At 41.3% G+C, this 117428-nt stretch overlaps 3 protein-coding genes across 5 annotated transcripts; 2 read left to right on the top strand and 1 right to left on the bottom strand.

Moving 5' to 3' along the window:
• Positions 1 to 1285: 1285 nt before the first annotated feature.
• stk40 (serine/threonine kinase 40) lies at positions 1286 to 75575 on the top strand. 2 transcript variants are annotated; one of them, XM_061820956.1, is made up of 13 exons: positions 1286 to 1527; positions 13835 to 13961; positions 15568 to 15653; positions 19803 to 19946; positions 23997 to 24221; positions 26091 to 26143; positions 33510 to 33625; positions 35935 to 36079; positions 36636 to 36755; positions 37310 to 37394; positions 58679 to 58773; positions 75197 to 75339; positions 75462 to 75575. In XM_061820956.1, the coding sequence occupies exons 2-12, from the start codon at positions 13844 to 13846 to the stop codon at positions 75294 to 75296; spliced, it is 1287 nt and encodes a 428-aa protein (XP_061676940.1). In that variant the 5' UTR covers positions 1286 to 1527; positions 13835 to 13843; the 3' UTR covers positions 75297 to 75339; positions 75462 to 75575. The 2 variants fall into 2 exon arrangements, with proteins under 2 accessions (XP_061676940.1, XP_061676939.1); XM_061820955.1 differs by lacking the exons at positions 58679 to 58773; positions 75197 to 75339; positions 75462 to 75575 and adding an exon at positions 40455 to 44130.
• Positions 75576 to 78402: 2827 nt separating this feature from the next.
• Positions 78403 to 95022, top strand: eva1ba (eva-1 homolog Ba (C. elegans)). Of its 2 annotated transcripts, XM_061820214.1 has the most exons (4): positions 78403 to 78688; positions 90118 to 90275; positions 92137 to 92219; positions 92490 to 95021. In XM_061820214.1, the coding sequence occupies exons 3-4, from the start codon at positions 92153 to 92155 to the stop codon at positions 92966 to 92968; spliced, it is 546 nt and encodes a 181-aa protein (XP_061676198.1). In that variant the 5' UTR covers positions 78403 to 78688; positions 90118 to 90275; positions 92137 to 92152; the 3' UTR covers positions 92969 to 95021. The 2 variants fall into 2 exon arrangements, with proteins under 2 accessions (XP_061676198.1, XP_061676199.1); XM_061820215.1 differs by lacking the exon at positions 90118 to 90275 and having other exon boundaries at positions 92490 to 95022.
• Positions 95023 to 98203: 3181 nt separating this feature from the next.
• Positions 98204 to 115664, bottom strand: sh3d21 (SH3 domain containing 21). The gene is made up of 17 exons (XM_061820213.1): positions 115486 to 115664; positions 114218 to 114375; positions 114072 to 114129; positions 113889 to 113998; positions 113531 to 113621; positions 112974 to 113035; positions 112859 to 112898; positions 111930 to 112024; positions 111172 to 111273; positions 106771 to 106822; positions 103625 to 103675; positions 103397 to 103514; positions 102709 to 102874; positions 102275 to 102343; positions 101618 to 101730; positions 99802 to 99865; positions 98204 to 99710 (listed from the first exon to the last, which is right to left on the bottom strand). Exons 1-17 carry the CDS (start codon positions 115499 to 115501, stop codon positions 99678 to 99680), a joined length of 1398 nt encoding a protein of 465 aa, XP_061676197.1. The 5' UTR covers positions 115502 to 115664; the 3' UTR covers positions 98204 to 99677.
• Between the last annotated feature and the right edge of the window lie 1764 nt (positions 115665 to 117428).

The following is a 117428-nucleotide window of genomic DNA, read 5'->3' as shown; positions in this document are numbered from 1 at the left end:
CATCAAAGGCATTTTTCGTACTGGGTCTTCGGTTTTGGAAAGGGTACGAACGGAACTCCACCAACTAGCCTTTCAGGATACCTGTCGTCACTATTACAAAGTCCGTGACTACACCTCTTAACCATATTTTTTGTTAAATAACCCAAATACGCGATAAAACGCTAACTAAACCCATACTGGACCATGCAACGTTGTCTGAGAAAATGGCGGGAGCAAAAACGGGCTTTAGTCTATGCAGATCTCTGGCCTCTGATTGGTCAGTGACGCGGATTGCGCAATATCCACGGAGGGGTCAATTGGCTGGCAACCAGTTCAGTGTGTAGCCTGCCTCCTGCCCAATGACAGCTAGGATAGGCTCAAACACGCCCAGGACCCTCATAAGCGGCACAGAAATGGATGGATGTCGTATTTGTTGGGGTACGTGTTTAGTGTGTTACAATAATTATCTTATTATTAGTATATATTATTAAATTATTTTCATGTTATTGCAGATTCTAATTATACTGTTTTAAGATGTTTGTCCATAACAGTAACAAACTATACATTTAAAAATAAACCAACTTTTTAGGGGATAATGATAAAATATTGTCAAATATTGTTAAATTACATAGTTTACTATAATTGTATGTGTTATATGAATTAGGCACCATATTTATCATAGTAAATTTCCCAAAAATGTGTGTATATGAGTAATATTTACAATTGGAACAGCTATGGATAGTAATTAGATTTTATAATGATATTGAATACGACATCTAAATTGTAAATTATATTCTAAGTTACTTAATTATATATAATTAATTGGGGCAGCACAAGCATGCTATAGCCCTATTAAAAAAAGGGGGGGTGGTGTCAGCTTGATGTCGTCCTCACATCATTCAAACAATGAACACAATGGGCGGGGGAAGCAGAGAAAATCTGGCTGTTGACGACACTACTAATAGTTCACCCAGCTATCAATTTTCTATACCACTTATCTTCACCAAGGTCGCGGGGTATTAATAATTATGATAATACTGTAGATTATAAAATACTCTAGTGTGTGCATTTTACAAACTATTTTAGTATGTGTGCATATGAAACAGTTTTGTCCACACATTGGCGACAAAACTCCCCAGTTTGCAATGGCTGTAAACCATGACGTAATTCCATCCAGTTCCATGACGCAAGTCGAAAAAAATGTCATCATCGACGAGCAGCCCCCCTGTGATTGGCCGATCCCGGCTGTCAATATTGCAAAACGACTGTGCGTCACTTCCGTTGTCAGGTGGCGCTGTCGCTGTGGAAAGATGCGATCAGCCAGGAGAAATCAGCCGCATTTTCTTCTCCCTTTTTTCCCTTAATCGCTCCTTTTTCGCCGACCAGAAGGAGGCTGCAAGCGGCCACCCGACTCGCGGTGGTCGGTCCGGAGCCGTCGACAAGCAGAGGAAAGAAAAATGTCGACGTTGTGAAGGCGGAGGAAGACGGGAGACTTTTTTTTTTTTTTTTTTTTTTTTAACCCGGCGGCGGCGGTGGTTTGGGCTCGAGGTGAGCTAGCGAGTTAGCTTGGTGCTAGCAAGCTGGAGCATTTCCTACTTCGTTTAAATGGCCTCCCCACCTCACTTGACGCTCGCTAATCGAATCTCTTTGAAGCTCAGAAAGATTGATAAAACACGAAATGTGCTCTCGTTTTACTCTTAACTAGTTTGCACAGAAAACTTAGTGTAGCGTGCCCTCTTTGTGTGTGTGTGTGTGTGTGTGTGTGTGTGTGTGTGTGTGTGTGTGTGTGTGGCTGGTGTGGAGGTTCCAATCAAAAGGAGTTTAAACTTTTATTCACCCCGATTATTATTAAAACGTCATCTTTATTAATATATTTGTCTTTTACACCAACTATGGCACAACACAAGTGGAAATGGGGCACAAGTACATCGTAAAACCATTCAGTATTAGTCGAAAGTTGCCAGTCAAACATTCACGAGACACTTCATTAGGCGCAGCTACACTAACCTCTTATGAGCCATAAACCAATAGAGCAGATTAAAACATGTCCCCATTGTATTTATGTTGTGAAGACTTAAGTAAGGCTCCCTTACCGCACGTTTCCCCCAAACCTGTATTGAGCAAAGTCAACCAAATGAAGAGTTTAAAAAAAAATTCCCCCACTCTCTCAAAATAAAATAAATACAGTGAATAAAAGAGGAAAAACACTAGGTCATTGGTAGATAACCAGCGCAGTCACCTGTATCTCAATAAACTAGTTTACTGTCGGAGAGTTCATTGTAGTTCACCGTTGCAATTCCTGAAGGGATACATAAGCAAATACTTTTCAGAAAGCCGTTTTCAACCATATTTTCACATTAAAATAGTTTTGACCGTTTTTTTATGTAACATTTCTCAGAGATAGTAGAATGTGTTTGGATTACCTGTCAGCTAAAATCCAAATAAAATACTTGGTGTAGTGAATCCAAGAGTTTTTTTTAAATGAGCTACAGAAATACATAACGTTTTGCAATTTATTTTGACTCAACTGCATTTCACCCTTACATTACCAGAATGTTTTGCACATCTATTTTTTAGACTCACCTGTATTTTACACTTATTTTACATTATATTTATCAAGATCAAACCAACCAGAAACAATGACCCATTTGTTATCAACCAATGGTTATGCAATTACTGTTCTGCACAGAATGAGAAACAAACCTTGTAGTAACAGAGAAAGTAGAAGTCAAATATATCCTATCAAATATTGTTGGAGCAAAATTTTACAGTTTAAAAAATATATGCCAGAGTATTGTAATATTGCCCATTTGTATGTGTTTATACAGTGTTTGTGTGCCAATATTCATAATTTGAGTTATATGCCGCAACGTCAATGCAAATTTTGTTAGCTCATCGATGGTGTTTTTCAGTCATTGTGTTAGCATTGAACTACTGTTTTTGTGAACAAAAACGAAACAAAATCTATTATATATTTGAACATTCAATGGTTCTCAATTTATATTTTTATTTTAAGTGTTTTACAGTGAACTTCATTTGGAGTATTAATAAATTACTTTAAGTAAGCAACATTCTCTCTTAAGTCTCGCTACTGTTTTAGCACCTTAGCAACCCATTGTTTTGATCATGTGGGCTCTGCATGCCATCCAGGCACTGCTGAATAGGAGTGCTCGAGCAGAACATGGAAGGGACTTCTTGTATAAACGTGGCATAATCTGAGATTTTAGCCACACTCCGATCAAGTCCTTGTTTTTGCTGACAACAGACCAATTTCTGTTCTCATAGATGGGCTTGGGACACCCCTACAAGCAGTGGTCTTAAAGTAACTTTACATGTTTACACACAATAGGATCATCAAGGAGGAGTTACATAAAAAACCGCTCTGTATTTGAAGTAAAGTTGTTGTAGGCTGAAATGTCAACATTTTTAGACAGACACTGTTGCCAGCCATTCTTTTTCTTCATAACTTAACTCACAAGCGTTGCAAGTGAGCTCTGTTTAGCCAGTTTTCTATGTCGAGGAGCTAAGTTTAGACTGGGTTGTTACCGGAAATTAGCCTATGCCTCATGTGCATGTACACTTGCGCTTTAGTACGTGTGTGTGTGTGTGTGTGTGTGTGTGTGTGTGTGTGTGTGTGTGTGTGTGTGTGTGTGTGTGTGTGTGTGTGTGTGTGTGTGTGTGTGTGCGTGTGCGTAGAAAATTTTTCAGGCTTATGTTGTTAGATGAGATTGAAATAATGTCATTTTGGGATCATAGTTTTTGGAATATTTGTGGTTGTAATAATTGATGAAAAAAAATTAATGGTCGGCGGTGTTCATTATTTTATTTTTTTTTTTACAGCAGTTTGTTCCTAGTCTCTCTAAATACTGTGGGTTTACTGCATCATACATGATCAAAATTAAAATGTCACAAAACGTACTTGTATGCAAACTGAAATAACAATAATCTTGACTCAACCCTTGACTATTTGTTTTTAACTCATTGTGAAACCTAGGCCTGTTTAGTAACCCTTTGCTACCATTCTGTTGTATTAATGGGTCGGATATCCAGGTTAGTGTTTCCTTCAGCCACCTAGTGGAAAAGCATTTAACTGTTCTGCCTGTTAATCTACATCAGTGGTGTAAACTGGGTTTACATGCAGGTTTTTTTCCATCCTGATTGAAATCCTTCTGATTGGGGTTTATAACTCCCACTACATGTAATCATAGCCGTTTTACTGATGTGGAACATGTGCAAATCAGTGTAAACATCACGTGATTTATCAAGACGGAAGTCGCTTGTCTATGGGTAGGTTTCCAATTACGCCATCTTGTGTGTCATAGAAGTCAAAGAACACATGTGATAGGTGAAACGTGAAGTTTTTTTCTATTGTTAATTTTTCCGATTTGTCTAAGCGTGGTGGTGACACACAAGATGACAAAATCGGAAACCTATCCATTGAGTATTTACTTTATTTTTTAAAATGTATTTATTTGACAGTATTTACGAATGTTTTTCCAGTTTTACTAAAGAGAGCTTGATTAAAAGCAAATTTCCACTAGTTAAAAACAAGCTTCCCATTGCAGATCAGCTCTGTTTTGAAGCTGCTATATTTTCATGTGCATAAATGACAACATTACTGTACATTTACGTCAAGACAGAGGATGAGCACAGTTGATCTGTTTGGGGAAAGGAATATTGTTCTTTCCCAATTCTAATTGGAATATAACGCTCCACATAAACCTGACTATTGGTAGTTGGACAAATGTATATTTTGTGTAGTGCATGAATAATGATTTTCAGACCATCGTTGCGAACTTGGATAATTTTACACAGAGTGGGAGGGAATCATTGCTTCACAGCAACTTTGGCTGTTGCAGTTCTATCTATGATGTGGCTGGATTTTGGATTAGCCTTTTAAAGTGGCGGACAGGCTAATTTTAATCACCGGGAAAGTGACACCAACCAAATGCAACGGGAAATTTGACCGACCAAATGCGATTGTTATTATTAGATGCTTTTCATGTTAGACATCATCCAAAACCTGAAGCTCCAACAGATATTCTGTGTGACTTTTACATTGGAGTACAAGACTATATTACCAGTGTTGAGTATAAAAAAACAAGGCGGGAGAAATGAGCGTGGGGTGTTTAAGTATGTACACCCCAATGCGGAATGCACTTATACCCTTCTAAACTGCCTCTGTTACTGTGGTGAATCTACCTGTGAAGATGGAAAATTGTCGAAGTGATTCTGTCCACCCGTATTTCTGGTTGGACAGCATCAGCTTTCAGCACAGGGTGGGAGAAGTGCATGTCTGATGTTAAACTTCCTGCTCAAGTCTCAGCAGTGCAGAATTCCCTTACACACGTGTCATACCGCCTCTGTTATGGCTAGGGTTGGAAACACTAAACCGATGCGACTGGGTAGCCCTTTGTAAAGGCTTGAGATTGGACTGTATTAGCAGGAGAGTAGACTATCAATACAAAATGTACCAGGACTCCTTAGATACATCAGTTGTTGGGCTGTGGACTGGCTGTTGCAAATCTAGGAATCTCTTGCTTGAACGTTATGGTTTTCATCTTGTAAAAGAAACGTGAGTAGTGTCTCGCTGTGCTTTGCAGGCAATGTAATCTTTACAACCAAACATAGCAGTGGTGGGTAATAGTGACATTACTAGTTTCACTATATTTCTCTGGAGCTGCACACTTTCAACATCAATTATCCTTTCAGTAGTTAAGGTACTTTCATGGTCACAGCGATTAGTCAAGCGGCGTTCCCCAAGGACTTGTAAACATTGAATGTAACATCACAATATGTACCTTATCGCAAGTACACTCTGGACCCAGGTGGTGAAATGTGTGCCGCAGAATATGGCAAAGTTAGGTACATATTGGTGAATTACTTGGGCTGTATAACTCAGCAAAGTAATGCTCTTGTCGAGGCCTTTTGGGCTGCTTATACATTCTTGTTGGTACTTTGCTCTCTAAAAAGTCTACTAAGAGGACACACTCCCAGATACATCCCAAAGGTGGCACAAAAAATCACCAGTTGAACTAAGCTAGGCATCATGATTTTAAAGTTTATAAAATCAGCCAGTACTCAGAAAGCAGCAAAACAAAATAAATACATAAATAAATAAACACATAAGGCAATGGATGTGTACAGTGGCAGGCCGAGCTTGAATGGCATGGTCTGTGATTTCTTCACCCCAAAGCTCTTTAAATATTTTGTGCAGTGTTTGAGGAGAGAATATATATAATATTTTTGTGTGTAACATTCTAAAATACATTGTACAAAATGCCTTGTTTGCAATGACCGCTTCAAGACATATCCTACTTAGGGAAACTAATCGGATGCATTGCTCTGGTGGGATTTTTGCCCATTCCTCAACACATGCAGTCTTCAAATTTTGACTGTTCCATGGGCTTCTTTTTTGGACCTTAAGTTTCAATGATTTCTATTGGTTTTCATTCGGTTTTAAGTCATGGGCCATTCTCTCAGCTTTATAATTGTTTTCTTTGAAACCAGTTGAGAGTTTCCTTGGAAATATGCCCAAATGTCCACCCTCATTTCATTTTCATTATGCTTGTAGATGGCAGTAGATTTTTGTCAAGAATGTTTTGGTACATTTGCCCATTCATTCTTCCTTCACTGAAGTGAAGTTTACTTGTACCATTTGCTGAAAAGCAGTCCCACACCCTCATGTTCCCACCTCCAGACTTCATTCTTGGAATGGTGTTTTTAGGGTGATATCCAACTACTACTGTAATTATTCTCCAAACGGGTTATGGAGTACGAGACTATTTTCTCTCAGTATTCAGGTGGCTTCTCCAAACATTGTTCAGGAAAATTTAAGCAAACTTTGACATGCTTTCTATTTAGCAATGGGGTCTTGGGTGGTGAATATACAAAGGGACTAAGGAGGCGGAGTACAGTAGTGCCGCTACTTATGAAATTTGTTCCGGAAGTTGTTTTATAATGTGATTTTTTTTTTTTTTTTTTTTTTTTTTGTAAGTTGTAAGTAGAACCACATCGTAAATGTAAATTGCCTAATCTATTCTAAGCCCCCACAGACACACACACCCCACCACAAATAAGCATTCAAAGTACATAATGTACAGAATAATTACTTTAATTCACTTTTGGCGTAAGGCGACTATGTTTAGAGAAGGGTGAGTGACAAGCAAAAGGCATCCTGGGGGACAGAGCAGGAGGCAAATGCTTGTCAACTGAAAGAAAATATTGTACAAATGTATGCACACACTACTTCCAATTCCACCAAAGTTTCTTGGGGCCCATGGTGAATAAACCTGCAAAGAAAACAACTCACAAAAAAGTTTTCCGATGTGTGCTAGTGGGATTTAGTGACAGTCGAGTGTCCAAGGGAAATGCAAAGCATCAAGGAGAAAGATTGATGTCCCTGTTAGCCAAATGGATGCCAGGAAGATGCTACAACAATAGCTAATAGGAGAACAGCTCTATTGCGCCACACAAACCAAGATACATGATGTTAACATTCTGTGGAATTTGGAGGCTGTGAATCCAGCACCCATTTTCCTTTCTTGGCCTGAATTTCCTTCGTGACTAGAGACAAGATTTTTCTGAGGAGGCGTGTCATAACCTGAATTTTTCGTTACTAGAGGCGTTTGTAAGTAGAGGTATATCTGTACTTCACTTAATTCCAGTACTTTTTGAAACTTTCCACAGGTGGTCCTTGGCTCTTCGACAACTGATTATTCTTTGCACTTTTCTGTGAAAGTTTGGGAGGAGCACTTGATTGAGGCAAATTTATCACACAATGATTGGCTTTCCACATATATATTATGACCCCAACCATGTTCGCTGGAACGTGTGGGTACCATTTATCCAAGTAATATAGAGTGGAAAAAGGGCCAAAAGATTATGAATTTTATAAGGCGTGTCATGTGTGATCTGGATTCCCCTGGCCAGTCAAGGACCTTGTCAATGTGATGTCAGTTTCTGCAGACGTTGGTCTTCATTTTTTTTCAGCTTCAACAAGTTGCCTTCCATTATTTATTTATTTTTGTTTTTTCCATCTTGCATGGAGAAGTTCTGTGGGCGGAACTAGTTGGACACATTATGTGCTCATTTCATTCTATTTAAAGGAGCTGTTGTGTCCCATGGGCACCGCCACCAACATCATGCATCTCTCTTTTGCTCCTTTGACCCCGTTTTAGCCTGTCTGCTTTAGTTGTGACATGATCTTCAAGGGTTGTATGTGTTACATGTGGGAAAAGGGATCACCGTATGTCGTCACCACACTGTCATCTAGGTCGACGAGCATTCGGGAGCGATGCTGACCTTTTGCTTATTATATATCGGGAAGCGGGGTTATTCAGTATTTCGTAGCTACATGTGTTGCTTCAAGGGAACCAATACCCTGTTGCTGTGTGGCAACTCCTCCCAGTGAATCATTTACATTGCTCCAAGTTGCATGGTTGAGAAACGTTAACTGTTTATTATGGTTACTAGCATGCTAACCAGTTAGCAGGCTAAGGAACTCACTCCACCACAGCGACACCATTTAAAATGACAGCGACGTTCATGTTAGTCCCTAATTAACACACACACACAGAAAAATTGACTGTTTATTAAGCATAACCACAGATTACACATTATTCAGCCAGTAATTGACTACAGCGAACGTTTTTGATTGACAGGCGAGGAGCTCTTCTCCAGGCCCTTCAAGGAACAAATCACACGGTGCTGCAGCTAAAGCGTATTTCTTATTTTTCATGATTTCAGACCCATTAAAAAGTATTTGTTGTGGTATTTTAGGGGAAAATATATCGTTGTAAAAAATGCATTGTGCATGGCCAAGCGCCCATATCACTCCCCAGGACAGGCCATGCCTTTTAAAGCCATACACACTGAGTCGCATGCTATATTAGTATGCGAGTCCAGGTGGACAAAAACAATAACTCCACCTCATATTAGGACTAGGTTTAATGGAGATTTAATTGTAATTTAAATTTTGGCATTTCACAATCTTAAAAACGTAATTGAAGAAAAATTATAAATTTTTCAAACAGCGCACTGTGTTACGTGCTTCGCCCCACCTGGTTAGAGTTTGCATGTTCTCCCTGTGCTTGCATGGGCTTTCTCCGGGCTCCCACATCCCAAAAACATGCATTAATTGGACATGCCATATTGCCACTAGGTGTGATTGTGAGTGCGACTCTTGTGTCTCTATGTGCCCTGCAATTGACCCCTCCGTACAGGGCACTTAACCACGCCTCCTGAAGTGACGTCACGCCACGTGCGCTGACGTAAGACAAACAGTAAAAATGGCAAATGCAATACAATACATTCTGAACTGAGACAGACTCCATGCTTCTGATTTTATTCAAATCAACGATATATTATAGATTCTAAATACAATACATTCTTAACTGAGAGAGACGCCATGCTTCTGATTTCATTCAATCATTCACATGTAGCAATGTTATGCTAGCGGAGAACGTCTCATTCATTTATACGAGACGTGTATTAAAAATCAAATTTAGGGCATATCTTCGTGCAAACACAGTCTGGTTAAGCTTCGGCCGCGAGCCAGCAAGAAATCAATACGTTCAATACGCTCAACAAAGAATAAGTGTGTCAATTGTTCACACGCAGCAGTGTTATGCTAGCGAAGAACTTCGACATCTGTTCCAGCTGATATTAGATGGATTTAGTTGATGATGCGGTCTTCCACAAAGTTTGATCCATCGAAGGCATTTTTCGTACTGGGTCTTCGGTTTTGGAAAGGGTACGAATGGAACTCCACCAACTAGCCTTTCAGGATACCTGTCGTCACTATTACAAAGTCCGTGACTACACCTCTTAACCATATTTTTTGTTAAATAACCCAAATACACGATAAAACGCTAACAAAACCTATACTGGACCATGCAACGTTGTCTGAGAAAATGGCGGGAGCAAAAACGGGCTTTGGTTTATGCAGCTCTCTGGCCTCTGATTGGCCAGTGACGCGGATTGCGCAATATCCACGGATGGGTCAATTGGCTGGCAACCAGTTCAGGGTGTACCTTGCCTCCTCCCTAATGATAGCTGGGACAGGCTCCAGCTGTCTTGCGACCCTTTTCAGATTAGGAGCTCAAAAAATGGATGGATGGTTGATTTCTTGATCAGACTACAAGACAAATTTCGTCTTTAATGATTGTAATATATTAGACTGTTGCCACAAAATCTTGCTGTATCTTGGGCAGACAGTTGCAACACTACATGACTTTTATTTAGTCTTTTACAATCACAGGGCTTTATCTTGTCAAATAAATAATGTTGGCGAGGCGTAACTCGAAAACATCTTACCAGTCAATGCGACCACCATGGTGTTGATAGCGACAACGGATTGTGCCAGTGTGTTGTGTTGGTGTCAACTGTTTAGGAGTGGGGTGTTCATTCAAGAGGAGTTCGAGGTGTGTTCATATACAATATGGCTCGCAAGCAGGCAACATAATGATATGTACCTTAGCATGCGAGTGCTAGCACTATCATTTGTAAGAAACAAGCTGACGTTCTGTCGGATCATGCTTTAAAGCAATGCGTCGATCATGTGACCGCCTGCCAAAAAAAAAAAAAACAAGACGTCATCTTATCATCCAGATTGTTGCTTGATTCAGGTGTGGACAATATGTCGATTGCATGGGTAGATTGATATTTGGTTTGTTCAACCCTGGCCTCATGTGTCGCTGCGCATATGTACATAAAGGCAGGTTCTCGTAAGATGGCTTCCTATTTACCATCTATCATTCTCTGAGGCAGTTCTTGTACCCCTGACCCCCACATCGTGGCAACTACACATGCAGCACCACCCCCTCCCTGTCGGTAGATCGGGAGTGGCTGGCTGCTTGAAAAGTACATCTTGGGACAAAATATTATGGTTGAAGCTCCCGTCATTATACATTTCTATTGGTCAACGTTGAGGTGGGGTATTGGAAAGTTGCCATTGGTATGCCAACCTACATGGAAGATACCCAAAAATCGAACATGCTGAACTTTTCATTTTGGCATCATTTTGGCTATCATTTGGCCAAATTGGTGATTGTGGTTAATGTCATACTACAAGAGGTTTTATTATTCCCAACAAAATATCTCTGACGCAATCAGGGAAATCGGTAATTGTGCCACCAACGGGGCTAAAATTCTGCAGTCTGATAGAGACCCAAGTGTGTCACTCCTCTCATGCACCGCACCACATCAATTCTCATTATTTTGCCAGCGTGTCTCATTTCAACCAATCCGGTCAATGCAGTTTAGTTTTTTTAGACTTTCTCTTTATAGCTTATAGTTTGAGTCATTGCCGTTGTGCAACCACAACATTCTGTTAATACCTCTGACAACTGAGCAGTAGCGTCTTTGTGTACGCAGCAAGTAGCCTATTCTAATAACTTTTGTAGTCTAAAAATAACAAACTGACTGTGAGGAGTTGTATTATTTCTTCCTTTGTTTCTTTTGTTTTTGTTTTGTTTTTCATGCTGAAGTAGATGATGGCCTCTTCGTCACCGTGCTTTAGTGTCACGGGTGGCTTGCGCCATCGAGGCTGTCTCTCAGAAAACCTTGGCTCGTCAGACTCACTGGGTGATGACTCGAGGGGATGGAGACAGATTGGCGAGAGACACGACGTCTGGGATCACACACACAAAAAAAAAAGCCTCATGGAAGTGAGAATTTGCAGGAGCTGCCAACAATCCTGCCTGCGCTCTGGCCCAAACTGCCAACTGTAGAGTGGTCCGCGATCTGTTGTTTCTTTCGATAAGAGGAGAACATGGCTAATGTGATTACAAAATCAAACAAGTTAGTTTGGCTCCCTGTGCCTTGCAACATTCTCTGCATGCTGATAATTTTTTTTCGTTATTTACAATCCTTGGATTCTGCTCATGTAAGTCACTTCCTCAATAGCATGAATTTTTATCAGATTGCTGTATACAGTAAACCCCCCTTTATTGGGCAGGAGTTCCAGACCTACAATAGGTTCAACATACTTGACATAAAGAGCCATGTAAAAACATTTCTTCATATACGACCAGAAATTATTCACACTCTTTGACTTTTTTCATATTTTGGTTTTACACTAATTGTAAAGCATTTTTGAGTATAATTTTCTTTTAAAAAAAGAATGACAAAGTAAAAATATTTTCACAGTTGTGCAAATTTATTGAAAGAAGTTTTTACACCCTTGTCTTAATATTTTGTAGAAGCAACGTTGGCAACAGTCACATGCTCATGTCTTCTTGGGTATCTCTATGAGCTGAGCACACCTGTTTTGGGACTTTCTCTATAGATCCTCATAAGGTTAGTCAGGTTGGATGGGCAGCATCTGTGAACAGCCAGTTTTAGGTCTTTCCAGAAATGTTCAATTGGATTCAAGTCTAGGCTCTGGCTGGGAAACTCGAGGACATTCACAGGTTGCTCCTGAAGCCACTTCTTTATTATCTTGGCTGTATGTTTTGGGTCATTGTTGTGTTGGAAAGTGAATCTGCGCCCTCGTCTGAGTTTCAGAATACTCTGGAGCAAGTTCTTTTGAAGAATTCTCTATTTTTGGAAGCTGCCATGTCACCCACTATGCAGACTAGTCGCCCAGTTCCCGCAGCAATAAAACTGCCCCACAGTATGATGCTGCCACCACCATGCTTCATAGTAGGGATGCTGTTAACCAGTCGTGTGTTCAAGGGAAATGCAAAGCATCATGGGTAAAGAGTGACATCCCTCCTAGTCAAAGGGATGCCAGGAAGATGCTACAGTGATAGCCAATGGGAGAGCAACTCTATTGTGCCACACAAACCAAGATACAGTATGTTTACATTCGGTGGAATTTGGGGAATCCAGCGCCATTTTTTTTCTTTCCTATCCGGAATTTCTTCCGTAACTAAAGACAATAATTTTCTGAGGTGTTTCGTAACCTGAATTTTTCATTACTAGAGACGTCCGTCAGTAGAGGTACATCTCTATACTAACAGCCTGCTCACTTTATGAGAAGGTTCAGTTTTCTTAGTTAATCCCTCCCCCTTCTCCAAACACGCACGCACGCACACACACACACACACAGACACTTTTGTCATGCTTTAAATCTTCCAGAGCTGGTTTGACATGCACGTCACATACTTGGGGGTACATTTCGTCCTCTTGTGGTGTCATCACCTGAGCATTTAATCGCATATCTCCGTCCAACAGTGCTGTGAGCCAAAAGGAGTGAGTCATCACTCTCCAGCTCTGAGCATTACTTACTTCCCTGTTACGGGAAGCTGGCGCACTTTCATGGCGTAGGAACGTGCTAAACAAAGCATACCTTTCCATGCTGGGCAGCGACAAGTTGGAGTCATTTTTGTCCTGTCATACTGTTGCTGGTTTCAATGACGTAGTCAAATGCATTGTCAACCTTGTTGCTGCATGTATGCCACGTCACAGTGAGACCTATGCAGATATTCAGATAAAATACAGGGAAAAAAATAGACAAATTTAAACAGGGGACCTCTGCTTGTGTGTGTTTTCCATGTGTGTTGGGTTGTTTGTCGGCGGGGGGGTCGAAGCCAGGGTGCCATCTTTGACACCGTCAGCTGTTATTGTGATTGGAGCTCTAATGGTCTCACATTGACGCCGAGGTGTTGGTAAACGTGTGGGAGGGACATTTTAAATAGGTCGGAAGGACCTGCCCTGCGTTTTACCTCTTTTCACTTGACTTCAGCTGTCTACAAAACAGGACTTGCTCTCTTAGGTGTCTGTATTGTCTGTGATTTTCTTCTCCAAATTCATTTGCAATATTTAAAGAATGGTGTGGCAGAATTCAGCTGGTGTGCTCATCCTGCAATTTATTTATTTATTTTATATTTATCCTTTCCCTTCCCTGCAGAACTCCAGTATGTCCAAGCGGCGTGCATCGGAGCGAGGCGCTGGTGAGACATCAGCCAGGGCCAGCAAGCTTCAGTGTACTGGGATATCTGGCAGCAATGCCAAGCGAGCCGGCCCGTTCATCCTGGGTAAGGAATTGACCATGCAAATTCCCAAAGTAATCTGTTTCATTATAAAACGTGTATTTTCCACACAGGAAATGTTTCAGTGTGAAGTAAACACAGATATGAAACCTAGACACACCAGCATCCTATCGTAGCCTGGTTAACAGACATACCTTTGTGGTGGCCATGTTGGCAGTGGTAACGTTCTCTTCAAAGGCCAACACACTGACGATAGCTTATCATTGCTTTAGGCATGCATCTCAAAATTGCCATCTCATATGTACTTATTAATTTCTATAGGTGTTGTTTACTCAACGGCTCATTATGTCTCATCTCTTGAACATTTTACAGTGATAATTGGTACAGTATTTACATATTTTATTTCCAACGCTTCTCTTTGGCATCCATTTGTAATGAAAGTGAGAAAACAAAGCGTACTAAACTTAGTGTTAGAGACAAGTTGGAACGTAAGAAGTTGGAGTTGTTAGTTTCTGTGGCCGAGGTATCTGAGGAATGCAACGTGAAAAAGAACAAGTTTTGACATTTCAAGGGATAAAGGACAAACTCCTAGCTTTTTCAGTGAAGTTTTATTTGGACCCTACCAAAGATGATAAAAGTGTTGCACATAAGTGTAACCACATGAAAATGTGTCAGAAGAGACCTGGAGGCTTTTTGCAAGTGATATCTTTATTGATACTTTCACGGCAGTCTGGTCCATCACAGCAATGTTTTCGGTCTGTTTGGACATCTTTCTTAAACATTTTCATTTTTTAAAATATTTATTTACAATAATTTTGCACAGGGTGTTTTGAGGTCACAATGAAAAGTGCCTCAAATTACAGGATTAATGTGAATTTAACACACTTCCTTTTCCCACCTCCATTTGCTTGACACAAAAACAACTGTATATAATTCCAAAATAATTAGTGTTTGAGAGACTGGACATGACCAGAAAACTTGAGGAAACAAGAGCGATACATATGAATAGGTAGCTATGACATGCTCGTTTTGAGCTGCGTGCCTGTGGTGACACTAAGCTAATGTCCATCCATTGCCTTTGGTGGTCAACGTCACCCTAATGTCGTTTGAATTCCAACCACACTATCATTCTATCTGTTAAATCCACTGCTACTTGTTTCTGGCTCTTTTAAATGGAGCTTGCAATGTATTGCTAGTAGCACTTAGTGTTGTGTAGGAGGTTTATTTTATGCTTGGTAAATGTAATTTTTGTTTTCCCACAATTTATTGGTTGCCCTTGAGTTTGACTTGCAAGTCATTTGTTTTTGTCTGATTACAAGAGAACTATGTGTCTATGTGTCAGTCACGTGGCATCTGTCTTACGCACGTCTGAGACAAAAATGCAAAGAATTTTGCCGATCACCATGATACAAACCAGGGAGGTCTGTGTTGACTTGAGAATATGGAAGATGCACTTTCTTCTTACTACCAAAGCATGCCTGACATCACTTGCTTACTCTACAAGCCATGTGCAAAGCACCAAACTAAACTTTATGTTAGGGATGTTAATAGCCATTTGGAGCCCCCCACCCAAATTGAGCACACATGCATGTTGCCTGCCTTTTGGTCATGCAGCTGTTTTTTTTTTTTTTTCTTTTTTTTTCCCCCATAGGGCCTCGTTTGGGCAACTCACCAGTGCCCAGCATAGTGCAGTGTCTGGCCAGGAAAGATGGGACTGATGATTTTTACCAGCTCAAGGTAAGTAACATGCAACTTGAAGATCAACTATCAATAAGTGGGCATATCAACTTTTCACCTTCCTTATTGCTGGTGTTCACTTAATGGCTTAGCTAAACTAAACCAGCCTGCGTACTAATTTTTGGGGCTATCCAACAAGCAAGGCACTGGTGTACAAGAAGGGCGGTACAAGAGGAATGTGCCCCCCCCCCCCACTGTACATTTTTAAGCCTAACATCTGGAGTTGCCATTTTGTCAGTCATAGTGTGATCCTGCCCTTATTCCATCCTTCCTTCAGGTGTTCTCTCAAGTCACACAGCGAGCATTGTACCGGCTGTATAACAGCAGATGATCGGGTCTGTCAAATGCCAAGAAACATGATCAGGCAAAATAAAGTATCCATCCATCCAATTTCTCAAACCTGTGCACTCACTAGGGTTGAGAGGAGCGGTAGCCTATCCCCGCTACTTTGGGGCAAAAGGTAGGGTACACCCTGAACAGATTGCCTGCCAATCACATAGCACACCCTGAACTAGTCGCCAGCCAATTGCAGTACACATGTTGTCAAATCAGTCATACCTGTGGACCGTGGAATCTTTCAATTAACCTTTCATGTCGGGCTGCAACTAATCATTTTAAAAATCTCATCTAATTTTAATCTTGCATTTTGTCACTAATCATTGCATTAGGTTTCAGTGAAGAAATTAAGTATTTGAACACCCTGCTTTATTGGAACTTCTCCCACTAAAAAATCATGGAGGCGTCTGAAATTTTCATTGTAGGTGCATGTCCACTGTTAGAGAGATAATCAAAAAAGAAAAATCCAGAAATCACCATTTATGATTTTTTTTTTAACGATTTGTTTGATACAGCTGCAAATAAGTATTTGAACACCTATCAGCGAGAATTCTGACCCTCAAAGACCTGTTAGTCTGCCTTTAAAAGTCCACCTGCACTCCATGCATTATCCTGAAGTCAGATGCACCTGTGTGAGACCTTTAGCTGCATAAAGACACCAGTCCACCCCATACAATCAGTAAGACACAAACGTGTTACATGGCCAAGACCAAAGAGCCGTCCAAAGACACCAGAGACAAAATTGTACAACTCCACATGGCTGGAAAGGCTATGGAGAAATTGCCAAGCAGTTTGGTGAAAAAAGGTCTACTGTTGGAGTAATTATTAGAAAATGGAAGAAGCTAAACATGACGGTCAATCTCAATTGGAGTGTAGCCCCGTGCAAGATATCACCTCGTGGGGTCTCGGTGATCCTTAGAAAGGTGAGGACTACACGACAGGACTTGCTCAATGACCTGAAAAGAGCTGGGACCACATTTTCCAAGGTTACCGTTTGTAATACACTAAGACATCATGGTTTGGAATCATGCATGGCACGGAAGGTTCCCCTGCTTAAACCAGCACATGTCAAGGCCGGTTTAAGTTTGCAAATGACCATTTGGATGACACAGAGGAGTAATGGGAGAATTTTTTTGTGGTCAGACCAAAATAGAACTTTTTGGTCATAATTCCACTATCCGTGTTTGGAGGAAGACAAATGATGAATTCCATCCCAAGAACACTAACCCTACTGTGAAGCATGGGGGGGTGGTAGCATCATGCTTTGGGGGTGATTTTCTGCACATGGGACAGGACGACTGCACTGTATTAAGGAGAGGATTACTACGGCCATGTATTGTGAGATTTTGGGGAACAACCTCTTTCCCTCAGTCAGAGCATTGAACATCGGTCGTGGCTGGGTCTTTCAACATAACAAGGACCCGAAGCACACAGCCAGGAAAACCAAGGAGTGGCTCTGTAAGAAACATATCAAAGTTTTGGCATGGCCTAGACAGTCTCCAGACCTAAACCCAATAGAAAATCTTTGGAGGGAGCTGAAACTCCGTGTTTCTCAGCGACAGCCCAGAAACCTGTCTGATCGAGAGTAGATCTGTGTGGAGGAGTGGGCCAAAATCCCTCCTGCAGTGTGTGCAAACCTGGTGAACAACTACAGGAAATGTTTGAACTCTGTAATTGCAAACCTTGGTTTTCTCAGGTGTTCAAATATTTTTTTGTAACTGTATCACACAAATAAATCGTTAAGAAAATCATACATTGTGATTTCTGGATTTTTCTTTTTAGATTATCTCTCTCAGTGGACATGCACCTACGATGAAAATTTCAGACCGCTCCATGATTTCTAAGTGGGAGAAGTTGAAATATAGCAGGGTGTTCAGATACTCATTTTCTTCACTGTAAAGCATGTTTAATGTCCCTGCTTTTATCCAAAAATAGGACATTATTTCAAATGGACATTACAGAAAATGCACAAACATGAATTATTAGTTGCTCCAAAATTTTATCCGCTGAAATGTTTTGGCCTAAAATAACCCAGAAGTCCATTTTCAATTTTCTAACAAAATACTTTTTTTTTTTCCCCATTGAAATATTATGTGACATTTATAATATCACTTGAACATACCTACAGCTGGTATGAGCAAGTGTACACACTTTAGCGTAAGTAGTTATTTACTATGCTCTATCGAGCTTTCCTAAATTTCCAGTTGAATTGACGGGGATGTCATTTTATTACACACACCCTACAGTGACCATTTGATAATGGAAAAGTGCCATCAATTGACCATAATTTTTTAATAACGCATGCATTGAACAAAGTACTGCTAATATAAGCAGATGAATAAAAAGCTGGGCATTTTTTTACTATAATATTTGAGGTTTGATTAAATATGGGAACCACATGGCATTTCCTTCATAATGCTAGCAGCAACTACCTCAAACAAAGCATCCCATTGGTTTTCGCAGTTCATGATTGCTATGCTTGTTTGCTGCTTTGAGGCAGCTGCCCCTGCTTTCTACGAGCTACAGCTACAGTAACTTCCAAATACGCTGCCAAGATCCGGAGGCAAACGTGTGCCTCACGTCGATTGTCAGCGCAGATAAGACACTAAACCTTAGTGACAGCAAATAAACTACACATTTAGACAAGTGCCAAGGACAGGCTGAAGAGAAGACAAGAGTGAGATGGGAACGCAATGCCAATCGCCGTATGACTTCGTAAAACACAAAATTGGGTGGTATAGTACACTAACTCAGAACATTATTAACGATGCTACACACCCTGGTTATCAACTGTTTGAGCTCCTGCCATCTGGAAGGCGGTACAGATGCGCAAAATCAAAGACCAACAGACTAAGGAACATTTTTTTTTTTTCAAGCGTTATCCTCTCCACCCTGAGCTGTCATCTTTCCTCTAGCTGCGCTATTAATGAATGCAAAGGCATTCTGATTTCAATGTCATGAGGAATACTTTTTGTGCATTCCATTTGACACATTTTTATTTGTATTCTTGTTTTTATTTAGTTTGCTTTTATGTATGCAGTGAAGCAGGAGAGGCTGTCCAGTTTCATTGTGAAGTTTGTATGATGACAATAAATGGCATTCATTGATTCATAACCACTTTTGTCTAAGTGGAACCGCATTATAGTGGAGATTAGACAACTATGAAAAGCAAAATAGCCGGGAATGTGTTCGCAGAAGAATACATTCATAATTGACGCGAAACAACCATAACAGGGACTGGAAACAAATTAGTATGTCACTACTGCTATGGCGCTTGAGAAAATGAACATATAGTTTTAATGTACATTATTTTCCTTATTAATAATAGTGCAAACTGGAAATACAAAATGAAAATGCAGCAGTAGACAATTTTCTGCAAACGTGTCCAACATTACAAGGTTTTGATACAATAAATGGATAGAAATAATTCTATAATATTACTATTTAATAATATATACAATAATAAAGGTGAATTTAAAAACGTTAATAATTAAGTTGTGAAATCCAACAGTAGTCAGTGGTTATTGGTGCTTAAATAATACAATAAAAGGATGCTAAATATGAAATAGTCACCAAACCTAAACGTATATGTACAATATAAGGCCAGTATCAGTTTTGACATAGCCACCGCAACTTGACTCGTCGGGCCACCACTCAAAAAAGCTAAATAGTGCTTCAAACATGCCTTTACAAAGGCCTTGTGTGAAAAGGTTTGACTATCACCGTTGAGTATGGTCTTGAATTGGCAGTTAACTGACTCCCCCCACAGTCTAACCCCAGAACCTCTGAAATCTCTCCAACTTTTTTCCACAGATCCTGACGCTAGAGGACCGAATGGACTCTGCCGGCGAGACGCAGGAGGAGAGGCAAGGGAAGATGCTTCTACACACTGAATATTCCCTTTTGTCTCTGTTGCACAACCAAGACGGCGTGGTCCACCATCACGGTCTCTTCCAGGTAGCTTAAGAGCTGCAGTTTTATTGGTCAAATGATGGTGATTGTGTTCCGGCACGGTCTCTGGGCTCCCGTCACATTTTCACATCTTAATGTAGAGCTCTCAAGGAACAACTGGATGTGAAACAAACTTCTATACAGCAATATAAATTGGACATAAAACTTTTGCACCGCCCCCAGTTAACCATGAGCTACAACTAATGACTAAATATAATGCGGAGCCACGTTTGGCGTCCAGTGTCATGACAACTTACAGCACAGTTCTCACGAACAGAGGATGCGGAGTGTTTAGCAGGAGAAAATTACAGATGCTACCCTAATTTAGATATTGTGACCTTAAGTCACAATCCCCAAAATAAATGGGTGGTACGGTATACTTGTCGCATAAAGTGCTGTGAAAAAGTATTTACCCCTTTTAATTTTTTATATATATTTTTTTGCATAGTTCCCCACTTGGTTTAAGATACAATTGTAAGTACCAGACAGATCCAACACAAGTGAATTTAAAATGTTTAAAAAAAAATCCATATTTATATGCTGTGTAACAAAGTAATGACCCCTAAACCCAATAACTAGTTGGACCATCCTTAGCAGCAACCGAAGTCAAGTGCCTTCAATAACTGGCATTTAGTCTTTCACATCTCTGTGGAAATATTTTAGTCCAGTCTTCCTTACAGAATGTCTTTTAAGTTCAGTAAGAAGTTTTTTTTTTTTTTTAAAAGCATGAACGGCATTTTTACGGGCATGCCCCTGAATATAGATGGGATTAAAGCCTGAACTTTGACGAGCCCGCTTCAAAATTTCCATTTTGTTTTTTAAAGCCATTCAGAAGTTGACTTGCTGCGGTACCGTAGTGTGCTTCAGCTTGATGTCACAAACTGAAGGCTGAAGATTCACCTTCAGAATAATCTGTTGGAGAATTCATGGTTCCATCAATCAAAGCAAAGTCCTAAATGTATGAAGCAGCCCAAGACCTTGTGTTTTGTATGATATTCTCTTTCTGACATCTGCTATACTTGCACCAGATGTAACGAGACATACACTGTCCTAAATGTTCAACTTTCATCTCGTCACTCCATATAATATTCTTCCCAAATTCTTGGGAATCATTCAGATGTATTTTTTGCAAATGTAAGACAAGCCTTTGTTATTTTTGGTCAACAGTGTTGTTTACCTTAGAAATCTGCCATGGATGCCATTTTTGTACACTCTTTCTTACTGTTATGAACTCTGACTTGACTAAACGATAGCATGTGTATTGTCGACGCCAGAGTCGTGAAAAAAGCGGAAGACATAAATAGGGAGCCAACTCGCCTTCTCATCATCTATGTGCTCGTGTAGTGACGTCAAAAAAGGCCAGCATTAGTAAAAACAAACTGTCAGTCAATAGATGTAACGTGATCAATGTCTTGGGCACACCTGAATCAATTGACCAAACTTTTTGATTGACTGGTCACATTGAGCACCGCTGATTTAGCAATTTGATAAGAGCACTGATACTGTAATGAGTTTGGAAACCTGATTGAAATTTGTCAAAAAGTGGATTTAAGTTCAAGAAATTGAGTTGATTGAGGAAAAAAAAAAAAAAGTTTCTCAATATTCATGGCTACAAATGAGAGAATTGAGATGCCTCTTTAACTTGCTAATACAGAAGCATCTAGTGTTGTGTGTTTTAGGAGCGGCTTATGTAATTTAATTACACTAAGTTCGCACCCATTATTTCTGCCATGTTGTAATGTTAGTTTGACCTGACTGATTAGAATACATGAGTTGACTTGAATACTTTTGAAGTATTCTCAGTGTACAGTTCAGTTATATAGAGTAAATGAAAACGTCATGGCGGCATGGTGGACGACTGGTGAGAGTGTCTGCTTCACAGTTCTGAGGACGGCCTTTGTGGAGTTTGCATATTCTCCCCTACCTTTGTGGGTTTTCTCCTGGCACTCTGGTTTCCTCCCACATTCCAAAAACAAGCATTAATTGGAGACTTTAAATTGCCCGTAGGTGTGAATAGTTTGTTTCTATGTGCCCTATGATTGGCTGCCGACCAGTTCAGGGTTTACCCTTCTGTCCGAAGATAGCTGGGGTAGGCTCATACACACGTGTGACCCTTTTGAGGATAAGCAGTTCAGATAATGGATGAACAAGTAATTTAAATAGACACATTGCTCGATTTTGTGATCTTTTTTTTTTTTTTTTAAGCTCTGTGATCCACCTGAAAAATCCTGATCATGTAAAGTCAAGTTTAGACTTTGGTAACTCTAGGACCTGATCAACTGACCTGAGACATCTGGCGTGTAAGGATACAGCAGCTTCAGGCGGCACGAGACCGTTTAGAGGTTTAAAGACTAATAAGAATCTTAAAATGAGATCTTAAGTGCACAGGCAACCAGTTGAGACTGGCTAGAATAGAAGTAATGCGCTCCCTCCTGTGTGTTCCAGTAAAAACCAAGCGGCAGCATTTTGAACCTTCTGTAAACATTTTATGGTGGTCAGCCTTCCTCTACCGCAGAGTTCTCAAACTGGCGGCCTGCAGGCCAATTGCGGCCCCCATGATATTTTGCGGTCCCCACCTTACTAGAAAAGTGTGTTAGTACAGTCCTTAAGTTATATATGAAAAGCACTTTTACAGTGCTGACAAACCTACCAGTCATTGTGGGGTTTATGGCTCTTGAGGGCGTGACATCGATGCAAGCACAGAATGAAAGTTACAGCAGTGTTGCCACGGTGAGCTTTATTAGTAGTTTTGCACACAACTTGTTTACACCAGCTTCCTTGTTCATGCACATGCATGTGCACCGAGGCTGCAGCCCAGTCTCAGCCAGACTCTGCCTCCAGAGGCTCCAAGGTGAATTGAGTTTGGAACCCCTGCTCTAAAGTAAACAACTCTCATAAACATGGATGGACAAGAGATTGTGGAATGGTAACGTCATTTAAGTTGCGACTGAACAACAGTTCAAACCGTCTCAGCAGTTTTCTGTAGTCGATATGTAAACAATAGCAGTAATTACGGTTACTACCCGTTCTCTTTTTCCTGATGGGAATAGGGAGGCGTCCATTTGAGGTAAACATTTGTCTTCAGTGAATCACGCACCCGGTGACTAGTAATTATGGCATGGCATCTACTGACGGATGCCCACTAGTTGAAGAAATTCACTATTGTTGTTAGACACCAACAGCCAGCTTTTTGTTGATTCCTTTGAAGTGTGTGCTTTTTTTCCCAAATAGAAAAAAATGGCTTATTCATCCGCTGTCATTCACTTGTCCAAGTCTCATCCATTCACATGCTTCCCTTCCCCCCTCCATTTCCTCTTATTCCTGGCGGCCTTCTCCTTAACTTTGTTATTGTTCCATCTTCCCGTCTTCTCAGAATGGCAATTTTCCGACCTGCGCTCTGATTCATTTATGCTTGCTGTATTGATCAGATTACCCATACATCCATGCCGGAAGATCAAGGAGCTTAGCTTTCAGAAGCGCCAGCTAGTTAAAAAAAAAAAAAAAAAAAAAAATCCATACAGTTGTACTGCAGGAATCAATGAGAGCTCTGCTTTTAGAGAAGCTTAAGATGAAACATTACACTCTGAATAAACATATACTGGTATCGCGAGTGTCCTCCTGATTTGCGTAGTACCAAGACTTTTCTGGTCTGTTCCTAATTGCCAGCAATTAATGAATTTATTTATTTTGGTCCTGTTTCGCTGTCGATCAGGATGGAGGATTTGTATCCCTTTTATACCAGAACAGTTTCACTCTGTCACTGGAGGTTTTAAGCTTCTACTGTGGTTTCATAGTATTGAAATAGAAGTTTATTGAAAATCAGAGTCGATCAGTTGAACAGATGATGTTGAAAAGATGTTAGATGCTGTCACCATCAACATGTTGATATCCTCTGTGGTTGTTTGGGGATTTGTTGCCATGTACTTCTTTGTTTGCTTCTATGGAAAGGCAAAGGTGGCTATATGCTGTGTCTTCCTTTAAAATTTACGTCATGTCTGTGTGCAAGAGGCAAAGTGAGAGAGTGCTTCTCACATCACATGAACTTTTGTGTTGCAGGACCGGGCCTATGAAATCGTGGAGGACACAGAGGCCAATAAGGTGCGCAAAATGAAGAAGCGCATCTGCCTAGTGCTTGACTGCTTGTGCGCACACGACTTTAGCGACAAGACAGCCGACCTCATCAACCTGCAGCACTACGTAATCAAGGAAAAGCGGCTGGGTGAGCGTGAGGCCATCATCATCTTCTACGACGTGGTGCGTGTAGTAGAGGCCCTGCACAAGGTGAGGTTTGTTGGCTTCTAAAATTCATCGATCTATCCATTTTCTTAGCCGCTTATCCTCACGAGGGTCGTGGGAGCTTCTAAAACTGTTTTGCCTCGTGGGAAATAATGAAAATGCAGGCAATTTGTCAACCTTGAAACCCCCTAAGCTAAGGCTAAACACTACATCTTTTTTTTTTCTCCTTCCTTGAAATTTTTTGTTAATTTGGGATGGTATAATTTTTTTTTTCTTCCCAAATCAGACCCAGGCCTCTTTTGTATGTGGCTATGTATATATGAGGACTGAAATTGGCACTGTTTTTTTTACTGACCATTTTGGCTCGGTACTAACGAAGACGTGAAATCCAACTGTACTATTTTTCAGTACCTTTGTAAGTGTGCGGTATTGGAAGAGATTTTCCGTGGCACACTTGAACACAAGCATAATGACATTGCTAAGTCTTGGCCGTTCCACAACAAACAGCATGGATCTAATGTTCTTAAAAATATGACTCAATTTATTGAAACGCAAAGCAGATTCTATCAATGTTTCAGTGTACCTATGTTAGCTCTTCTAATATTTCAGACAGTTTTCTCCACAGTAGGGGATTGAGTGTGGAGTGGGCTCACCTGTTACCTGAGAAAGTGGAGATGTCAGTGTTCTTGAAAATCAACAGCTCAAAAGATCAAAGCTAAATGCTAAAGTCGTCATTATACTCATGTGTGCAACGACCGCGCTGAGGTCACTGTGGCTCGCCTGAATGTAGTTTGCCTTTATATTTGAGTGGAACGCACACGTTCCACACGCCCAGTTTTGGAAATGCACAAGTTCTTCTCCAATTCAGAGATATCGCTGTGATTGGTATTGGCTAGGACGCCACAGGGTGCAGTTTCCTCAGTACATTTTGTTCATTTCCGGTAGCTGTTTTTACTTTCCTTTTCATACAGACAAATAGTGTCTGCTTGAACAAATGGACCTAAATGACCAGATATGTTTAATTATGCTGCAAAATTGATCGAGAAGGTGGTGAATGGTATGTCATCACAGAATATTACTAAAACAGACCAATCGCGAAGATAATCTCCAGGGCTTTCTCTGAGCAGCAGCTTTTTGGATGTATGGGTGGCAAGCTACGCAGAGGTTCTCTGCAAGGTAGTGCAATGATCACGTGATGCAATGCGGGCACTGTGGACCGCAGGGCTATAAAGTGGCCTTAACGTGATGTGTGCTTGTGTCTACCGCTGAATGATTCTCGAAAGTGGTTATTTGACACTCGACAAGCCACACACCAGATAACGCGTTTTGAGTGGTGGTAAAACTGCTTTTTTTCCATGTTTCACTACATTTATACTTTTGACTTTTACCAATCTAAACAACTCATATGTAAAGTAGTGTTAATCATGCATCCGGCCCTCACAACTTGGAAATTTTTCGAAAGAGCAGTTACATGACATGTAAGATACAGACATTTTTCTGTGTGTGACAACTCCCCCCACCCATGGCTTTTCAAATCCATTTGTCAACTTTAAATTTGATATAAATTGGTCAATACATATACATATTTTTGGGACAAACAGCAGACCGTGTCCCTTCTGATGGTATTGTGACCCTCCATCTTGGCTCATTTTATGTCCTTTTGGAAAATTCATAAATTTTATCAACTACAAATGTCTCGTAAACTGTGCTGTATTCACTCCTCACTGTGTATGTATAAAGTGTTTGTTGATTCGCGACTTTTTTTTTTCTTTGCATGATCAGCATTATAGGAATTATATGCACTAATAACAGCACTCCATACCCTTATTTGCTGTAATTTATGAATTAAAGTAGTTTTCATTTTTACATATTTACTAAAAAGCCCTTTGCCTTCACTCTACATCCTGTCTCCAGAAGAACATCGTGCACAGAGACCTCAAGCTAGGAAACATGGTGCTGAACAAACGGTAAGACTTAAAAGTGACCTGTAGCTTGCCTTTTGCCTTAAGTCATTCTCTCTGGTTGGTGCTGAGGCCGATTTGTTATGCGCAGTCGGCTCAACACCTGAGCAGAAGTCACATTTTTACTCTGAGAGTGGGATCAATCGTAGAAAACCTCTATGGCCCAGTACCTTTCTGCAGGTAACTGACCTGTGTGGTTTTCTCTTTCCAGCACAGCACTGGTTAGGTCTGCAGTCGTGTTGGAACTAAAGTCTGGTCACACACCCATTGTTGCATATGTGAAGCTTTATTAGTGTAGCAAATTGGCTACGGTTGCGAAAGGGTAGAACGGGTACAAATTAGAAAATTTAAAATGGAGTTTATGAAAATGTTGGTTAATTTAAGGAAAAGTTATGTTAAAGCATAAATCTCATTTTCATTGTAATTAGCAGACATTCATGCAAAATAGACACCTCTCCTTGCCCAAATGTGAAGATATTAACGTACCTTAATTGCTCCAGTTTCCACTCATTTAGGTATAGTACTCTGCTATCATATGATCACAATCGGGGACCATGATATATTTACCGTCAGTCGCGGTAATCAGTAGTGTGTGTATTTCTTCATTTTGACATGGTGGTAATATGCGTGACAACAGTCAATCAAAGTTGTCCTTTTCATGCTCCGCTTCTGTAAGAATTTTGAAAACCATTCAGATTTATTTTTACATAGACCCACATATGAGCAATGAGCTGTGACTGTAGGTAACAACAAGGGATGCTAGTGCGGTTACCCTCAAGATGTAAGTGCTTTGTTTTCTACAAGACATGGACTGCCAAGTATTTTTTTTTTACAAAAGTCAGAGGTAAAGGTGTGTGCACAGATGGCTGTGTTAAAGGACTACAATTTGAAGTACATTACCAAACATGAGGATAACTACAGAAATCTGTCTGATGAAGAGTCTGATGCGTTGCTAACAAAACTGCAAAGGCGACAGGATTTTTTTTTTTTTTTTTTTTTACAAAGCGTTGCACACCCAGAGATGCAGCCGTCAGAACAAGTTATGTAATTTCTCACAAAAACTGAGAGTTTTATCAATGAGTGCTTAAAAGACTCTCTTGCGCTGATGTGCCTTGAAAAAAGGGAAGCTTTTGAGAATGTGCCCCTCTCCCAAGCACACTGTAATGAGGCGGGTTGAGGACATAACTGGAAACTTGAAGCTTCAGCTGAAGAACAAAGCAGCCGACTTAGACAATTTTTTTCTGGTGTTGGATGAGATTTGCAATGTATGTGACAATGCCTAGCTACACATTTTCTTCCATGGGATAACTGCAGACTTTCAAATCAAGGGGGAACTAGCAGCCATGCAATCAGTGAAAGGGACCACCACTGGGAGAGACTTGTTCATAGAGGTAACTGAATGTCTTGACAAGTTAGGACTGAAATGGTGTGACAAAAGACGGTTGTCCCAATCTGACTGGGAAATATGTTGGGACATTTGAAGAGAATGTAAGGTAAGGTGACAGAAATGAACCCTTTTCGGAAATTGACAGATTATATTTTACATCAAGAAGTGTTTTGTAAATCAATGTGTAACAAAAAAAAAAAACTGTTGGTGCTGTAACTAGAATAGTTAATTACATCTGAGCGACAGCATGAAGTCAAAAATTTGTTGGACTTTTGGAGGAAAATGACAGAAAATGGTGAGGTATCACTATCCCGTCATGTGGCTCAGCCTAGGCAGTACTGAAAAGGGTGGGATCGCAAACCTTGGATTTCTTGTGGATGTGAGTGCACTGTTGAATGAATGTCGAACTCCAATGCAATGGCTTTTTTGTTCATGAAATGTACAGTGGAATGAAGGCTTTCATGAGAAAGTTGCAGTTCTCTCAACCCAAATGGAAAACGACAAGTACTCATCTATGTTATACGCACTGCGTGGAGAATTTTCAAGGCAATTTCAAGATTTCAAAACAGTTGAAAGTGAAATGCACATCGTTTCTTCTCCCTTGAACTGTAGTGTGTGTAGTATGTTCAGATAAAACTCATCGACTTGCAGTCTGACACACTTCTGGCAAAACACTTCAGGTCAGTCGCACTGCTGGATTTTTACTCTTCCCTCAAGGAGAACTTTATACACCTGGTTTGGCAACAGGACACACCCCACACCGAGGGACCCAGGACGGTCCGTCAGCCCCACCAAGGCGCTCCAACAACTGACCACCCGGAAGGGGTCACAGGGACCCAATGGCACCCCCACTGCCCCACACAATCTGCTACACCCTCCTTACTCCCAGTAGAGCCAGACAACCCTCCAACCTGCAGAGTTCAGATTCCCTAAATTCCACCAAACGTAAACATCCTGTATCCTGGTTTGTGTGGTGCAATAGAGTTGCTCTCCCATTGGCTGTTGCCATAGCATCTTCCTGGCATCCCATTGGCTAGGAGGGACTTCAATCTCTACCCATGATGCTTTTTCATTCACTTGGACACTCGACTGTCACCAAATCCTGCTAGCGCTGTCACACGCTGTTGCAAGCTAATGCACATTGGAAAAGTTACAACTTTTTCGTCTGTTTTTTTGCAAGTTTATTCATCTTTCTTCACCATGGGCCCCAAGAAACCTTATGCGTACATTCGGATGTATGTTTTCTCTCGGCTATCAAAGTTTGCCTTCTCTTCTGTCTCCCACAATGCCTTTTGCTTCTTCCCATAGTGGCCCAACACCATAGGTAAAGAACATACTTTCTTTTCTTTACATTATGTACTTTGAATGCTTATTTTTGGAGGTGGGGCCAGGGGGCTTGGAATGGATTACGCTTTTACATGTAATATTTGCTTCTACTTACAGAAATTTCCGTTATGAAACATTAATTTCGTAAGTAGAGCTACCATTGTAGTTTAAACAAGTTTGTGTGTGAAAAATGTACTTTGCGTGATTGTACTCTTCAGAGTCTTCCACGTTACTTGATTTGTGATTTCTTTCTCCGGAAGCCCAGTGGATACCCCCCGCCCCCAACCCCTACATGTACTTTCATGCCTTTGGTGTTAGCGTGTCTGATTTATACATGAGAAATTACACAAAATTCCTGGTTTATTCTCATTCAAATAAATTTGTTTGTCTCAATTTCCATTGAGTGTCTCCAACCTTTTAAAAATCACAGAATTTTGGATTTTTTTGCAAACTCTATAAAGCTCTCATTGTCTCTTTTTTGAGTACTCCTAAATTTCTGACAGTACACTTCGGGAAGTAACTAATAAGCTTCAAGCTTTTTTTTTTTTTTTTTACAAAATAGTCAGAACTTTGCTTGACAGAAAGGGCTGAATATACATCCTAAGCTTTTCCTTTTCCATTGATAAGTCTGCATCTCATTTCTAACTAACTCCAGTATCAATCACAAGTGGAGTGCTTAGTCATGAGGGTGGCACGATAGAACAGTCTGTCCCCGCTGAAGACAAAGAAGACGCCTGCCAAAAAGGCCCATAGCTCACAGCTGACTCACGTGGCAAACACACACACACACACACTGTGATAATTTATTTACTCTCCTTTGCTTCCCTCCTTTTCCTGCTTCCATTGTCCATGCCATTTGTCTCCTTTCTTGCTATCCCTTTTTTCTTTTCCTGACATTCTGCACTGTCCTTCCACCCCAGTTCAATGTACCCTCTCCTCTTGCTTTTCGGTGCCACCCATCGACAAGCTCAGCTTTTTGAACACTTAATGACACCATGTCCCCTCGTGGCAACAATAAAAGCAGGATGTGGTAGAATCAGTTACACCCCCCCCCCAATGTGGCCAACAGCACTCTGGCACGATTGATTTCTTGGATTTTAAAATGTCTGCAGCCATTCACAGAGGCATGTTGTAACTGAATGCTGTTTTTTTTTTTGTTTGTTTTTTTAAATTCAATGGTTTGCATCAACAGTCTTGTCTGAAATATACTCCATATTAACGTGCAGTAGCAGATATTTGTTTTTGTAATTCGTCCACCAGTACAACGAGTACCAGCATTATAACTACTAGGTTATATTATTAGCATCTCCATCACTACTATCCTTAAAGAGTACCACTACACTGCAACTGCTGCCAATAATTTCTAATATTTAAACACTCAAAGTTCAAACCGTATTTTGCATCTATTTGGAATTTGAGAGGAAACCAGAGTGCCTAGAGAAAACGCATGCAGGCGTGGGGAGAACATGCAACCTTCACACAGGCGGGGCCGGGATTTAAACCCAGTCTTCAGAACTGTACGGCAGATATGCTAACCATTCGTCCACGGTGGTGTCCAGAGTAACCTCAAATCATGCATTTTATGAGTCGCTTATCCTCACAAGGGTTGCCAGAGTGCTGGACCCTAGCCCAGCCGTCATATGGCAGGAGGCAGGGTCCGCCCTGAACTGGTTGCCAGACATTCGCAGGGCACATAGAGATCACCAATGGACAATTTAGAATCTTCAATGAATGCATGCTTTGGGGATGTGGGAGGAAACCGGAGTGCCCGGAGGAAACTGACCCAGGCACAGGGAGAACATGCAAAGTCCACACAGGCGGGGCCGGGATTGAACCCGGGACCTCAAAACTGTGATGCCAACATTTTCTAGCTGCAGTACCGTGCTGTTCCTCAAATAATAAATGCAAATTATGCTTTTAATATGTATATTGAAAGATACATTTATTTGTTAGTCAGTCCAGTGGTACCTCTACTTACAAACGTCTCTAGTAACGAAAAATTCAGGTAATGAAACACCTCCATGGAAAAACGTTCTCTCTAGTTACAAAGCAAACTCGGGATAATAACATGATATAAAAAAAAACATACTTGGGGTGTATTTCAATGGGCTGTTTTTATTTTGCAGATTTTTATTGATGTGGGGTGGGGGTGGGGGTGGGGTGTCTTGAGCCTAACCCCAGTGATGGAGAGGCCATTACCGCAACTTGATCAATAAGCTAGTAACATTGTACTTCTCATGCAAACGACTTTAAGGACTTAAAGGCTTAGTCATATGGAGTGCCGCAATCTGGCTCTCGGCCCTCGACTTTGACACCAATGCTACATACAGCTCGCCCAGCATTTAACCTCAATACTCATCAGCTGTCGCATATCCAGAAAAATGCAAGCAGAAGTCAAGTTCTGATTTCTAGATGGCATGACTAGAATCCTTGCGGTCCCTTGACGCCCCCCCCACCACGCACACACACTCACGAGGCAAGCGTGCAATTTCATCAAGGCCATCTCCGGAGCGCAAGCGGTAAAGTCGTGATGCATGAAAACAAAAAGAGCAGAGCGCACCACAAAGTAAGTGTTTATGCCAAGGGCGTCCTTGAAGCACGGCAGCGTGTTCCTTTTGGCCTTCCTCTTGGGCGCATGACAAGACCACTCGCATATGATCTGAATTCAAACTAGGGCTGAATGGCAAAAAGCTCAAGAATTGGCCGGAATAAAAAGTGTGGTGTGAAAGTGAGAAAGGGGGGTTGGGGCTGGTAACCTATTTTTTTCAAGTTAATTTATCGAGGGGTTTCACATATATGGCGTGGGTACAAGTTAAACTTGCATGCCTACTGTCTTTTGTACATTTTTTTTTTGCATTATTTTAGCATTATGAATGCAAATCCGTTTGCCAGCTCTTCACCATCCAGGCTTAGTAATCAACAATCATCCTCGGCAGTAGGTTGACTCGTGTGTTTGTCCTAAATCTTTTTTTTTCTTCATTTTCTTTCTCCTCTTATGAAACTGAAAGTTTCACCTGTTCTTGTCGTGCAACATTTTCATTACAAGCCATAATAATCCTGTGTAATTTGCCCTCCCATTGGTTTTTCCGTATAATGGTATATAGCGCTTTACCTCAAATTCATCCACCTTGGGAGCAAAACAGTTCTTTTTGTGTTGCTTCCATTCTAATTGGACTTAATTCCAGAATTATTAACCAAGAGAAGTTTGTGAAATGAATTCCTCACCTAAAATAAATGCATTTTTGTCTCTTCTTTTTAAAGTAACTTCTATTCTCATGGACTCAGTTGCTGAGTTAATAGCTAGGTGCACTTGAAGTAATTAATGCCTCACCTGAAATAAATACACTTTTCACAAACAAAATCAATAACAACTGGCTGCACAATCACTTGATTTGTAGTTGTGATCATGATATTGGCTGGCACAATTAAATTTGCTTCATCTGATTTTACATTTATAATGTGACCTCTGCTAATGTGTTATATATGAAGCAGTTTCTCAGCCAGTAGTCAGCCAAAAACCACGGGGCAAACACATGGCTTCGATAAGATGTCCATAAAACAAGCAAGTAGAGTGCTTTGAAAGAAAGTGAAAGAATGGGAGCCTCAGTCCTTAGTCAGACAGTGGACTAAAAGTCAAGCAAGAGTCATGCCAAGAAAAGAAAGTACCGTATTTTCCGGACTACAAGTCACTCCGGAGTACAAGTCGCAACACCCATAAAATCCATAAAAACTAAGAAAAAAACATAAGTCGCACTGGAGTATAAATCGAATTTCGTGGGAAATTTGATAAAATCCAACAGCAAGAACAGACATGTCATTTAAAATTTAAATGATGACAATTTAAAATAAAAATTATAATAGAGGCAACAACAGGCTGAACGGTATGCTTATATTACATGAAACATCTGAGAATATGCCTGGTATGTTAACATAAGATTAAGAGTTATTTCGATAACTATAGCATAAATAACATACGAAGAAGTTTGGTAACTAAAATCCAATTAAATTTTCATCCTCTGTCACTTCTAAAGTTTTTGGCTTGATCTGACCACAATGGGGAAAAAGCTGAGTATGTAAGAGATGGAAATCACAACTGTTGAGTTTTTTTGTAGTTTGCGACTCTCCACGCCTGAACAACCATTAAGGAGAACAGAGGAGATGTATTGTTCCCTTTCTTGACAATTCACTATATTGTTGGGAATTTTCATATCAAAAGTTGGTGCTTAAAGGTGATCGTGATTGCATGTTGCATTAAATTGTTTGCTTCCATTAAGTTGCAATTTGTGATCCACTTTGTAACAGCATATTTATTCAGTTAGCCCTTCGTAAAGTATCCATGAAGTTGCAATTTGTGATCCACGTTGTAATAGCATATTTATTCAGTTAGCCCTTCGTAAAGTAATATTTTTAGCTACATGTATCATCGGTCATTGTTGTTTAATGACTCATTTTGTGCTGTAATCTTATATATTGTTGAAAAGAGCAGTAAAAATAAAGGTTTTCTCTAACATGAGAAATAATTGTGATTAATAATAGTGACTACCACAATGATCAAAATAATCTTGTATTATTATTTTGACCATAATCATACAACCCTAATCCCAAATTTTAGTCCCTGCTGATATTAATCCATTTGCACTGCTTTGTGTGTTTTTGCAGGACACACCGAATCACCATCACCAACTTCTGCTTAGGAAAACACCTGGTGAGTGAGGACGACCTACTCAAAGACCAGAGAGGAAGCCCCGCCTACATCAGCCCCGATGTGCTAAGCGGTCAGTGGCAAGATAAATGTTTTACGTGTTCTCCCTTGAAAAGAGTTGTGTTTGTAGGATTGTGTTAAGGGCTGTTGCATAACCTCTTGCGGCCTTGTTGACCCCCCCAGGGGATAGGATGTTTTGCAGTACTGGACCAAGAAAAACACAAATAATCATTTTTTTTTCCTGCATCTCAGTGTACAGGGGAAGTTCCTTTATCTTTCCTGGTTGTCAGTATGTGCCTGTGTGTGCGTGTCAACGTAACGTGACTAGGATGCGATTAAAAGCAACAGTCAGTGAGTCACGCACTGATGACTCACTGTAAGGAAACTACTCCCATATACCTCCTACTACTGTGTGTGTGTGTGTGTGTGTGTGTGTGTGTGTGTGTGTGGTGTGTGTGTGTGTGTGTGTGTGTGTGTGTGTGTGTGTGTGTGTGTTTGCAAGTGAATTTTATTAGTAGCTCCCAAATTTTTTCTTCTTCCCGAGGGGTCATAACAGAAGAGAGTTGAGAAGCACTGAATTAGTCCATGAGATTAATTTATAAACTTTTGAGAGATTTATTTCCTTTGTTGGAGAAGCTTCTCTATTTGTTTAACAAACTCTGGTAGTTCAAGCGTGCCAACTAGTGTTGCTAGTTTTTATTTTATTTTTTTAAATTGCTGCTTTTTATTGATTCTATTGAAGGAAGTTTCCACCTGTGGTTTGAAATTCTAAGAACAGTTAATAACTTGTCATAACATATTACTGTGAAATAGTTATTGTTGGTGGTCAAGTCCATGTTGTTCCCACAGGTTCAGTGAAGGTGTATGTTGGTAATTTACGAAATCTGAATTTGGCCAGATTGGGCAGAGCATACTGGGAGCTAATAGAAATTATGTAGCTTCGAGACATCCACCAAGCCATTGAGGTGGATACAATTATTGAGTTTTTGAAACACTTATGTCATTTAAAACTTGTAGGAATAGAGTTTAAGGATCTTGCAGTCCATCTGTTCCAGTTCTTGCTCCTCATTGTGGTGGTGGTGCAACTTGTTTTAAGCTGTGAGCATTTAGGCCTCAACTTACTTTTCTGAAGTGGATAAACTTAATTATTTTTCTTTTTTGAATAAAAATGCATTATGGGAAAATTAGTAAACATTTTAATGTGGTCCTAAATGGAATAATTGAAAATCCAAAAACTATATCCAAGCATATCACTCACAGACATCCCAAGGAATACAAAATGCAGTTTTCAAAAGACTATTCAATTGTTTAGGGCCCAAAAAAAATCCAAACCTTTCTGACCCTCTGAGAAAAAGTAATTGCCCCACGAACCAAATAACAGGTTGTGTCACCCCTGGCAGCAACAACTGAAATCAAGCGTTTCCAATACTTGGTGATGAGTCTTTCATATTACTTTGGAGGAATCCCACAGTTCTTTGCAGAGTTGTTTCAAATCTGCCATATTGGAGCGTTTTCTCGCATGAACTGCCTGTTTAAAGTCACAGTATCTCCATTGGATTTAAATCTGGACTTTGACTGCCCATGAATAGCTTGTTCCACCATGGCTTGAGCCAGCGCCGCCGCTATGCCAAACAAGAAAAAAAAGTCATGTGAATTGCAGGGAATATTGATCAGGTGCACTTCCAACACATATCACAGTAATAAATATAGATGGTACCAAGCACCATTGGGTCTTGTCTTTTCAGATGCACTACTCCCCGCAGCCAGGAAAGTCCTTGTGCTTCATGCTTTTAGCCAACAGACGTTGGATGGTAGATTGAACCATTTTACATAGTGTGTGTGTGTGTGTGTGTGTGTGTGTGGTGTGTGTGTGTGTGTGTGTGTGGTGTGTGTGTGTGTGTGTGTGTGTGTGTGTGTGTGTGTGTGTGTGTGTGTGCGTGTGTGCGTGTGTGTGTGCGCGTGTGCGCGTGTGTGCGTGTGTGCGTGTGTGCGTGTGTGCGTGGTGCGTGTGTGCGTGTGTGCGTGTGTGCGTGTGTGCGTGTGTGCGTGTGTGCGTGTGTGCGTGTGTGCGTGTGTGCGTGCGTGTGTGCGTGCGCGCGCGCGGGGGTTCCGGGGATAAACCCCAGTGTGTGAACAGTGTTCACACACGCAGGATGTGCATGCTCAATTTAACTTTTATCAGTGAGGGCTTTTTAGTTTTGACAAAGGCCATTTCGATTCACCAGCATGGTGAGCGTGGACATTATTCATTTTGCCACATCCTGTTTCAATTATCCATTGGTGAAGTTGTGAATGGGCAGTGTGAACCCTGATCCTGTCATTTGTTTTTTGATGTCTGAAATAAATAGTGAACCTCCTCGGTAATCTTCTGTGCTCTTCCAGGTCGCCCTTACCGCGGTAAGCCCAGCGACATGTGGGCTCTTGGTGTGGTCCTGTTCACCATGCTGTATGGCCAGTTCCCCTTCTATGACAGCATACCTCAAGAGCTCTTCCGCAAAATCAAGGCTGCCGAGTACTCCATCCCAGAGTAAGTCGCTGGGGTAGACCTCACTATGATCTCCTTCAGTATACTCTACTCACAACAAGTTTGGAATAATTTGGGCTTTCGGGTAGAATTTCAGCACGATACTGAGCTGTGCTACAACCTTTTAAAATTAAACTTCTGGATGTACAACATTCACCTATTCCTTTCTTTATCTTTGTTGCTGATGACAGACATGTCTCATCTTGTCAAATTTGAGCACTACATTTTAAAAAGGATTGTTTAGCACCAATTCTAAATGGACCAGTAAACGTAATAGTTACATTCATAGATCACCTCCTGCCACCATTTGTCCTTACAGAACAGCAAGCTATTCCAAAGTACTAAAATGTTGACGTATGCATTCAAATGTTTTGAAGTCTAAGTTCATCTGTAAAAGTTAAATTGCCTTTGAAGGTCATCCTGGAATTTTACGTGAAAGTCAAATGTTCCTAACTTTTTGTCAGTATTCATATAGCATTTTTTTTTTATATAAAAATGAGTCAATTGCTTCACATTGGTTAAAAAGAGTAGCGTGTAATGTCCTAAATGTGCCCCGCAGAGATGGACGCGTGTCCGAGAATACGGTGTGTCTGATCCGAAAGCTGCTGGTGCTCGACCCTCAGCAAAGGCTGACCGCTGGTGAGGTGCTGGAATCCCTTGGTGACATCGTCGCCTCTTGGTAAGTGCACCACAAGGGGTATGCCCAGTTGGACCATTCCTAGTACAAGTGATCCGCTGTTTACAATTGTGAGCGATATGGCCGCAAAATAAAATCTCAATTTTTTTTCACAAAAAAGTTTTTGGGTTGAATTTTTTTTTTTTTTTTGTGTCCACCACAATTGTTAATGCCTGAAATCAGGTCATTTGAATGTCTTGAGTTTATCAACCTTACTACAAAAGTCCTAGGCCTTTTCTTTCCGTTACCGACCCAGCGCTGTCAATATAACACATGAATCTTCTTCACAGAGGGAACCTATCAGAGAAAAGGCAATGTTCTTAGCCAAGTATGGATATCCCCATTTTCCTCCATTACTCATGGCCTCCATGTGTTTTGATACTTTATACTAAATCTTACAGCAATAATGACTTCACCACAGTGTAGTAGGTTAGTGATAGGATCCGGCATGTATTGAACCAAAGAAATTTTAGTAACAGCATATAAACATGTACAACTTCTGTACATCTGTCATGTCCACCACTGTGTAATGAATGATCACCCTTTTTGGCTTACAGGCAGTCTGTTTCGTCGCTGAGTGGCCCGCTGCAGGTTGTTCCAGATATTGACGATCAGGTCAACCACCCAGAGCATCTACAAGAGGTAATACCATTTACGTACACCGATGCTGGTTCTTTGTCCAAAGCTGGATTTCCAATGCATGACATAAGCGATATTATTAATTTTATTTTACTTTTTTGTTTATTTGTTTCAATTGGTTTAATTGGGATATGCATCATGGCAGAGTAAAAACTACAACAATATGAAATCTGATGTCTTCAGATCAGTAAGAGACGTGGCGAGAAACTCAATGTGTATCGGGTGTCATCTAAAGTGAGTGCAGTTTTAACACCTCGGATACACCCTCTTTAAACATGAAAACACACTTTAAAGTATTTTTTCCTCATTTGTTCTTACTCGCTCGTACAGTTCTTTTAAGTAAGAGACTATGCATGCTTGCCTCGGACTCGTTGTCACTTCCAGGTGAAGTTTACTTTAAAACTTACACACACACACAAAAAAAAGAATCAAACGTACACTTAAGTGTTTAAATTGAGGACTGCACGTCGCCCACTGGACTCTCAAGGCAAAAGTCCTGATAGAATTCCTTTTTCCCAGTTCTTTTGTATGGTTGGTGAACTTGTACCCAAATAAGAGTCTTGGGTACACTAGACGTGTCTTTGAGTATTTATTGATGACAAAAGCTTTGTTTGTATAGAATCATACAGCGCATAGGACTCTCTTCCTGCTATAATGGGATCTGGACGCCAAGTGAGCCTCCCTTTCAGAAAAGTTTCTGTTCCCTCAGCAGCTCTTTATCTAACCAGTTCTTGGCTGTTCTCAGCCTGCATGCTGACTTTGGTGCTATTTGTGTTCATAACATAGTGTGGTCAGTTTAAACAAACAAGAGCTAGTAGTGTGTGTGTCCTACTGTCCTGTAAGCAGCAGCATAATAAAATATAATACACAACATAATTAAACACCAAAATATTAAAACAAACAATTTATCTAATAAAAGTTCCTTATCTTAATTCTAACATAAGATATGAAATGCCATAGACCAGCTAATGCAAATTAACTACCTAGTTTTCACCTAAATTATAAACTTTCAAGCTTTGAACATATGTGCAAAGTAGCAGATGTGCGAACAAAATAGCATATAATAATGTAAATTTAAACTATTCACGAATTTGTATGAAAATGGGGAAGAAAGGACAAACTACTAGTACAAGTAAAATATTTTCACTTAGTTAAACTTATTCTGCTGGCACGGTGGAGCATCTGGAAAGTATTGGCCTCACAGTTCTGAGGTCCCGGGTTCAATCCCAGACCCGCCTGTGTGGAGTTTGCATGTTCTCCCCAAGATTGCGTTGGTTTTCTCCGGGCACTCCGGTTTCCTCCCACATCACAAAAACATGCAACATTAATTGGACACTCTAAAATTGCTAGGTGTGATTGTGAGTGCAACTGTTTGTCTCTATGTGCCCTGCGATTGGCTGACAACCAGTTCATGGTGTACCCCACCTCCTGCCCGTTGACAGCTGGTATAAGCTCCAGTACTCCCACGACCCTTGTGAGGATAAGCGGCTAAGATAGATGGATGGATACATTTATGCTGTGATAAGCAATTTACTGGTACATGATATTGAAATGAACAGAAGATTCAACTAACACCTATCTGTTCTATACTACTTCTAATGTTATCATTTTATATTTGTGTGTTTGGCTCCTTCTCCTGTTCAATAAACTGCTCAAAGCGGCATTAGTGACTGGTGCCTGTCCATTTTTCACCACTTCATTTGACCGTCAAACGGTGTGGTAAATGTGGTACAGATTTCGGAAATTGCTATACCTCTTGTTGATCTTATCATTGTATATCTTGTCGTGGAAATGGCTTCAGACATCTCTGACCGGAGAGCTAAAGGAGCTTCCATCCACGCGTGGGTCTTCATTTAATCCATCCTCCCTGTTGTCCAGGCTGCTTGGGAAATACAGGGGGAATGTTGGGTGTACACATTCAAATATAATTATCATTACACTCAATCATTGCACTTGTCTAACACTTTTCTGGGCACCCAAAGACTCTTTACAGTTACACACATTATTTATTTAGTCCTCAGTCACACCTGGTGTTGAACTAGTTGTGTAGCCATGACGCTGTTTTACAGAAGCTTGGCTGCCATTTTGTGCTGATGGCTCCTCCTCCCACCACCAAAAATCCAACAACATTGATTCATGGGCAATAGGAAGTTAGTGTCAACTAGACACTAGACTAGTGTCAAGACAACTCTGGGTGGGCATAGAAATCAGCAATGTTCCTGTTGCAGGGCACACACATCCTTTGCTCCACACCACTCCAGAATTTTCATCCCTTTTTTTAAAAATCAGGAGATTATTTCAAATGAATTGTTCTGAAAATACACAAACGTGAATTATTTATCATTCAGTTACTGCGTTTGTCTGAAACTTCATTAAAATAAGAAAAATATTATGGTTCTCCAAAATAACAGCAAAAGTTTGCAAATATTTTATTTAGAATGAACATAAAGATAACAAGGTGGCATGGTGGGTCAGCTGGTAAAGTGTTGGCCTCACAGTTCACAGGTCCCGGATTCAATCCCGGACCCGCCTGTGTGGAGTTTGCATGTTCTCCCTGTCCCTGCGTGGGTTTCCTCCCACATTCCCAAAACATGCAACTTTAATTGGACACTCTAAATTGCTCCGAGGTGTGATTGTGAGTGTGGCTGTTTGTCTCAATGTAGCCTGCAATTGGCTGGCAACCAGTTCAGGATGTCCCCTGCCTCCTGCCCGTTGACAGCTGGAATAGGCTCCAGCACTCCCCGCGACCCTCATGAGGATAAGTGGCAAAGAAAATGGATGGATGGATAATGATGAGTCTGATTTCATGGATGATGACAGAAATCTGACCAAATCTACTGTTAAGCTGCTGAGACTCTAAGGATTTGGACTATTTTAAGTCAATCTCCCTGAACGAATAATCGCTTAACAAAATAGATAATCAATTAGTTGCCAATTTAATCGATCAATTGTTGCACGGACCTTAGTAGCTTCTTGTTTCGGGAACACTGTAATCCGAGGACGCCCTCTGCATCAATTTGAGCTGTCACAATAGTCACTTGTGGATCTCTTTCGTCCCTCCAGGCCAAAGTGACGGAGGAGTCGTCGCAGTACGAGTTTGAGAACTACATGCGTCAGCAGCTGTTGCTGGCCGAGGAGAAGAACACATTTCACGAGGCCAAGAACTTCCTCAAGCGTCACTTCAACAGCCTGCCCCCGGTGCGGCGGTTAGGCCACGATGCCCAGCCCGTTAGCCCGCTGGACGCTGCCATTCTGGCACAGCGCTTCCTCCGCAAGTAGACCCTTATACTGAACTCGCAGCCAGGCAGGTGGGGGCACCCTCTGTGTGTAGACTTTGGGCCATGCAAGGTGAAACAAATGGGGCAGAACCGCTCAAGAAAGGGCCTCTGTTCACCTTGTAGTCACTGTGCAACCTCCATCTATCTACATTGTCTGTGTGTATTCTGGACCTCCTGATCAATACAGGACCACCATCATGTAGCAGGCCCCCTCCTTCCTTCTACTGTTGTCCCATTTCGGCAAACCAAGTCAGTCTACCTCTCCGTCTCTTCTTCTGTGTTGGTAAACCAGGCTCACCGTTCTACGATGCCACCGGTGAAGTTCGGTTTTTTTTGTCACGCAATGGGCATAACACAACAGACACTCTCAAGTGGTTCTTTGCGAGTTGGGACGAAATAAGCTTTTTTTTTTTTTTTTTTTTTTTTTTGTTTTCAACCAATCTGACTTTGGAGTAGCATTTTTATTATCCCTTTGAAGACAGACACCATGGAAGCGCGCTTTGGTACTTGTTGTGTCATCCCTGTCGGAGATCTCGTTCCTAGCATCAGGCAGCTAGTGTGCACAAAGCCTGGAAGTTGCCACGCCAAGATCCCCAATAAGACCCAAATGTTGGACGCCGCTTCGTTAACCTCTTTGATGCCACAGCCAAAACTCACATCAAATTCCTGGAACGCCACGGAACTGGTACCGAGCGCCTCTTTCGGAATTCAAACGGCTTCCAGGTAGTCCACCGGATGATGGACAAAGTGTGTTTTTGATTTTCCAGTATGAATGTGAATGACACTTTGACATGTTTGCATAGCTTTGTGTGTGTGCATGGCTGTGTGCGTGCCTGTCCGTGCGTGCATGCCTGCCTTTGTGCGCGTGTTTCAAACCAGGGCCTGCCGAGCCATCTGCCTCAGCAGCCATCTTTAAGCTATTCTTCATTTGACGTTTTCCCACTGCACAATACCGGGTTGGTTCGAGGGAACTGCAAATACACGCAGCACCAAACCCCACAGAAAGGTGGACAGATCTTATCTGACAGCAATGACAAACAGGGGACTGCACCCAAGGAGTATATAATTACAGTGTCAGGTACAGCTAAGCTAGCATTCGTTCTTTTTATTTTTGTAATTTACGTATCCTTAAACAATAGTTTGTCTGAGATGAGACTTGGGGCAGCCAAAAAAATAGAATGCTGCTTACAGGTGGAGACTGTGGGATATATTCTTTCCTCTAGACCTGAAGGCACTGCAAAGAGTTATCCTGTCTCTTTTTTTTTTTTTGGTCATTTCTACCTGCATTTTGTCAACCGATGTTTTCATGCCTGAGAAGAGTCTGTGGGTAGAGAGAAAACAGAGCATCGACGCCAACCCGAGACTGGATCAGTTTACTGCTAAACCTACGAAAGCGTTTAACGTATCAGTCAGAACGCCAGCAGCTATGCTACAGAGAATCATCTTGCTTGAGAGGAGATCATGGGCAGCGAAAAAGTGGGCTAGATTATGCACAATATAACTGCTCTTTCCGAAGCCATTATAGCTAGGCTACGTGTTTTTTTTTGGTTTTTTTTGACACTTTCTCGCTTGTGTCCTCAAGTCGTGACACCTGAATGCAATCGCAGTTTTGTTTAGTTTTTGTTGTTGTTGTTTTTAGTTTTTTTAATTTCAGACATACTCTCAAGTCTCCACTTGGCTGAAGTGGCCTGTTTTCTTTCTGGGATCAAATGTGCTTCCTTTGCATTTCTGTTTTTGCAGTTGTGTTCCTTTGTATTTCCAAGTGGGTACTGTGTGGTGGAAAAGCGTCCAAATGGTGTTTATTATCTGGCACACTGTGAAAAGCAGACCAACACAGAGCTTGATATGATTTTTTTTGTTTGTTTGTTTGTTTTTGTTGTTTTGTTTTTTTTTTTTTCCCCTTCCATTTAGGCAGGGCCCCTTGCTCATGTATTAGCAGCCCCGTATTACATGTATTATTCCACTGTGTAGGTGCTTGGTGATCCATACTGTAATATTTTTCATTTTATTTCTTAAATTATTTTACTTTTTTTGCTGCCTTGGATTGTGGTGACTATATGAATGAATCTAGGTTAATTTTCTTAGGCAAAGCTAGGCACGCTTGGCACTGTTAAGCAACTTTGCCGCTGCCTCATTTGCTCTTCCTCCTACGTATTTATGTTCGCATCTCACCTTCAAGGTTGTTTTATTTATTGTATGCTCAAAAAAAAAATATCAGCTACAACGATGAAAAAGTAGCAATTTGCTTTAGTCTTCCCACAGTCTGGGAGCACAACCTAAATTAAAATGCATCACATACTTGCCATAAACTGCATTTTTGCCATATTGCCACCATTTAAGCTACTCAAATTTATGCTTGGCTTTAGTTTTCTTTTAATTAAAATTTCAGTTTATTTTTCCTTCACAATCACTAATTGAAAGTCCCCATTAGAAAATGTGTGAATTCCATATCAGTATTGTAGTAGTACACAAATACAAATTTCCAGTGAAAATGGCCCACCTAATAGTAATTAGAAGTAGAAATATACTTAATGTGAATAAAATTGCCCCCCCTGCAACCTGTTACTCTTTCAATATTTAGCAGCTTTTTTTATTCCTGTGTTGCTACTGTGGTTTTGAAAAGCATGAAGATAACGTAACGAGATGCATGTTTCTGCAGTCTGCGCCGTGCCACTTATTTTGTAGCAAGAGAACATCTAGATTTTTTTTTTTTACCTTCTCCTCCCTAATTTAATATCAGATGTTTCCAAAATTTGATTTTTTTTTCTTCATAGATTTCCACTTGGTTCCTTCCACTAATTTAAGAGCAACAATTCCACATTTGGCCAAAATATTGACCATAATTTATATTTGTATTATTTTGTTGCAATTTTTGTCTTTAAAGATTTTGCCCCTCAACCCCGCCATTAATTTGACAGAAAAATGTATGTTCATTTAATTTATTTTTGTAGCAAAATTGCATATTTTTTCAGAAAGTTTTCCTCCCTGAATTTTTTTCTTAAAATATTTCCTGTTCCATTAATTTAATATGAAAATTAACCCAAAAAAAGTATACATCTATATCAACATAGTTTCCCAAAAGTTTTTTTTCTTCTTCAATGTTCCACTTGCCCTCTTCCACTGTTAATTTTCATATTTTCCTCAAACTACAATATAAAATATCGCCCCTGTGGTTCGACAGATTTCACCATTGGTTGCAAAATGTTAATTTTTTCCCAATTGCTTTCAGTCACATTTTTTTTTAATCCAGAAATATAACAGAATTTGATTTTCTACCCCTTCCTGACCCCGCCTTATTTACTTATCGAGTAATAAAATTTGTCTCCATTTTTGTACAGTTTTTAGTAGCAAAATTGCATTTTCCAAAATGTTAGTCCTCTTCAAGAAAACATTTCACCTGGATTTCCTCTTTTGCTTTAGTAGCAAAATTACTTTTCCCCGATTTTTTTTTTTTTTTTTTTTTTTTAAAGAAAAGATTCCCGCCTCCCTGCTTTGTAGGTACTGTAGTTGGGTACATTTTGGACTATGCTGACGTGTTTCAAGCGATCATTGGACAAGACACTTGTTTTGGTTGTTGTCTTTGTCACCGTAAGCTGCTTGCCCATCTTTGGGGGCATCTAGAGACGCACTCATGACATTATTGTACAGTTGGAAAAATCATCTTTGTATTAAAAAAATCATATTTTTCTACTTAATCCGAAACTACATGCATGTCAGCAATAAACTTTGATAATGGAAAATAAGTCTCCTGTGTGTGGTGATTGAAACATTTGGCCAGCAGGTGGAGCACTTTCTTAAATTATGAGCTACACCTACTACGTAGTCCATTATAGATCTCTAATCGGATGGCGAATTTGAATATATTTATGTAACTTTGACGAAATGCAATTGCATATTCCTATATTTTCAATGGGAATATATTAATGGTATTTAGCTATTAATGCACCACTTCTGTCAGAATATAGAAAAATTCGAGTGAATCAACATTATTGCTTCAATTTAATTTATTATTTTAAGGATATTTTTTCATGGTGGTATTGAGCGCCGGCCTCACAGTTCTGAGGACTGGGGGTCAAATCCTGGACCCACCTGTGTGGAGTTTGCATGTTCTCCCCATGTCTGCATGGGTTTTCTCCGGGCACTCCGGTTTCCTCCCACATTCCAAAAACATGCAACATTAATTGGAGACTCTAAATTGCCCCAAGGTGTGATTGTGAGTGTGAATGGCTGTTTTTCTTTGACGTGCCCTGCGATTGGCTGATAATCAGTTCGGGGTGTACCGTGCCTCTTGCCTGATAATAGCTGGGATAGGCTCCAATACTCCGGCGAACCTCGTGTAGAAAAACGGCTCTGAAAATGGATGGGATGGATATCTGTTCCCATCTACTGTATATTAAAATCAATACTGGTTAAAGAATATTGGAAAAGTAAATCAAATGTTCTTAAATTTTATTTGATAATATACACATGAAATTAAGTATTATTTTGGTTTCTTTTTATTTTTTTGTTTTGTATGTAATACTTTGGAATCATCCAAATGTCTAATTCTACTTAATTTTATATTGCTATAGTGTGGACCTTCAGTGTATGAGGTGAATCAACTGTCACTCCACTCTCAAAACGAAGGTATTCTTGCAATTGGAATGATCCCCTCCTGAAAGCCGTCACTTTATCGTGGTGAAGGGGTTTGTGTGTCCCAATAATCTGAGAATCTTAATTGTCGGGGGCTTCACAGACCTGCCAGGGTCACCCACAACAACCCCCCTTCAGAAGTTGGGCCTTGACGCCGAGTGCCTGGTAGCTGGGCCTGCACCCATTGGACCTGGTTGGGCAAAAGGTAATTCGCATCCCCCTTCCCATGGGCTTACCACCTGTGGTAGGGGTGATAGGGGTAAGGTGCAGTGTGCGCTGGGCGGTGCCCGAAGGCAGGGACCTTGGCGATCCAAACCCTGGTGACAGAAGCTGGCTCTAGCTGCATGGAATGTCTACACACGCCGGCCTGGGCTGCTATGTGAGGTCGAGAAGTTCCAACTAGATGTAGACTGACTCTCCTCCACACACTGCTTGGGCTCTGGAACCAGTTCCCTAGAGAGAGGTTGGATTCTCTTCCACTCTGGACTTGGTCATTGTGAGAGGCGTTGAGTTGGTAAAGGTATGCCTTTGCCCCCCAGCTCATTGCCTGTATGGTGGGGTTCACACCGGTGAACGAGAGGGTAGCCTTCCTCCTGGGGGAACGGGTCTGTTGGTTGTGCATATGCACCAAATAGGATCTCAGAGTACCCACCCTTTTTGGAATCCTCAGAGGGGGTCAGAGAGAGTGCTCGTTCTTGGGACTGTTGGGGGACTTCAAGGCTCACGTGGGCAATTACAGTGAGACCTGGAAGGACTTGATTGGGAGGAACGTCCCAAAATCAGTCCAGAACCTGAGTGGTGTCCCGTTATTGGACTTCTGTGCTCACCATGAATTGTCCAAAACAAACACTATTCTCAAGCATAAGGACCTACACACGTGCAGTTGGAACCCGGGGACCCAAGGTCGCAACTTTGTGGTTATGTTATCTGACTTGCGGCCTCATGTTTTGGACACTCTGGTGAAGAGAGGGGTGGGGCTGTCAACTCATCACCACCTGGTGGTGAGTTGGATCCGATGGTGGAGATAAGATGCCAGTCCCAAGTGGCAGACCCAAAAGTATTGTGAAGGGCTGCTAGGAACGGCTGGCAGATTCCCCTGTCAGAAGGACTTTCAAGTCCCACCTCTGACAGAAATGTGCTCATGTTCCGGGGGAAGTGGGGACCATTGAGTCTGGGTGGACGATGTTCCACACCTCCATTATTGATGGGGCCAACCAGAGCTGTGGCCTCAAAGTGGTCAGTGCCTGTCGTGGCGCCACACCCTGAACATGTTAGCAGACACCAATGTAGAGGGATGCTGTCAAGATGAAGGAGTTGTATCGGGCATCTTTGGCCTGTGGGATTGCTGAGGCAGCTGATGAGTACCGGTTGGCCGAGTGGAATACAGCTTTGGCGGTCCCTGAATCAAAAACTGGGGCGTGGGATGAGTTCAGGCTCCCTCCTGTCTGGGCTCTCTTTAAGATAGTGTGAGAAGTAATGCCATCTGAGAGAGGCTCAGAGTAGAACCACTGCTTCTCCGCCTTGAGAAGAGCCAGATGAGGTGGCTGGGGCATCTGATTCGGATGCCTCCCGAACACCTCTCTGGTGAGGTGTTCTGGGCACGTCTGAACGGAAGGAAACCCGGAGGAAGACGCAGGACAAGCTTGAGGGACTACGTTTCTCGCCTGGCCTGGGAATGCCTCGGGATCCCCCTGTAAGATGTAGATGAAGTGGCTGGGGAAAGGGAAGTCTGGGCATCCCTACCAAAACTACTGCCCCTGCGACCCAACCTCTGATGAGCGGTATAAAATGGACTGATGTAAATGTTAAGTGTTGCCATTCTGGACTTAGCTTTTGTTTTAATCAGTGTGTTGTTACCCAAATATGGCCAATGATGTTTATGTGGTATGGAAAGAAGCGCACCTAAGCCTTGAATGGCTGCGCCAAGACTGTGAACCAAAAATAGTGCATAAATTAAGCCTATTTGTCATTCGAAAATTGAGGTTGTAAATCAAATTGTTCTTCAACTGGTGTTCCAGAGCAAATGTATGTACATTTTTTCATATTTTCCATGAGGGCAGCACACATGCTCAACCCTAAAATTTTATTGGTGACGTTAACGCCAAGCTACTGGGCCTCGAGGAGTTCAGAACAACCATCTGTGGATGCAATGGATGACCAGAGTACGTCAGACATCTGCAATGCTCTTGCCTAATTCCCCTGGAGAGCATTCTGGTGATCGACGTCCAACTGGTTGAACAAAACGCAAATGTCCAAGCAGAATCAAGACCAGCCCAACAAGGGATTTCATACTCAACTATTGCAGTATGTTATGAATCCCATCCATCCAATTTCGATCATGCTTGTACTCATTAAGGTGACTGGTGAGCTAGAAATATATATTTTTTTGTTCGTTTGTTGAATTACATTTTAAAGGAGGGTGGGGCTCATGGTCAATGGATTTTTTTGCAGGAATATTCAAGAATGGAGTTTTTTGGGAGCCGGTGAGGACCCTGGAGATGAGGGTTTTTCTGTTTGTATTTCTACCCTAATTAGTGGTGCCTTTAATCATTTTAATGCAAATGACACTCTGTTTCGCATCATCTGTTGTGGAAATTTACACTCTTTTGCAGTTGGCCTCGAATGTTGTTAACAGCCATCTGCAAATGTTCGGGCTGGTTTTGAATACAGAGAGGACAGGTGATGCTGTCTTCCAGGTTTACTTTCCTTTCAAATCTTGTTGTGTCAGGGTGCAGGTAAAACTTTGTCTTGCATTATTCCAGGTTGATACTTGCAAGTCTCACATTTCAAGTTTAGTTTTTAAGTTTGAAGTAAAATGGGGCTTTTAGGTGAGGAATAGAGCTTCCTTCTCTCACGGAGCCAGAAAATACTTTAGATGAGTAATATTTTTTCCATCACTTGATTATGGTGATGTACTGTATATGCATTCATCACACATGTCTATGTTCACTGGATACTGGGTTACTGGGAGCGCCTTTCGGTCTTTTGGCATGCTCTCTGCATATTTTGCGCCACTAAGGATGTAAATAGCGTTTAAAGTGCATGTTTTGGCTCCCTAATCACCTCCCTAGCGCGGCATTCCTGGCATCTTCCACCTGGAGGAGGGATGACCTAGGACTTGCTGGAGAGACTGCGTCTCTCGGCTGGCCTCGGGATCAACCCCCAGGAAGAACAGCACAAAGTAATTGGTAAAAGGGAGGTCTCGGCGACCTGACCTCCGATAAGCGAAAGGAAATAGATCGATGGATGGACAGATTTGGATCCTGGAGAATATAATTTTTTTACGCAAAAGTTTTTTTGAATCGTGGAGAACATTGCTCATCTTTGTAGCTTTCAATCTGGAGCAAAAAGATGAACTCCCCATTAAAAAAAATAAAAGCATTAGGATAAATGTGTCTGCTAACCATCTGCTCCTGTGGCAAGGAGGGCATCCTGTCAAATTTGTCAATGGGAGCTCTTGTTTGGTGTGTTGATGACCCGTCACCAGGTGAACAATGAGACGTGTCTGCGTGTGTGTTTAGCCAACTGGTTTGAACAGGACGAGCTTGTTGGTTGGCACGCATGTACGTATTTGACATAGTTGTTGATGTATTTCTTCAGTCTGCTATCCCATTAAAAAGAGCAGCTGTGTTTTCTCACAAAATGGGATTTTGATTTCCTGTTCTTTGATTGCTAATATTCAGAACATTCCAGATAAGTTGGAGCCTGAAAAGCATTTCACTTGAACTTCCATTTAGAATTGAAATGATGCTTGAGGTTGATGATGATTGCTTTCTTGTGCAGGACTTATCACAGTATTTTTTTTTAAACACCAATATATAAAGTTTATCCTGCACAGTGAATCTCAAAATTCATTTCTTTTTACTAACCTTTCTTCTCTTCCATTTCATGGTTCATTCTGAAAGACGTGAGGCTGTCAGCATTCAATAGCCTACCGACTGCAATTTTTCTATAGACATCTTTCTTTCCTTTATGCAAGGCTCACCAATTGTCACTGCAGCAGCATTGCAAAATTGCTGCCTGCCAACAGGTTTTTCTGTTCCTGATTGGAGTTCAAAACCATTTTGAGTGTTATTGTGGAGGGGTGTAGCGTCTACAGCGTAGCAGGAGTAGACAACACCAACTTAATTCGCTCCAATCAAAGCGGCTTCTCTCATTCCCTTTAAAGGTGCCACAATGACAATCTTGTCTGAGACATCTCTGCTCAGAAGAGGACGATGCCTAATCCCTGTAATCCATGCATTTTCATTGCTTCTTGGGTGGTATGGCAACACAGTATTGGTGGGCACCCTTATTAAATACAGAATGAGCTGGTGAAAACTGCTAGCAACGTAAATGTATCTGTAAACCATTTTAGCCAGTCCCATACCCGATTGTTCATGTGCCCGTTCATGCTGTTGCTGCTTGCTGGCAAATGGGATAATTTATAAATCCATCCATCCATTTTCTTAGCCGCTTATCCTCACAAGGGTCGCGGGTAGTGCTGGAGCCTATCCAAGCTGTCAACGGGCAGGAGGCGGGGTACACCCTGAACAGGTTGCTAGCCAATCGCAGGGCACATAGAGACAAACATTCACACTCACAATCACACCTAGGGGCAATTTAGAGTTTCCAATTAATGTTGCTTGTTTTTGGGTTGTGGGAGGAAACCCACGGCAGCACGGGGAGAACATGCAAACGCTACACAGGCGAGGCAGGGATAAAACCCGGGTCCTAAGAAATGTGAGGCCAACGCTTTACCAGCTTGATCCACCGTGCCACCTAATTTATAAATACATCAGGTAAATAAAATCATAAATCTTTTGGTGGCACAGTGGACAACTGGTTAGTACATGTGCCTCACACTTTTGATCCACTGGTGTGGAGTTTGCCTGTTTTTCCCCTGCCTACGTGTTTTTTATCCAGGTACCTTCCACATCCCAAAAACATGCTGGGTGTATTTTGATTGAAGACTTTGTTTGTTTTTTTATGTGCCTTGCCATATGTCCTGCTAAACATTTTCTATAGAACATTTCTAAAGAATTTCTAAAGAACTATCGAACTTTACGATCCAAGTCCTATAGAATTTCTGTAAAAAATATATTGTTCTGCAGAAATTCTATAGAAAATCACAGCAAAAGTAACTATGGAATGAGTTGTACTGTAAAAATTCTATAGAGTTCTATAGAATTCCTATTAAAAAATTTTTTATCAGGGCATGCTGCCGACCAGTTCGGGGTGTATTCTGCCTCTCTCCTAAAAATAGCTGGGATAGGCTCCAGCGGTACGGAGAAGAATGAATAATAATAATAATAATGCGTTCAATTGATTGATAGCCCCAATAATTGAGACGTTACGACACCCGATATCAAAGGGAATCTGTATTGTAATGGCTAATACTTCTTAAAATAAAACCATTAGCTTCTACTTTGGCAGTACAGCATTCGTGTCAGAGCTGTGCTTGTCCAGCTTCTGATGTACGGTCACTTTACAATGAAGTACTGGCAAACTCATTTACGTACACTTACCAATCACAGACCACAACTACTCTGTGAAATGTGACACAGTCTTTGACGTAGGTACTGCCGATATCTCAGTTTGTTTTACGTGATGCCCCCAGTGAACACAATAAGCGATGAAAATGAAAGGAGGTATTTATACTACAGCACGCTCTCTTTCTCACTCTTTACCAAGCAGCAGGCAAGCTGGCACCCCCAAAAAACAGAGTTTCTACACGCCCGTCATCTCTATTCTGATTTGTTTTTTGCAAGCTAATTCCTTTCGCTCCTCCATGTTCTTATCACATGGTGGCTCATCCACCACATGTTCACAAGAGCAGAACTCTGTCATATCTGGTCTCAGCACTGATGATAGTGAGGAAATACTGTATCAATTACACATCCAGACGCAAGAAGCCCACTATCGTCATCGTGAGGAAACTTGGCATCAAGAGAAAGTCTAGCACCTGTCCATCTGCGACAATCGTAGCCCCAACCCACGCTCTCGTGTCGACTGTTATGGCTTAAACAGAGTGAATGTGAGGCTGGACCTGTAGGTACGTGGGAGGTTTCGATGGAGAATGTGCTGGAAATTGACTCTGACCTTGTTCATCCTATTCCAAAGCATATTGGCAGCCGACAGCTGTCATATTCATGTCCAGAAAAGGTAGCAGTGCCTGTCTGGAGATTCCATTAATTTTTTTCTGTTGTCTTCATGATGGGGAGTTTGTTTGATTCGGTTGAAAAGAGGTTTTGGCTGAGCAGTTATTCTGTTCCCTTTTTAACAGGGGTCCTCAAACCTTTTCGGTCCAGAGTACGAGGTAAACATTTTTTCAATGCCCCCGCTCAGTTTCGTGTTTACCGCTAAATGCCGTAGGTCCATAATTCTTAAAGTGTGGAACCACAAGTGATATGCAGGCTGTACAGGGGGGAAAAAAATAACTGCCATAGTCCTGTTCAGTTTTATTTAACTTTTAAGTACAACGCTGAATTGTGAAACTAAACTTTAATCTATTAGAATATCTTTTATTTAGATTAATTTGTATTTAGCTTGTATGTGCAGTATAGTTAAATGGATGCATCTCAAATCTCAAAAGGTTTGATTTAATCTGATTTGTTCAGCTCCTTTTCCGGTAAATTCTGTTCAAATTCCGATTTGCATTGCCTGCGTAGGTTTCCTCATCAGCGGTTTCATGCGGATGAAAGGAGCACTCCGGATGTAGTGTCATAAAAATTATTTCAAACAAATGACAGCCTGTGATGTGGGAAAGGCCCCTCGTCTATCATCCAGCAATCGGGGAGATCCCAGAAACATGAAAAAAGACATTCAGTCAGTGTAGTGTTTATTTTAAATCGTTTTTCTTTTGTCCTTTAATCATGTCTCGTCTGGGCGTTTGGTTTGCATTTCCACCTGTTGACGTTAACTCTTACCCTTGTCTTCACCAAATATGACAATGTGCTTTAAGAGCAGTTTGGTTTTGAACATTTATTCAGGCCTAATTTTTATTTTTGGCTTTTAAAGTGCAGTAGATATGAATATTTTTTTTAAACAGAAACAAAATCACAGTTAGCCAGAACAATCCGCAACAATTCCCCTTCTGATTACCTGGGTAGTCTGGCGAAGACCTCCACGCGTACCACATACTCTACTGACAACTGCCAGCGATGATTTAATTGCTGTTTACTCTTTGCGTGATAATAACATGACGAGTGAAACGCGAGACGCGGCAACAAACCCCAACCTGCAATTCTGAAATGTCTATTTTTGTGTTCCGCCATGGCCAGGATCCACTTGAGAAGTGGTCATTAAATGCTTCAGGAGTCATTCACGACTGGCCTCTCTTGCCCACTGTAGCGATGGCCCTGTTGGAATGAGGCTGGCACAGACACGTGTGCTAAACACCCCAGGCAGGGTGTCATTCTTGTGGGCTGGTCTGGGTGGAGTTCCACTGACTGTACTTAAAACCAACCATGACTCCCCCTGTGGTGCCAAGAATTTCCACGTCTGGACCAAACCACTGGTTAATGTGAATTCCTTTGGGTTTGGGCTTGGGCGCAGTCCCATTCAGGTTTCTGGTTTGGTTTGTTGCTTCACATTTGTGTGTGTGTGTGTGTGTGTGTGTGTGTGTGTGTGTGTGTGTGGTGGGGGGGCTTTGACATGAAAAGCCTACAGGAAGTCTGTTCTTAGAATACTGTATGTTCTTGTTTGGAATTACTGTATTGTGCAGCATCCAAATGTGAATTGTTGTCCGTCTGTTCTTGTAGTGTACTAATTATGTCAGCACTTGGGTTTCTGAAATTTGGAATAAGGCTTCACATGCTTTGGGTTCCTCAGATATGCTTCATCTATTTTTTTTTTTTCAACGCAGTACAGCGGCCTCTAAACCTTTTTTGCACCATGGACTGTTTTCAAATGAGACATATTATGATGAATAGGCATAGAAAACAAAAGAGTAAAAATACAACTCACCATTGTGGTCAACATAGTTGTAATTCGTACATGCGTCTCTTCAACAAACCAGCCAGTCTCATGTTGCGTTCCAGACTTTAACAAGTTGGCAGATAGGACATCGTAATTATATATATTTCTCTTTCACTGTTTAAATTTCACTTGTGCTTTTATTATACTTGCTGGCGGTCTCACCTTTATTCAAATATTTCTACACGCTTGTAGCATCCATAATGCCATATACACTGATGTCAGTGTTGTAAAGCGATACAAGTCTCGGATGTTGGGGTGTGCTGTAGCCAAACACCTTCCAAGTTCTGCTTAGCACAAAGTTGTCGTCTGTTTCACTTGATGTCGTTGGCCTCGTTACCGGCTGCCCGTCCTTTGGTTAGACATTGATTGGTCCTAAAATCTGCACTATTATTCCACATCAAATAAGGTAATAAATACAAATGATACATTGCAAGAATGTTTTTTGTTTTTGCTACTAAACCCTTTCTTACAGTAACCCACTCACTCACATTTGAAAAATGTAAGGGTGTGGTCAGTCAAACCCGCAGATATAAGGATACGGGTGTGGTCCACCAGTCATGCCCGCAGATATAAAGTTGCGGGTGTGATTAGGGATGGAATCTCAAAACCTTAAAATAACTTACTGAGTTGTTATACCCGAGTATGTAGTTGTTACCTAATACCATAATCAGAATTTATTGACACTGCACAGACTGAGACAGACATTTTTAAAGTGGTCAATGGAAATTCAATTGCAAAACTAAGTATTCATGTAATCAAATCATTTTATTTCATCATGATGTATTGTTATAATCTATCATAATTTACGGCACTATCTTTTGTCAATCCATTGATGAAAGCTAGTAGTAGATGATCTATATCTTCCTAAAGCATGGAGAGGGGAAAATTTTCAACTTCAAGATAACGCGGTACCACGGGGGAAAAGCTCCGTTCACATTTAGATATATGGACGGACTAGTCTAACATTAGAACTTGAATCAAATCTGAGTCAATCACAATCTCATACTTAGTATATAGAATATAGAATATACTGAAACATTACCTGTGTTATATCCAATAAATATTTTCAATGTAACTCAGGGCACCCAGCCAATCGCAGTTCTTAGTCACATGACATCACATACTAAGAAAGCATAAATGGATTGGCCGGCTGTTTGGTTATGACCTGAAGTAACCCTGTATGGTGGCACAGATGGTGACTTGTGCTTGGTGGCACAGATGATGAATTTTAGACAGTGAATTGTAGCCAGTTGAATTGTTAACACTGAAAAGTTACACTGAAATACAACTATTGAACATGTGATCCTTTTTTCTGTGGCATTTCAAATTACTTCCATACAGCTGAATCAAGTGACGAGGTGGATGATGATGAGGTGGATGAACATGCGCTTTCCGCCTAACTTCCGTACATGCTCAGTACGATTAACTTGCATTTCCTGTTTCCCGGTGAATACTGTTTGTTTAGGATCAAACTTGTATTTGTTACCAACGTCTATGAAATAAACATGTAAACTAATGTCAAGACTACACAAAATAAGCGACATCTTTTAAATTTAAATAAATGCACGTAAAATAAATTTTACGTGCTTGATTTTTCGTGCTCAACTGTGCAGATTTGCGAGTGCAATGGGGCGCGAGCGTGATCGGGCCCGTGAAATGTGAGTGACTGGTAACCTGAACATTTGTTCATTCATCTTTTGTTCTGCTAATCCTCACTATGGTCGCAGGCATGCTGATATGGGGAGAACATGGAAACTTCACAAAGGCGGGGCTGGGATTTGAACCCCGGTTCTCAGAATTATGAGACAGATGTGCTAACTAATAATCCGCCAAGAGGAAACGGTACAGAAGAGACCCTCTTCCCTGCCCACAGTACCTAGCAAAACACGTACATAAGGAATAGATTCGTGCATGGCAGTAAACAGTTGGATTCCAGTTGTCGTATATACAGTAAAAAAGTAAAGCGACGTGTTAGTGTTCATACAGTGCACAATTTTTCAGTGGCTTTCAACAGTATTTAATGTAATTTTTTAGGACTAAAACCTTTGCCTTTTTCTTGATTAAAAACTTACATCGACTCCACTACTGAATCGCAATGATTTAAGAAGCACTGGTCTAATACCAAGAATACCTTCAGAGCTGATAAGGAACGCTAATAAGTGCTGTAACTTGCCACTTGTGATAAGGCAGCACATGCTTTGGGTTCCTCAGATATGCTTTGTTTATATTCTGGCGCTGCTGTAGTAAAATCCAATGCCCGCCACGATCACACTCTGCTATCAGTCATCCCACTTGTTGAAAAAACATACAGTATGAGTAATAAAAAAACGTGATGCATAAAAGAATTTGGTTCAGCAGTGATGCTTTCCAGAGTGACGCACGTTTGACCTCTGCCTTTGAGCGTTCACATGGTTTGGCTGCAAAATGGAGCAGTGGCCGAGATGTTTGACAGGCTAGCATTTTCCTCCAGATAATGATTGGGGGAAGAAAGTGTGGCAAAAACCTGACAAACGCATGATTATTTTTTTCCCTGGAAGTGACGCACGCTGTCTTGTACTGAAACAACACAGATAAAGAAGCCGTTTCAGAAGTCGCAACATTACGGAGATAGCATCTCTTCCTCCCCTAATTGGGTTTAGACACCGAATCGTTTCGGCCTTGAACACTTTCAACTTCATGATATGCATGCCTTCAGTTTTGCTTATCCTCACTAGGGTCACGGGCGTGCTGGAGTCTGCTGGAGCCAATCTTCAGGCGGGAACTGGTTGCAATTGCAGGGCACTTGGAAAAGACTGTTTTGGGGGTGTGAAAGGAAACCGGAGTGCCCGGAGAAAAGGCAGGCACGAGGAGAACATGCAAACTCCACACAGGCGGGACCAGAATTTGAACCTGGATCCTCAGAACTGTAAGACAGATGCTCTAACCGGTCGCCCCACCGTGCTGCAAAACTAACTCCAAATAAAATATTAGCTAAAAAGAAACTTGGTTTCTAACAATTTTCACTTGTGTCAAGCAAAACCTTGGAGAAATTGGATATTGTAATCAGAAAAGAAACTTACGCCACTGACAATATTCCCCCCCCCCCACAAGCTTATTTCAATTAAAATTTGTCCTGAAAGAAAAAACAAAAAACATTTTTCAGATGATGAGTTGTATGTAAAGTGCAATGTGATTTGTTTTGAATCTAAAAACATATTCTTGGTAATTTTGTTGCATTGTGCAACCACTAGAATGTTTCTGAAAAATATGTTTATACAGCTGGAAGCAAAGCGTCAATCGTGTTTACCCCCCAGCCGAGTTTATTGTTCCCCATACACACTTGCGTGTGTCATCTTTTTAAGTCACACACATTAAATCCAAGACTTCGAGAGCCTCCAGCGGTTTGTTTTCTCCTCGGCCACGTCCTGGCGTGAACTTGCTTGCCCGCTAGGACGCCAGCACAAACATCGGCTGCTGTAGCAAACGTGAACCAATTGTATTTCTGTGTGACAGAACCGCGAGTCACCCAGATCTAAAAATGCAGAGAGGATAATGAGTTTGGTCGTTAGCAAAACAACAGTTTTTCCTGCTTGACGCATTGTTCCGAATCTGCGTACCCCAAGTTCACCCATTTCCAGACGTCATTTCTACCCTGCTTTTGTCCAAGCAGTATAGTTGAGTTCCATTCAGTTTGGTACGGTACATGTTTCAGAGTGGAAAGAATTCTGTTCAAAGTCTCCCACTTTTCAGGACGCAGTTGGTTGCCAAAGTATGAGATATAGGCGGATTTTATTCAGAATACTGCAGAAAAGTTCGTTCAAAAGGTGAAGCTGATTCATTACACACACAGTGAAATAATTCATGATTAAAAAACAAAAACATAAAGTCGGGATCATATGAAAATAGAATTAGTTCATGAAAATAATAATTTTAATTTAATAATTTAGGGTTGGCATGGTGGCGCCACTTGTTAGTGTTGGCCTCACAGTTCTGAGGTCCCAGGTTTACTCCCAGACCCGCCTGTCTGGAGTTTGCATGTTCTCCCTGTGCCTGCGTGGGTTTCCCCTGGGCACTCCAGTTTCCTCCCACATCCCAAAACATGCAACATTAATTGGACACTCTAAATTGCCCCTAGGTGTGATTGTGAGTGTGGCTGGTTGTCTCCATTTGCCCTGCGATTGACTGGCAACCAGTTCAGGGTGGACCCCGCCTCCTGGCTCTGATAGTCCCCAGCATTCCCGCAACCTTTGTGAGGATAAGCAACATATATAATAAAGTCCAACTTTTTGAATGGATTTACTGATGTGGTAGAAGTAGTCAGGGGTGGCTTTGTGCATCCGCTGTGCATTCACATTCCAGATACAGAGGGGTAAACATCTGTTGCTATGGAGATACTGTCCACAAAAAGTTGTTTTTCTGGTTATCGCTTTTTAAAGGAAAAGTCACAAAAAATGTATCATAAAAGTTGCTGAATTCCGAAGAAGATGTTAACAACAATTAATGTGATTTATTGTATTGCCACGTCCACCAATCCACCAGCTGTGCCAGAGTCTATCAACAGACAGTGAATCAGTAACAAACAACAGCTCGCCGCCAGCTCCCCACAGTTGCTAATGAGTGCCGGTCCTGGTGTTGGCCCGCTCCACGAAACTACCAAGTTTGCAACAGTCCTTGGGCGTATCCCTAAACTTGGTGTTCTAGTAACACAACCTAACTTGAAATAGGCGTTGACTGTCCCCACGTCTCCCATTTCTGTAGTGTCCTCAGGGGGTGGCGAACCCTTATTTTTGTGGGGTGGGGGGGCTAACCTGCATGGATAAGTGTTGCCAGTTGGTGAGGAAATGCTGTGTGGTGATCCAAAAAGGGAGAGACACTCAGCAGACAGATGTTGCACAGGCTTCCGGGTTTCAAGAGGTGGGCTCTCTGTCATTGTTGTTGTTGTGCTGTCAGTTAGTTTCATGTGGAGAGTAAAGATACATGACTCGCTTGTGGCCCCTCATCTCATTATTTAGCTCACCTTCACACCAGTATATTTCTTTCTACTATAGGATGTTTTATTTGTTCATTTACAATTACAATCCAGTGCAACAGCATGTTTCTTTATTTAAAAAGAAAAACAATAGTGTTGTTCTTTTGGGGGCTGCAGAAGCGCAATGTCATTTCCATTCATTTTAATGGACAAAATTGATTTGATATGCAAGTAAAAACACTTACGAGCCCGGTCACACAACGACTTACACACGTATGTCAAGTTGGAACTGAACCAGCTAGTTGGGATTGCAGCTTTGTAAACTCTTATTTCCCATCAGCCTCGAACGTGGAATGCAATAAACCGCTCGGCTTCTAACGTCCGCTGCAAAGTGGTCAATACATTGGTGCACTTTGAAGTTGTTGGATTTGATTTCCCATTGGAACACCAGCATAATCCTCATGTTTCAGGCCTTGGGGTCCTCGAGTGTGAGAAGGACGTCCGCCGTGCGGAGGCGATCCAGCCACAGCTGCACGGATGGAATGTCAACTTCTGCGAGTCGATGGTAAAAACTTTTTCACTAGTCCTTCAAGTGTGTAATTCCATGCATGTCATATCATCTGAGGGTGTCGGGCTATGTTAGGGCTTTCTGTGGAAGATCTTATCCAACTGCGGTCACGCCACACCAAGCACTCTTTTTGGTTTTTTTCTCCAACGAGAGGCTTGAGCAGAAAACTGACTGTTGGTGACGTGCCCATCAATGCTGTCAAGTGTACAGCAGTGGTGGCCCACAGTTCTGAGGTCCTCAGTTCAAAGCCAACTTTCCTGCGGGGAGTTGTCATGTTGTCCCCTCGTCTGTGTCGGTTTTGTCTGAGTCCTTCATTTTCTTCCAAGATTTGAAAAACTGCATTGTCAGTTCTTTGAAGACTCTTACCGTAATTCCCGGCCTCCAGAGCACACCTGGTTATAAGCCTCGGTCCACAGAAAGCGTTTAACGCTAGCGCGGGGCTAGCGTTATCGCGGGGCGCTGTCGTTAAACTTTTTGTATACCAAGGCTTATAAGCATGTGTGCTAATGCTAGCGCCGTACTAACGCTAGTGCCGCATCACCGCATAAACCGAAGGATTGAAAGCGTGTGAAAAAAGTTGCGTCTTGTAGGCTGGAAATTACCGTAATTGGCTGTAGTTGTATATGATTGTTTGCCTACATTAGGCATGCAATTGGCTGGTGACCATTCCAATGTCCACCCACCTCTCGACCAAAGTCAGCTGGGAAAGGTGCCAGCAGCACACCCACAACCCTAGTGAGGATAAGTGATTCAGATTATGGATGGATGGATGGATGGATGGATGGATGGATGGGTGATAAGGATACCACACATTACAATATAACTCTCTCTTCTTCTTTTCCTTTCGGCTTGTCCCGTTAGGGGTCGCCACACCGTGTCATCTTTTTCCATCTTAGCCTATCCACCAAGTCTCCTTCTCCCCTTTCCTACCAGAAGACACACCAAATACTCTCCTGCCTATCTCTTTAATTACCTTGGCTGTCGTTGTCCAGTCTTCCGGGAGGTTCTGCTGTCCATCGAGAGCCTGTCTCACCTCTTTCCGGAAGGCCGCACAACATTCTTCCTTTCTAAGCTTCCACCACATGGCTCTCTGCTCTACCTTTGTCTTCTTAATCTTCCTACCCACCACCAGAGTCATCCTACACACTACCATCCTATGCTGTCGAGCTACACTCTCCCCTTCAGATTACATCGTCTGCACAAAATATAATCCACCTGGGTGCGTCTACCTCCGCTCTAGTTTCTTCCAGAAGTTCTTTTTCAACTCTAGGTCACATCCTACCTGTGGGGCATAGCCTCTAACCACATTATACATAACACCCTCAATTTCAAATTTTAGTCTCATCACTCGATCTGATACTCTTTCCACCTCCAAGACATTCTTAGCCAGCTCTTCCTTTAAAATAACCCCTACTCCATTTCTCTTCCCATCTACTCCGTGGTAGAATAATTTAAACCCTGCTCCCAAACTTCTAGCCTTACTACCTTTCCACCTGCTCTCTTGGATGCACAATATATCAACTTTTCTCCTAATCATCATGTCAACCAACTCCTGAGCTTTTCCTGTATGGGATTCTTTAGATGAACACTCATATTTGTTTGGCACAGTTTTTACGCCGGATGCCCTTCTTACGCAACTCTGCATTTATCCGGGCTTGGGACCAGCCTACAGATTGCACTGGTTTGTGCCCCCATTGGGCTGGATTATTACAATATAACTCAACATTTGTTTATAATTCAGACAGTAATGGAATTATCAAATTCAATGGATCACTTTATGTTGCAATTAAGGAAATGAGCTTACAAAGTATATACAGATAGATCCATGTCCAACCCACACACTGAGGCATCAATGTATGTACAGGGTCTACGGTTTGATCCGTTTTTCTTGTGCAAACCAGTTTCCTCTGTGCTTCTGAGAAGTGGCAGTAAAACAGGCCAAAGTCCAAATGCCAGGGGGGAAGACACAATGTGCATAGCTGTGGAGGTTTACCATCTTTTGATCTATAAGGTCACATGATTCGGTGAAACATACTAAAAATTGACCTTCACTCTGTTATAGATATTTTACTTGTGATCATCTGCTGGTTTAAACTACTCTGGGTTTCAGTTAGCGTCTTACTTGTGACTGCTTTAATTTTATATGGGGAAAAATAGTGTGGTGAAGTGTTTCATTGGTGTCATACAGCTCTTGAAAATTCTGCCTCTCAAGGTAATTATAGACAAACAAAAATGTGACTAAAACACACACAACATGGGTGGCCAATAGGGCATCCAGGTTTCAATCTAGTTTGGGTGCAGCCACCCTATGCCAGTCCTCAGATCCGTGCATGGCATACCGTCTCCATGCAAGCACCCTGACATGGCAACAGGCGATAACAAGCGAGGTGGATACGAAGCTCCAGCAGAGCGAGGAGAGGGATAGGGAGGGAGGCTTGTGTCCACCTCCAGCCTGCCGTCACAGGAGGCCCGATGAATGTGAAGTAAGCTCTCATTGTGCCTGTAAAAACCATTTCATTTTCGTTTATACTCCGACTGCCAAAGGCATGTTTTATAAATCTCGGAGTATCCCATTTGAGCAGTGACTATGACTCCCCGCTACACTGAAGGACATCGATCATCTCTCTAGCCCACCACTGACATCCCCAGTGAACCAAACAGAATTCTCCATTTCATTTGACTGAAGCATACTTTGGGCTGATTAAGAGCAGACCAGGAAATCACATCAGAAAAAGGTGAACTGAGAAATCCTGTTATGGGCCAGGACATTTTCCTTGTCTTTTGCAAAGCTAATTTGCTGGGTCGGCTTTGCATGGTGAAGTCAGAGAAAGAGAGGAAAATGGATATTTCTTACAGGCATTGTAGAAGCAGCTACAGTCTGGGACCTTGGTAGAGATTTGGGAAAAAAACAAAAACACACCAAAATCCCAAGAAATTGAATGTTGACCAGTGTCCTGGAATGCATTGTGTTGAACTTTACAAGCTCCACTGAGAATCTCTGTGTATCAAAGTGGAATATTTAATGAACTCACTGCTGGATTTATCAAAAAAAAAAAAAAAAAAGACATTTCCAAGACAGACTCAATAGTTTTTGACACTCAAGGTTATTATTTTTTTTTGGGGGGGGGGGGAATCTTGCAAATGGTGACATGTAAAATATTCATCATTACTGGTTTGCACAAAATACAGCGATGTCCCAACTCTGCTTCGGCTGTCTCTGAAGCAGAAATAAAATGGAGCACTTTTTACAGGTGGTGTGAAAGGAGCTATGCTCAGGGACCTGATCGAGAAAAATAGGTCACATCAAAATCAGATGTAATCAAAAGAATATACTTTAATATCGTGCTTGCCGTACAGCATCCCTGATGCACAGGCAGAGTCTTACCTGAGAATCTGAGAAATTGCCAGGTAGGCTTCACGCGGAAAAGTTTTTAGGCACCATGAAAGGGGTAATGCTCAGTGACTATCCGAAAAGACATTTTTACTTTTCTGTGGAAAAAAACAAACTTTCCTGGATTTGATTTTGGGATTCCAACAAGTTGGATTGTGATTTTATATTTTAGCTCTGCATAGTTTGACAATGACAAACTTTGGCCTTGTTGAACTTATAATCATCGCATTTCACCATAATATCATTCGTCAAGATATGCTCGGAGGACAATTACAATTGACAAATGGACCTTAAAGGCATAATTCTTGGACTCCAAGGTAACTGTGTGTACTTTTACCACAGGCAAAAATGTGCAGGTATTTTCCAGAGCAGTCAAGGTTAAATTGTGAAAGGCTTGGATGTTATTGCTCAAAAGACAATAGTGTAGCCTTATTGTGACCCCAATTTGGCAAAAGAATGTCTCTACGGAATAGAACTCTTAGTTGACGTGAATTGCATTGCTTTTTACCGCTAATGTGCTAAAACGAAAATTCATCTAATGTTTCATCATCATAATCACGGAAGCTCTCCTTGAATGGCGTGATGATATTTCCCGACTGCGCCCGGGGCAAATGTTAGCTCACGATAGTCTGGAATAGATGAGAAGCGTCCTGTGCAAGTTAACGCTTGCCCCCGCAGTTCACAGGGGAGAGATGTAAAATCATTAACCGCTTTGAGCCTGGAAGCAACTTGTTGCCATGACTGAAGATGGAGCTGGTGAGAGAGAAACGAGTGTTACAAAAGGAATGCAGCCCCACAAAGCCGATGTCACGCTCTTAAAATACAGCAGAAACAAATATTCTATTCGTTCTTTGTGGAAAAAGGGGCGAGTCACCCGCCACCGAAGACATCTGAAATTGTTGTTTTGCATTGCTTTTTTCTTTTGTTCCATTATCCCTACATCTAGTTGCAAGTAGTTTTTTTTTTCTTAACAACAAAAAAAAAAAAGGTTTACAAGGCTGGGAGCAGAGTTGCTACAGATACGGCAATGCACTTCCAGCCTAGCATACTCTATTAGGCTAAAGCATACATTTTAAGCAAAAAATAAATATATTTCTTAAATGATCAAAAAAAAAGTAAACTGTAAATGTATTTCTACTATGCAGTTTATTATCAGGAAAAGCAAAAAAATATCACTTAAAAAACTATTTTTTTAGGCTTGGAACGCATTATTTCATTTTCCATTCATTGTAATGGGAAAACATGCTTCAATTTTCAAATGTTTTGGTTTTCAACCAGCCTTCTGGAACAGATTGTGTTCGAGAACCGAGGCACCACTGTAATTATTTCTTTTTGGAAAAATTAGGTAATCGGGCTCCCTATAGCACTTTCTGAAGAATCACCAAATTAAATGTACAAAGTCAGCATAATTGTTCAGTGCTTTGAAATGTTTTGAAAAAACTCAAATCAAGTGTATTTGTTAAATACAGATCTGTAACAAACTTTGCACTTTAACATTTCATACACAACTGACGTCCAGGGATTCAACATGCAGACTGCCGAACCTGAGCTAGCAAAAACCAACTCATTTATTGACTCCTTCTCAACAGGCCAGACCCCACCTTTTAGAACCACACAAAAGTCAGACATACTACAAGGAAAATGTGACAATAGCCTCCCCAAGGGGATACAAAATAAATAAATACCTGCACCTCACGTGCATATTTTGGATTGGTATTATGCAAAAGCAATTTTTATGTGATTGCTTGAATAAATTAATGGGATGACTGGGAAAATAATCAATTCTAAAATTATTCAGTAGGAAGTATTAAGACTATGTGAAAGATAAATAAGAGACATCCAGCCATCCATTTTCTTATCCTCACATGGGTCGCGGGAGTGCTGGAGCCTACCCCAGCTGTCAATAGGCAGGAGACGAAGTCCACCCTGAACTGGTTGCCAGCCAATTTCAGGGCACAATCACACCCACGGGCAGTTTAGTGTGTCCAATTAATGTTGCATGTTTTTGGGATGTGGGAGGAAACCGGCGTGTTTGGAGAAAACCCACGCAGGCATGGGAAGAACATGCAATCTCCACACAGGCGGGTCCGGGATCAAACCCGGGACCTCAGAACTGTGAGGCCAACACTTTCCAGCTAATCCACCGTGCTGCCTAAATAAGAGAGAGTATATATAAATAATCAAATGAATATGATCACTACTTTGTAGATTTTCCATAAACGGGCAATTCTAGATTCTTAACTCCGGAAAACATAAGAGTCTACTGTATTGAGATTTACTTCCTCTTTCAGAATTTTTTAAATCTATTTTTTTCTGACCCCTTTACAAGATGTTCACTCATTCACTTGATATACTTTCATTTTTGCAAGTGCTCAGTTTGTTGTCACAAGTGTAGACGCTTTTCTACCACATCTGGAGGGGTTTGTTCAGTAACACGGGCCAGAGCACAGCAGTCGCTGGTGAGCAGATGGACGCCTCCGACCCCAAAGTGTTGTTACACTCGACCGTGAGTCAACAATTCCCATGCAGCTAAGGGAGTTGGTGGGAGGGAAAGAAAGAACAGGTTGGCAGGGTGGCGACAGGAAGTCCACGAGTGTTGAATGATTACATGAGCTTGAGCTTCAGGGGGGCAGGAAGCAGATGTCTGGCTTATTTATCGAGTCAAGTCTCCACAAAGGGCTCTATTTTCGTGACCAGCACAAATTCAGCTGCGTGCTTGCACTAGCTCACCGAAGATGCAGGCTAGACCCGATTTTAATAATTTCCTGGACCAGCAAACCCACAGCAGATTTAAAAGTGGGATATCTACATTGGTGTGGGCATCGTCACAGCCAACTCCAATCCTGTGAAGACTTGTTGATCCATGGGTGTCTGGAGCATTAAACGTTAGTGTGTACCCTTATTAAATACAGACTGAGTGGATGAAACCCTCTGGCGACTTAAAAATGAATCTACAGACCAAGTATTCCGTCCATCCATTGTCCACTGCCCTATAACACCATAGCTGCATGCCAGCCAGTATGTGAGTTGATTTAAAATATACAATAATGACGACAATGTTTCAATGAATGGATTACTCCATTGATTCAGAGGGTTCCATGTCTGCTGTTGAAATGCGTCACACCACACATGTTCAAGGAACCTGCTTGCCTGACTGCCTGTGAACTGCGTTAGATCCGCTGCGCCAAAAACTAGATGTGCTTCCAGTAGGCATAAGTTTAGAGGCACTTTGACAGCAGAACATCACTCTCCAAAGTGCATTCCAGGTGCCCCCGTAAAAAAACATCTAGCCATTGACTGCTCTGCCAAATTGGCAAACACGCACAACAAAGTCAAATGCAGCAGTTTTGACGCTCAAGTGCACCAGTGCCTTCTACCAAAATATATTCCAAAGGGCTTTGCGTTTATTGTGCTCCTTATGGGTTTTCAATCACCTTCGCTCATGCCATATGACAGGGAACATATCAATAGGACTACTAAGACTATGCTTTTGTATTACTACTTTATCCTAGGTTACGTTCTCGTGATCTTGCCTGAGCCTCTGATCTTCTATTCCTTTCGGCTTGTCTCGTTAGGGGTCGACACAGCGTGTCATCTTTTTTCATCTAAGCCTATCTCGTGCATCTTCCTCTCTAACACCCACTGTGCTCATGTGCTCCCTAACAACATCCATCAACCTTTTCTTTGGTCTTCCTTTCACTCTTTTGCCTGGCAGCTCCATCCTCAGCACCCTTCCGCCAATATACTCACTCTCTCGCCTCTGAACATGTCCAAACCATCGAAGTCTGCTCTCTCTAACCTTCACTCCAAAACATCCAACTTTGGCTGTCCCTCTTATGAGCTCCTTTCTAATCCAACCTGCTCACTCCAAGCGAGAATCTCAACATCTTCATTTCTGCTACCTCTAGTTCTGCTTCCTAGTGTTTTTCTGTGCCACCGTCTCTAATCTGTACATTCATGGGCGGCCTCACCACTGTTTTATAAATTTTGCCTTTCATCATGGGGGATACTCTTCTGCCACAGAGAACACCAGACACCTTCCCCCAACTGTTCCACCCTGCTTGGACCAGTTTCTTCACTTCTTTACCACACTCTCCATTGCTCTGTATTGTTGACCCCAAGTATTTGAAGTCATCCACCCTCACTATCTCTTTGTCTGGTCTTTCTTAATCACAAATTTTCACTTTTGGGGGCAGTCCAGAATGTATCCCCCATGATGAATGGCAGTTCTCTGTACACCTAAAAGCTTCCACTATATCTGCCTATGATAGCAGACTTTTATATGACCTCATCGTTACTGTTGGATTTTACATCCAAGACTACATGTTTTTGTGTTGTTTTTTTTCCTCAATTTACAGCCGGTTGCTCTGGAGCTCCCGGCGGCCTGTCGGGTCCTGTCCTCTAGAGAATCTGCTGTCAGGTACAACCTGCACTTTGTCTCATGTTCGGTCGCCGTTAACTGGCAACCTAGGCTCGGCTCGGCAGTCCGCATCAGTAGCTGTGCGTGCAAGCGTGCTATTAAAGCCGATTACAGCCATCATGCCCCCTCCTGCAGTTTAAGGCTAGGCGGAAAACAGACTCATTTGTCTTCAGTTCTCATGATGTCGCTGTGTCATTAAGTGAAGGCTACAGTTCACTTCAATTTGTTTCTCAGCACTCATGAATGCTAGCTTGTATTTTTAGTGCAAGTTTGTGGGATACTGGATGCTCATTTCACTTCATCTGGATGTGTTTATGCCGATTGCAAGAGATTGGGAACATCTAAGATCCAGGGTGTACATTATGGTTCTCTGGACACTGTTATCACCATTTTCCCACCTTCAAATCTCACTTCTTTTTTCTCGGCACTTAGTGCACCCCAGCATCTGAGGAGAATAGAGAGAGAGAGAAAAGAAAAAAAAGTTCAGCCAGAGAAAGACAATCATGTGATGCTCTTTATGATCTGGTACTTGGCAGAAAACAGCTTGGAGGCCAGAGACACGAGGCGGATGGTCTTGTTCCAATAAGTGACTCTTCCCTGAAACAGCGAAGAATTGAGCCGTCCATGTGGCAGTCAACATCGATTAACAGCATGAAAATTGGGACAAGAACACGAGGTCCGTGAACCAGGCGACAAAGTCCCTGCTCCTTCCTGAGTTGTGTTCATGCTATTAGATTGTAATAATTAGCCACATTTGAATAGTTTAGTATATTGCCATTTTTAAGAGCCAGTAAGGATTATCCCTGTTCCGAACACATTGATGACTGTAACATAAGCTGAACTCGTTGACTGCCCGCTGTTTTTATCACCGTTTCCCACAGTTGCAGAACATTTTGGTCGAGCGTTCATTGAACCTACCTGAACAGCAGACCTTCTTTCATTCTTGAGTAATCAGTTGGCAAACATGCATTGGTTTCACCAAAAACAATGATCTATGACCAAAAAGCGGTGAAAAATAGCTTTTTGTGAAAACAAATTTGGCAGGCAGACCAATGACTTTGAAACTAATATTCTTTACTGATTGTGACACCTTAAACTATAAAACAAATCAAAATCGAGAAAGTGCATTTGATTGCAAAATAATGTATTTACAGATACAGTATATGAACTATGAAATATGTCGTGAGTGACACTGAGTCAGCCCATAGCTCAAATTGAACATCAGGGGCTTCGTTACATGGCCTTTCTCACTCATTCTGCATCATATTTTCTCACAATTGTGACACACTATTATTACGACACATACTCTCTTCATACCCTATATATTCATACGCTGTTCAAGTGTGAAGCGCCTAAACCCATCCAACTTCCAGTGTCTGGACATTTCACAGTCATTATCAAAAGCATGGCAAATCCAGATTCCCTCCCAAATCTTCTGCCTCTACCCAAATGCCGTGTTGAGCTTGGATTCAAAACTGTTGGTTTGCGTTAAACAAAATTCATATTTGGACCCCGAAGCAAAACAACAGAAGATCCATGTTTACAGACTTTATTCAACAAGAAAATGGATGGCTATGAAAAGGGACAGATGGGTGTAAGATATTTTTTAGATGATAAAGGAAAGGAAATTATGTAAAATTAGCTTGAAATGATATTCTTTTTTTTTGGGTGATCATAGTGTGTGGTACGACAGTTTATATATCCATCCATCCATCCATTTTCTTAGACTCTTATCCTCACAAGGGTCGCGGGAGTGCTGGAGCCACTGCCAGCTGTCAACAGGCAGGAGGCTGGGTACACCCTGAAATGGTTGCAGGCCAATCCCAGGGCACATGAAGATAGACAACAGTCGCACTCACAATCACACCAAGGGGCAATTTAGAGTGTCCAATTAATGTTGCATGTGGGAGGAAACCGGAGTGCCCGGAGGAAACCCACGCAGGCACGGGGAGAGCATACAAACTCCACACAGGGGGGTCCGGGAGTGAACCCAGGACCTCAGAACTGTGAGGCCAAAGCTTTCCATCTGATCCACCCTGCCACACACAGTTTATATAGTGAATTCATTAAAAAAAAAAAAATTAAGGGTACAGTCAATTACTTGCTCCAGGTTGTTGGATATTTACGGGAGGGCTAAAGCTCCGTGAATAGTAAAAAATGACTCTACCATCAATAAGTTTCTATTCTGTTGTGATTGTCCGTATGTAACCGCTTGAAAAGCTTCAAGGCACTGCAACTTTTTTTAGTGGTGTTTTGCTCCAAAGTTCCATTGTGACAGCCCAGAATTCTTTGTGGAATACCCTCCATAAATTTGCACTCAGTTGTCTCTTGCGAGACAAATTAATGTCACTCAGTTTGTGTTTTCTATTAGACTGTTAGACGAGCATGTACTCGACTCCAAACAAAGACCTCGATGTCTGTGGCCAAAGACGCGGATTAGTCTAAATAAGCAGCCTGAAACCAAAAGACACTCGGCAGCTGCTTTCAGCCTCCTTCCCTGTGCCGTCGTGTTTGTGATTTTCGCTTGGCGCGCACAAACAAAAGTTTCATGCTAAACCGCCGTCAAATCATAATTGCTAGTCTGGCTGTTCTATGGTGTCTTACCTCCAATTTGATAAAGTGTAAGTGTTAGCTGTGGTGGCAAAGGGCCCTGTAATATTCTCTGCATGCGAGTGTGCCAAAGTGCCCAACTGACAGCGCCACTTTCATTTCACGCACGCCCATCACAACCACTTAAGGCTGTCTTGCGAAATGTTTTAGTAAAAGGAAGCCATTGAATACGCGATAGTACTTGATATGATTCTTAAACGTCTCTTTTTTTCACCCCACACGAATAGTCTTTGGTTATAATGTTTGCCAAACATCCAGACGGAAAATTTCTGTGACGGATTTTTTCACTCATCGTCCTGAAATAGAAACCAGTCACTCCTCTGTTTTTCTGCATTTTTTAAAAGGAAACCGTAAACACTGTTATTGTTGATTATTCTGGGATGTGTGCCTGTTTTTCTTTTAACTTTTTTTATTTACACGGTCATTATGTGTGATATGGACAAGAAGCACATGGTTTTTGGTCAGTTGGTTTGTGATCCTACAGAATGTTATCTATGTGCCAAAACATTTTGTCACGATAGCAACAATAATCAATCCATTACCTATTCTCCAATCATCCACCCATCTTTTCATCCACCGGTCGATATACTCATTCTTCCATCTATCTAGTCTTTGTTCCATCTAATTATTCTTTCATCAGTCTGTGTATTAATCCACCTCATCCTTTCCCATCTCATCAGTCATCCATCTATCCATACAATCATTTGTCTGTCTGTTCATCCATCTGTTCATCTATTTTCTTTACACCGAGCTATCCATTGAGTCATTTTTACATCCATCCAGATGATGACTTTTATAGCCATCAAACTATCTGTCCATCCATGGATCACCTCATTTATCAATTGATTCCTTCTTCCATAAATCTTATAATTGTTCCATAGAATCCTTCTTCCATCTATCTAATCATTCATTACTTTATTCATTCATTTACAGAAAAAAGGTGGCATGGTGGCACAGCTATAAAGTGTTGGCCTCACAGTTCTGAGGACCCGGGTTCAATCCCAACCCTCCCTGTGTGGAGTTTGTTCTCCCCGTGCCTGCGTGGGTTTTCTCCAGGCACTCTGGTTTCTTCCTACATCCCAACACATGCAACATTAATTGGACACTCTAAATTGCCCTTAGGTGCGATTGTGAGTGCGACTGTTGACATGGTTGTCCCCTGCCTCCTGCCCATTGACAGCTGGGATAGACTCCAGCACTCCCTGCGACCCTCGTGAGAATAAGCGTCTCAGAAAATGGATGGATGGATTTACAGAAAAACAGATCATGCTTCAAGGAAGATGCATTTTTGGGGGGTTATGGGCTTCTCTTGATGGATAACTGCAGGCTGTCATGGTAGAAATGGGTGAAGTTATCAATACCGAGGAACTGTCAATTGTGTCAAATCTCACTAATAGAATGTCGGCACTTGGTACTTAAATAGTGGGGGAGGACCGATTTATGACAGGAGTCTCAAGACTGTGCTTAGGCTTGTTTTTAACCCCACCCAAATCCAGACAACTAAAATGTTGAGAACGTTTTTCACGCTACATCTCAACTATTCAATACCAAACTCTTCCATCTTTGCACATCTTATCAGCACTCATCTTCTAGCATATTTAATGTATTAAGAAAGAAATCACCAAAATCACTTCACTTGGTCTTCAGTATTTCTACAGGTGTTTTGTCTCCATCTACATACAGCCTTAAGACGCTGCCAGTCACTTGAACCGGAAGGAAGCACTTTGTTGGTTGCGAATAACCCCGATGCATCAATTCATAGTCCATCTTAACCCTTAAGAAAAGTTCATACATTTTAAAAGCATCTCACCAATGAAGCCAAGAAAATGAAGGTAAACCTATCCCATGGATGAGAAGAAATCATGGAGCATTTCTATGTCCTGTTAGTTGATGTTGACACAAATAGCAGAAGACGTCACCGGAGAATGTCATTGGTACATTGGGGAACATGAAAGTAATATTCCCATTTTCCAAAGAATATCAAGATTTTCGAACAGATGCGGAGCAGGAGGGATGTGACATGTCCAATGCGTACAATCTGCATCTTAGAAGGTTTTATGAAACTTGTCATAAAGCAAGAAGAAGGCGCGTGGGAGATCTATTAAAAATTGCCCCTTTTCAGAGATATTGCTGCGTTTTGATTGGCACGTTTCTGGGCTCATCTGATAGTCGCTACGAGTAGATGGAAATGAGTTTATGATTGCAAAACCGATTTCGTGCTCTGTATCCCATCCCATCTGTACCGCAAAGATCTGGTGGCAGAGGCTTCCTCTGTGCTTTTAAATAGGTGGGGGGCCAAGGGTCATCAGGCCCAAAGAGAGAATTTCTTTCACCGGAGCAATGGTGTTTAGGTGAGAAGTTTTTCCAAGGACATTCTTATGTTTTTTGGTCCTGAGGTGAAAGAAACTTTTTGTTCTCTTGTCATTCCCAGTTAACTTGTTCATGGCTTAATTGTCACTTGACTTAAGCCAAGGTTGCAACATATGTTTGCAGTCTGATAACAGCAGAGCGTGCTTTTCATTTGACAGATTTGATCATTCTCTCAGGGAGGATTCTGTTCCATTTGCAGCACTGAGGGGTCATGCATTTTTTTCCAGATGTGAAAAATAAAAAAACATTGCCTTAGACCAAGAAATGGCAAAAATTCTCCAGCCACCATTCTGCTCCTCTGTCCATCCATCCATCTTATTCCATCCATTCAGTCAATTATTCTTCCATCAAGGCATATACATGCCATGCAATCAGAATCCGATCAGAATCTGAATAAGTTTTAATGGTCAAGTGCGTTAGAACACACAAAGAATTTGTCTGCGGCAGTCGGTACAACATTCGGAACAAACTAACAAGAACAAACGATAATAGACGTTCAATTAATAGGAACTGCAGTATTCCTTAAAAGAGTCACAGTTGTGCAAGATGCAGTCTTCTTCATTGAGAGCTGTAAGTATTTTATTTTTTTTTACCTAATGTTGTATTTGCTTTTTGAACTGAACTACTGCCAGCTAATGATTGCTCCATCCTCCTTCATTCATCCATTCAGTCATTCTTCCATCTATTCAACTTTTTCTTTCTCCCTTCAGAAATCCTCCAGGCATCCCTTGATCAAATCCATCAAATCGCTGGGCCATCCATCCATCTATTCTTCCATTCATGCATTCTATCATTTATCCGAAGCATCCATCCATTCATTCGCCTAACATCCAGCAATCAGTCCATCTATTTGCACCACATGTTTGCAGCTTGATAGCACCAACAGTGTGTTTTTGATTAAAGACAGATTGGATCTTTCTCTCGGGGAGGCTTTTATTCTTCCACATTCTCAGCACAGATGAGTCATGCATAGATGGAGGTTTTGCCTCCTCATGAGCATTTAATTTCCGCTCAGTCGTCCTTCCTGTCATTATATTTCATCTTGGAAAACCGATCCCATCTTTTGTCACCCCCCTCAGGTGCAGATTACCAAGCAAAGTCGCATGTTTGGAAAATGAGTGGGCGACCTCACAAATATTATCATATGTTCCACTCCGTCGCGTTTTTGTTCCTTCTGAGCGGGCCTCGTATCTTTGTTTGAATCTCCCACCTGTGGACAGAGCCTCCACATTTGTGGGCTCTTTCCTGTATGTTCCGCCAGCGCTTATCAGGGTGGAGTGATAAGTATTTACACTAACAAGCATGCTGCCCCTCTTTTGTCTGTAATCATTCAGGAAAAATCGTCTGGTGCCCTGTAATTAGAGCGCTCTCGTCGCTTGTTCAGACTCATTGTCAGCCCCACTCTCCTCACGGGAACTTCCTTTCTTCTGTCTTTTATATCCACCCTCCTTCAGATCGACCCTGGCATTTAATCGGCCCGAGGCACAATAGTGGTCTTGAATGACTCACAATACTAGAGTTTAATTATTTTGACAACAGTGACACGTCAATTTTATTCACGTAGCACCATCGTACAACTAAAGTTATCAAACTCGTCAGACGTTATCCATCCATTTTCTATAGAAATTGTCCTTATTAGTGTGGCAGGTGTGCAGGAGCCAATAAAGGTGGTGTACAAATTGAACCAGTTGCCAGACAATCGCAGACATATATTATGTACACATTTACTGTATAAGAATACTAATTGAACCCTACATGAGCAAGCACTTGGGAATGGAGGCAAGGAAAAACTCCCTCTGAGGAAGAAACCTCAGAAACCGATGCTATTCTCAAAAAGGCGACCGCTTGTCTCGGCTAGCTCGTTTTAGATTGACATACAGAGATTAGACAGAAAAAACTGGACAACAGAAATGAGTGGGTGAAGGAAGGATGAGAGAACAACAGACATGACAACAATAATAGTCCTTTGTTTTACTAAGGTGCATGTAATGAAGTCAGAAACAACGATACTGGTCTCCTCCCAACCCCAGCAGCTGAATATTCACCAACGCCACAAACAATCAGATAAATTGGAATGTGCTCCTTCAGCAGCAGAAAGCACTAGCGACAGGAGACAGCGCGAAAGACGAAGAGAAACAAGTTTGGAACACACCACTGGCTGGTGAGAGAAGAGAAGAGAAGAGAAGAGAAGAGAAGAGAAGAGAAGAGAAGAGAAGAGAAGAGAAGAGAAGAGAAGAGAAGAGAAGCTTGGTGCATCAAGGGAGTGCCCCTGGCAGTCTCGACCAATCGAAGCATAACTAAAGACATGAGCCAGACGAGCAAACTTTATCATCAAGGAGAGTTTTAAGTTTACCCTTGAAGAGAGCGAGAACGAGAGGTTGTCTGCCCTTCTCACTGTGTCAGGAGGGGATCCTGATAATGTGCTGCCCGTCATTCTACTGTGAAAATGTTTGGGGAAACACAAGTAAATGTAAGATCTGGGGACATAATCCCGTTGTAGTCGCTCTATCGGCCACCACAAGCTTTTTCTATAGGTACGATGCTACATGGGCATGTCGAGCTTCGTATGAAACAAGAACTTTGAATTCCATTCAAAATTAACATTAGCACCAGTGTTTTGTGTCAGTAAAGTTGTAAAATATATTGACTTGGTGGTTTAATTTTACTTTTGATGTTCATATACAAGCCATTTAAAAATGGATTTCCCATGCTATTTCTCCATCAACCTCAAGTGAAAAAAGTTCAAATTTGTGTTTTGCGATAACTGTCCTCGCCAACCCCAAAAAAGAAAAAAAAACGCCTTCTCTAAATCCCTACGCATATGGGTTCAATAAAAGCCAAGTCCCCCTCACAGTTTGTCAGATTTACAGCTGAGATGGCAAAAAGTAAAAAGTGTAATGCAAACCACTCCATCACAACAGTTTGTAGTCGCGCTAGTTTTCTCGTGTAGACATCATGTCATAGCGAATAGAAGACAGATTTATTCCTTTGATTGACATCGTATCAACCCGCTAATGAAGCCAACTAAATTGAAACCATTACACGGCATCTGTTCTCAAGGTTGATTTATAATTTGGACAGTAAAAACAACAGTGGCACTGAAATTATTGCGTTGTTCTTCTCCCTCGCCTGACAAAAATAAAAAGTCACAGTTTTAAAGAATGAAAGATAAATACTGAAGAGCCCATTTAAAAACGATGACCATTTAAGAAAAGACTGTGTATTTGACTTTGGCAGTAGTAGAAGTTCAGACAGTGTAAAAAAAAAATATCCATTCGAGTCGACTAAGTATTGCAGATTACAGAAGCATTGCACAAATATTCAAAGGAGCACCATTACAGAAGAAGAAAACTGCACCTGGTTCACAGATTCTGATGTTATTTGTTCAAAAATCTGATGGCATCTCGCAATGTTTTATTTTCATGCATAGAAATTTTGCACTGTTCTTGAGTGAGGCAAATTTCTCATTGAAGATCCACTCCTATTTATTGTGTTCACTATGAAAAAGCTAAGATTTAGTTTGTTCAGGTGGTTCAGGTATAGGGGATTAATACAATGCCAATAAAATTAAACAACACATAAATAAAGCACATATATGTGTTTCCCTGATTTTTTGTATGTATGTACAGCTCTGCTGTGGAAGGTCCCACCTCACTTTCCTCACTCTTGGGAGTCTGTGGGCTATCAAGAAAACTGGTTCTCTTTGGAGATCTTGAAACAATGCAGTGAATCTAGCCGGGGCTGAGAAATAACTACTCCTTTTTGGAATAAGGTGAGCATTGCCATGGAGATAGTGAGCATTCCCTCGTAGTCTAGATCCTGAACCTACTTTTGTGTCCTGTGTCTCCTCTCATGACATTCGCATGATCATATGCTTGCCCTTCTGGTCATCAGGGAGACTACCGCTCAGATTGTCCAGAAGTGCTGCGGCACTTTGAAGAGAAATGAACTCAAAACACCTCCCTTTTGACATGATGGAGTTTGTCAATGTAGCGGACCAAAATCACCAGCTGACACTAAGTGGAAATGTCCATTGTTTTGCCATCCTGAATGGCAACAAAATGTGCACTCTTGAATTATTCAGTGATGCCCTCTTTCCAAAACTGAGAGCACGCAGATTAAGAGTTCGTTCTTGTGTACAGTCCTTGATGTTCCCTTAAATAAAGTGGCAGTCTGCAAGTGCTCATGCAGAACTGTTTCCAGTGATGCCACAAAATACACCAATCCTCTAAAACCACCAGGATTTTCTGATCCTTTACCCTCACCACGGCCACACAGTGCAAGTTCAAATGCAAAGTTAAGACGATCTATTATTTTATATCGCCTATACCTGTTTTTGTCAACCTCTTTATTGTGGTTATGAATGTTCAATCTATAGCCTTCCTCAAATTGGCAAGCAATGTTTACTTTGGCAAACATGGCTAGACCGTATATTTTCCATGTGGATCCCAGAAAGTTCATGCTTTTTTTCTTTTACACCAAAGTCTTTCAGTGCAGTCACATCCAGAGACCAGAAATGACATTGATTGATACAAATGACAAGTGAAATTTTTTTTTAAAACAGTTAGGCGGCCACTGGACAGCACCGTCCCTGCAAATATCGCTTGCATTGGACTCAGACTCAATGCGGATTTCCAACTTGTAGTGAGAGTTTCCCGAAAAACATCTGAGTGGCTCTAGAACAGAAGTTATGTCATATGACAAGACAGTAACGATAAAAGAATCCTTTTGAGTCTTCATTAACTGGACATAATTTATCCCGCTCAATTAAAACTACATATGCATATCACTTTTGATTTGAATTAACTTTTTCTCTGTTCTTCATGGAACTGCATCAGCTGACCGATAGGGCGCCGCCCCTAATGCTCTGATTGACCACTGTTTGGTCGCTCACATTGAAGTCACTGAAAAGATTCTTCCTATTAAAGAAGATCTTCTTGATAGCATATTGTCCAGGTGGCACCGATTATCCCTGTTCGCATTGCCAGTAAAAGCAGACAATGTTCCATTTTTTCTCAAAGTCTTTGTTCTATATTAAGGGCACTGCTATGGAATAGGGGGAAAAGTTAAGATCGCAGTATTCCTTAGGGGTGGTATCCAAGCCATAACAGAAGCAGGATGAGGAGAATTCTGCAATGTTGGGACGGGTAAAAGTTAACAGCCGACATGTCCTTCTTCCACCCTTTTTGCAAATGTCACCGACAAGCCGACAACTATGTCAACTTTGTTGTTTCAAATGTTGTCTGATTGCAGGATTTCATGCCTCTGAAAGTGCAAACAGTTGCAGCAGTATTTCACCTCACTGGGCCCTGTGTAAACGCGTATAAATTTAAGATTTGATGTTTCTGCTCTGATTCAGCAATTTTGCTGGGCCTTGTGTGAAAGAGGCGATTGTTGAACCGCGATTGGTATAGCGCATGCACTACATACAGTGTGGAGTATGAAAAACACTTCTAGGTCATAAATATCATTTTTGCTTGAAGCCACTATGAACACAACGGGATGGTCATGAGACAAACTGGGGGGTGGGAGGGGCATAAGCACATGTGACAGCCTGTGATTGTAGTGAATGCCTGGCGAGATAATTCAATTGCCAAACATTTGTCACGGTATTCATAGTGCAGAAGAGAAACTTTGTTCATTAGTCACAGTAAAGAAGGGTGCACACAACAAAACCAAAACATAAAAAAATAATAGGGAGTAAAACAACATGAAAGCAGTCCATATTATGACAGGAATTATATTTGTTACCGAGTATCTCACACTCACTGCTTACAACTCTTCGAAAGCTAAGACATGTTTGATTCATTTGCAATACCTGCTCCGGCAAAACTGTTCACAATGCTTCATTTTGTCCGTATAAAAGACTGAGAAGGAGACTCTGACCACCCCCCTCCCCGACAATGAGGCACACACGAGTGCACTGTGTGAATAACAGGCTCTTTTGCATGATTCGCTAAAAGCGTTGGATTGGTAAATTAGTTGTTGACAGAAAACAAATATCAAACATTACTGAGCAACAGTATCAATGTGCACACTCACACTGATGCCGACCCTGGGGCCAGGCAAGGCAGCGGAGTTTCATTTGATACTGCCGTGGTAGCCAATGTGTTCCAAAGCTCTCAGGCATCCATGTTTCTTCTGCAGAAATCCTTGACAGAATGGAACAAATGTCAGAGACCCCATCAGAACCTGACTGGCCGGGAGGAAACGTATTGGCGTCTGTGGTCCGTGGCTGAAAGGTTGAACATAATTAGACTCAGTGGCCCCATCATCTCCCACCCAATTGCGTATACCATGATGGGGAGGGAAAAATAGCTCAAGTGGCGCACTAATGTTTTTCGAGTAAAAAAATACTACCATGCCTGCTGAGTACATCAATCTAAACATGACCTCAAGCAAGACCAGGAACACCACAACTCTGAAGACTTGGGGCTTTCGCTTTTTTCACGGCATTTTCCCCTCACACCTGGATTCTAAAAGGATCAGTCAGCATCCATTCTCTATTTCCCTGCGGCTTGCTTTTTTGCTTCATTTTCCCCAATATCCTCGTTGGCTTTTCAGTCAATGTTCAATCATTGGACCATCTACTTGTCAACATCTCTGATCTACCGTTTTTTTGTGTGGTAATCGTTGCATGCCTTGTGCTTATTTGCTGCATAAACACACCAAACATCCTGTATTTGATACCGACATCGAACTATGTTCACCCGGCTCCCCCCCTCCCTGAGTTGCTTGACCATATTAGGCTGTTCCCCCTTTTTTTTTTTCAGGCTTGAGTAGTGTGTGTGTGTGTGGTGTGTGTGTGTGTGGGTGGGGGGGGGGGGGGAACAGTATGACAGCTTTTCCTGCTCTGAATGCACTGGAGTCTGTAGAGCGAAGGAGAGAGAACTGTTGTTAGTCAGCCTCCAAGTTGGAGAGGAAGTTACCACCTCTTCCCAGACTCCACACACACATCCACACTTAAGGAATTTAACCGCAGCGGCAAAGCGAGCTGGGAAACAGTCAGGGCTGCTTGTTTGTGATGTTTTCCCCAACGTTCTTGGAGGGAATGATGTGCGTGTGTGTCCCTGAAGCTCTCTAGAGCCTTTGACCGGGACATGAGCTATCACTACACACTGGTGAGTACTGTTCCACCTTTCGTCGACATTCACGTAATGATTAATAATAGTCTACTTGGTATGAGTGTAAGTTTGCAAATGTGGTTGTGCCCTTGTGTAGATTTCCTCAATTGCGTTCCTTACTTAAATGTCCTTTTGTTGACAGTTTGCTGAGATAACCAACAAAACGTGCTTTTATATTCAGTACGTACAATCCCGGCTCACCTCTGCCTCTGTTTCACTTTTTACTTTTTGCTGAGCGTGCAGGACCGCTGTCTGGTCACCCCGAGGGTTTATTTTGTGACCGTGCGCGGCGTGGAGAAGAGAGCTGATGCAGCACTTATGTTTTGCGCCCGGGTACGACTTTTCCTGTGCAGCTGCGCGGTTCTGGCGCAACTCGCCGGAGTGAATGATGGCTTGTCACTTCGTAACACAAACAAACGCATCGCTCGAGGTTCACTGGGGTGTCTATCCGTTATTGGGACATTTGTGTTAAGAGGTACATCAATGCCATTTTAAAGCCTTTATTACTCACACAGTGGGGAAATTTCAGCTTCATGGCAGCATAGCAGTGTTACAAAAAATAAAATCCACGAATAATCATGTGTCAGTACTAGTACTAGTACTACTACAACGCCCCTTCAAAACTATAAATAGATTTTCAGTTATTCTATGTAAATTCTATGCTATCACTTTTTTGGGGGGGGGGGGGAGCGACATTAAACAGACATTCTGCGTATAAAAATGTGCATCCAGCAGTGCTGCAATCGGTAATCGAGGATTCTACTGAAATAGTCAAATATCCGGATAAAATATATTTTTCTGTTGTTAAAGTGCAATCATGAATACACAACAGAAAAATTTATTGTCTACAAACATTTCTAGTTGGGTAATTTCAAGCACAAATATAGATTTAAATTTAAACTTGTCAATTCTTGTGTGTATCAAAAACATATGGCATAATTTATGTAAGGTACGTTTGTGATCTTGTTAAAAATTTATAATTGTATCCAACTTCCTCAGTCGGAACAGTAGAGGGCAGTATACAAGAATGTCGTTTCATCTGGAATGGATGAGAGTTGTATGCTGATGGGTTGGTAAATAAAATGGACGAGAAAAGAAATACAGTACAAGACTAATGTGTGAGAACACTACGCGGACTACACTAGACTGTAATTTATAGGAAACACTAACAGCCATAACCGTGCCACTGTGTAACTATTTCGGTGATCGCTCACAAAGCTAGCTGCTAATGCTATCAACGATAAAAACATACATGCATTTAGCAGTGAGACGTCAGATATATTGTTGCTTTATGTTGTATATTTTATTTGTACAGCCATAAATAAAATGTTGCTTTCTCAGTGCTTTGGTCAAAGTTGTTAGTCTTTTCAAGTCCACGTCCAAGTTAAATTGCATGTATATTAACGTATTGTCAATTTGAGTCTAAAGTCATCTCATTCATGACTCGGGTAGTCTGACCCGAGTCCAAGGCACGTGACTCGAGTCAACGCCTCTGACAATCGCTGTTTCTACTGTGCACGTCTTGGCGTGTGAGGGACATTGTGACACACACAATGAGATGCACACTTGCAGTAGCCAAGAAAGTAGAAGTCACAATGGAATACTGTTATTATAACATGTTTTCACAGAGTTTGAAGAACATATGCCAGAGAGTATTGTTATATTGCCGTGTGAAAAAGGTTATTTATGTACCAATATTCATTATTTTGAGAGACATAAGTGCTGCAAGTCTTCAATTTTTCTTTTTATTCATTGTGCGTTAACTTTGAGTTAGCCATATTTTGTGAACAAAAATGAAAAAAGAGACCAAGGCTGTGATATATTTGAACATTCAATAGTTGCAATTCTGATGTGAATTTAGTTTTACAGTTAACATGAACTGGAGGATCAATAAATCAGTTTAAGCAAACCACATTCACTATTACTCATTTCTACTAAGTTGGGACCTTCGCAACCTCTTTTTGAGATCATGTAGTATCTGCATACTGTTCGGGCACTGCTGGAAAAAGGAGTTGGAGAAGAATAGGGAATGGATTGTTTGCATAACAGTGGTAAAAGCCGAGATTTTAGATTCCGTTCGATTGGATGTGATACTCATTTTTTGCTGACATCAGACTGATTTCCCATCACGAAGATCAGATAGAGACACACATAGCGAGAGTTATACATGTATAAACAATGCTCTTTATATATGGAAGCAAACTAGCAATATAAACTATGAGCAGTTGGCTGGTGCTATACTATCTATATGTAGTACACGTTGTAAGTCGCAAGTAAGTCTCATGTCTTTACCCTCAAGTCAGGAATCCGGTCCCAAGTCGAGTCAGGGAGGTCTCGAGTCAAGTCCCAAGTTGAGACGGGCAAGTCCAAAACTGTGAAATTTGCAAGTCCTGACTTTGAAACTTGAAATTTCTGACTTGCAATTTGACTCAGGGCTTGCCCGTCTCGACTTGTAACTTCACTCGACTCGAGGGCAAAGACTTGGGACTGATTTGTCACTTAAAAGGCGATGAATTGCTGTGCTACCCATGGAGATGTGAATTGGCACAGATGAAGCGACACTAGTCAACAGTAATTGTACATCTGTATCGATAATCGACTTCATGTATGCCGTTGGAAATGAGCAAAACTAAGTATTTGCATTGAATTGCCACTATGCATACTATAGATGTTAGGATAACAATAGTTAGCATTTGTGAATGGAGTAAGCAAAGCAAGTCGGGGGTTGTGCTGTTCTCAGGGGTCCCGGTTAATTGAGTACACTCTAGCTCCTCCAGTCAATCAGATAACGTTGATAACATAGGATGGGTGTTAATGGGTGTTTAGTTGACACCCTCAGAGGCCCCTCAGCAACAGTTGAGTCCTGCACAACCTCCCCGAGCTATTCAGACTTTACTGACCACCATAATGAAATCCAAAATCCCTCCGACCCATTCATCAGTCTTGTCTCTGTCTCGAGGAGGCCTCTTAGCGCTGCTCTCTTTTTAGCTGAAAGGTCGTGATCTGATTGGGGATGTTTGGTTAGACTTCCATTGTGCCAATCAGGATGCTGGAAAGTTTCTCAAAGACGAGGCAGGAATGAACGTAGTGAGGTATGAGTTGCAATCAAAAGTGACGTGATACTGATGGGTTTTAATTACTGAGCGATGAAATCGTGCTTCAAGTCTCATGGTGGATCCTCAGAGACTTAGTTCCAATTTCGGGCTCATAAAAAAACAGAACACATCCAAAAGACTGAAAGACAGTAATAGTGGGAATGTTTGTCTAAGTCATCTTGCATCCCATTCGTGGATACGCCAACATCATTTTGTGCCCTCAGCATTTTCCCCTCTTAAATTACATTGCTTGACAGTCTTGATTGCTGCTTTGACGAGCGTTTTAATGTGTCCCTGCTGTGAGAATATGGACCCCAACAAATTTGTACTTTTCTCAGTTTACAGAGACGCCGGTGTTGAATTGAGTTTGGCGATGTCCTGACAAAAATCTGCCTCTGCGTTTTAAACATAACCTATTAAAGATGGGATATTTGCACATCTGTGTGCACTTTCACACAGCAGTCAGATGTTCAGTGACAAGTTTGGGAATGTAAAATTCTTTTTGAACAATTGCTTTCAATTAGCAGGATGAGAATAGCCAGTTTCAGCTACTTTCCACTTTTTCACATTTGGCACCATTTCAGCATAACCTCACATGAATATGTTACCAATTTGATAGTATCTCTGAAGGTGGAAAATTACCAGGTAAACATCTCACCCTATGTCAGTGCCTTTCACACTAAACAGCACTTTGGGGGGGAAACAGCTTTGGAAGGCCGTCTAGAAAGGATTTATGTGACAGTTAGTCTCTTTCCCGCAGAGATTCCGAAAAAAAAAATGCTGAATCAATGTTATAAAGATCCAGCAAACGTCCACCTGTGCAGAGGAGCCAATGAAACTGGATATTCCATTAACTAAAGTGCTAGGTGTTAAAGCTCCCCCTTATGACATGGCGAAATAACCTTGGGGGGGGGAAAAAACGTGTCAGGGTCCGAAAACTATCCGAAAGGCAAATATTGGTGGGGCGGCTTCCTACAGAAAAACAGTACACGGACAAAATGCAGAAAATTGTGATTTTACAGCAGTTTAAAATGAATTACTCATTTGTATCTGTTGACAAGGCATCATTTGTTACTTAACGTGTCATCCTTAGAACCTTGTGGGCTAAACCTTGAGGAGACGGCATGCGGCAATGCCTTGGGACCAAATCAGGGAAAAAGGCAAACACGTGTTGTGTGTCACAGGCTAATGGGCGGTGGCGGCTGTATAATTGAGACAGCGTGTTGCGCTGCTGAATAGCGTCCAAGATCGATGTAACGGGTGAGCTCATGGTTTGATTATCTAAAACCAGCGCTGGTTTCAAGAACAGGAGAAGAATGTTAATCAGGAATTCTCACCACATGCAGAACCTTACGGAGCAGTCCTGTCACCAAATATGCGTGCACAGTAATTTGTCTTCTTGCTTGATAACACTAGGATGAGGATGCTACTCTAAAGGCCTGATTTACCAAGATCCCAAAGATCCTAGCCTGCAATAAATTGTGTGTTCACTTACTCTATCAGATTGCGCCCATTGTTGGCAACAGATGGAAAAGCGGCAGAGACCTCCATATTTAAATAAAGGTTTTGCACTTGATGTTTTTTACTGGTGCTGTGCTTAAGACCAGAAAATCCTAGATCAAGACTTTTCCAAGACTAGAACTCATCAAGATCAATACAAGACCAAGACTTTTGAGAGGCGTGACCGAGACAAAGACAAGCCAAGGCCAAAACAAGACCTTAAAATCAATTATAAAAAACATGTAAAGTTTAAAGCGTTAAAAGGAATTTCTCTCTTTGATTTTTATGTTCTTTTACATACGTTTGACAGCCAAAAACATGGTGTCTCCAGCTCTTTCGAAGCACAATGTAAAAATCTTGCTTAAAAAAAAATTCTTAAGGAAAAAAAAATTTCTTCCGTGCACATATTTATCAAAAAAAAAAAAAAAAAGTTTACCTCTGCCTTTTGGACAGATAATCCAACCACTGCAATTTGTTTCCGGGTTGATGAATCACATTGGGGAGCTAAAGTGATCTATTTGCATCTACAAATCCTAGAATACACTGAATGAACTATGCGACGATTGTGCCCGTTTAGGAGATGCAGTCCTGTGTGCGCCCAGTTAGTCGATCAACTTCCCCATCAGGTTGCATCAGCAATTAAGTTGGTGGCCATTTTTGTACATACAGACCAATGTAATTTACATACAAAAGCATCGCGGTTCTGCTTCGCTTCAGGAGCACATCTGGCTGCTATTAAGCACTTGTCCTAGCCCACAGCGCCATCACATATCTCCACTACTCTCCCATTACCTGCAACGGCTCACAGAACACGCTCTCCGCGGGACAAGCTCTGCTCTGTAGTTACTTCCCCCACCGCTGACGACATGAGGACACGCAGGGCATTGATTCATTTTCAAGTCTGTTTTATTGAAAAGTTTCTCATCTTCAAATGCAAGGCTGGCTCACATGCACATTTCTTCATTCAACGTTGTTGTTCGTTGAGTGTCAAATAATGCGTGACTAGAACACGTTTTTGTTTTCTTTGGATTGAAGATCAAACGTTTCAGATTGAAGTGGATCATGTCAAAGTCTGAGCGCTGAGCAAACAACATAGGCTTTAAATTCACACCCACTCATTGGGGGTTTCGTACAAGTGTTTTGTTTTGTCACCAAGTTTTGGACTTTGCAGCTGCAAACAAACAGAGCTTTATCTATGAATAGAAACGTATCACGAATACTGTACTTGTTTTAAAGAGTATTGGAGCAAAGGTTAAATATAAACATGGGCAAGTACACGTTGGCTATGTTTTACTTCACACCTGGACATGCTGCAATCAATCCAAAGTGAAAACATCCACATCAATGCCAACTGTCGCACCAAAAAAACTTAATGGGAACATTTTTACAGTCAGAAGTGTCACAGCATTGTTTTTGTGCTAAACCTTGTTAATATTAAAAAAAAAAAAAAACAATAAAACCCTAATGCATTCCTTGTGTTGCATGCAAAATTGATAAAGAATTCTGTTCATTATGTAATGTGTCAATAAAACGGGAACTGTGAACGGGTAAGGGCAGTCGGTATAAACATAACATCATGTAGTGGGTTGACGCACTCTTGACTGCTCTAAATGAAGAAGACTCTGCATCTTGCACATCTGTGACTCTTACAAGGAATAGTTCCTATTAACTGAATGTCTCTTTTTCTTTGCTCTTGTTAGTTTGTTTCTTCTTTGTTCTGAATGTCGAACCAGGGCAGCACTGACTGCCAGAGACAAATTCCTTGTTGTTAAATACTTGGCCGTTAAAGCTGATACTGATTTTGATTTCTGATTTCTGAGAAATCAAAACACAGCCTTCACTGTTTTTGATGCTAGCTGTTTCAAACATTTGTACTGCATATACGTTTCCTGAAAATTTCAATTGGCTTACGAATTCAACAACTTCAATTGTGTTTGAGTTTAGTGGTCGTGGTGTGTTTGATAACTGATTTATGTGAACACCACAAACCTTTCTTGTTTTCATGGGTTGTCATGCTCATATTCCGCTGTTGTTGTAAAATATGTAGCCAGCGGTCAACTCACAGTCACTAAATCAAAGCAGAGAATTGTTTGAAAGTTCTCCATGACCTAGGTCTGGTTTGGAGGCGGGGTCGACCACATGCCTGTCCCAGGTCCAACTGTCATACAGCCTTGGCCTGGTGGAGGCTGACTTCTCCAGCAAAGATTCTCAGATGTGCTTATGTTTGTTTGTTGTGGCTTCCATGAGACGTTGCCTTCACCTTGCGAGAACTTCATGAGTATTTTCACAGGGATTTCAAATCCTGTCTTAAGACCTGCAACATTGGCACTTTTAGATTTAGGACCGGTCATGTTGGGCAGCCTCGTGGTTAGTGAGGTTTCCTGGTTGGAATCTTGTAAATTCATGCAGACGACATTGAAGCGGGAACCACAGCAAAGTGGCTGTGACTGCATTTATATTTTAAAATCACAATAGTAAGAGAAAATGTATGGCTAAAAGACAAATGACTGTTCACTGCAACCTGAGATTGTAAAGCTATATTTATCTTACATTTAGGCATATCTGTCTCACAGTTCTGAGCTTGGTTTGAAAAGGGTAAGGACCTTTTCAGTGACCTACCGCAGTTAGGAAATCATTCGTCTTAGCAGACATTCCAAGCTTAGGAGACTGAACATGATGCTGAAGGAAGTCCTGGATGATAGGGCCATTGTCGTTTTAGGATGATAACAAAAATAAGCACTGATCATATGAGTGATCCTTCAGAGAAAACAATCCCCGGACAGAAATAGCATTTCCCATTTCCCACAGGAGTGAACACAACATACTGTGCTAAAGTCAAGCAGTCTTTTGAGAAGTTCAACTCCGATCAAATGTAAAGCTACAGATTTTATTTAGGCTGTCAACATTGGATGAAATGACCTTTAGTAAGAACAGGAAAGGGGTGTGTGAGTGTTTAACCTCAGGATATGAAGCCCGAAAAAAACAAAAGGATAAGCCAGTGAGGACCAAAAATAGCAGCAGATATTAATGGCGTGGGAGCCACGACCATACACCAAGAATAATTGGAAAATCTCATTACGACTGTTTTATATCCTCTGTTCCGGTCTGCAAATGAAAACACTAAATGTCTGGGAAAGGCTGACATTAAAGCAGAAATATTAGGCCCTTTTAAATCTGCCTATAAAAGTCACTTTTCCAACCTATACCGTTCTTCTATACAAACGGCACTCACACGGGATGGGTGGCCGACTCCCTCCATCTATCCTTTTTATACAGACAACTCGTCCTTAGTATAGTGAAGCCCATCCCAGTTGACTTTAGAGCAAGAGGTGGGGTTAAACCGCGATTGCTCGCCAGCCAATCACAGCAGTTACTGTATCACCAAACAAACCAATGGACAATTTAGTTTCTAATTTAGTCAGTGAATTTAACATGCATGCTTTTTGAATGTCGGACGAAGCCAATACCCAGCGAAAACCCAGCCAGCAGGAAAAGAACATTTGAACTCCACACAGGATAGCAGGAGCAGGAGTTTCAAACCCAAAACCGCTTCGCTGTGAGGCAGATCAGCAAACCACACCCACCGTGCTGATGATTAGTAATGCAATAATGGTTATACAAGATCATCCTTCAATTGCTGGTCATTTGTCTTTTTTCTTGACATCTCCCACTACCACGATATTGAAGTGGTCCATTAACATGCATTTTTCCACTTTGCTGCAGTTCAGCATTCCCAAATCACTGCAATGGAACACTGTGGTGCCTAATATGAAACATTATAATCTCTTTTTGGAGTGATCAGTCATTTGTCTGTTTTCTGGACATTTTTCTGCCACCACTGGGATTTTAAAATTTTCAGCCAGGATGCATTTTTCAACTTCAAAATTCCTTGCATTTCTGCTTCAGTTCCACCTTTGAAGCACTGGAGAATGGGGAATGCCTTCAAACTCCATCCAGAAAAACTAGATCTGAGATTATAATCCCTAACTGGAGGGACCTGTATTTAGCCTATCAATTTTATGATCATATATAGCATATATGTCAGAGTCTATATGTAAGGATCACCCACCTTTGCTGGGTTCTGTATAAAAGGCTGTGACAGCAATTTTTGCGGGATCTCTGCATGAAAGAGGCCACTGTGCTATGTTTTCCCACAGTACCATTGCCTGTTTTTTTTTTTTTAAACAGCAGTTTTGCCTCACGCAGGAAAGCACAACAATGCAGGCTATAGAGTGAATGTTAAAGGCTTTACTGCTCTTATAACGACACCATTGTTGTAAAACAGCCAGGGTTTGTAAGAGCAAAGCAAACTTGGCCCGCACACTTGACTGAAAGTAGAGATTAGGGAGGATCGGATCTGTTAATAATTTACCTTAGCAGTAAAAACCAAAACACAGCAAAACAACACAGTGGTGTAATTGGTAATGAGATGGGCTTCAGGGAGAGCCCCTGTGGTCTTAAACTGCCATGGAGTCTTGACGGAGCTGAAGATGTCAGCATTCCAGTGAAGGTGTGCAACTGTTAACTTTGGCCTTGAAATCTACTGTAGCCGTCTATTATATTACCCGTGGGACAAAATCAGTCATTTCAGTACAAGGATGCGCTCTTTGTCTCTTCTTAGTTAACTTAGTTCGGTCTTTAAGGCGGAATGGAAAAGAAACTTTCACCAAAAAGCAAGGAAGCTCAGCAGGTAATTGGCGGAACACAGGATCAGAATTTGTTTCACTCCTACTAGGGCAGTAAATCCAAGATTTCGGTTTTGCCCGTGTTAATATTTCAACGTTACGAACAATAGGCACTAAACTACCAAAAGAATACTTATGTGGCTAGTACAAGATGACATGCTTGCTTACTGCCGTACCTAGTGCTTTTCACTTCATTGTTTTCATTTCACATTCACTATAATAATAATAGTAATTTATACAGCACATTTCGAGGCAGCTAAGGACATTTAAAAATTACTGATAGGGGGATTAAAATACATCTTCAGGTCTGAAAAAAAAAATAAGGGACCACAACTCATTTGTCAATCCATCCAACTAATCTTTATTGAGATGCGAAGACACTTCAAAATTCGTTTGTACTTTTCCTGTAGATGTCTATATGACTGCGACACACACACAGCTTGGAGCACTGGCTGCAAAAACCTTTCCTTGATTTAGAGTCTGCTTTTTTTCTTGTGTTTATCTCATTAATCAAACATTTTAACCTTGTGATGACCAGATTATATCCTTCAGGAACCAAAATGAACTGAAATGTGCTGCTGCATGGGGTGGAAACAAGATGGAAATCGTGACCATTCTGTCAAGTCAGGGGCTCTATTTTGTTCATTGACTCCACTGGGAGTCAGAAGATAAAAAATGTTCCCCTGAAAAATCTTCCAAGCTCTAATAACTCCACTAACAGTTGCTCGCCCCCAAATCCCCCCCCCTCCCCCACTTCACCAGTTGTAAAAGGTCACAGTTTTTCACAGATTTAAGGACATTTTTCACAACCCACCCATCAATTTGCAAACAAGGCCCCCTCATTTTTTAAATGTATGATGTCAAGAACTTATATTGGGGAACCGTTTTGGGGTGATGTATTTTTCTAGGTCTGTCCGTAGATAAACAGTTATGGTATCACACTCCTGTTGGTCGTTATCAAGGTCATTGCTTTAACAGTTTTAGGGTTTCTGCCACGGGCAAGTTTAACAGCCTGTCATTGGACTGTTTGGAGTTCCTCTGGGCCAAATGTGTTGAGTTGTTAAAAGTCTAGTGGCAAGGAATGAAATTAGACTTGCTTCACTCTTGAGGAATGATTTCTCTTTCACACCCTTGCTCTAACCTCCATCAATGTGTTTTAAAGTTATATTTGAAGGGAATGACTAACCTATTATTGGAACTATAATGGACCTTAGTCATGAACTGTTCTTCAGACCAGATGTCCTCTATCGCTCTTACCAGCGTTTCTGTGATCCCTAAAACCTAGATCCTTAATAACTTTAGAACCGTTGTAAAAAGGTCATTAAGGTTAGGAATTTAGGTCTTTCTTCTTAAAAACCTTACCTAAAGGTAACATATGAAACTTCTGAGAAACATGCAAATCTGGAAAGTACTCAGTACATTTCCATAAGAAAGAAATTATTCACAATGATCACTGAAAAACTTTGACCAAATGATTTTCAAGGGAAAATTAGCTAGTGAAAATTAGGCATTGCTTCATTTGGGAGGTTTAGGTGAGGACTTGTCACAATACACTGATGTTTTGTTCTAACCCATTCTTGGGTATTATTAGCTGTGAGTTTCAGGCATTGATCCTTGTTGGACAACCTGTGGCCAACTCTCCTGACACTAGGAGCCTATTTCATGATATGGAAAAGCAGCGCCAGAATAAAACCGCCATGTTTCATGCTTCCTGAAACTGGGTAGCACATTTCACTTCAGAACGTGGTGATAGTCATGAGTTTTTGATTATCCCCTGGACAGATTCAAAACACCCTCCGCAGACACAGCGAAGTATATCACAAAGTTCCTTTTTTTTTCCACAGTTGGTGTTTTTTCTTCAGACTGACTTCAGACTGTGGCCTCTGACTTTTAACCTAAAAATGCCTTCCAATTGATTCAAATAGTCAAGCAGAGATGAGACTATCTCAAGTTTGAAAGAACAAGGCATAAACAGACAACTTTTTTGGAGTCACTCTGAAACAAAAGACCTCATTCTGGTCTTGTGTTGGACCGTGAACACTTCATTCTGCCTACCGTTGTTTGCACTGCAGACGCGTCAGTGATTCTGGATCTAATGCGGCTTGACGTGTGTGTGTGGATGTGTGTGTGTTTGCTCTTGTCTCAGGGTGGCGAAATGAACTGTTTAGCCTGAAGACCAAAGATCACAAGCTCGCTCCAGCGGTGAGACACAAAAGAAGGATTCGCAATTCTTTTCTCATTACCGAGTCCTCCCCTAATACGATGAGCTACAACTGAAGAGCGGCTTTATTATTTGATTTAATGGTAAGTACTTGATCTGTGTTGTGTACACCTCGGTACCTCACTAACCACATGGCTTCTGGTGTACATGTGTGGATTTTTGATGCTTGGAAAAATTTGTCAAATAATGCTCACATGACATTTTGCATTGAACCATCGCTGAGGTCATGAGCAGGTGAAGTTTGGAGGCCAACACAGATATAAATATGCGTTTTTTTTTGTAATTTAAAGCCATCCATGTTCCATATGTAAGGCCTACTGACATGGTTGGACTTAAGTTCGAACAGGACACCGGTGTGTCATTATTTGTCTTCGTTCCACCGCTGGCCACAAGATAGTGCTAACATGAGTTGGGAGTATTGTGGGCACTTTCCTTTGATTAACATTAGTTTTATATTTTCATCTGAGTTCCATCATGATGTCATAAGGCTGAGCAAGCAGAACTTCTGGAAGCAGCTTTAAGGTGGAGGAAACTGGGATTTAGGGAAGCTCCAAGTACAAAATACGAAACCCTCATGTCTGAGCAGCGACGTGAAAAAATCGCACGATAAAGTCACACTTTTGTTGTCTTACAACCCCCTATTCCAGTCTGAAAATTAAACACTACAAAAGCCAGAAATGACCAGACAATGTAAATAATGTTAGTCCCAGACCAACTACTCATGAAAACAGCAGAACATTTCCATCTTGAATAGGCAGTGTGAAAGTAGCTTGAGGCATAACAGAGCAGGACAGCGCCTGTGTAAAAGAATTCTACAATGCCTTAACTGGAGTGTTAGTTTAAATCAACTAATTCTTCTACACTGTTGTGTTGAAACCAATTGTCGCTGTTCAACAACTATTTTATGTAACGCCGCGCAGACCGCCCTCTGTAACACCCTTGTAACTGTCCAAAGCGTGCAAATTTGAGTGTCGACTTCATTTTTCCGTATATCTTCACATAACACAAACCTGGAAAAAGGCCGAATGTTCCAATTTCATACGAAGTGTGAAAATGACAACTGTGGTCATTGACTGGGGACAGTGCTCTTTGTAAGAATGTTGAGCAATACCAGAAGTATGGTGTGAACTTGTTTTAAAAGTAATTATCACTGTCTGACAACCTTTTTATACTTTATATCACACCAAAGTGTTCTCTGTTACACTGCTTATATTACTTCTGAAGCCATCAAATTTGAAGGTCGGATTCCACAGTCGGTGCTGTTCAGACAAAACAGCGGCCTAGAAAAAAAACCATAAAATGTGCGCTTTCATAGGCAGCACAAAAAAGGCTTGAGGTGTAAGAAGGCAGGACAGCTCTTGTGTATAGGATATTCTGCAACGCCCGACCATCGGTATGAAGTTTAACACCTGACATATTGCCCGGTTGTGTCACTGGTGGAAATGTACTAGACCCTCCCTTGTTACACTTCTAACTCTTCTAACACTAACACTGAAGTATTCAAATATACGGGTCGGATATGAAGGAAAAATACTTCTCGGCCATAAGGGTAAAATAATCAAATGAAAAACAGTCAGTAGGCTGAAAATTAGTTCCGTAACCTCAAAACGTTGTCTGTTGCGACCACCTGCTGATTCCATCAGAAAGGAGGAAATCCTCTGTGACCACTTGTAAAACTGACCCTTAATCAGTGCTTGAGGGGTGTGTCATGCTTAAGAGGGTAAGGCGCCGCGCCATGTGCCAGATGCATAACTATGCCAAAAAGAGCACACAGAGGAGCTTTTGTTTGACCCTTGCATGCATCATCCTGCCCACCCGCAGGCATACGAAGCTCCACTGTGTTCTGTGGGTATGATATGGAATGTTTTCTGTCGTCTGTCGTCTTGCTGTGCAATTAATAGTCAGGCTCATTATGTGCATGCCCCTGTGATTTATCTTTTCCAGCTTTGAAGAAGCCACCATGGATGTCAAAAAGAAGGAAATGGATCTCCTGAGCAACAGCATAGCAGCTTATGCGCACATCAAGGGTATGTTTCATTCTCATCAGAAATTACTCATCCAGCCATCTATTTTCGATAGTTCTACCTGACGGTCACTGGTGAGCTGGAGCCTAAAACAATTGATTTTGGGCAAAAGGCGGGATTAATCTTGGACTGGTCACAAGCCAATCACAGGGCACAATTAGACAAATAAGCATTCACATTCATACCTATGTAGAATTTCAAATGGCTTGAATATCGAATTCTACAGCTTTCAATTAAAATTTTTATGTTTGACTATTTTCCATGTTCCCCCAGCCAACCCCGAGAGCTTCGGCCTGTACTTTGTGCTGGGTGTGTGCTTCGGCCTGGTTCTGACACTTTGCTTGCTGGTTATCCGCATCTCCTGCAAGCCACGCACCCGCACCACCACCACCACCACCACCACCACCACCACCACCACTGGGGCCGCCTCCTCCACGCCCGAGAAAAAATCACCACGAGACGACGAAGATGGAGAGAGTGACGATGAGGAAGAGGATGACGAAAGGGACGACATGGAAGCCCCCACCCTTCTGCTCGCCGCCACCGCCACCACAGTCACCACAGAGATCCCCTTGGGGAATGAGAGCAACCACTCGGACGGGACCCTAAACGTGTTCACGTCGGCTGAGGAGTTGGAGAGGGCGCAGCGGCTGGAGGAGCGGGAACGTATCATACGAGAGATCTGGAGGAACGGACAGCCGGACATCCTGGGATCAGGGATGGGGACAATCGGAAGAGTGCATTACTACTAACAGCACCAGGCCCTGAAGACTGGAAGGCTTGTGGTGCAAAGTTACAATACCAAAAAGTGTCTTGTTACAGACTAATGAGTGCATATTGACAACAACAAAAACTATCTAGTATGAATGGAGCTGATGACACTTGAAGTATGGCACTTAATAACATGACGTGTACACAAGGTTATACACTACTCACACAAGGTTAGAGATAAAGGATTTCTTTTCAAATCTACCTTTGTACCCCTCCTGTTTTTAAGCAATCAATATGACAAGAGTTCCCAAAAATAACATTGTCAAAATGCTGATTCTGGTTGAAATTTCCACTTCAACCTAATTACAGTAAATATCATCAAGAATTTTGAGAATCCGACAACGTCCTCCAATGAAAGTTCTTTTGTGTTGGGAATGAATGGCCTTTTCGGGGTATGTTTTTGTTTGACATCGCCTATCGATTTTCACCGTATAACGAAGAACTGGTTCACCCACCCAAAAATCAGAAAATAGGTGAACTTGAAAATGAAGAACTGGCAGCATGTAGGGGTTCACTGCACTTCTCCCAATAAGACAGGACAGGACACTTAGTCACCAATGTATTTTGCAGCAGTTTCAAGGCAACATTTCTCGCCAAAACCGAATAACCCTAACTTTTTCTGAGTCGTGCACATGCAGTGGCAAGGCAAGACAGACTTTCATTATGTTTGCAATGAGGCTTCAACAGTGTCTATGACGGACACCCACAGGAGGGCCATAGAGGAAATGGCATTGTTTGAACACAAACATATCACTTAATCTGGGAGGGTAGATTACGTTACAATTAAATTAAGGTTAAAATGAAAAGGAAATTAAGGCATTTAGCTAAAATAGTTTGCAGATGTTCCCTGTGGGTTAAAAAAAGCTATTCAAACAATTTTGCCTGGATTTCATCTACAACAATTTTCATACTTACGTGCTGTATGTGCCATTTTTTTCTTGCGACTTTATAATTAAAAAAAAATGGAAACGTTACAAAACTTAACCTTTGTCTGAGAAAAATATTTTTACAAGGGCACAAAACGGAAGGGGCCTAATGTGGTGGGATAGCAGAGTAATTTCCTTCAAAATGGAGGGCAGGAAAGTATTATGGCGCCACATGCACACTTCCCACACAGTTACTGTATGTATACATGTACTATTGGTCTACAGAAGTTTTACATTTTTCATCGCTTGGTATCTGTTGTGAATGATGTATACTTGGTACCTGGGGAAACGCACCAGCGAATGAGAAGCCAGCATTGCGATGGTATTAACCAATCAGGGAGTTGCTCTCTTTTAACAGCACTTGGCTACATTTTCAATCTTTTAAAGTCAGTTAAACTGCATCCACTAACCTTCATTTTTTTCTTCATGCACATTAAAAGTGCAGTTATGACACAAAACATTACATTTAAACTTAAATATGTACTTTAATCGCATAAATACGTACTAAAACTCAACACTACACAAGTCTCTCATTGGCTTGGCAGTTAGTTGCTTTTTCTGTCCTTTAAAGTCACAATCATTCATTCATTGACATTTATTACTATGCGAATTGTGACTGCAATTATTACAAACGCTTTCCTAATTTCATTTTACTTCCATGTACATATATTTGTTTTGTATATTCGACATGGCAGCATCGTCAGCAACAATGGCGGACTTGGATGACGTCTCAAAAGAAGTGAACCTGCAATATTTTTTCCAGTCTTGCCAAGACACTTCATCTCCATTCATTGCCAATATCTGTTTTACTCTCTCACTCCTTTACCTATACAATTTTGCTGGGCTAATTGCTTGACTTTTGTTACCATGATGACTCGGTACTACTTGGCGAATGGCCACTACTTGCAAAAATAAAGACTGTAAAAGTGTGGAGTGCATTTTAACGTATTCAAGCAGCACTTCATCAACAAGCCAGCATATTAATATTTGTCCATTTGTGGTACAGATTTGTGCTACACAAGCATGCAAGCAGCAGGCACGTTTGCCAAACAGAAATACCCTTCACAACTACCCAGGTTGACAACTATGAGCTGGATAACAAAATGCACATTTTTAGAAATTCCAAAAAGAATCATTTCAATAAGTTTTTCATTTTTAGTTTTTCAATTCATCAATGGATGAATTGAACCCTGAAGTGGTCGCCAGTCATTCACGCGGCACATTTATAGACGCAGACAACCATTCACACCATCACTGAGTGGGAAATGAACAGACGCTGCCCTCACCGAAGTCAGGCAAGTGTACCACTACATTATCATGTTCAAGTGATGATCAAAATAGATTGATTAATTTGATAATTAATCAGTTGTCTAGGCACACCGTGCTGCGTACACTGGTTAGCACATCTACTGTACCTCACAGTTCTGAGGACCAGGGTTCAAATCCCGGTCCTGCCTGTATGGAGTTCACATGTTCTCCCTTGCACATGCGGGGGTTTTCTCTGAGGACTCTGGTTTCCTCCCACATCCCAAAAACAAGCATGGTAGGCTGATTGAAGACTCTAAATTGCCCTAAGTGTGAATGTGAGTGTATAGTTGTTTCTATGTGCCGTGTGATCTGATGGTGACCAGTTCAGGGTGCGCCCAACCTCTTGCTTGAAAACAACTGGAATAGGCTCCAGCACGCCTGCGACCACAGTGAGGGTAAGTGGTACAGAAAATGGATGGATGGAATTACTTGATGACTAATCAGTTAATTGTTGCACCTCTACTTCGCCCTCTATTCGGTGGCTTTAACATCAACCTCTCTATTGAAGAAACATGAACAGTGACAGTAAAAGCATGCATTGGATTTTCACCCATGGAGGCAGCACTTCATCGCCAAGCCGCAGAATTAACATTTTTCAATTGACGTAGCGGATCCTTATGAGGGGTGCGTCCACTGGACGTACAAATTTAACACAATAAAATAAGCCATCAAACATGGACTGTACATGGACTGATGTGTAACTCTATTTCCATTTTTCCTGTGGGAAAAAATGGATTCTAAAGGATCCACATTATCAAGATGCATAAAATCATGCGTGTGGTTCTGTGGTAGCTCATACATACATTTAAATACCCACAATGCCCCCCAGCAACATACTGTAATGGCACTGAAGTCGATTCCCATGAAGTCCCACATGCTAGTCTCTCAGTGACAAACTTGTCTTTGTCCGTTGGGGTGCCCTCTGTCATTATTTCTATTTTCTATCACTCGAGGCAAACCCCCACCCCACTCAAACTCCCCAGCATTCTTCTGCCTTCTTGTCACAAGATGACTTGTTTAATATGGTGAAAGAGACACACACCATTCATTTTTTTATCTGCAAACTATTGAGGAAATTTATTGAGTAGTCCTATTCAACCCCCACTCCCCCAAACCGCCCCTCCATCCCAGAGGATACATGCCTCTGTTATAAAAATAGAATGTTCCCATGGCAGTTGTGGAGATGTGATAGCTTCCAGATGATATCCAGATGGGCTCCAACTCAGGCTACACTTGTTGGGTTACAAAATATCGAATATCACTGATGGCAAGACAAATATACTCAATATAAACATTAAAACAATGAATCCCCATTTATTGCAGTGGACACTTTCCGGACGGAGCTGAAATATGGGAAATTCAAGATATCATATACAAATCTTTTTGTTAATAGTTTCATCCTTTCAATGTGCTAAAAGTCTGTATTTTAATTTTCCACATTTAATCTTGTTAAACAAATGGACTGTAAATTAAAAGTGAATACTTAGTGATGATTGTGATACTGTGTGTTGTGAACACAATAATTGGTATGAAGTTTGGATGAGAAGCAACGTAAAGTGTTTGACGCTTAGGCTCACTACCAAAAGCGTTCCAAGATGCTGGACCCGGGATGCACACCTTCATTATGCCTTGAAAACTCCTTTTAAAGCAGAAAATATCTGTGGGATGACCCCCTGTTTTTAGGTTGGAACACTGACGTGGGAAAAGGCTGGGAAATTTCCAGGTTTTTAATTGGTTTTAAAGGAAGACTCTCCCCAAAAATCATATGTACAATAAACCCTCCAATGTGAAGTAATATTATTACATATTTTTGGACATTAATTGAAAATAAAAATTGAAAATAAAGAACATATTTGAAAACCAAGCAAAATCTGGATATGTGCCAGCTTTCAGAGCCAAACGTGGAAGAAACATCCTTGACGTCGCAGGTGCTTAGCATTACAGACCATTCATTCTAGCTAAGCCAAGATGCTGGCTTCATTTCTGCACCAAAACTGAGAGAACACACCCAAATTTCTCCTTCTTTAACCTCCCGTGGGGTCAACCTGAGAGGATAAAGCTGTGGCTGTCACAGTTGAGGCTCATTCATCAGTGGGACATTTGCATGCATTTAATCATAAGTGGTTATTAGCCACTAAGTGATAGCCTCTCGTGCTAGTACGGTAAAGCAACAACATATGTTATGAGCCGCAGCTGTTCAATTCCGGACTTCCGTGTGTGGAGTTTGCATGTTCTCCCGTGTCTGCGTGTGTGTAAACTTGGTTCCTGCCCGTTGACATTTGGGATAGGCGCCAGCACACCTTCAACCATCGTGCGGCCAAGAAAATGGATGGATGGATATATATGTGTAACACTTCCCGGTTACTATTTATGCAATCCGCGCCTGCAAGAGCCCCCCCCCCCCCCTACACACACGCACACACACACACCTGGCGCCGCTGGATTGCAAGAAGCTTTGCTGCTTGAAAAGTACAACATGGTGTTAAAAAAAAAAAAAAGTCTGGCCACCTGCTATATGTTCTCTACATCCAAACCAACTCCTCAGAAAAGCATCAAATCTCCACGGTCCATTTCATGGGACTGTTATTGTTCATCGTCAGCACCATGTCCCTCCCAACACGTTGAATTTCACTTGTGTGTGTTCTGGCTCAAACGCTTGAACATTGTATTTTTATTTTGTTTCCTTAATGGTTGGTACACTAATAACAGGGAGCAGCATCAACTCTCTTTGCTGGCTCTCTGAACACAACACTTCCTGCTTACTATTTATGGCGATCCCCACGTGCGCCTTTAGTGTCTTCTGAAAGTTTCATCTCTGTGTTTAAAATTTAATCTGAAATGTTATTTATTCTGAAAGTCTCGACTTCATGTCAATCATGCTAGAATGGTAGCACACACATTGGCAGTGTTAGCCAAAACCTTAGCTCTTTCTAACTTACTCTAAAAGCACACTAGCCAGGTTCAGTGCTCATACACAAAGAGTCACAGAATGTTATTTTATTATTTAAAAGCATAGTATGGAGTCTTTCTGGGTTATATGAGAGAACTATAAACATTTTCGAGCACTGAATATTAATGTTCAAGAAAATATCTATGACTTTAAACTAAATGTCATGTTACCAAAAGGCAAAGTTTATTAACTTTTCATATTCATTACAACATCACACCTTCCAAGTCTGCAATGCGTGCTCAAATCACATTCAAGCAAATTATAAATCCTTTAATGGCCCAGCGATTGGTCTGGCAACCAGTTCAGGGTGTACCCCACCTCCTGCCCGATGACAACTGGGATAAGCTCAAAAACTCCTGTGACACTTGTGAGCATAAACGGCTCAGAAAATGGATGGATGAATGGTGTAAAGATTACATTATTTACATACAAAAATATTTCAGTTCGGTGCCAAGTGGTAAATTGAAACTACAGTAAATTATATATATAGATATATCCATCCATCCATTTTCTTAGCTGCTTATCCTTACAAGGGCCACAGACGTGCTGGATCCAACCCACCTACCAATGGGCAGGTGGCAGGGAACACCCTGAACTGGTGAGCAGACCAATCGCTGGGCAAGTATCAACACCATCACTGAGCAGGAATCGACCCCACGCTGCCTGCACCAAAGTCAGGCGTGCTTGATCTCTCTCTCTCTCTCTCTCTCTCTCTCTCTCTCTCCCTCTCTCCCTCTCTCCCTCTCTCTCTCTCTCTCTCTCTCTCTCTCTGAACACCTCCCTCCTTTGTCAGAACAGCATCCTTGAGGGAAAAATGGCTAATAATTATAATAATCATAACAATCGTAGCTTCTACAGGCAGTATAAGTTTTTGAGACGCAGCATCCCAAGTCCGTGGACATTCACAGCTCATTTTGTTTCCATGAGGCTAGTTGACTACCAGGTTTTTCCTCATTTTGAAACAATTTTTGCCGCATTAATGCATTAATTGGAAATATTATTTGTGTCTTCAGAACCAAACCTTTTGATTTGATGATTTGTTCTACCTTGAGGCAACAATCAGGAAAGGTGAGCTTTAATAACCCAATGGCGCCTCCACGTGGAAATTAAGAGTATGATATTCTTGTACAAGGGTGAACAAAACTACAGAAAAAAACTATTATACGTCTGTACAGCCACATACACACATATAACAAGATTAATTGTTATAGAAAAATAAAAACCCAGAAAAAATATATAATAAAAATAAATGTCGAACTCTCTCACTCTCCTTTTGTGTTCATTTTTGAGCAATAATGTTCATAGGTCAATATGACCTGCAATCATCAAAAACTATTTTAACCCTCAATTTTTGTCAATTTTTTCAAAAACAAAGGAACACACTAGTAGTACAAACAGAATAAATGTAATCCTGTTTTTTCTCTTGATTTCTGTAGAGGTCAATTTGACCTTGCGTGTGACCTTTGCAGTCCATGGGCAAACTGCGGGATTGGTTGTGCTTTGAGATTAATTTTTCAGTCTCAATGTGATTACTTCTTCCTGTGTGGAAAAATATACACACCGCATCAGTATTGCATTTAAAAATGATCAATATCGCGGTTATGCTTGCAAAATGTCAAACTTGACTGACCTCCAGTGTCAGTCGCTTGTTTCTCTCGTCGCGCAGTTCTTCCTTCAGTTCCTGCATGCCGTGTCTGACCAAATACACATGCAGGAAACTTTTATTACTACTAGTTAATTTTGTTGATTTAAAGTACCACAACACTAGGACGCAAAGGTGCTATCCAGTATTATGTAAATGTGACTTGACAGCGACGACGGGTGAAGATCAGATATTATTTCCAAGCAAATCCTGGTCATCGTGGTAATGAAAGCACGAGTTGGGCCAACCTCATTTCAGCATGCAACAAACAATTGTGAACGCTTTTTCTTAAAATGGAACGTTATTTTTGTTTTTGAATACCAATATGCAGATCTTTATGCTCGTTAAGGATGTGCTTTAGGTTTCACAATGATTTTTTGGCAAATAAATCGCCAATATGGCACGCATGTCCGAAATCGGCTACCTCAGTTATTACTTTTTCTGTTTCCAAACAAAATGGCCATAATCTTCAGTCTTTCATTTCAAGACATAGTTAAAATTGGGCTCGACGACATGAGTCATGTCATTAAAAAAAAACATTTAAACCATGCCGGCCGCAAAGAGGGACAGGGGGCTTCTAAACAAAGTTTTTGTTGTGGCATAAAGTTAACACACAGTTTATGTTTGTTGACGTGGTAACTAACGCTAATGTTCTCTTATTTATAGATGTTTGCCAGGTCTTTCTGTAATACACTCTAGTTGAATTCTAATCTATCAATATTTGTTTCAAACAAGGATTCAACAGGGATTATTGTTCATTCCGAGTTTTGATTATTGAGAAGAAAAAAAAAAACTCCCCTCAGTCGAGGGGTGAGTGAAAGTCAAGCAGGTTCATTTCAAATATGTGCAGGAAATAAAATAATAATGAGAAGAATGCTGTTGCACTCTGACACGAAGGCACATCCCAATGTTCGGCATCAGAAATGAAACGTGGAAGTTTTTCTCCTTCTGAAACATAACGTTGATTAGCAGATAGTCTTTCGGAAAAGCCAACATGCTGCTATAGGCATGATGACAACTGGAAAATGATTCAGAAGCTCCGCAGTGGAGTGTTGGCATAGAGGTGAGTACTGTGGACCTGAGCGTATTTGAGGTTCACCATTTGCAAAGTCACCTGGTATCCAACACCCAACAATCACCTACAGTATTTGCAGATTTTTGGCGAGAGCCTAACCCTAACTCCCACTTCGTGTTAATTTTTTTTTAGCTGATGTCTCACTTATTCAGTTTTGTTTTTTACATTATATTCAGCTACTTCGTGAGGCCCCGTAGCTCAGTGGTTAGAGCACTGGTTTGGTTAACCGGGGGTTGTGGTTTCATATCCCACTGGGGCCTCCACTCCCTGAGAAGGGTTGTGTCAGGAAGGGCATCTGGCGTAAAAATTGTGCCAAACATATATATGCGTTCATCTGACATGATACGCTGTGGCAACCCCAAAAGGGACAAGCTGAAAGAAGAAGATTCGGCCACTTTGTGTTTTTTCTTCATGGTAATTCCAATGAGTTTCAATTATTTGTAAATTTCTGGTATTGGTGTTTGGGCCTGGTCTCTATCCTGTGAATGGAAGTGGTCCACTGTGTTAAATTTTTTGGGAGAAAAATGAAAACAAATCTCATTTGATTGCATTGGATTTCAGAGTTTTTTGAAAAGTGATATTTGATTGAATATTATTCATAGTGAGGAAAATATGTATTTTATTCATGGAATCGGGAATTATCCGTTTTGATGTTGGTGAGCCAAATAGTGCAATCCAGAAGGAGTGCACTGTTGTTGTGCGTGCTCGAGATATAAATAGGGCACTCACTCGTATCGTGTCTGCAGAATCTCCAGAGCCATCTGCAGATCCTTGATGTCACCCTGCAGGCTCTCCAGCGTCACCTGGTCATTTTGGGCCACATTTTGGACTTCCACCTGCACCTGTGGAGGTACAGGTGTGATTGTGAGTGCGACTGTTGTCTGTCTCCAAGTGCCCTGCGATTGGCTGGCAACCAGTTGAGGGTGTACCCCGCCTCCTGCCCAATGACAGCTAGGATTGGCTCCAGCACTACCACGACCCTTGTGAGTGGCTCAGAAAATATATGGATGGATTGATATATTACATTACGGGTGGCACGGTTGACAACTGATTAGGATATCTGCCTCACAGTTCCGAGGTTCAAATCCCAGCCCCACCTGTGTGGAGTCTGCATGTACTTCCCATGCCTGTGTGGGTTTTTACCAGATACTTCCTCCCACAACCCACAAACATGGATGATAGGTTGATTGAAGACTGTAAATTGCCTATTGGTGCAAATGTGAGAACGAATGGTTGTTTGTTTCTATGTGTACTGTGATTGGCTATTAACCAGTTCAGGGTCTACCTCGCTTCTCGCCCGAAGATAGCTAGTATAGGTTGGAGCGCTCCCGCAACTCTAGTGAGGATGCATGGTGCAGAAAATGATGGCTGGATATTACATCACACCTTTTGTAAGTCAGGCTGTTTATCAGTTTGGCCCTTCTTGGTCACCTCCGGTGCAGAGTCACTTGGAGTCTGTGGAGAAAATATTGCAATTGATGACCACTGAATTGAAAAATTACTGCTCACAGTTTGTTTGTAGTTTTTGTAATAACATTCAACTTAAAGCATTTGATTATCATCATCATCACCAATATAATTGATCTTGGCCTTGAACTGGTTTTGTTCAGTGGTTGAGTGGACGTAAAAGTAAGGCGTCAGCTTGTTGTTGCCACAATTATAGAATGACTTCACATGTGTGCAGTGATTTACCATTCCAATACTTTCAACATGACTAAGACAGGCGTCGTGTGTGTGTGTGTGTGTGTGTGTGTGTGTGTGTGTGTTGTGTGTGTGTGTGTGTGTGTGTGTGTGTGTGTGTGTGTGTGTTTTTTTTTTACCTGCACTCCTACGGCTGCGCCAGATGGGGGTCTCCTTTGAGGGGGCTTGGCTCGGTTGGCTGTCGGGTGGTTCAGCTTGTCGCCGTCTGGGTCCACGGCGTCAAAATGGTCACCGTCTTTGTCCTCTGGGGATTTCGGCAAGTGAGGGGATGTATCGCCGTTGGCTCTGCAAGAGTAATATTGTGATTGTCCTGTTTTTGAACTGCACTACAGTGCTTGAGTGTGTTCCACTAATAAGTGTGAAAGGTAAAAGTTAACTGTTGCTTTGTACCAAATGTACTGCGTACGGTTATACAGGGAACAGCCTTTAGGAACTCTTGAATTTAAGGTGTCTTTGTTTTGATTTTCTGAGCCTGCGTGCAAATTCTCACAGGAAACAGGAAGTAGGCTGCTCTCGCGTGGTTGGCCCAATCTGACTCATCTTAAACGTACCACTGTTTGCCACTAAAGGTCAGGCATCCTGGCATTATTCTTTTCTAAGGACACAGCGGCAACCAAAACCTGAATTTGTAAAAGGCTTGGCTGTCAATGCCAAGCAGGAGCGTTCCTGGTATTTTCTCCTGTGACCTTTACTCACCTATTTTTTTTGTTGTTGTTGTTGTTTTTTTTTTTAAGAAAGGTTGCCAATGTTTAAAAAAAAACAGTTTTATTTATTTATTGGGGAGGTGGGGGATCGGGAATGTCTCACTTGGATATCCCTTTGTTGGCTTTGTCTTTGAGATGAGTCGGGCTGAGTTTGTTGATGCTTGGAAGCTTGACTTTGGTTGGAGGATGGCTTCGCAAGTCCTTAAGCTGTGGTTTTTCATCTGCCAAGAAATATTGTCAGGTTACTCCAAATGTAAAATCCGTTTTTTCTCTGGACACAGTGTGTGTGTGTGTGTGTGTGTGTGCATGCGTGTGTCCAATATCATCATACCTATTGTCTTCGTCGAGGCAACTTTGTCCATGGCTGGGCCGTCTGTTTTGGCTGGAAAATGCAAATGAAGAAGAAAACTGAGATGAACCAGAGGCAGTGCAACTGACTGTAAGTCTATCTGCTAATTTTACATCAATGAAGAATGAAACCAAAAATAATTCATAGATGAATGAAAGTTAAAAAAACAGAAAACAATCATGTGAACATGAATTTACCTTGTGTTACAAAAAAACATTTGTAAATAAACAACCAATGTTTTTTGTATTCTGAAAAAAAAATCTCTCATTTAGAGATCCATCCATGAGCCGCATATCCTTACAAGGGTCGCAGGATTGCTGGAGCCTATCCCAACTGTCATTGAAGTAGTTGCCAGCCAGTCGTACGGCACATGGATACAAACAACCGGTTGCACTCACAATCACACCGAGGAGCAATTTTGAGTCTCCATTTAATGGATGTTTTTGGGATGTGGGAGGAAACCGGAGTCCCAGGGGAAAACCCACACAGGCACGTGGAGAACATGCAAACTCCACACAAGTACAATTGAAAAGAAGATATCAAAAGACACATTTGAATTTATCAGAGGCAATACAGTATATAGCTAACAAAACCTCGAACCCACGTTGGTGATACAAGAAACAAAAAGAAAATAAATCAGACTATTTGACATAACATAAGATTTCTGTGATATTTCCCAAAGAAGAAGAAGAAAAAAAATGGAGAAACAAGGAAATGTTTTTCCAGGTTTACAAATAAACCGACTCAATTTAGGAAAAAAGATCAAATTGCTACATATGGAGCTCGTCAAAGAACAATCATAGAAAATTGTAAAAATCGTTGTTGATCAATTACATCTTGAAGCTGTTTATGCAAAAATTAATAGAATATCTTCAATTTGCTATCTAAAATCCAAAAATGTGATGCCATTCTGTGGGCAACATTATTCGATACATCTTTTCTTTAAAATAGGAGTTCAGAACATTCAGAGAGAACTAGGTTCTCCCATCTCATAATAATAATAATACACTGTATGTTTTGTTGTATACTCCTTATAGTCAATAAGTACATTGAACATTGCAAGAAAAGGACGACCAAAATCAAGTGAAAATGCTTGCTGACTGTAGGTCAACACAAAACGATATGAAGAAAAGCTGCGTAGGAGCAATGCTGGTCTCAGCTGGGACCAACTGCAATTGACACATAGCTCCCAATTGTCACATCAATATTTCTCAGACAATTAAAAGCTCAGACACCAATCTCGTCAGTGTGCTATTATTTACCATACAAATCCAAACCAATATGCACTGAGATATCACCAAAAACCAGCGTGACACTTACACGAAGCATATTGCAGCGGTTGAGGAAGCTCACCATGGGTATTCACCGCATTTCCTTTCAAGTGTCAAATCACACTAACAGAGCAGTGACGCTCAGACTTGTGCCACTCTCAGAAATCTGTTCTGTGACAAGATGCCTCACTCCCCACCACTACTCCCCACGCCTCCTCACATCCCCACCCTCCCGTTTCCTTGCAAGACTCTCAAACAGTGTCACATGACCTCTTACCACCACCCAACTCCTTGGGAAACTGTCTGGGAAAAAAAAACCTGTGGCATCAATCCACTATCAACCAAAATAGTTTGCATTCTGAAAACACTAAATCTAACAATAACATCTTACCCTAACCTTGTTTTTTAGACTTCCTGGGAAAAGTCGTGTAACTGTGGCACCAATCCACTCCCAATAGTGGTAGTTATATTCCATAAACTCTAACCTTTACCCCCCTACCCCCACAGCCTAAACAACTCCCTTTGAAGAAAGTGTAACTGTAGCAACAGCAACCATGTTAAAGTTGGTTTCTAAATAAACTCAACCCCTTACACCTTAAACTAGTGATTCTCAACGTGTGGTACAGGTACCACTAGTGATACATGGGCTGCCTGTAACAGTATAGTACGTAAAACAATCACAGAATACAAAACATTGCCCGTCAAAACATTTCCAAGACTGACTTAGCTCCCACTTAGAATCTTTGTCAGGCTAGTGAAGTGGTATCACTGTCTAGAATGAGTACGTTTTTAACCGTACAAGTACAGATGTGCAGCCTCCCTACTCCGAAATAAATACAGTGTAAAGGCAAATTTCCACACACCCAAACTCACCAACAGCCGAAACCTTAACCCTGTGCGCTTGTGGCATTTTCTGAGAGAGAAAACACACATAACTGATGTAACCGTCAATGAAGTTTGGATTCTAAAAACGCAAACCTTAGTACAGTGATTTCCAACCTTTATAGGGCCAAGGTACATATTTTACAATTGAAAAATCCCAAGCCACACCAACAAAAGTAAATGTCACCAAAAATGGATCGATTAATTACTGGATGTACTACCTGCTGTCTAATAGAAGAGGATTTTTTTTTTTTGCTCTGTCTGTCATTGTGCCTCACTGGCATAAATAGATGGATAAAAATACATAATTTCTTGGAATAAATGTTTTTTTTTTTTTTTTTTTTTTAGCAATTACATAAAATTGGATAATTTCCCACGGCATACCTGAATAGCGCTCACGGCACACTAATGTACACCAGCACACTGTTTGGGAATCACTGCCCAAGCACACTGATTGCTAACCCTTTCAGCTTACCCAATATCCACTAAACCTACAATAAACCCGAGGCCAACATTGGCTTTTACGAGCAGTGTTTAGCGTGGGTTGTATTGGAGTTATGACTTCCCGCTTAATTTTAAAGAGTGTAAATTAACACATTCATAAGCCTTGGCGACAGACGTTTCTAAAATAAATAAAAATTTTAACTATGTCCTCTTAAAGAAAATGTCTGCTTTGCTCTGTTTACAGTCTCAAAATTTGAAAAGCAATCACCCAAGACTTCTAGAAATTTTCTCACGAGCAGTGCAAACATTTTTTTTACAAGTACATAATGTGAAAAAGGAAATAGGTTGCACACCCAACTGCAAAGTCACCTACTTGTAACCCAGTAAGAGCAAGTGTTACTCGTCAACCATGTCATGAACGTGACAAGTGAAATGAAGCTTACGAGACATCCTTCCCAATGCGGCTTCCAGTCCATAGAAGTACAATACAAGTTTTCAAGTTTTCTGTTCAAATGTGTCACCAAAATGTACCTGAGACATTTTTGTTGATGTTGCGTGTGGGCGGTAGGCTCTTGTTACCAGACTGTAGAACAGAAAGAGAGAGAGAGAGAGAGAAAAAAACTGAAGTCAGCCTTCGTGTATTCAAGAAACCACTGATTTATTTATTTTTCTTAAACTCTTTGGTGTGAGTAATTTCCAAAATACACCAAACTCTGAGTCACTGCATCCTGGCAGCGAGTTGGATAGGGATAAGCTTTTAAGGACAAATTGAAAAAAAATTACTTTAAGGGAGACATACTGGGTATTTTGAGGCACGGTGGAGCAGATGTAGAGTGTTGGCCTCACAGTTCTGAGGACCGGGATTCAAATCCTGGCCCGCCTGTGTGGAGTTTGCATGTTCTCCCCATGCCTGCATGGGTTTTCTTTGGGCACGCCAGTTTCCTCCCACATCCCAAAAATATGCAACATGAATTGGAGACTCTAAATTGCCCCACGGTGTGATTGTGAGTGCGACTGTTGTCTGTCTTCATGTGTCCTGTGATTGGCTGGAAACCAGTTTAGGGTGCACCCTGCCTCCTGCCTGTTGTCAGCTGGGATAGGCTCCAACACTCACACGAAGGTCGTGAGGATAAACGGCTAGGAAAATGGATGGCTGAATATTGGGTACTTTTTTTCCACAATATAAAACATTTCCCAAGTTGTCTGAAAAACAAATCTGTGACATTCTTATGTCATAATACACAAAGGACAAATGATTGCCCAAGATCTCTGTCATGAATTTTGTCTTATGCAATTCGGCCAATGCTCTACCCGACCCTTCATGACAATTGGGGTTGGAGGTACGAGGTGAGCAGGTACTCTCCAACAGCCCCTTGTCTGAAGAGAAAAGCAAGCCCCTCTAAATGTGAAGTAACAGGTTGTATTTTCACTCATAGAGATAGCACTTGGCACTTTATCCTCTCACTTTTGTACAGTGCAGACGCTTTCCTAGTTGCTCTGCTTGGTTCACCTTGGGTTTCCTGCTGATAAGCCTGTTTTCTTGCTCCAAGTAAGTTGGAAGAAGCACCTCCTTGATGTTTTTAAAATTGTTGGACTGTAGGTTTTTAAATACTTTTTGGTAGATGCACTCAGTTATATCCATACACCAGTATTTGTTTTTTGCTACCCCCTTCCACGTTAGCATGGCCTGTTAATGAGCACACGCCTGCTATTGGCAAAGAGACCAGTGACAAGGTGTCTCTCAAGATCACTGAGAACTATCGTGGACTGCTACAGAGGATGTCAGTTCTGGAAAATGCACTGTTTTTAAGTGGATGTAAATGTACAATTGGGGAATTATATCACTCTACCTTTGTCTCAAAAGCAGAAGTGTGCTAACAGACAGCCACCCCGAAGTGGGCAAATGTGGACTGTGGAAAAAAATGACACTCCAAATATTAATAGTTGCTGATGGAGCTGTCAAGGATGTGAAACATTTTGCAGTGAAAAGAACACCTTCTTCTTTTCCTTTCGGCTTGTCCCATAAGGGGTCACCACAGCGTGTCATCTTTTTCCATCTAAGCCTATTTCGTGCATCTTCCTCTCTAACCCCAATTGCCCTCATGTCTTCCCTCACCACATCCATAAACCTTCTCTTTGGTCTTCCTCTCGCCCTTTTGCCTGGCAGCTGCATCCTCAGCACCCTTTACCAACACACTCACTCTCTTGCCTCTGAACATGTCCCAACCATCTAAATCTGCTGTCCCCCTAATGAGCTCATTTCTAATCCTATACAACCTGTTCACATCAAGCGAGAACCTCAGCATCTTCATTTCTGCTACCTCCAGTTCTGCTTCCTGATGTTTCTCAGTGCCACCATCTGTAATCCGTACATCACCACTGTTTTATAAACTTTGCCTTTCATCCTTGTGTAGACTCTTCTGTAACATAGAACAACAGACACCTTCCGCCAACTGATCCAACCCGTTTGGACCCGTTTCTTGACTTCCTTACCACACTCACCATTGCTCTCTATTGTTGACCCCAAGTATTTGAAGTCGTCCACCCTTGCTATCTCTTGTCCATAGAGCTTCACTCTTCCCCCACCGCCCCTCTCATTCATGCGCATATACTCTGTTTTACTTCAGCTAATCATCATTCCTCTCCTTTACAGTGCGTGCCTCCATCTTTCTAATTGTTCGTCTACCTACTCCCTGCTTTCCCTGTAGATCACAATATCATCTGCGAACATCTTGGTCCAAGGGGAATACAGTCTAACCTCAAATGTCAGCCTAGCCATTACTACTGCAAACAGGAAGGGGCTCAGAGCGGATCCCTGATGCAGTCTCACCTCCACCTTAAATTCTTATGACACACCTACAGCACATCTCACCGCTGTTCTGCTATCCTCATCCATGTCCTGTACTATTCGAGCATATTCCTTTGCCACACCAGACTTACACATGCCGTACCACAGTTCCTATCTTGGTACTCTGTCGTAGGCTTTCTCTAGATCCACAAAGACACAATGTAGCTCCCTCTGACCTTCTCTGTAGTTTTCCACGAGCATCCTCAAGGCAAATAGTGCATCTGTGGTACTCTTTCTAGGCATGAAACCATACTGTTGCTCGCAGATACTTACTTCTGTCCTGAGTCTAGCCTCCACTACTCTTTCGCATAACTTCATTGTGTGGCTCATCAACTTCATTCCTCTATAGTTGCCACAGCTCTGCAAGTCCCTTTTTTTTCTTAAAAATGGGAACTAGCACACTTTTCCTCCATTCTTCAGGCATCTTCTCACCCACTAGTATTCTGTTGAACAAGTTGGACAAAAACTCCAAAGCCACCTCTCCAAATTCCTTCCATACCTCCTCCGGAATGTCATCAGGACCAACTGCCTTTCCATTTTTCATCCAGTGAAAAGAACACCAAATGACAGTATTTTACCAATGAGACGGTGTCTGATTTAAAAAAAAAAAAAAAAAAACCCAAATAATAATCCTGGAGATCACTGCTGAACCTCCAACTGTGAAATCTGTCATTATACACACAGTAGTAATCAGAGGTAATGAAGTAAGACTTAATTGATCTCACAAAAGTGTTTGGATTTTGACTGTACCTCTCTCGGTGGAAGGATTTGAAGATGAAGGTTTCAGTAGGCTTAGTCAATTAAATAAGTGGCTCAAAGACGTTTGTACTACACTATTTGTGAGTTTCATTGACAATTCCTGTTTTTTTGTTTTTTTTTGTTTTTTTTACAAGGCAGACAGGTTCTGTCCAAATAGTGAAGAGCTTAAGTTATTGGCTGCCAGTATCATTCATCTTCAACATACATCCTTGACACCAATCCATATTTAGACAGTGCATGAGCACAACACTGAGTATTACAGAAACAGCACTATAAGTGTGAATAGATAAGATTTTCAGGGTATAACACATCCATCCATTTTCTTTTTCCGCTTATCCTCACGAGGGTCACGGGGAGTGCTGGAGCCTATCCCAGCTGTCAACGGGCAGGAGGCGGGCTACACCCTGAACTGGTTGCCAGCTAATCGCAGGCCACATGGAGACAAACAGCCGCAATCACAATCACAACTAAGGGCAATTTACAATGTCCTATTAATGTTGCATGTTTTTGTGTTGTGGGAGGAAACCGGAGTGCCCGGAGAAAACCCACACAGACACGGAGAGAACATGCAAACTCCACACAGTTATGGCCGGTATTTAACATTGCACTTCAGAACTGTGAGACCAACGGTTTCCAGCTGTGCCACCGTGTCGCACTATTTTTATTTTATTTTATTTTTTTGTAAAATCTAAAAATTGTACAACAGTAAAAGTAATTGTGTCTCAGAAAAAGAGCAGGTACTTTTCTGTTCTTCACTTTGTGAAGTTGTATGACTGTTACACCGATGATAGCTGTGCTAATTAGCTGCATCGGTAGTTAGCCTATATTGTAGGAAAGCTAACTCTCATTGCTGGTTGTAAATTGTTATTTCAAGACAGTGTTGTAGTACTATGCTAACATTACCTTTAATTTGCTTAAGAGTGATAAATATTGCACTTGGAGATGTGATATTTGTATAAGAAGTATTACCTCCCGTAGTAGTCATTCTGTAATTTTACCTGCACCATAAAAAGAAGAAAAAAAACTCACGCTGCTGAAACTGTTTTCAAAACTGCAGGATACCTTGGAACTGGGAACTGGCCAACTTTGAAGTAATGGAACATTTATTTATACTGTTGTGTCACAGTCTGGCAAAATTCTGAACAGCTTGCTTCCAGACACATTAACAGAAAAAACAATTTATTCACTTGGGGGTTTAAATTTGCAGTCAATGGTTTGGCAGACACTCCAAAGACCCAAATATTTGTATACAAGAGAATGAAAAAAAATCTCTAAAACATGTCTCCTTTAAAGCTCATTAATTATGGTTTTGTCGATTGGCTCACCTTTAGACTGTCCATTGGCGGTATCACCATGACGAAGTTATCGGGGAAGAATCCGCAACGTCCGTTTAGCTCACCCTCCCACCAACCGTCATCTTCGGTTTCCTTTAGATGCAGATGAAAGTGGAATTTACCTCAAAAGTCCCCCTGGCTTCCATTGGGACAACTAATTGCTTTCTTAAAAAGATTTATTGAAAAGAAAGCAATCACCCTCAAACATAAACACAGCCAAAACCCATTTTCTGCAATGACCAAATTAAGTCTCCATATCGCAGGTGTCAAATTTGAGGCTGGGAATATTTCAAGCATTTTTGGTGGTGGGGGGTGTTACAAACCCAATTTACTGTTCCTTGAACAATAGTTAAAATGTGTCTGCATTTCCTGAACACGAGGATCGCGGGCGTGCATAATGAAACAATGTAACATTTATGTGGTTTCACAATCATAACTTCACATTTATGTGGTTTCAATCATGGCGTGTATCCTGTACGTATAATCTGTAACTACATTGTCCCAACACAAAAATGAGTTTGACATCCCTGCTCTACAGTCTTTGTCAAATTTCGCTCATCTCATTCACGATTGGGACATTCATCAAACCTTTTACGTATCTTGTGGTGCGTGACTTTCTTGAGCAGTTCAACTAGTTCAACTGGTTTTTACTAAAATGACAAATACGGCATTAAAAAATGAGAAAAGGCACTCGATGGTGTCATAGCCAAAGAATGTCTGGGAAAGCGATGACACAAATGTTCTTGAACCTTTCGTAGTATGACAACAACGTCCCCAATCTTCAGATCCAGCTCGTCCGTTGCTTTAGCCTTGTAGTCGAACATGACTTGACAACACTCCACCACTGAGGAAAGAAGATATGGTTACATGTTGCTGGTAGTGGAAATGAAAGGTTGACTACAATACATTGGATTCAACTCATCTTCAAACATACACTACAAGTGTATATCAATAAATTACAATATGGTGGACAATTCATTTTTTTCAGTGGGTGAAGAATTTATGTTTTGATTAACAATCATTTTTCATAAAATAGGATCGATATATGGAGAGTATTTTATATAGAAACAGGGTTTTAAAAACTGTGCACAACCATGTCTGAAAGTATAAGAGCATATCAAAACCAATGCTATCTCATTTCCCCCCGCCCCCTTCTCATTATGAGCCCTAGAAAAATTAATAACCGGGAAACTAGTTTGTGTGCAGATATGTTTTTTTTTTTTTTGAGCAAACGTGTTGAATCAACACTTCACCCATGCTTTAATTTACACAAGTATCTATACTTCTATTGAAGCGTGAGTGCTACTGCCACCTCTGCTTTTCAGTCACCCCACCACAGAGAAAACACACATGAACTGACACAGTATACAGTCGCTGTCATCAAGCGTTTCAGAATTCAATTAGGATTATTGTTCTTTTAAATGAATAAAGCATGTTGGAAAACCCTCAATTCCTGAAAGTTAACGTAGAGATATGAATAAACCTACATCAGGTGTATTTTCCTTATTATATCTGACCTCACCCACAATGAATTCAGCACCAGAATTTCTGCTTGTCACTTGTCGAGCAGCTGTCAAGCTTTGACTAGACCTGTCTGTCTGCTTTTGGAAACTGAAATCTCCTCAGTGTGAACAGACAATCCCATGAATATAATTTTAGTATTATGAGTGTCACCTACCGTTTTTTGCTTTGCTTCGGACTGTTGCTCTCTGGGATATCTGTAAAACCGACAAAAACAATATCAATAGAGCAATGACGGCCAAGTATCGGACAGAAATGTTGCAGTACTGTACCTCTTTATTGAAGACTGCGTCACTTAGCTTCGGTCTGGCCTTGCTGTCGTTGTGTTTGCCATCTTTAAAGACATAATCAGTTTAGCATTTTGATTCATATATAGCACATGAAACTAATAAAAGCAAAACACGTAACAAGCTCATCTGTCCAGGATACCTGGTTCTTATTGGGGCTCATTTGGTTGAATTCCCTAGTAAGGGTTTTTCAAAGTATGCCTAAAGTGCCTGATTCAAACAAAAATGGCCAACATCCTGTTAAATTTCAGGCATGGGTCTGTACAACTGCATTGCACAGCTTGTTATGATAGACATGTTCAGACAATATCACGGCAATCAGTAAAACTGGGGTTGGATGAAATTTTATTTTTTACTTTGTTTGTTGAGACCCCCCCACAAAAGAAACATTTACACCAGGATATATTAGATGTGAAAAATTGTAAAAAATTGGTGGTTTTATGAGTGGTATTATGGGAGAACCAAAGAAAAATATTTATTTGTAGAAAGAAAAGGGGCCTTCGCAAATTTACTCATGCTCTGAAAGTAATGTGTGGACACACCTTTAGGGGCGACAAAGATTTCTCTGACAAAGTTGGATGGAAATGCCCCCACTCTGCCATTTTTGATGCCCATCCACCATCCATCTTCAATCTGTCATGGCAAAGACTCATCAAACACCAAGGAAACACACTGCGGTTGTATGCTTGACAATGTGAAACTTAACCCATACTGGAAATTAGAGTCTGTTATTGTAGTGGCTCATATCCTCTCAAAACCCCTCAGGGTCTAATTCTGTTTACCTGGCACCAAGATGCTCGGAATACCCACACAGTAACTCTCACCTGAACAAACTCGTGCATTGCCCTGATTTATTTATTTATTCAGATTTTTGAAGCTGCTAAGAGGCTGAAACCATACCTCGCTGATTATTTCCACCTTCTCCCCAACGACCAACTGCAGTTCATCCTCGTTGAGAGGGCTGTAGGCAAACACCACTTCGCATGTCCGTACTTGTTTCATCCTTTTTGCTGGAGGGACAGAAGAATATTTTACAAAAGGCAAGCACAGCACGGCAGCTTTACTAAGGATTTTGACGCATACGTGTTCGGATGCTTCTTGGTTCCCTCTTGCTGTCCCCCTTCAAATAAACTGGCACCTCCTACAGAGACAGAAAAAAATAAATCACAGTGATGAATGCAGGTAATCACCATACGGTACCATTAGTGCGGTGCTTTTGGTCTTCGGACCTTTACAAAGTTGGCCGGGAAGATGCCTCGTTTGCCTTGCACCTCCCCCTCCAGCCAGCCGTCCTCGCTGGCCTTGGTGACGTTTTTGACTACATCTCCTGTCCGCACCGTGATCTCGTCCCCCATGGTGCCCTCAAAGTCAATCAGCACCAGAACCTCTGTGGCACAATCAACAAGTGAGGCAGAAGAACTCATTCTTTTGGGTTGCCTTAGTGATGTGTCCAGACATCGAGTGTCCAGTGACAAACCTTTTTTTTTTTTCCTGTATGCGGTGGAAGCCTGAAGCAAACGTCTGAATTGTTAAGGATCTTCGATAAATGAATCAGCCAATAAATTTCTTGGCTCAATTATAAACTGATATCTAAGATGTCATTTTGGCCATGCTTTATCTCACACACATTAAAACCAGCACACACACACACAAAGCTTGCATGCATACCTGTAATAATCCCACATTTGCCGCGTTTCACTTTTACTGGTGAGCTAAACTTTCAGTTTAATTATAACTATCTCACCAGTCTTTGTTTTTTTTCCAAACGATCAATTTAGATGTCACCGTTGTTCTGTCTTGTGTCTTAAGTTGGAAAAATCAGGCAAGACAAATCTAAATTGGCAACTTGTGTCATTCAAGACGAAGTACAGCTGATGATCATGAGTACCAAGTCAAAGTCAAATTTTAGCCAAGCGAGTCCCAATTCTGAAAATTGGCAACCCAAGTCGGACTCAAGTCAAGTCATGTGACTGGCCCCCTCACCTCAGTCAGAGGCAAGTGGCCACTGAGCTGAGAATTTTAGTGTCAGCATCAGATTTCAACTGGGATGCAGAGACACTGAAAGAGTCACAGAAAGGCATAAAAGTGAAACTTTTCAGTTCAGCTCTTTGCTAGGGAACAGCAAGTTGTGAAAAAAGTATTAAGACACTGAACAGTTGGAAAGTGCATTCTCAAGTTAAGTCAGTTGTAAGGTCAGTTATAAACTCACCTATTAAGATAAAAGTGCGTTTTAGGTTGAGACTGAAACTTTACCGGACTACCAAGATGTCAATCACTTTTTGGGAGTACAGTAAAATATATTATAACTAATGTATTTCCTTTTAATCATCCTAGAAATCTCTGTGATCTTAGAAAGCATGGTTATTAACGTAGACTGGTTAGAATCAAGTTTCCGAATAGCAAGTTGTTTTAACTTAGCAGTGAGTGTTTAGTGTGTTTATATCCCTGAAAAGTATATTTCACGTCTTTACATGAAAAAAGAAGAAGGCAGGCTCACCCATTGTGTCCGACATTGTCTCAGTCTGATGTTATCACAGAATAACAAAGCACTCGCGATCACCGTTGTCTGCGACCTTCTTCCTACTTGTCAAACATTAACAATCAGCAACGATTCCTGAGGCTTGTCATTGCAAGTTGAAGGTGAAAAGGAAAGAGGGTGGAGTGAATGGGAAGGAGGGAGGGACTGAAGTAGGGTCAGAAGCTACAGGCTGAGGAAAAACAGGTGGGGCAGGTTTATAATGGCACCGCTCAGCCAAGTCACCTCGTAAGTGTTTACCACCTTGTACACAAGGAGATGACGCACTGACAAAAACAGGGATTAGATGGAGGTGGCTGGGAAGTTTTGGGCACAAATTAATCTTGTTGGACATCTTCAGTTACTGGATGCATTTCTCAGAGGAAGTCGAAGTACATGCTGATAAAATGAAAAGAAATCTTGAGGCAACTGGAAAGCAGAACTGAGTGACATAAGAAAGAATTGTCACATGGCAAAGAAGGTGGTGTGGGGGGGCAGTTCAAATACCATGTTGACATGACTGAAGAGGAACATGTTTAATTACTTCATATTTGCATCTCCTGTGAGGCTTAGGGCTACGACTGCTAATCAGTCAAGAGAATCTATACCTGCAATAGGCACAATACATAGTGTAATTACGTAGCCATTCGTTGGCATCTGGAACCTTGACAAACATACACTGTCAGATTAAAAGTGCTAAATTTGTACCTTTGAGGGTCCACTGGTTTATCCAGGGGAAGTACTCTCAACGGTACACATATTGTACCCTTAAAATCTAGGGAAAAGATGTTACATTCCTTGAGCTAGCAGTAATCAACAAATGTTTTGCCAACAAACACATTTATCTCTATTTAGAACCGATTTGGGATGAGGGGATTAACACTGGGTATGGAAAAGGATGGAGTGACCATGAAAGTTCACACACAAGTCAACAAATTCAGCTTTGCATGTAATACCACGGACCAGAAACACCAATCAGAGCCTTCCATACCCCTCCCAATGTTATGAACTTTTGAAAGATGTGGGGCGGCAAGACTTAGAGTGGCACAGAATCAGGATTGCCAGTGAAATGAAGAAACAAAAATCATCAGATCAAATATTTTCTCCTGGAAACCCACTTTACTCCCAGATTACAAAAACATGCATCCCAGGTTAATTGAAGACTAAATGGACGTTTCTGACCTGTCAATCACTCGTACAATAATAGCCAATCAGATTGCCGCATTGTTTTAACCCCTGCCTTGACACGTCCCTCTCGCCATATTGTCCCACAAGCAATGCTGGTTGTCAGTAGCGTGCGCTTGGAAAAGTTAATGTTACGAAGAAAATGGTCCTGAGATGCGCTTGGGGAACGTGGAATCCTGATGAAAGATATCCTGCTCGGTTACAAGGGGCCCGCTTGATTCATTTTCCAAAGCCTAAAACACAGTTAACTAAGTGTATACGATGGATTAAGGCTAGTGGAAGACCTCACGTACAATTCAGTGTGAAAAATATCAACAAACACAAGGCTGTATGTTCAAAGGTAAATGAGGGAGAAGTATCTTCTCTGAGTTTGACTTCATTATCATCACGGCTTTATACATTGCAGGAGAACAACTTTCACTTTGTTAGTGTATCACTGACCTGCTGAATGAAGTGTGTATTCTTTAATGCCGAAGAGTCGGGTTGGTGATACGTAAATACGCGATGTCATGCAAGAGAAATATCTATATGCCTATTTGTATCACATCCGACATTTTTCAGATAGAGCAACGGATTCCATGACGGGCCAAGTCAAATGAATACACCCACTCACTTATAAAGACTACAATGATATTACTCATGATGTTTCCAAGTAAAAAGTACTCACTCTGCTTTACATGCGCAATACGATTCCACTATTTTATCCTGTTGGATTTCAATATGAAGTTTGTGAGGCGTCA

The sequence above is a fragment of the Syngnathoides biaculeatus genome, chromosome 5, assembly GCF_019802595.1.
Source record: "Syngnathoides biaculeatus isolate LvHL_M chromosome 5, ASM1980259v1, whole genome shotgun sequence".
Classification (NCBI taxonomy): domain Eukaryota; kingdom Metazoa; phylum Chordata; class Actinopteri; order Syngnathiformes; family Syngnathidae; genus Syngnathoides; species Syngnathoides biaculeatus.
Note: the sequence above shows the minus strand (reverse complement) of the source record. Positions and strands in the feature narration are given on the sequence as shown.

Coding starts and splice junctions, on each gene's coding strand:
- stk40 (XM_061820955.1), top strand. CDS start 13,844: ATGTCCAAGCGGCGTGCATCGGAGCGAGGCGCTGGTGAGACATCAGCC. Junction 19,947..23,996: donor ACCATCACGGTCTCTTCCAG/GTAGCTTAAGAG, acceptor TTTGTGTTGCAG/GACCGGGCCTATGAAATCGT. Junction 33,626..35,934: donor CAGCCCCGATGTGCTAAGCG/GTCAGTGGCAAG, acceptor GTGCTCTTCCAG/GTCGCCCTTACCGCGGTAAG.
- sh3d21 (XM_061820213.1), bottom strand. Junction 114,130..114,217: donor TCCCGGCCAACTTTGTAAAG/GTCCGAAGACCA, acceptor CTGTCTCTGTAG/GAGGTGCCAGTTTATTTGAA. Junction 103,676..106,770: donor CATCAACAAAAATGTCTCAG/GTACATTTTGGT, acceptor TGCATTTTCCAG/CCAAAACAGACGGCCCAGCC.
- eva1ba (XM_061820215.1), top strand. CDS start 92,153: ATGGATGTCAAAAAGAAGGAAATGGATCTCCTGAGCAACAGCATAGCA. Junction 92,220..92,489: donor AGCTTATGCGCACATCAAGG/GTATGTTTCATT, acceptor ATGTTCCCCCAG/CCAACCCCGAGAGCTTCGGC.